Here is a 139,609-nt window from a genome sequence, read left to right as displayed (position 1 = left end):
GTTGAGAGTGTTCCCGTGTAGGATTTCCACCGGCCACTCTGCTTCTACGGATAAAAAGTCCCAAAGTTGTTCGTTTAGGGAAATTTTTATATCCATGAGTGCATCGCGGTCGTATGAGGTAACTGCCGATGCTTTTTTGGCACACATTATGATAAAAACGGAAAAAAATACTGAAATGTGAAAAAGTCGACTGGAGCGCCGGCGCAGGCAACCGCAGGGGGCGGCGCCACTATCGTCACTGTGGTGCCATCTTGTTTGCAATGGTGATGGACAGGTTAACAGATGAAATCAGGCAGGAGTCTCTGTGGACTATGGTGTTCGCGGATGACATTGTGATCTGTAGCAAGAGTAGGGAGCAGGTTGAGGAGAGCCTGGAGAAGTGGAGGCATGCATTAGAGAGAAGAGGCATGAAAGTCAGCAGGAGTTACACAGAATACATATGCCTGAATGGGAGGGAGGGCGGCGAAAAGCTGAGAATGCAAGAAGTGGAGGTGGAGAAGTACTTGGGGTCGACCATCCAAGCATGGGAGAGTTCGGTAGAGAGGTGAAGAAGAGAGTACAGGCAGGGTGGAGTGAGTGGAGAAGAGTGGTACGAGCTTGAGCTTCCTTGAGTGATCTGTGTGAGGTGTTCCAGCAAGATTGAAGGGGAATGTCTACAGGACGGTAGTGAGACCAGCTATGTTGTAAGGTTTAGATGCGGTGGCACTGACAAAAAGACAGGTGGCTGAACTGGAGGTGGCAGGGTTGAGGATGTTGAAAGATTCATTGGGAGTGACAAGGATGGACAGGATTAAGAACGAGTACAATAGAGGGACAGCTCAGGTTGAACAGTTTAGTGAAACAGTGTCTGTTCTCACTGCATTGTGAAACACTGTGTGTGTGTGTGTCATTCCACTCAATGACAACTGTTTTACCAATAGCCTTCTAGGCAGCAACAGCATTATAGTGATGCTTTCCACCTCAATACACACACACACAGATGCAGGCACGCACGCACGCACCCACGCACGCCATGCCCGCTAATGATCCCAGCTACCAGCCTGTTCTGCTGCCACTGAAACCGCACCGCTCATAGATACAGTATTTGGGGGTGATGGTTCTTAATGGCCTACTTTGTTATACATCTCTCCATTACATACATTTAACAAGCAATTGATGATTTACTGCACACAAACTTGATTCTCTGTGTCTCCCTTCTTCACCTTTAGAAATCCTGGTATTTCAACCTTCACCCAAATAATGTGAACACCACTGGTTACTGTAGGAACAGCACCGGTGCTCTCTCCATAAAATGTGCAAACAACTCTGCAGTCTGCAGTTGACCTTCAAAAGGTTATAACCCAATTCACAATATGCACAGGAAAGAACAAACCATAGTAGCTTGATAGAATGATTCTTTATATTGATTTATAATCGTCACTTATGAGTTCCTCATCTTTGAAATGTGTTTGTTGCCTGAAAAACAAATACATACACAAAAAAATACGTATATATTCCGCTGTAATTATGGAGAATTACTGTGTTTTTGAGGATTGTTTGAGAAGTGCAGTGGAAAACAATGCAACATATTTTTTTCCATTATTAGGGCCTGACAGGATAACATTAACGAGGGTTTCTACCCCTAGGAAGGGAATGTTTCCTGTGTTAACAAACTGAAGGCACACATCGCCCCTCTTCCAGTCTGCAATGGATGCACCAGTAAGATCATAAATGGGGAACTGCGTGTCTGCCAGTGTTGTGGGTGTTGGGGGATTCTAACATTTAATCCATTGGACGAATTAGTAATTTTATACTTTATACTTTATACTTTATACTTTTTTTTCTTTTAGTTACTAGTGGCTATTCTTATTGTTACTAGTAACTATTTTAGTTTTACTAGTCAACATTTTGACAATTTTGTCATTGAATACTGGTGGGCTCGCATGTTTCGGATATAATTTCTCTATTCCGATTGTTAATAGAATCAATTTCAATGTTACTAATCACTAATAATTGAGTAATAGTACTTATTCATTAGCACTAGTGCCTTTTCTTGCTGTTACTTGCTCGTAACATTTTTTAATTTTACCAGTTACAATGTATTTTTTACCCGTCATGAGAAATTACTAGTCAAGACAGCTTGGTAATAGCTTAATTTACAATGTTACTAGTAAAATAAAAATGGCAGTAGTTACAACAGGAAAAGTCACTAGTCACTAATGAATAAGTGGTAGTATCACATTTTTAAAAAGTAGTAATGCTACCAGAGTTACGAGTAACAATTAGAATAGTTACTAGTATCTAATTAATAAGTTCTAGTAAAACTTAAACTGTAGCTGTTGGAATAGCAACTGGTAACTAAAATATAAGTACTAGTAACTTTAAGTACTAGCATTTTCCCAGTGGACCAGCACAACTTGGGGTCGATATAATAAATAAATAAATTAATGCTCAAAAGCCGACCCATAAAGCATGTACAGTGTCCTTTTGGTTAATTTTCTATGCTTTCACTGGGCTGGCCCAATCACATCTCTTAATAGCCCCCCTCCCCCTCTGTTCTCTGTTTCTCTTGTCATATGGCGCGGCTCCGAGCTCCACAGCTCCGCAGCACGATCAGAGTGATTTTTAACAAGACTTTTTCAGTAACTCTCTTACCCCCCCCTTCCTCACCCTTCATGACCAGAAGCAGTGAGGTGTCTTGGAATGTGTGGCGTCCCAGGACAGCCCCCGTTGTATAAAATAATTACTAAACAGACAGTGCCAGGGGTCCCGAGAGAGAGAGAGCACATCACCAGGGGTCCCGGTGATAAGGAAGGTGGAATGTGACCTGTGACCTATGGAGGGGAATCAGATGGTCAACGTTGTCTCTGGACAAGCATAAAAGAACCCGCCCGAGTAATAGAGATGAGCGAGGCTACAACAACCATAAAGATGTATCTGAGCTCCAACAGTACCAAGAGAAGGAACCGTTTGTGAACCAGACAACAAGTCAGAAGCCTGGAAATAGGAGAAGAGAGTGTGAGTGACTCGGACGAAGCTATTGGAGGATACGACCCCGCATTCAGATGGATGGTGGCTGAAGCGGAGGAAAAAGGAGCATGACCAGAAGGAACAGGACCAGGAGACTCTCAGAAAACTCAACCAAATACAGTTGGTGGATAAGAAGAATGAGGAGAAGAAGGCCAAAGGGAAGGTTTATAGATGCACAGAACAGGAGCACTGTGGCGCCCCCTAACGGAAGCAGCTGAAAGGAGGATTCTTGGTGGTGGAATGAGGATGTAAAGGAGCAGCTATGAAGATAAACACTGATAAATGTCTTGAGAAAGAGCATAACATTATGAAATGTGTGCCACATATGACTTTAATGGTGGCTGAAGGATTTGAGCAGAAGCATCTAGGAGAAATGATGGAAGAAGCTACGTACATCAAGGGTTACTCAAGGTAACAAAGCAGCGGATGAGGCTGCAAAAGCAGTTACAGGAGCAAACAAAACAGGCAAAGTTTTTCTTGTCAACCATGAAGTGGACTTGGAAGATAAAATCACGCTCAGAGATGTGATCTCGATGTAAGAAGCGGCGTCAGCCATAGATAAACAATTATGGTTGGACCGAGGGGCCACACAAGAGTCTACTGGTCTGTGGAGAAATCATGAAGGACTGATGGTAGCACCCCCCGACCTACTAGGTCTGATGATTCAGGAAGCACATGGGTTAGCCCATGTTGCAAGGGGGGAGGTAAGGAGAAAAATCACGAAAGAGTATGGTTTTTGGGCACTGTACTTGCTTGAGCAAATTGATTATGTCATAGGCAGATGTACAATCGGTCTTAAAAACAATGTTCGGAGGGGTATGAAGAGTCCACCCAGTCACATTCCAACTCCGACAGGTCCTATGCGTGTTGGTTGTGGATTTGTTGACATGATAAGACCAGTAGGAGGTAAAAGATACATGTTAGTCGTCCTGGATAGATTTTCACGGGGGACTCAAGCATGTCCAACCAAGCGTAAAGATGCTCAGTCAGTTGCCAAGCCAAGTTCTTGTTTCATGAGGTCATAAGCAGGTGGGGACTTCCAGATTGCATATCTTCTGAAAATGGGAAAGAGTTTGTGGATAAAACAGTAAAATTTATTATTTTACATTACATTTAGCAGACGCTTTTATCCAAAGTGACTTACAGTTATTCAAACACCGACGGACGCAGCCATCAGGAGCAATTAGGGGTTAAGTGTCTTGCTCAAGGACACTACAGCATGCTAGCAGGAGGAGCCTGGGATCGAACCAGCAACCTTTAGATTACTGAGCTGTTCATCATCCGCAAAGCCAAGGTGTTTGTAGAAAAATGAATGGTGTGCTGAAAAATCGCATTGTTAAAATCTGTCAGCACACAGGTCTAAATCGGGCAGAGGCGCTTCCGTTGACACTAATGGTGTGTCGTTCAAGTGGGCTCTGTGATTTGCGCATGACCCCTCATGAGTTGGCTACGGGTAGACGGATGCCAACACCTTGTTTGCGCACAAGTGGAAAGGGTCCAAGTCAGGCCCTTTTAGAAGATGAAATGCGAGTGTATGTTAACTATATGGCTACACTGCATAAGAAAATACGCACATATGTCTCTGACAGGCAAAAACAAGAGGAGGTGCTGGAGAGACTTGATGAACAAAAGAGGAATGCAGTGCAACCTGGAGACAAGGTATTCATGAAGGTGTTTAGGAGAAAGTGGTTTAACGAACGCAGTCGAAGTTGTTCACACTACAGGAACTGCGGTTCAGGTTAAAGGTTCTCCTACATGGTATCATTTATCACATTGTGTTAGGGCGCCAAAGGAAGAGGCAACTCGATCTCAGAGCAGTGATGTTGAAAGCTCTAGAGAGCCAACAGAAGCTGTAGACACAGCAGAGGTTCATGAGGACCTCCAAGGTTAAGACCCAGAAGAAGGGATTGACAATGATGTGGATGTGCATGATGATTTTGAGCACACTTTTTATGATCTCAGGGACGAATTGTCAGTCCCTGAGCAAGAGAGACACTTTGGTGACATTGATTTACAACATGTCCCAGAAACAACAGAGTCTAACTCCCAAGGGCATGAGTCGTCAAAGACTCCAGAGGGCTGTGATACCTCTCCAGGAGAATACACAGACTCAGTTGGGTCAAGGAGTCCAAAGCCAACCCAAAAAAGGGGTAGACCAAAGCGATACGAGGACTAGGGTTGAAATGACTTTGGGAAGGGCAGTTCAGCTGCCATGTAAATGTAGTAGATGGAACAATGGTGGAACTATTCCCCCTAAATGGAAAAATGTGCATTGTGAAGACATAGTGCTAACAGGACCTGATGATAGCAGTGGGCCTCGCAGTCTATAAAAGTTTATGTTGCAGAATTAGAGGAGATGGGTTAAAGTTCATGATAACTGTTCGCTTGTCATAGGAAATGTCATGCGGGAAGATCAAGGAGAATATACATGCACATATTTCGATCCAGAGTTTAAACATTTCCCAATGCTAAATTATTGGGAATCAGGATATAGAACTCAGAAAATAATGCTTGGTTACTAAAGAAATAAGTACGATTGCTCAAGAAGTTCAAATACAATCAGTCACACCAAAGGTGACTGGTGTACCGATGATATTTAGTACCTTAGCTCGAAGAATAACTAATAGCATTAACGTATCATTGCCAGTTACCACTCTGGCTACAACATTGGCAGAAAAGGATGTTACAACAACGACGATGACAACTTCTACATTTGTAACTCCTGGTAAACATACAAGTGAGGTTTGGAGAATGAGATCCACCACCAATAAATTAATGATGACTTTTTCGGTGTCTACGAAGTCTGTAGATAAGACACTGACACCTATCACTACATCGCCATAATTTAAGAAGTTGGTAAATAGAATTCAGAAGACTATGGCGAAGGTGGAAAACAATTTGAACACTAGCAAGGAGAGCTCTGTTATTAGAGAGCCAATTACAAAGGAGATTGATAGAGATTCAGGTGAAATAGTTCAGATGACTATGTCAAAGGTGGTCAATGATTTTATTGAACCGGAATGGACATCGAACGACATGACTGAACTTCATCATGCTTTACAGAAACGAGAAACCCTGTGGAAAGCAAATGGGTTTGATTCCTCGGTGCAGCAAATAGCAGCCCCGTGGGCAAATAGAAATCTGTGGTTCCAACAGATAACTCACTCTGTTAGAATGACTACTAATTCGAATTGTCCGTGTGTGGTGAGAGTGCCAGCTCCAGGCACATGGCCTTCAATTCTAGAGACAGTACCGGAACCTTTGACGCCTGAATGTCAAAGTAATGCCTTGTCATGGTTGCTATTCAAACAACAAGCAGTGAATCAAAGATGGATGGCTTTGTCGGTCAATCTATTTAGACCTGGACGTAGGTGTTCCTGGTGTCAGGGTTCGCCCGGGGCCTACCGGCATCGGCCACTAGATGCCGCCAGTACTGCCTTTTCAGGGTTGCTCTGCTTCACCTATTTCTGTTCCTGATTACCCTGCCTCATTAGGTGATATGTTTCACCTGTGTCTCGTTTGGTCGTCCCTATCCTCCGAGACGCAGGTCCGGCAGGCCCAAAGGAGGGAGGCGGATCCCGGCAACGGGCCCCCGGGTCACCTGTTTGTCCCGAAGGCTGTCCGATCACAAGTCCTGCAATGGGGGCATTCATCCCGCCTCACTGGCCACCCGGGGATCTCCAGGACCCTCGAGTTCCTCCGCAGGCGTTTCTGGTGGCCTACCATGGAGCAGGACATCCGGTCCTTCGTCGCTGCCTGCACCATCTGCACCCAGAACAAGAACCCCCGGTCACGTCCCATGGGGCTGCTGCATCCCCTTCCCATCCCCAGTCGGCCCTGGTCACACCTCTCAGTGGACTTCATCACCGGCCTTCCACCGTCTCGGGGCCACACCGTCATCTTCGTCGTGGTGGACCGGTTCTCCAAGGCTTGCCGCTTTATTCCTCGGCCCAAGCTCCCCTCAGCTCTGGAAACTGCTGAGCTCATGGTGCAGCACGTTTTCAGGGTGTTCGGCCTGCCCCTGGACGTGGTGTCAGACCGCGGTCCGCAGTTTGCATCCCGGTTCTGGAAAGCGTTCCACCAGCTCCTCGGCGCCTCCGTCAGCCTGTCCTCCGGTTTCCACCCTCAATCCAATGGCCAGACGGAGCGGGTCAACCAGGACCTGGAGACAACACTGAGGTGCCTCGTGTCCTCCAACCCTGCCTCCTGGAGCGACCATCTAGTGTGGGCGGAATACGCTCACAACACTCTGCGCTGCTCTTCCACTGGCATGTCCCCGTTTGAGTGCCAGTTCGGGTACGTACCTCCTCTGTTTCAGGAGCAGGAGGCGAAGGTGGGAGTGCCGTCAGCCCAGCGGTTCGTCCAGCGGTGCCGACGGACCTGGCAGAGGGCTCGTCAGGCCCTGCTGAGGACATCCCGGCAGCAGCGGATCCAGGCCAACCGACGGCGCAGACCAGCGCCTATGCTCCGTCCAGGCCAGAGGGTCTGGCTGTCCACCAGGGACCTTCCATTATGTGTGGAGTCACGCAAGCTCGCGCCACGGTATGTTGGGCCCTTCAAGATCGTGCGGCGGGTCAATCCTGCCGCATACCGTCTTCTGCTCCCCAGGTCCATGAGGATAAACCCCACCTTCCACGTGTCGCGGCTCCGACCGGTGGTCATCAGCACCTTGGCGCCCACCACGAGGCCTCCTCCGGCGCCTTGCATCATCGACGGTCAGCCCGCCTACACGGTCCGCCGGCTCCTGCACTCCCGCCGGGTCCGCGGGGCCCTGCAATACCTGTTGGACTGGGAGGGTTATGGGCCGGAGGAGCGCTCCTGGGTTCCGGCCCGGGATATGCTGGACCCCTCTCTGATCCAGGATTTCCGCCGTCGCCGCCCGACACTCCCTGGAGGAACGTCGGGAGCCGTTCCTAGACGGGGGGGTCCTGTCAGGGTTCGCCCGGGGCCTACCGGCATCGGCCACTAGATGCCGCCAGTACTGCCTTTTCAGGGTTGCTCTGCTTCACCTATTTCTGTTCCTGATTCCCTGCCTCATTAGGTGATATGTTTCACCTGTGTCTCGTTTGGTCGTCCCTATTTAGACCCTGTCGTTTGTGTCCTCAGGCGCTCAGTCCTGAGTTTGTCTAACCTCATGACAACGCTCTTGTTCCAAGCTCCCGAGACTTCTTATTTGTTTTTGCCCAGTTTTTGTACTTGTTTTGAGTAAACCTCTATTTTTGCCACCTCGCCTCTGCCTTGTTCTCTGCACCTGGGTTCACTCAGCATACCTCCTAACACCTGGTTGAAAGAATTATCATATTTAAATCTTCTTGACAAGTATGAAGGTATTAGAACAGCAATTCCTGATGCTATGGAAATGATACCTGCGAAAGGTAGAGCGTGTTTTTGTTCAAATGATACTCATGGTGGAGATGGTATGTTTATGGGGATATCAGCATGTGAAAGTTACATGATGCAGTTTGGACAAAGAATACAAAGGACGGTCGATGACACATATACAGTGACCTTTCATGCACCGCAGCATCAACAGAGTAAAACTTTAAGATTAAAGAATCAAACTTTACCGGGTAATGTGACTATAGGAACATTTAAAGATATTTGGTGGGTATGTGATGATAAAGCATGCTTATTTCTGCCGTATGGGTGGATTGGATGTTGCTATATGGCACAGTTGAAACTTCCTTATGATGTTTTTGTTATCCGGAAGGGACAAGAGCCAGATGAAGGTAACTCTACAAAGAATGTTGACAGTAGGAAGAAAAGAGATTTGGCACAGTTTCACAATTTGGAGTCTTATCATTGGAGGATATCTTTAGGAGAAAAATGGGCTATAGGATTGTTTCCATGGTATGGGGTCACATTCTTAGCTGATCATATTGATAATTTCACATATACCCTACAAGGTTTTGCAAATGAGACCATAAGAGGTTTTGAATATTTGTCAAACGCCCAGAAGAGTCATCGATTGATGTTGAAACACAACATGGCTCTTGATTATATTTTGGCCAAACAAAGTGGCCTTTGCGTGGCTTTAAATCTAACCGGAGATGCCTGTTATACCTTGATCCCTGATGTCACATATAACATGACTAATGTCATAGATGCGTTGAAACGCATAAGGGATGCGTTTGGGCCATCAGAAGGAGAAGGGAGCAATGTTTGGCACGATAAATTAGGACCACTAGGAGCTGTAGTAGTTCAGGTTCTGGGGGCTGCTCTTGTTTTTGTACGGTGTTGTTGACCTTTGCTAAGGCCATGATATTGAGATGGGTAGGAGTTGTAATGCCGTTGTTCAGATGCCACTAATGGGTGGTAATGACGTCAGTGAAGATGAAGAATGAAGAATAGTGATGAAGGAGAAGCTAGCACTAGTAGAGAAATATCCATTCTGAATATCTGATTCCGTCATATACTCAAGTCTATTTTTAACTGAGAAAACGCATGGACAAAGGGCGGAAAAGGAAAATGTTAATCACATATTGGAATAATGTTAAAGTGTAACCTAAAAGCGAAATTATTATACTGTATTTCAAGATCAAGATCAAGATCAAGATTTTTTATTTGTCACATACATATACATACTTTCATACATATATGCAGTGAAATGTAATGCAGTGAAATGTAATTTGATGTGTGTGCAAAATACTGGCTGGTGATTTTTTCTTTCAGGACCAGTCGGAGGGTGGCTGTGTCCACAGATCCTACCAGCCTAATGGACTTTAACACTCAAACACAGACATTCAAAAATGGAGGATGAAAATGGACGGCGGACCCTAAATGAGGACATCATGGTCAGGAGTGTTGAGTGAAATAGCATTGAAGATTGATGTGGTTAAAAAGCAACAGTTTGATACATACATATGTGTTATGCATGTTTTTATAATATTGGAGTTTGTTTATTACAATGTAACCTGTATTATGGATGGAAAGTCTGTACTCTACAGTATATATTTTTGGCAAGACATATTACTTTGATTTAGTATTGTTTTCTTTGAAGTTTTCTGTAGCAGGGTAAAATGGATATATTGGAACCTCAGATGTTTTCTTTTTTGAGGCTTTTGAGGGACATTGATGATAGGCAGGGAAAGGTTCACTGGAAGGTCCGATGGGTCGACCAGCCTGACTTTGGACAAAAGTTTTGATTTATTTCTGAGGTTCTGAATGTATGCATTTATATGTAACACCCTGTACATTTTTCTAAACCCTTCTTCTTTGCGGTTAATTAATTTGGAGTGCAATAGGTGGTTGCCTGGGGCAGAGGGACCATGAGAGAATTTTCCTGTCTTGATTGTTTGATGAAAGAACTAAGAAAGGAAGCTGCCAGATGGGTTTTTCGCTCTCACACTCCACATTTTTTTTGTATTGCTACGACTAAGCATGAGAAGCTAAGCATGAAAGAGAGCACATCACCAAGGGTGACAAGAGAGGTGGAATGTGACCTGTGACCTATGTAGGGGAATCAGAAGATCAACGTTGTCTCTGGACAAGCATAAAAGAACCCGCCCAAGTTGCATCCGGCAGAGAATCCATCCGGCTGCGTTCTCTCCTAGACAACCATGGCAAGTCTGGTCTGATGCTGTTTTTCTGTAATAAACCTATTATTTTACTCAGGTCAGCGTCAGCGGTCACTCCTTCTTCATCAACACATCAAATTCATCAAGAAACTACAGCAGCAAAACATCCTACGTGTGTAAGACATACGCAGGGGTTCTGGGCAATGGGAATCTATTCCATGTGGGTGGAGCTTCAAGTGCACATCCCAGTGTGTGATTGCATTGACAGGGGAGTTGAACATCAACCTTGTTCCTCTGTGGACACAGGCCTTTGCCGATCCTGGCGGATAGTAGGCTACAGCTGAGTTTCACCTGGAACACAGTCAACTTACAAGATCTAATACAATACAGTAGGTAACAATGGAGTGCTTAAAGAAGCCATAGAACCTCTATCTACAACTACATTGGTAAATGTGTCTCCTCCTCCACAGCCCCAAACTGAACCCAGAAACTCCATGGTCTGCACCCCTCTATTCCCATGAGCGATGGTGTCGCTCATGGGAATGGGGATGGTAGCTCAGGAGGTAGAGCTGGTGGTCTAGTAATCTAAATGTTGCTGGTTCGATCCCAGGCTCTTCCTGCTAGCATGCTGTAGTGTCCTTGAGCAAGACACTTAACCCCTAATTGCTCCTGATGTCTGTGTCCGTCAGTGTTTGAATAATTGTAAGTCGCTTTGAATAAAAGCGTCTGCTAAATGTAATGGAATGTCCTCACATGGAAAGAAAGTGTCAACTGCTGAATTAAGTTGAGTTATCTTCAATAATGTCAAGTCAAAAGGCATTATATCCCAGTGCAAGCTTGAAATTTCAAAAACTACACTGTTCATTCACACTGCAGGCAAAAATGGCCCAAATCTGATTTTCTTGCTCATATGTGACTCAGATCTGGGGTTTTTTCATAACAGTGTGAACAGCACAAATCACGTGGAATCTGATCCTTTCAACTCTGACTTGGGCGACTTTCATATGTGGTCCTAAATTGGATACAGGTCTGATTTTTTTCAATGCAATCTCAGTCTGAACAGTCATATCAGAACTCATGCGACTTTTATGTCACTCTTGAGCAACATTAGTCACAATTCTACGCTGGCTGGAGTCACTCGGTGAAAACAAACATGGAAGACAGCTGCAATGGAGGTAGTCAGTGGAGGCACAGTGTGGTGGTAAACTTCATAAGTATTTAGCGTAACTTCTGTCCAAGCAAAACTTGAGGGGATATTTACTTCCGTACGACAGCGCGCTGCATGTGATGTCTTTGTCATTGTTCTTCTGTGCAAGATTGTCAATTCAGGACCGTGACCAGTTCACACTGGAATCAGGTATTGGCCACATTTAAAAAAATGTCAACAGTGATACTTTTCACTTGCTGTAACTTTGAATGGATTTTGAGTGAGACAGCATAGAGTCTTGAAGAACAATCTTCATTTGTCACACCACATGCTTTTTAGGTGATGGCCAGTGAAATGTGGCCTCTGCATTTCTCCCATCCTGACTTGTCCTTCCTCTGAGGGGGCCGCCAGGAGAAGTGGGTAGCATTTGTTGACACACCTGGGGACCTGATACCAGGTGTCCATGTTTTTGGTGGGGGTCCTTACTGATGCTAGATGGAAGAAACCCCATGTGAGCGCGGGGAGAACATGCAAACTCCACACAGAAACAGTGCCAACAGCACCACCGCCCTACATAAAAAAAAAAGAATGAGGAACTCTTCACAAATTTGCATATCATCCTTGTGCAGGGGCCATGCTAATCTTCTCTGTATCGTTCCAATTTAGTATATGTCCCACCAAAATGGGACAAATCAAATGATGACAATCAAACACAATTCCTTCTGTCATATTTTGAAGCTCAGATTTCAGGTATCAAATTCAACCTGCCACAAGTCTAAATCACATTATATGTAGCCCAATCATGATTTATTTCTGAAACATAGCATAATATGTAAATAAGTACTGCAACGCTCTCTTAACAGGCTTGCCGGCCTGTTAAGAGAAGCCACTTCAGTGAAGCCACTGCAGATGATACAGAATGCGGCGGCGCGACTGGTGTTCAACCAGCCAAAGAGGGCACATGTCACTCCGCTGCTCATCGAGCTCCACTGGTTACCTGTAGCCGCTCGCATCAAGTTCAAGTCTCTTATGCTGGCCTACAGAGTGATTGTTGGGAATGCTCCGACCTACTTAAATGCTCTTGTAAAAGCACATGTTACCCCCCGGATGCTGTGCTCATCAAATGAGCGTCGCCTGGCTCTGCCGGCCGTACAACCATGGCAATCCAGGTTATTCTCATTTGTAGTTCCACGTTGGTGGAACGAGCTGCCAAAAACGACCAGAGCAGGGACCTCCCTCTCTGTCTTTTAGAAGCACTTGAAGACCCAGCTCTTCAGAGAGTACCTCCTCTCCTAACTTACAATTACTTAGCACTACTAAGCAGTATTTATTGTTACACTGATGTCTCTGTCGCAATGTAGCTTGAATGTTATTCTTCCTTGTAAGTCGCTTTGGATAAAAGCGTCTGCTAAATGACTAAATGTAAGTAATAAGCAAGTTTTCCTTCACTTCTCATGTTCAATCCCCCCACACATCTCTCTCTCTCTCTGTCACCATTTTGTCATGCTTCTCTTCAAATGAAATCTACTAGTCTTGTTTGTAAGGGATAATGTAAATCCACCTGCAAAATAACTTTGCTGATGAACTAAATAAATACATTAATATCAAATATTAATAAGAAATTATTAATTTCTTATCAATATGTATTTCTATAATTTAAATAAGACACTTACAAAAAAAAAAAAGCTAGACAAACAGGCATTTGCTTGACTTAAGTCTTGATTCACAAACATAAGGAGTTGTGAGCTACGAGTCACAGTTGTACATTCGTCCTCAAGCATAGACAATTGTTATATCAAAATTCCATGATACAGTGAATACTGCACTCTGATTGTCTCTGATTATTGGGTATTGCAGGATAGAAAGGAACATAATGAGACCATGCCTCCATTACTATAGTGCCTTCCGTCCAATTTCCAATTCTTCCAATTTTTTGGAACTTATTTAGGCCATGACTTGCCTTAGTAAAAGAACAAAATAAGCCCACACACCGATTGTTTTTTATTGTTTGTAATGAAACATATTATTCTGCTAGGCTAGGGCATTATGCGCTGCTGGAGCTCTGAGTTGCCTGCCCAAGTCGGCTGTCAACTGCCAGTCCTGTGTTGTGCTGAGAAGCCCTGGAGCTGCTTTGGGGGTTGCACTGGGATTCTCTCTGGCTCTGATGATGCTCATGACTGGCTTTGCAGGTTGTGACCTCTGGCAACACGTGATGGCCAAGCAGATATTTTTTGTGATGGTCTTGAGCACCTGGTCATGCAGCATTATCTATCTTCCCCCAGAAGCTTTGGACAGCAGCTCAGGGTCCCCTTGCTCTGCAAAGGGGGCAGTCTGGTGCCCGGGGAGCAGTTAGAGTGTCTTGCTCAAGGGTACTTCAACATGCTGTGGAGCCGGAATCAAGCTGGCAATCTTCCCATTACTATACGACCTGCTCTACCTCCTGGCTAATCCCCCTATATTATGCCGGTCTTCACTGTCAACCCTTCCTTAAGACTTAGGGTTTGCATGACTCTCGACATTGCAGCACTGGACTTCAAAGGGAGCCTTAAGCCGCATTTCCACCGCAGGAACTTTCCCCAGGAACTAGTAACCTTTGGAGGAACTCAAGTGTGTTTCCACCGCAGGAACCAATTCAAGATTCAAGATTCAAGATTTTTATTCGTCACTTACATATACATACTTTCATACATATATGCAGTGAAATGTAATGCAACGCAACCAGGGTCTAAATGTATTAAGTCCCAGGAACAAAAAAGTCCCTGCTTGGGGGGGGGAGTACTTTTCAAAAGTTCTGGAACTTTAGGGGTGGGGCTTGCAGCGCTGAACATTTCTGATTGGTCAAGTACTGGCAGAATTTCATTTCAGACACCACTTAAAATAAATGTTTAGCCGCAAACCGACTGTATATACAATTTGTTTTTTGTTCTAAATTGTTCAACAAAAAACTGAAAATTAATTGTTTTCCATTTTTGATAATAAAAAACAGAAAATAACAGAACGATGAGTCTATATATTATGTGTATGAACACACAAACTGGCATTTGGTGTGAATCATGTAGTAGATTCAGGTTAGATTTCCCATGTTTGAACTCATGTTTTTCAATATGTGACCCATCGCATACTTTAGGGTCATTTGGTGGCATTTGAATTTTTTTTCCACATCATTTGAAAGTAAAGAATCAGAACTTCAAGATTAAAGAGGTTTATTCATAACATACATATACATACTTCCATATGTACAGTATATGCTGTGAAATGTAAATGCAACGTACCCGGTGATTATGCACAATATGTTCTAAACTTAACACAAACGCTATCAAATTTGTACTTGACAAACTAACTGAAACTAACTGATTCCTAAACGTAATGCAGTAAGTAAATAGAATAATATAGAATAAAATAAAATAAAATAAAATAACTCAAAAGTAATTCAGGGTGGGGGTACAAAATAGAAATTAAGGGAATAGACATATGTATATGGGATGGGCTAATATGCATATACAGATATGTTCATTAAAGTGGCATGTGAATAAAGTGAGGTAGCGTGTGTGGAGATATACAATACAGTATACAACAGTATGACAGAGCAATACAGTAACACCAAACAGAACAGCAATACAACACAGTATGCAGTAACCCAGGTGACACAGTATGCAGTACAGTATGCTACATACAGTACAGGCAGTGGGGCCTATGTGAGTGTCTCAGTGAGGACCCCTGGTGAGTTCAGCATTGACAGTTCTAATGGCTTGCGGGAAGAAACCCCATCTCAGTCTCTCTGTTCTCGCTGTGTGGCTGCGGAGGCGCTTGCAGACCGCAGCAGCTGGAGCATTCCATTGTTGGGGTGGTGAGGATCCTTAATGATCCTGCTGGCTCTGCTACTACACCTCCTGGTGTATAAGTCCTGCAAGGAGGGGAGGGTAGTTCCAGTGGTACGTTCGGTTGAACGCACCATCCTCTGCATGGCCACAGTTCCCAAACCAGGCAACAATGTTGCCTGCCAGGATGCTCTCCACTGCTCCAGAGTAGAAGGACTTGAGGATCCTCACCAAGACCCGGAATTTCTTCAGCTGCTTGAGGTGGTAAAGACACTGGCGCCCCTCCATGATGTGGACTCCCAGGTACTTGAAGCTGCTCACCCTGTCGACAGAAGGCCCATTAATCACCAACGGCGCGTGCATCCTCAGTTGTAATCCTCTCCTAAAGTCCACAATCAGCTCCTTGATTTTGCTGACGTTCAGGAGGAGGCTGTTGTCCTGGCACCAGAGTGACAGGGCAGTCACCTCGTCGCGGTAGGCCTTCTCATCGCCGTCCCACCACAGCCCACCACGACGGTGTCGCCAGCTAACTTGGTGACACATGATGGTATTGGAGCTGGACCTGGCCACACAGCCATGTGTGTACAGGGAGTACAATAGGGGGCTGAGGACGCACCCCTGGGGGGATCCTGTGTTCAGAGTGAGGGAGCTGAACATGTGCCTCCCCACCCTAACCACCTGGGGCCTGACCGTGAGGAAGTCCAGGATCCAGGCACACAGAGGAGTGTTCAGTCCTAGCCAGCTAGTCTGGTGGGGACTATGGTATTGAAAGCTGAACTATAATCGATGAACAGCAATCTCACATAGGCTCCCTTCTGGCCATCCAGGTGCGTGAGTGTGGAGTGTAGTACCTGGGAGACCACGTCATCCTTGGATCTGTTCTGCCCCTACGTGAACTGCAGCGGGTCCAAGGTGCGGTGGAGGGAAGCGCAGAAGTAATCCTTAATCAGCCTCCCGAAACACATGACCACCGAGACCACTGGGGGCCAGGAATGATGGTGGACCTCTTAAAGCAAGACGGGACCACTGATTCAGCCAGGGAGGCGTTGAATATCGTAGTGAGCACTGGTGCTAGCTGGTGAGAAGTCAGTTTTCATTACTGGTCCAGATATACCATCTGGGCCCGCAGCTTTCTTGGTGTTCACCCGCATCAAAGCCCTCCTGACGTCATGCTCTGACACTGAGAGTGCACGCTCATCCCCAGCGGTGTAACTCCAATTTGCTGGCGAGATAGCGGTGCTGTTGCCAGACTCAAACCGCACATACAGTAAAAGGAATTCAGTTCGTTGGCTAGGGAGGCGTCCACATTCGTGGCTGGAGAGGAGCTGCTCTTGTAGTTCAAAATAGTCAGCAGCGCCTGCCACAAGCGTCTGGTGTCTGTTAGGAGGTGTGCTGAGTGAACCCAGGTGCAGAGAACAAGGCAGAGGCGAGGTGGCAAAAATAGAGGTTTTACTCAAAACGAGTACAAAACTGGGCAAAAACAAATAAGAAGTCTCGGGAGCTTGGAAGAAGAGTGTTGTCATGAGGTTAGACAAACTCAAGACTGAGCGCCCGAGGACACAAACGACAGGGTCTAAATAGGGACGACTAAACGAGACACAGGTGAAACATATCATCTAATGAGGCAGGGTAATCAGGAACAGAAATAGGTGAAGCAGAGCAACCTTGAAAAGGCAGTACTGGCGGCATCTAGTGGCTGATGCTGGTAGGACCCGGGCGAACCCTGACAGTGTCCTGTTGCTCCAGCTGTAGCGCCACTGTGTCTCTGTACGTCCATTTAACATGCTTCAAAACAAGATGTCACTTGTGCAAATCAAGGAAATATTTTTAAAGCTATGACTTGTTAATGACAAGGGTGTGGCAAACTGTGTTTCTGAGATAATCACCTTCAAAGTTGTCCCCACACTTGGCTTCATTCAGCCAGCTCCCAGAATGCAAATGGTTGGAGGATGAACAGAGCCTAGCTAGTTGTCACATGGCTGCTAAACACCTTGCTGAATGGAGACTTGACACCCTGCTAAATGGGACCATCTCTGCTTTTTTCTTTTGTTTTAAAAAATTTAACAGTAAGAATATACATGTTTTTTAAAAGTGGAATTATTTAGGAGTTTAAGTGCAGACAACACAACAAAATGTCTATTAATAATATAAGTCTCTGAAAATCATCCTCTGTGTGTCATTTAATATATAAATGTGTGTATGCCAAATATCTTCTAAGTTCTTGGAGTTATTGGCTTACCACAACCCTATCCCAGCTACACTCTGAGAGCTTGGTTGGGGCTTCTTTTAATTTTATTTTCATTTGCAGGTAAACTTGCAAATCTTGTGCCTTACTACTTCTTCATAATCTGCCAATCACCAACCTCAACAGACTTCATTACGTCATCAACTTCTTCTGTTGTGACAACAGGTGTATCGTCGGTCTCCTCGGGTGGTTCTTGAAAATATTCTGTTTCAGGTTGTAATCCGCTGTTTGAAATGTTCTCCAAGTCCGGGATAATATCAGATTCAGCGTCGCTGTCATTGTCACTGACTTGGATCTATCGCATTGGTCAGATTAAGGTCCATGATGTGATTTAGAGGGCATGGGGGTCCTGCCGGCTCGCACGTGGGGTGGGCGGCTCGGGCAGGGTGTCGGTCTGTCACCGTGGGGCCGGGATCCGGCCCCCGTGGTCCGTGCCACGCGCCAGTGGCCCGGGTTCTGTGGCGGCGGCTGCGTCTTGTGCCTCACCTGGGGGTGGTTGTATGTGTGCGCCCCTGGGGTGCGGGTCTCCTTGTGCTCCCTGGGACTGGGTCATGCTCCTCTGGGCTGGGGGGTTGCTCCACGGCCCTCTGGCTTCTCTGGGGGTCTTCAGGGCAGGGTACTCGGGGCTTTCCTGCAGCTGTAGCGTGTCCACAGGGCTGCGGAGTTCGGGGGGGCTTTGGGGCCCTTTCCGCTGCTTGGAGGCGCCGCGACATAATACCAACCTTCTACACCATATGTGTCAAACTCAAAGCCCGTGGGCCAAATGTGGCCCGCCACGTTATTTTATGTGGCCCGCGAGAGCTTAGAAGGTCTGATTATCTTATAATGCCGATCATGCTGATCATGTTACCCGTGAAGTGACGGCATCCCACCACTAGATTGCAGTGTTTTCACATCAGTGCCATTTTCCGAATTAAGAAATACAAACAATGATCCCAAAATGTCCAGGAAGAGAAAAATGTATGCAGATGGAAGGCTGTTTCAATAAAGATGGGAAGGCGAATATATGCTTGTGCTTCAAGGAGAAAAACTGGTATGTCTTTTGTGTTATGAGGCAGTGGCGGTTGTCAAAGAGTACAATCTACGTCGGCATTTTGACACCAAACACGGAGCTAAGTCTGCCAAAGTGAGCCTTCAAAAAAAACAACAAATGGTGCAAGAGCAAATTGCGATCGCAGCAGGATGTGTTCAAGAGAGCCACAACCAAAAACAATGCGGCAGTGAAAGCTAGCTCTATTGTGGCTGAAGAAATTGCCCGCGCTGCAAAGTCTTTTTCAGAGGGTGCATTTTTGAAGCAGTGCGCGCTGAAGGTCTGTGAGCAGGTGTGTCCCGACCAGACACAGACTTTTAAAGATGTCAGTTCATCAAGAAACACCATCATGGACCGAGTTAAGGAACTAGCAGGAAACCTGGCAACACAGCTGGCCGTAGAGACATGCAGCTACATAGCTTTTTCATTAGCTCTTGATGAAAGCACAGACAACACGGATACAGCGCAGCTATCCATTTTTATTAGAGGCGTCAAGTCGGACCTTTCTGTCACTGAGGAGCTGTTGGATGTAGCTGCCATGCATTGGACCACAACAGGACGGGACATTTTTGATGCGGTGTAGAAGTCCGTAAGTTAAAATGCATTGCCCTGGGAGAAGTTGGTGGGATTAACTCCAGATGGTGCACCTGCAATGTGTGGAGGAAATGTGGGCTTTGTTGGATGAATGAAGGAAAAAATGCAAAAAAGTAACTGTCACACGCCTCTGATAACGTATCATTGCATTATCCATCAAGAAGCTTTGTGTGGGAAGGTGCTGGGGATGAATGATATAGTGACCACAGTCATGAAAACAGTGAACTTCATCGGGCGCGTGGCCTAAGTCATCGTCGGTTCCAGCTGTTCTTGCAGGAGATGGGCTCGGAGCACGGCGACGTGCCGTACCATACAGAAGTACGGTGGCTGAGTAGGAGCAAAGTCCTCAAACGATTTTTTGAGCTTGGGAAGATATTGCTATTTTCATGCAAAGTAAAGGAAAACCCTTGTCTGAACTGTCAGATCCAAACTGGCTGTGTGACTTTGCTATGTTGTGTGACATAACTGAGCATCTCGCCCAACTGAATCAGAAGCTGCAGGGACGCAAACAAGTCATCACGCAGATGTCCGACATGATCACGGCTTTCCAGCGTAAACTTGATCTATGGATGTACCAAGTGAAACAGGACAATCTTGCCCACTTTCCTGTTTGTCAGAGCATCTCAGCCGCATTTCCTGGTACTTTTTCATGTACTGAGCTAGCTACCAAACTGAGCCGGTTAATGAATGAGTTTGATCGGCGCTTCTCTGACTTTAGAGCACAGCACTCAGGCTTTGCCATCTTTGCCAATCCTTTCACCACTGACGTCTGCACTGCACCCCAACATCTTCAGGTGGATTTAATAGAGCTTCAAAGCGATAGTGGCCTGAGAGCAAAGTTCCAGGATGCTGCATTCCAGGACTTCTAAGTCAACTGCCCCCTGGTTTGATGCCACAGCTTGGACTTCATGCTGCCCGTGTTCTGTCTATGTTTGGGAGCACCTATCTGTGCAAGCAGATCTTTTCAATCATGAATCTAAACAAGACCAAGCACAGATCACGCATCACTGATGACAACCTCCATGCTGTTCTATGGATTGCCTCAGCACAAGACCTAAAACCAGACATTGACACACTGGCCATGGAATAAAGGTGTCAGACATCTGGTCAGAAAGAAGAAGAAGAAGAAGAAACAGTCTTTATTCATCACGCAACACACCACACTACAACACATGCTTGCACACACACACACATGCGCATGCTTTTGATGGTAGCCGGTGAAATGGATTCTCTGCATTTAACCATCCTGGCTTGTCCTTCCTCTGGGGCCACAGCCAGGAGCAGTGGGCAGCATACGTAGACGCGCCCGGGGACCAGGTGATAAATGTCCATTGCTGGTCAGACAATGATGGGTGCATGTTTTTGGTGGGGGTCCTTACTGACGTGAGGTGGAGGAAACCCCATGTGAGCACGGGGAGAACATGCAAACTCCACACAGAAAGGTTTATGTGTTTATGCAGACAAATGTTCACTGTAATCAAACCATCTTTCATTAGTTGGATGTATCCCCTTGCAAGGCTGTGTGCGGCCATTTGTTTATGTAAAATGCTACACCTGTCACACATGTTCTTAACAGCTCACAATTGTTGGTTGGACCGTTATTCTGCCCCTCTCAACTATGACAAAAAAGTTGTGAAAAAAGTTGATGTCATAACTTGTTATTTATCCTAATTCACTTGGATAGTTTGATCGTTGATTGATGGAGTAATGTGGGTTTCATAAGTTGATGAATTAAAAGGATTTATGTTATAACAGAGCAACAAGCAAACATTTATTTATACATTTATGCAAATATATATGTAATATTTGTAAGTTGAATTATAAAAATCCAGAGTTATTTAACATTAAGGAGTAGTTGCATTTATTTTACATTACATTTAGCTTCATTTATACTGCCTTAAAGTTACATCTGGCCCTTTGAGTGCAACCATTATGCTGATGTGGCCCTCGGTGAAAATTAGTTTGACACCCCTGTTCTACACCAATACCAATGGGGATCAGTCATGTACACTCATCTTACACACACACACACACACACACACACACACACACACACACACACACACACACACACACACACACACACACACACACACACACATACAGGCGGTCCCATCGCACACACCACCACACCTGCTTCGAGTGCACCCCAGCACCCTCCTGGTCGCATTCCTCTCCTTTCCTCCCTCATTTGCTGGCATAATTATGACTGGAAGAGGCCACATGACCAGTTGTAGTTTCAGTTTTCCTGGACTTAATTCATTGTTTTTCAATACATGTTGTCATCCAATGTTTATGTTTTTGTGTAAATGTTGTTTGTTTCTATGTTTATTTGTCTCACCGGGGTGATTCTCCCTCTCTTGGAGTAGTGATCATGTCAGGGTTCGCCCGGGTCCTACCGGCATCGGCCACTAGATGCCGCCAGTACTGCCTTTTCAAGGTTGCTCTGCTTCACCTATTTCTGTTCCTGATTACCCTGCCTCATTAGGTTATATGTTTCACCTGAGTCTCGTTTGGTCGTCCCTATTTAGACCCTGTGGTTTGTGTCCTCGGGCGCTCAGTCTTGAGTTTGTCTAACCTCATGACAACGCTCTTGTCCCAAGCTCCCGAGACTTCTTATTTGTTTTTGCCCAGTTTTTGTACTTTTTTTGAGTAAACCTCTATTTTTTGCCACCTCGCCTCTGCCTTGTTCTCTGCACCTGGGTTCACTCAGTACACCTCCTAACAGATCAGTTGTTTATAGACCCAAACATGATAAATAGTTCTCCAAAGAGGGGGGTTGGTGGTGGTTCTCCATCACCAAAAACTGTGCTCTTGTCATTCTACAGGTCATCCACAGGACAGAGTTATTGCAGCAGTTCTTGATGATTTAAGAATTAAAGAGTTGCATTGCAGATTGAGAACTTGAACTCCACTTGCAGACTAACTCTGTCCTGAATGCAATGGCATACAAATACTGTTGTATGCCCAGCATGCTGACAGCACAGGTTGAAAAAAATAATAAAATAAAAAGATTTCGATCTTCCTCCACCCGCTTCTCGTAATCCATAACAACACGGAGATGAAAGTTTTCACAGACAAGTGAAACCGAAGGAGCCTCGTCTGGTTTACGGAAATGACATCTGCATTTCTTCTTCGATGATATATGTTGGTACACACCCCCTCCACAATGACGTCTCCGTGTGTGTGTAAAAGTGGTAAGATTTAAAGGTTGAACTCTATCAAAACAGTTTCACATTGTGACTTCACATCATATGGAATATGGAGGAATGATCTTCACTTCGACAGTCGCTTAAAAGGAAACGATCGATCAGCGTTGGTCAGCGTCTCGGTAAGTGAACTGTGTTTCCCCATGCAATCTAACGGGAATATTTAACTTGACGGTTTAATATTGTTTTACTATTTATAAATCAAACTCGGTTTTGAAAATACGTTGAGATAAAAAAAAACCACAAAGGAACATGAATCTGGAAAAATCAAATTTTCCTTCAAGAAAGGTTTTTTCAACATATTTGGCTACTCCTGGTGATTTTGGAAATGCATGAGATAGCCGATTTTGGTTTTGTTTTGTTTGGTTCCATTGTTTTTTTCTGCCATGTTTTTGAAGCCAGAATATGATAGAAATGTCGTTCAGAGATTCAGACTCCTCACTGGCCTGAGGTCTGGACCCATTTTTTAACCACAACAGAGCGGTATGGAACAAAACCGTGTATAATGGGGACAATTTCTTTGTGACTCTCTTGGATCACAAGATTTATTGCTTGTGTTTAGTGAATGATACAGAAGATAAAGAACTTTTAAAAATCGCATACTAAATGGCAGTCGCAATATTGGTCTAAACAATCGGAATTTGATTATTTTCCCAAATCATTCAGCGCTATTAAGGACCCAGCACACCCACACAACCACCTGTTCTACCTGCTGACCTCAATGTGGAAATACAGGTCTCTCAAAACACACCAGCAGACTAAGGAACAGATTTTTTCATCAGGCCATAAGACTGCTTAATGGATAACATACAAAAAAACAAGGACAAAAACAAATGCGCACACATAAACACACACACACACACACACACACACACACACAGCACCCCTCCTCACTCACACATAGTACACACAGACTCACACAAGTGCATATAACCATCCACGCAATATGACTTACTGATTGTATATGCACCTATTTACTGCCTTTTATATTTATTGCTTCTTAATATACCCTTGAATGTTTTTATCACTTTCAATGCTGCTATACATTATTGCTTTTTTTAAATTTAATTTTACGTTTTTATAATTATATGTATCCAAACCTTCCAGCCTAAGAATTTCACACGAGAGTTCTTGTACAACCAAAGTGACAACAAGCATCTTGAATCTTGAGCAGATCCTTTAAGTCCATAAGTTGCAAGTTGGGGCCCCCATGGATTGGGCTTGTTGTTCCAGCACATTCTACAGATGCTCGATCGGATCGGACCCTAAACCCGGCCATCGCGATGATGTAGAAGGAAATGTGATTCATCAGACCAGGCCACCTTCTTCCATTGCTCCATGATCAGGTTCTGATGCTCACGTGCACATTGCAGGCGCTTTCGGTGGCGGCCAGGGGTCAGCATGGGTACTCTGACGGTCTGTTCTGACACCTTTCTTTCACAGCCAGCATGAACTTTTTCAGCAATTTGTGCTACAGAAGCTCTTCTGTGGGATCAGACCAGATGGGCTAGACTGGCTCACCACGTGCATCAATGAGCCCATGACCCTGTCGCTGGTTCACCATTTGTACTTCCTTAGAACATTTTTGGTAGGTACTAACCACTGCAAACCGGGAACAACCCATTGGAGATGCTGTCATTTTGGAGATGCTCTAAACCCAGTCGTCTAGCCATCACAAATTGCCAATTGTCAAAGTCACTAAGATCATTACACTTGCACAATTTTCCTGTTTTCAACACATCAACTTCAAGAACTGACTGTTAACTTGCTTCCTAATATATCCTTCCCTTTTACAGATTCCATTGGAATGAGATGAGCAATGTTATTCATGTCACCTGTCAGTGATTTTAATGTTGTGGCTGATTCCTCTGGCAGGTTGGTTTCCTAGGGAGACAGCTGTGGTCAGTGTTCTTCTGGTGATGTCTTGAGTACCTTTGAACTCTGGTAGTACAGCTAGAGCCCTTGTCATTTCTTCTAACTTGTCTAGGTCTGCTCTGATTTATAGGATTTTATTCACAGAATCATTGTTTGACAAAATCTTGTTGTCCCTCGGAAAAGTATCACATTTTTATCGTCTGACTGTTTGTCTTACAGGTTTGTCATCCATCAGAGTTTAAACTAGCTTCTCTTTCCTCCTTTTGGTTTGTTAAATTTATTTATTTTTGTAGTTTCTAGCGTTTCTTCTAGTAGCAGTTTAGTTTCTTCTTAGCAATAACTTTCTTCTTATTTATTTTAAGATGTCATTTTGGTGGTTCCTCTTCTACCTCTGCTTCCTTCCTTGGTGATGGATGATCACAGGTCAGCTCAACAGCTGCCGAATGCACAACAATAGTGAAAACACATGACACTAATTTTAGCACATAGTAACTTTTCCCAAAATAGTCTAATAGTCTAATAGTCAAACTAGCTATAAAATTGTCAATCAATAATAAGTTCTCAAGTATAATGGGAGTCTTCCTTAATTTCTTTTTGTAAGGCTTCAAAAGACATCTCTTACTTCCTCCAAGTTCACTGATTAAGTTCTTTCTGCCTCAACCATTTTCTGCCTCTATGACCATATGATCTGACATCAGTTCCTGCCATATGGTGGCCCTAAATGAACTTCAGAGAGCGGAAGCTTCTCTTGTTGCTGCAGGATGTAACTGGTAATGTGATGACAAGCTGATACATCTTGGCTATCTCAGTGAATGCTTGGACCAGATTCTGCTGGGGGATTCTTCTTTCTGTATTAATAGAGTATAGGCAGAGACGCCCACAGATATGGGTTTAGGGAGGGAGACGGAGTCTTTCTGGCCGTGATGTGCCAACATGGTGAATGTTGAATGCCTGCATTCAACCCATAAGAAGCTGCATAAGCATACTACTAAGCTCAGTGGTGGAACATGTACTTGAAAGCTACACTTCAGTGAAAGTAAAAATATTTTACAATAAAACAACTGGGGTAAAAGTAAAAGTCACTCATGAGTATTGAGTATTCTAGAGTATTCTGCTTAGATTTTATTCTGGTTGCCAATATTTCCATATTTTCAGTAGGCATGAGAGGCACTTTATTCAGTATGATGCATCTTTCACTCTGACATGGGAAAATGTGTTGTAAATATGGCCACGGGTGTTCATCCCCATCAGCTGTAGCAGGTGCAGGTGCAGGTGGGGCAGCATCACCGCTGGAGGAGGCCGTCGCTGTAGTCTCTCCGACGCTCTGCTCTAGCTGTGGCTCTCTGGGACAAGACTGCTTGTTCAGTAGCAAAGCTGAAAAAGCAAAACTTAGCAAAGTACAACCCGAGCATGGTCGTCAGGTCTCCATGACAAACCCAGTCATCCCCCAACCCGCGGAAAACAAAACAACCTGCTTCAATACTTGAAGGTGCATCGTGTAGAATTTAGTGGCATCTAACGGTGAGGTTGCAGATCAACCAACTGAATACCCCTCCCTATGGCGGTGCAACATGGCGGTCTCCGTGGAAGAGACAGGTTTCATGAGGTTCGCGGCCACTCTCTCATTTAATGAGAAAGGCCCTCTCTAGAGCCAGTGTTTGGTTTGTCCGTTCTGGGCTACTGTAGAAAATAGCAGTGCAACACGGCAGCCTCCGTCAAAGGGGACCCACTCCCTATGTAGATAAAAACGTCTCATATTAAAGAAAGCCAACACAACAATTCTTACTTTTTTGGGATAATACACCAAATAAAACATACTCATGAATATCATCTTACATTTCTGCCAAGTATGTTCCGTAAATTCTACACAATACACCTTTAAAAAGTAACCCAATTCCATGGGAAAACTGCGGACCTGGCAACTCTAAACACGGGCTCGAGAGTGTGTGTTTAAAATGCACTTAAAATGCTGGCTAGATATGACCGTTGATTCAGTAACATGAACCTTGTGATAACTGGCTTCACTTACATCATTGGCTATCAGTTTTCCTGCGATTTTATTTTGTAGGGAATAATGAAGGTGTTCAGGGGAAAGTTGACAGAAATATAAAACTCAAGTAAAGTACAGATACACCCAAAGAAAACTTAAGTACAGTAACAAAGTATTTAAAACCAATGGCTGCGCTAATGTATGTAACGTATACAGGGGCCTACCACACAGGGGCCAACCTATCCTTGGTTCATCTGTCAGCCCCAAAAATAGGCAACTTCTCTAGCTATCATAAGAACTTCACTTAATAGCAGAATAGCTTCAGACCGTTCCGCCTGCCACACATCAATTGAGTGGCGTTTTCAGCTCCCTCCGACAGAGAGAGACAGGCAGAGATGTTGCAAACACACCAGTTTATTGTAGAGAATGGCAAAAATGGCAAATTGTGGATGATTTACCTGTTACTTGTTGATTGATCTGATGAGCAACAGGCGTACAGCCACCAGGCCCAATTACCTCAGCCCATGACGAGTGTGGCTGCGTAAAACCACACCACCCCCACACCACATACCCACAACTCCAAACTGAGGCTAGGGAAAACCCCATTCTCGTAACCTGTTTTGTACCTCCGACTAACCCAACTGCCTCTGCCTCCAGAACCATCCCCAGCTGCCTCCGACCCCCTCCTGTGCCTCTCAATCCTTCCCCAGACTCTTCGGTTCCCTGACCTTTTGGGGATCTGGACTCCTGTTGTTCCTCATTCTCCTGGTTTGTATTAGTCTCTGTCCCCCCCTGGATTTCTCCACAGCACATTTCCCCCAACTTGCCTCTCTACCTGACTCCACCTTAAAATAAATTCCCTGTTAACCTGTCATCTGCCTGTGTCTGCGTTTGGGTTCTGACAACTTCAACCTTTATTTATTTATTTATTATTTTTTTGTAAATTTCTATCCATCTCACAGACACAAAAGGGGAGGGTAGAAGGTGTTGTGTCCATGGAAAACCTAGACATAGCAACAGCAAAAGCTAAATCCTGCACTCTTACAAGCTTGAACAAGCCGAGACAAGACCGGCTGCGAGCACTTGAAGATGAGTCAATTATAATTATGACAACTCAATGACGGGCAAGGTTAAGGGCCGCATCTTGTGGCAGAAGTAAAGCCCCTGCTGTTCTGGAGTGTGTTGGGTAGAGATGGCTTGGCAGTGGTAAGAGGGCAGGGGGGTCTGTCAGCATGCTGGGCATACAACACAGAGTATTTCTATGACATTGCATCTAGGACAGAGTTAGTCTGCAAGTGGAGTTCAAGTTCTCAACCTTCTCCCAACCTCAATGCAAATCTTTATTAATTCTTTAATCATAGAGAACTGCTACAATAACTGACAACTTTAGCCCTAACACATTAACACATACCTTGTACAAACAAAAATGTCCAACAAAACAGAAACTGTCCCCTTTACTGAGTAGTGTTTTCGGGGCCAAAGCCTACCCGGGCACGCTTCTACTGTGGTGTTGGGTTGTTCACGAACAATCTGATTCTTTTGAACGGCTCAAAATACTTGTTTTTCCAAGTTTTACAGTTTTATGTTGTTGTTTGTTGAAGTTGCTTTCTCCTCTACTGTTTTTTTTCCCAATAACACTGGAACCATGACATGCCCGTGTTTTGGCGTGTTTATTACATCGAACGTGACACACCAGAAAAAAAATGGCCTTTCTCCTGGCAATGGGAAAGGTGTTAATCGCCTAAAATTAGCGAGTTCACCCCAGTATGAAAAACATGGGTAAACCTGCTAATTTCGGTGTAAAAATGGTATATGTGTAACTAACTAAGTGTTCTCCCCTGAAACGTAGCTCATAGCCTATATAGAGCTAGGGCACAAAGTCATGCATGTCACCTGAGGACTCAGTTGTTTGTCCGTTGCTATAAGTCGTAGCCTTGTCGCTGTCCAGTTGAGGTACTCACCCCCCTCAGGCTCCCCTGGATGTATGATTCCTTCCTTGGACCCATAGCTTGCTTTGGTTTCTTCTTCAAAGAAGGGCTGCTAATCTATGCCGCACTGGGTTTGCCATATTTCCATCGTATGTGACAAATAAACCTCTTGAATCTTGAATCTTAAATCTTGAATCTTGAATCAACTGTTTTTTCCAGTCCTCACCAGCCTCTTCTTGATTGTCCACCAGCTTGCTCCTAGTTGTCACTGGTTTCTCCAGGTTGTCAGTTTTAATTAAACATCTTCTGATGCTATAATTCCTCCATTATAATAACAATTGTAATAACAATATTCCATTATGCAGTGAATACCTCACTCAGATTTTGCTGCCTGCCTGGCTCCGATTATTGAGACCACACCCAAAATTGCTTATGGCAGGTTGAAACAGAATTAGGCCACACCTTTTAAAAGTAACTAATTTGTCTGTGAAGCACGCAAATGTTCGGAGATTAATCTAAGAATTGTGATGCAGCAACGTGCATTGGTTTGTCTTTATTTGAAGTACAAACAGAACAGCGATGATATGAGTTTGAATGGCTTGAAGTCTTTCAAGCCTTTCTTTGGCCTGGGTGAGTATAACACATTCATACATAATAATATTGATTATGATAATGAAACAATGATAATATTAATAAAAAATGAAATTATTTTCCTAAAAGTAAATAAGTGACAATCTTGACATTGTGTTAGAAGTGGGGAAATCAGTGTTTCGGGTCGGTGACTTCAGGGGTCATGCAAGCTGAATGTCCTCCAGGACAAAGTACCATCAACCAACCGGCTAAAACACACAGATCATACAAAGTCAAACACAGTGGCCTGTTGTACGATTAACGTTTTGATTAGAATGTTTGCAATTTTTCTGTAAGTTGGTTGGGAAATTTTTTTCTCTCTTTTAGTGTGTGCTAACCTTAATGTGCGCACATCCCACGTCTTGGACAAAGTCTTTAGAAAAGCAAGGGGATAGTCATACATTACACCCAGATATTGATCTGAGAACTCGGAGAGGGGAGCACAGTAAATTAGTGTGTGTGTGTGTGTGTGTGTGTGTGTGTTTGCGTGTCCACGGTGCCCTCTTGTCCCCGCTGTGTTTGCCTAATTCGTGTGTCATCGTCCGGTAAGCAGGTTCCCCCTCCGGTAGTTTTAGGAGGATCCAAACCTGTGGACGCTGCTGTCTGTCATTGTGTGGAGAAGAAACAGGACCACTCCCACTACACCCCAGGCAGGGCAAACTACACTGGGGCCTGAGCAGGGATTTCTCCCGTTTGGATAATGTAAGAGACCCTTGGACACTACAAATCAAATTTTCTCTGTCTGTTGTATCTATCTGTCTATCTATCTATCTATCTATCTATCTATGAATCTATTGTGAATTATAACAACCGTAGACTGGGAATCACCATCACTATTAATGCTGCATTGCCCCTGTCTTTTTGTGATATGATTGATTAGAAACGTTACATTTGGCTTCTAAAAGTAATAATTTGAAAAAAAATTTGTCAAAGTTCCTCACCCATGGTAATCGCACTAATTATAATATTAACGAGGCAGATAATCTCCTAAATAAATAATGGTTGTGTTTTTGTTCTTTCTTTAGAGATTAATTCACTGGCGAGGAATTACTGGCCTGCCTGAACTATTCATCTAACTTTGATAAATATGTCTTTATTCAGCTTGAATTCAGCATTTGTAAAATTGTGCACTTCAGTGAAAGAAAAGTGTTAATTTTAAAGAGAGCTAAACAACTGTTCTTTTGAATTTTTTTTGTATTTGAAGAATACAATGTTACATGAGAGTGTAAGATATTTTTTTCCTTGTTCTGTTTTATGTAGCGCGTCGCTGCAAGAGGACAGCCAAGAAAAAGGGACCATGAAGAGAGTAGCAACGCTGCAGTGCATTTTGGGACTACTGTGTCTCTACAGCTGGGCCCCGGGACAGGTGAGCAGAAGAACGATTGGAAGGAATGATTGATACTTGCATACACGTGTAATATTTCGTGCACCAAACAAGTGCATCAAATAGAATAATAAAAGTACCAGTGTGACACACTACAACCGGTCAAATATTGTAATATGCAAACACTGCACACAAAGTTGGAAAGCATATCCCACTATGCATTGTAAGGGTAGGACGCTGGTAAAATCTGCTATGTAGTGTGAAAGGAAATGTCGTGGCTGCAGCGATGACAAAGTAGAATATTCAGTTCATCCTATTTTTTTTTCATAGATTGAAATGATTTGAAATTCAGTCCTACTTTATATATTAGATATATTATAGATAGATTATATATTAGAAAAATGTATTAGACATACATTTCTTTTTTAAGTCAATGTATGACAGTATGTATATGTATGTGAAAAATAATCTCTTGAACTTGAACCCTGAAAAATAAAACAAAAACAATCCAAACAACCAGTGACAAATGTACCAAATCTACCATGTAACAAACAGGACAGAGCAAGTTCCAGTGCCATCTAGTAGATTTATTCAGATTGATCTTTTTTTTTTAGAGAGAAAAACGGAAAAAAACAAAGACATGAAGAAAGAGAAAATAATGTTTATCCAGTTTCAGCTCATTTGAATATAGTATTTCAATTTAAGCTTATAAACCAGATGACATTATTAGCATTATCATTGGCAATATTACATTTTACAGTTTGTTTTAAAGAAAGAAAAAAATGCCTTTCTTCCACCCCCTCTTGTTACCCACAAGTTGACCTCCGGCACTCCTCACCCTCTTTTTTGGACATTTCCAAAAGGTAGCCGAGCTACAGCCGGGTGTCCTGGTGTTTTGCGATAACCCAGTGGTGGCAAGAGCCGTCAGCCATGCCCTCAGCCAGTTCAACAAGAAGGTGGTCACGGGACACAAGTTCGCCCTCTATCAGATACTATCTGCTAGCAAGGTAAGAGAAAAGAGATGGTAAGAGAGAAGGGTGCACAGTTTTGGAAAAGTTGGATTGTTCAAAGTTGCTTTGTTCAACTCAGAAAGAATATCGATCTTGATGAAATTTCTGTGAGCTATGTTGACGTACTTTGGCTACCAGTGCACTATAGGCCTGTGTGCCTGTGTGCGTGTGCGTGTGTGTGTGGACATAACCTTGTCCTCTTTTTTCCAGTCAGAGAATGGCTTGGGTTCTGTGTACTCAGTGAAATTCAGCAGCAGGAAAAGTGACTGTCCAGCAGGGGACAGCAAAGTCTGGTCGGAGTGTGGCTACCTGGCTGACGGTGTTAAGGTAGTCAAGAGTCAAAAGTCAAGAGGTTATTTGTCACATACATATACATACGTCATACATATATGCAGTGAAATGTCATGACAACCAGTGATTACACAATAAGCTAAAATGTGCGTAATCGAGACAGGGCGGCACCACAATCGGGATTCTGGGTTCTATTATTATATAATAGTATTAATTGTCTTTGTTGTGTTAAATATATATTTAAATCCTCCTAAATGAAACTTACCTTAACTTACCTCCAGTACTTACCGCACAGAGTAGAATGTGTGACTATGAGTCCCGTTTCGGAAAAGGAGATTAGGAGGAGACATTTTTGCAATATATCTATCTATCTGTCTATCTATCGATCTATCTATCTATCTATCTGTCTGTCTGTCTGTCTGTCTGTCTGTCTGTCTGTCTGTCTGTCTGTCTGTCTGTCTGTCTGTCTGTCTATCGATCGATCTATCTATCTATCTATCCTTCTGTGATCTTTCCATTGTCTGGTTGTTCCAACAGGAGCCCAGATCATGTAACGCCACAGTCTACGTGACCGAGACGGAGACTGAGACAACTCAGGTTGACTGTCAGATAGGTGAGTGTACTCGAGCAGGTCAAGGGTTGATATTCTCCTTCTTCCTCTGCTCTGGGTGCTGAATCCAAAACTGCATAAACAAATTATAACAGTCGCCCTAGCCGGCTAGCATGCCATTTCTTAAAATCGATTAGTTTAGAATTTTTATTTTTATTTTTTATGGACTGTATAGTTAATTTGAGGTCAAAGACTCCTCTACATCTAACATGTTGCTCATTTTGTCACGCTTTGTCGTATTGCTCATGTTAAAGTGTACAGGTACTGTAAACACCAATCAGCCACAACATTTAAACCACCACCACTATTAGCCACTAATATTGTGTAGCTCCCCCTCTTGCCACCAAAACAGCTCCATTGCTACATGGTCCAGTTCTGACGCTCATGTGCCCATTGTAGGCACTTTGGCGGTGGACAGGGGTCAACGTGGGCACTCTGAACTAGGGGCTATGCAGCCCCAAGTTGCGATACAATGTGTTCTGACAGCTTTCTATCATAGCCAGTATTACCTTTTTCAGCCATTTGTGCTACAGTAGCTCTTCTATGGGATCAGACCGGATAGGCTAGACTTCGCTCCCCATGCACATCAATGAGCCTGTGGGCGCCCGTGACCCTGTCGCCAGTTCACTGCTTGTCCTTCCTTGGACCACTTTTGGTACAGTAGGAACCACTGCATGCCTGGAATAAACCATAAGACCTGCCGTTTTGGAGATGCTATTGGGACAAGATGAGCAATTATTCACTTCACCGGTGGTTTTAATATTGTGGCTGATCGGTGTATGTCCACACTTGCCAAGTGAAAGTCACATTTAACAGATCCAGTGTGTTGGCGAGTGGCGACACATGTAGAACTGCCAGAATGTTAACGCGAAACACTGAAAACGTGAAATCCTGTGGGGAAATGTGTTTACTCAGGGAGTGGGGACATTTCCCTTGAAGAAAACAGTGATTCATTGAGGGGAAAAAAGAGACATGGGTGGGCGAAATGGACGTAACAGCAGGACACATGGTGTAACAGATCTACATTGTATTATTAACCAAAGTTGCGTAATCGAATTGCATCCGCTGGAGTCGGTCAGGTGACATAACATGACAATGTTACCCATGCTTATACCTTGACTTCAATGCTGGTTCCTAAACAATACTGTTTTCAATACCAATAGTTTTGCCCTCTTTAGCCTCATTTGTTAGCTCCACCAGAATAATACTGTTCCTTCCATCAACTCCGTCAACCCCCTCAACCCAACCCCCCACACTCATCAGCCGACCCTGTAATTCCGGAGCGGGCCCAGTGCCTGGGTTGCCCTCAGAAGGTTAAGGAGAATTCAGAGGAACTGAAGGTGCCCCTCTCGGTCTCTATCTCCAAGTTCAACGCTATCTCGAACTCCACGCACCTGTTCATGATGCATTCCGTGGGTGATGCCACCAGAGAGGTAAGAGTCAGCAGCAGGGATGGAGTGAGTGTTCTGGAGAAGTTCTTACGTCTGTCCGTGTTATTGCAAGGTCATGGCCGGATTGAGGTATTCCCTAACCTTCAACATGAGCAAAAGCAACTGCTCCAAGGCTGAATACAAACAACTCCACGAGTTCTGCGTCCACAACGCAGATGACATGGTGAGCCTCAGTGCAATTGAACTTCATACATTTTGCATCAATTCATAGAATGTATTGGAAAATAATGTGATTGTTTGTGTGTGTGTGCACGTGTAGGAGTTTGTGAACTGCAACTCGACAGTAGACTTGGCTCCGTGGAGACATGAGGCTCCAGATGCTGAAGTGCAGTGCAGACCTGTCTCTCTGATCACGGTGAGATCATTTCAAGATAAAAGTTCTCCTGTTTTTGAAAAGAACCACCGCTTAAAAAAATTAAATGTTAGCTTTTTAATGGCCGTAAGATTTGTTATTCTCAAAAATCTATTTTTTTGCAGTTAATAGAAAAGGGATGCTCCAGTTTTTGGGAACTTGCCTTTTTTTTTTTCTTATCCAGATTCAGACAAGACTCTGGATATATCAAAATTATCCCTGTGGCCAGCACCGTGATAGAGATGCGTCGGCCGCGGATGGAAGCAACTAGCCTAGCTCCTGCTATTTAAGACATATATCTTGCGGCTTTGTGGCGAGTACAAATAAAGACAGAATGCCCTTAACACCATATCTGACAGACAAGTTAACTCTTAGATTGACTTTAAAATTATCTTTATGCATGTGATTTATTTAGCATCGTTTGAGTTTGGTGTCACTCCTGGTGAGGTGTACAGAAAACATAGACATACTTAATGAGCTAGAAATATTGGAGTAATGAGCTTGAATCCCCCCATTGGATAGGAGAGTATAGCCCAACAGGTGGATGTAGGGGAGGTGGAGGGAGCGTAACAACAACAGCAAGCAAAGCAGGAGGCAAAGCAGGTTGGGCAAGAGGGATTTTCTTTTTAAAGCATGTAGCAGCATGTAGAAGCATTTTGCGGTCGAGTTGTCGACAAAACTAGCTCAACAAGTTTCGCCTCATTTATTTGGTTACTCTCCAACACTCCACTCTTTTAATGCACAAGAGTATCCAGAATATCTGTAACCCTTAACTCCAACCTTCATCCATTCATGCGTCCATAATTTTTTTCCCTCCATCTTCTTTTCTCCCCACCTTTTCAGGTGTTCCGGCGCCGCCCCCCTGGCTGGTCTCCACTGAGGAATGTCGACGAGCAGGTGGCCCCGTCAGTGTTCCCCGTCTCTCCCTCCTCAGTCCTCCCCACCTCTGCTGCCCCAGCCAAGGAAGAATCGTCCTCCGAGGAGGTGACTTCTAAAGCCTCCCCCGCCGACGACACCAGTGACCCGTTCCGTTGTCCCTCCAAGCCCTGGAGGGCCTTCAGCTTGGCCCCGCCCACCCCCACCGCCTCATACCTCCCGCTGACACATCCTGATGCGGAAGAAGGCTTCAGCAATATGGACCTCATCGGATAAAAGTGGTTGTGTGCCATGTTGTCAGTCATTCACTACTCACTTCATTAATAAAAACCTTTATTGTTCACTAACATGGGGAATTAGTCAGAAAAAAAATAACACATTAAAACAAGCAAAGCTATTCTACAAACCATTTTCCCTTTGTGAAAACACTGTGTTTTAGGGAAGATTTACTCTCTTGTAGAAAACAATTTTTGTTACTACTATATTATGGCAGCATTTGGGGTTGTTTGTTGTGGAATATATTGCCCGAGCATCCAAAATGGCACACACACATACTTCATCTTGATACCATTGCTTCTAGCTCTCACAATGCATTGTGAGAAACACTTGTTAGTGTATTGTGCAGAGTTTAGATACTGCCATGTTTAACCGGATGTAGTATGTCATCCTTGTACTTTTTGCATACTATGGCTCGGGACATACTAAACACGTTCACATACTAATTTGGTGTTCTAAAAGGTATGCTAGTATACCATTTTGTATTGCATTTTGGAATTGGTACACTCTACAAAATGCCAGACACCCCAGCAAGTCTGCTACAAGACTCCACAGGGTTTCGAAGAATTTGACATCGTAAATAATGTTGACAAAAGCCCTGTTTACCTATTAGAAAAATAAGGTATGGCTATTTTTGACCCACTCGCTCATTCAAGCAAGCTTATTTCATTGCAACTGAAAGATAATTTGGTTTGACATACTTTTTCAGCCACTGACAACTTAGAGCGGGTTCAGAACACTATTTGAGAATTTAAATAAAAACACATTTAACGTGTAAAAACTGGATGCGATTAAGTTAAAGCACTTCCTGACAATCGCACATTGCAGTATTCACTAAATATAAATGAAGACTTCAGACTCACTATATCTGCTATATCTAGCCACTTGTACAGTAGTTGCAGTGGGGGGTCTGCAAACACGGACTGGAAACAAAGACTGGTACATTTTTAACCAAGCCTTTTATCTCCACAAAATAACTCAAAGACAAAAACTTTGTCAGACAGGGTACGAAGCCTGTGAGCAAAGAAAGCCAAACATCAATGTAACGTACATTTGTGACTGAAAATTCAGTTCATGTTTGGTGTTTCGTGTTTGGTCAGTTTCGTGTTTGGAGTCGTCTTGGCGAAAGTGACTATAGGAAGCTTAAGGCATTGATTAAGAAACATTCTGTCTGGCCGTTTAGCAGACCACATTGAAAAGCATGAACAATGATAAAAAATAAAAAATAACTAAATGCTATTGTTTGCTAAACTCATGCAAGTTGGTCCTAGTTGTACATTCATAGGATATATATTAGAGGTTGTGACTGTGGAAAACAATATGGAACTGCATTAAAAAGCATTAGGTCCGATATTCAATATCTCTTTTAGAGGCAGTACAGAATTCAAAAAACGATTCTGGATTTCCTTATTAGTTTGGTTTAAAAAATAAATAAAATTGCGACTCAATTCTCAGAATAGGATGCTTTGTCAAAAGTTCCATAACCAATGTCCAAATGTCCCCTGCTTTTGAAAATGTAGCTTTGGTGGTATCTTTGCTCCTTCACTGGATTGTAGAAAACAAGGTAGTAAAATAAACGGCGGAAAAATACTATTTATAATAATAATAACAATAAGAATAAGAAATATAGCTGCAGGCAGCAATAAACTGGGTCCAGTTCAGTGGTATGGCGTTTTCTGAGTTTCTGTAATGGCAGGATGAGACTACACAAAACAATAATTAGTCATTAGATGGATTATTACAAGATTTCTCCGGCTGCTACCGCACAGCGCCAATATAAGCTGAGGATGAATCAAAGTTTACATCTTCAATTTTGCAGCATAAATTTATACTATGGGCACAATATTACAGGGAAAGGCTTACAGTTCGGAACCGTGGTTGCTTGATACCTTAAAACGGTATACCGCTACATCCCTTATTACAATCGTTCCTGGATCATGCAGCGCGGATACAAAAGAAAGGGACGGTTCCTTCAAAGGTTCTTAGAACTTCCTGCCATGCGAAAACGCCTTCTGTGACTGAGTTTAGTTCTCAGGGTTTTGTGAAACGCAGAATGAGTTACAGTTTTCCGAGTTTCCTTTAAATGCAGCATCAGCTCGGGTTGTCTGTCTACCCATAGCAAATTACTTCAGAGAGACGAAGCTCGGACTTAGATAATTTCGAAATGTTATTCTACTCCCGGTAAAACTGCAAGTTTTTCACACATTTCTGCTCCAAATGTACATCGATATTGATCAAACTCGAACAACAAGATGTCTGAAACATCCTGGTTCTAACGAGACCTCAACAATGTCCGTGTGTACTGCGGTTGCCGTGTTTGAGATAATTTTAGCCTGAAAATGCCAAGAAGATTAATAATAACAAAGAGCCAAGCAATATAGGCCATGCGGTCTGGACCCATAATAATAATAATAATAATAATAGGGTCTTTTCACCCTAAAATGGTAGGGCTGCGGAATCAGCAAAATTCATTATTGTCTGAAACAGTTCCCAACACGCAAATTTTTTTATCCTCCAACTTTTCAGTGCTTACATACAGACGCAGATAGCAAACTCCTACAATTTGACATTAGACTGACAATATAGAAGAGTGGTTCAGATTCATGGCATTTTCAAGTACGACATTCATTAGTGAGGTATGAAAATAACTGTATTCTTGAACCACATGTTCTGTTGCTTCCATACAAACAATGCCAAACAAAAGAAAGAAGTTAGGCATGTAGTGAGTGGGGAAAAAAAATTGATTTACAAAAGGTAAAGACTTTTAGCCGGACACATTTAGCCGGACAGCGGAATAACAACACGTGTGGAAGGGGCGTGCCCAAGAGGTTTTGCAACCTGCACAGTACCATTGGAACACATGAGCACCGCCCGCCAGCACGACCAAACACAGCAAACCAAATGCACACTCCAGAAACAAAATTAGAGCCTGCATGGTAAAGGACGGCACTACTGTATAAATGGTTAGAGGCTAACTGCTCATATGTACTGCATTAATGCTGCTTTCAAAACATACATACACACATACAAGCCAAATTTCATATATTTTGACTTTCAATACAAAACAGTGAAATAATGCTCTCAGTTGACATCCAGCTGTTGTCCTGTGGACTGTGACTGCCATTAAAAAAACAAAGTGAACACAATGAAGTGAACACATTCTCAGAGTCACTCCATGAGCTTAAGGGCCGTTTGCAGTGTTAAAGCAATACAGTTCTGGCATATTAATGCCACAACAACCATGCTGCTCAGGTCCATCAGAGCAGGACTTTAGCTGTTTTGTTTTTCTCTTGATACAGTCACCAAATGGATGAAAAGAGTCCCCTTTGTATTTCCATTTGTTTTCTCAGTGGTAAGTTTATGTTTTGCGTCCTATTTCAATGGACACAGCACAACACAAGCATGTATTGTGAATCAAGGGTTCTAATTAAATTTGAAAAATACAGCTGATTAATCTACACAGTTAATGTGAAGAAGCTTTGGATAAATGTTACATTGTTGGGTAGTTGAAAGTTGTCATTGACAATTTTTCAGTGGAATATTGTGATGTATTGGAGATGGAGATACACAATTTCACTAAATTATTGAGACTATAATACATTCACAATATACATGTGTACACTGCTGTTACAAATAGTCAGTGTTCTTTGCAGTAGAAAGACGTTTAACCATATTTAGGGCAGGAAGTACGTAGCTTTGAGGTCTGAAATACAGGCAATTTAAACGAGAGAAAAGATGGGCAGATATGATGATTGGTGGGTGGACGAAACAGGTCTTACTACCGATAGATTTTGAGTCAGGAAACTAAAGTTGTGCTAATTTAAAGGGCAGGGTTGCTATTTTTCAACCAATTTAAAAAAACAATAAATGTTGGTTCCCGTCATTTGTAACTGTTCTGCACAACCAAGTTGAATGACTTGCTATGGAGAAACACTCTACAAATAAAATTAAATGCAACCTAATTGGGCAAATGTTTAAGCCTGGGGGAAAAAAACGAAAACATGTTAAATATTCTTTACTAAAATGGGAAACTCACATTACAGTCACCCATTTCTTGCACAGACACAAGCGTATTTTATTAAAACAGATTTTTAATGGCTACAGCATAAGATTATTTTAAATGATGACTTTTGCAATTACGTAGTAACGCTGTCTAACAGTAGTTTGCAAGTAGGAAGCAGCACAACGTTCTTTTTTTTAGTGTCCTACATTAGCACGGATGTAGACAAAAGACTTAACTTGCGAAAATGCAAAAGAGCAAGTAAAACCCTGGAAAACCAGAATGAAAAACACGGTTGGCCACCATTTATTGGGGGGAATAAGATACACAAGACTGTATACCTATAATGTGAGGCCCCCTTTCAAAAAAGCATGTTTAATGTTTATTTATTTATAGTTATTTTCTTACTTTGTCCCATGAAACTGCATTTAAGCACAGTAAGAAGTGCATCAGAGCAGTAAGAACTACTGTTACACATTTGATAAGGGCTTGGGCAGAAGAGAAGAACCTTCCCATGTGGCACATGGAGCGTACAAAATCAAACCACATAAATGCATTTACAGAAAAAACAATAGGATTGCGATTCATAAAAAGTGCAGTTCTGCCGTTGTAGAAACTTAACATAAATACATTACAAAAAGTTATTATAAATTTGTAGAACTTCTAGCTTTTTTTGTCTTCTTTTTCTTTCAGTGCTGTTTGTCACGGTGAGACAGCACGTTGCGCTGAGGAAATCCGTCGAAGTAACGCTGAAGTAAAGCTTGGTGAGAGGAGAAATGTCGGAAGACGGAATGTAGCCAGTTCCTCCGTCAACCCCTCAGCCCCCCTGCCATGAATACGGTTTCAATATCTTCCAATCGCATTCCTCTGTGAGTTGGCACAATAGTGCAGCAAAAACAAATACAGGAAATAATGCAACGTGTGAAGTGAGACCCGATGGCTATGTAAAAAAACCCAAAACAAAACAAATTAAATTTAAAAAAAAAAGGGCAAGGCAGACTCTACCCTGTAAAGTTGTATTTATTATTTTTTTAATTTAATTCCTATAGTAATACTGTATATAGCAAGCAGAGTAGGTACGAAATATCCATGATGAACCAGCTTCACCAGGTGGTTCATCATGGGAGTGATTTTGAACACTCGGGCGACGGCAGGATCCGGCTCTTGCTCCAATTGTCTGAATCCTGTCCAAGAAGGAGACAAAAACAAAAACAAACAAAAACGAGCTTAGGTTTCCCATGAAGGCTTCTAATGCTTCCTGGTTCAACATCAACAAATGAGCTAGGAGGATCGTGCCACAAAGCGTTTGTGTGCTTGTGTAGGGAAGGTGGTCTCCTAGTTTAGTGCGTGCTGCCTAATGGTGTGGAAGATCCAGTCCATCTTGGTGGTCCACCCTCCGTGATGAGCGTCGTTCATCTGCTTCATGAAGTAGTCCAACGCCTCCTGCGTAAAAAAAATTGGCGACTGGTTTGGGATCAGACAGAACAGATCAAACCACATGCTGTGGGGGAAAAGTATGGTAGAATAGTCATTGCTGCCAGTGTTGCCCAAATGTAAACTTTAAAAAATATGTTTTCTCTTTGGTGCAGGGAGGTTAATGGGGTTCATCATTCATCTGGTAAAGAAAGTTTTGAGTTTTGTTTAATGTTTTTAACTGACTCGTCTGGCTAGGGCACTTAACGTTTGGCTGCCCACTTCTGAAACCCAGTCAAGGCAGTAAACACTGAGAGAGAGAGAGAGAGAGAGAGAGAGAGAGAGAGAGAGAGAGAGAGAGAGAGAGATAGAGAGAGAGAGAGACAGAGAGAGAGCGAGAGAGAGACGAAATGTACCTGCTCAGTCTTCTCCAGGCCCAGCGTCTTCCTGATGTAGGCAATGTCATCGAAGGACTGCAGCTCGGGCATACCAGAGCCCAGCATCATGGAGAAGAGGTTGATGAAGAGGTTGGCATGCTGGCGGATGGCCAGATAGGCCTTATAGCACATCTCCTGGAATCTTGGAATGGGAGAGGCGGAGAGGAAGGAAGAGGAAGGGAGAAGAGGTATGAGGGAAGTAGAGACGCACCGATTGCAATATCCTTGGCCAATTCCGAAATTCCGATTAAAATTTTCAGTCAATTGAATGTTCATCATAAAACATCGACTATTAAATAACTTTTACGTTGTCATTTGATCATTTTTAGTTTATATCCGTGATCGGAGAAATCACATTTTCTTATAATTTGGTCTCATTTGGTACAGTATATCTGCTGTACGTCAGTGACAAAAATATTGTGTGATCTGATCACCCTCATGTGATTAGGACAGCTGCACATACGGACTACTGCTGAAATTTTCAGTTACCACAATAGTGAGATTGCTTGCTTGAGATTTTGACACTGTGCGTTTATTATTATTATTATTATTATTCACTATGGAACAATAATAGAAAATGAAACTATTCCTGAGTTCCAATAAAATATAATATGGGCCTGTCACCAAGTTTCAGTATAATGCAACCTGTAACTCTCACTGAGTTGTAGTAGGACACGACATATAATTAACATGGAAATGTCCAGTTCAAACTTCAAATGAAAGTCCCATTCACTTTTAAGTGCAAATATAGCTTTCTATTATATTTATATGATTCTTGCCATTCCAAAATAAATTGCAATCATTGCAAAAAATAATTAATAATAATAAACGGCCAACTCTTCTTGCTCTCATTCACTGGAAGTCCTCCTTTGCTCACCGAGCATTAAACCAACTGAATCAAATCAAATGACTCGTTTTACTGACTGACTCGTCAAGTACAGAGTCTCAAAAAAAATTTGAACCTTTCATCACGGGTTCGAGGGTGTGCACTACGAACAACTAGAAGAGACGCTCCGCTGCAGTGACAGCTTAAGATACGCAACCTGCACAATGTTAGAATATTGTCAGGCGATAGATAAATTATTTATTTAATCTTCTTTGTATACCTTGAAGTACCTTCAAACAACTCACATTTTCTTTCTTTTGCTCTCTTTTTTGAGTGTCAACTACGTTACATTATGCTGCTATCAGGTTTGAGTATCAGAGCATTTTTACAAGTAAGAGTACATGAGCACTGTATTGGGCATGTAATTTTGACCGGCACAGAATCGGCTATAGTTGACACTGATCCGGTCACCAGCTGATCGATCGCTGAATCTCTACAGGGAAGGTAGAATATAACGCCTCCTTAACATTTGCATGTACAGTACATGGGTTTTGTATAGTACACGCACCAGTTAACACAGTGATGTACCGCTGTTTATCCATGTACCTTAAATACCATAAAAAACGTCCTAAAATAAATTACAGAATTGCGTTCAAACTCATGTTGTCCATCCTAAGGAAGATATGCCAACCACTATACTGAGATGCAATTACTTAGTTTGCCTTCAACATTAATTGAGTTGAGTTGAGAAGAGAATAATAGTTGATACAATTTCCCATTCACTATTTTTATTAATAAATAAATAATGAATTAAATGAATAAATAAATAAATATACATTTTTGAATCAGGGCTTGACCCGAGCAACTGGGTTTTCAACCGCTGTATGCAGATCCTCTAAAATTAAGTAAAATATATCATTTCTATGATTTTTATGTTTACCCTTTATAAACATCACATTCTTTAAGTGGAAATAAGGATTATATAGAATCATCAGAATCATTATCAAACTAAAAAAAAAGATGAAAATTCGGGAACCATTTTGTCAGTCGAGGCAACCAAAAGCTGATACATGGTTGCCATCTTAACAACCACTTGTAAAAGTTAGTGCCTGCCATGCAAACATTTGGATCAGCTCTACCTCCCCAGTACTTTTGTTTCATTCCAACCGCTTTTTGAAAGTCGAGTTGTATCCTCAATTATCTTTAAGGCTACTTTTATATCCTCTACTTTTACTTGACATCGGCAAAGCTATACCGTTGACAAAGATGATGGGAAAGTTTCAAGGTAGGGTTCGACTCAGAGTGGGGCGGAGACATTGTGGTGCACCTTTCAAATTCCCTGGTCTTGGTGCACTCCTGGGTTCCCTTGCTGATAACGATGAGAAAGTCTTGGGTCAGGACGAAGGGAACCCTCTCCCTCTTGTAGCCAAACTTCTTCTTTTTGTGATCCAAGAAATGGCCAAAATCTATGTGGAACAACTGGAGTGGAGGGGAGAGGAGATGTATATTCCAGGCATATTTAGAGTTTTTTCACATTCACAGTATACACCACAATGTGTAATTTCATTGCCAGCTTCCACAGAACCTTCTTACACAGGAGAGAACACAGTACAAGGCTCTGGGCTAGTAACTGCTTATTGCTTGGCGTTAACTAGAATATAATTATTCACTTCAGTTGTATTCTGTATTTAACATTTTGTACATCAGGTCCACCTCACATTGAACCCAAGTATGCAACTTGATTTTTTTTTGATTTTTTTTTTATGCAGACCTGCAGAACAGAAATGTATAAACTTCACTTCTGAACACCTAAAACAAAATTGTTTTGACGAAAAGCTTCTAAAATTGTAATTTATGAATGAGTTAAAGTATCCTTTCATAGCTGCACACTGGCACTATGGCTACTTGTGTCTTCATTCTTAGGTGACGAGGGAGAAGAGGTAGCTTGCATCACTGCTTCTAGATCTGTCGTGGGAAAACATAACTGAACTCTGAGTCGAGCTCTAGCCCTTGAAGCGTTAGCTTCAAGCGTTGGCCATTTGTAGTCGCTCTCGTGTGAAGACGCTCTGTGTAAAGACGCACGTCTACCTCTGCACGCAAATAGAAGTGCATTACTGACTAAATGTTTTATTGTTGTTGTCCTTTTGCTGTTATTTTTCTTGTTATTATTGCTGGTTCAGTCTTATTTGGCACTTACTTTGTCCTAGCTGGTTCAGGGTAGTACCGTCATATCTGCTGCTAATTGCTCAGCCATCAGCAAGGGTGTGAGCCAAGCAACTCCCTCTAATCAGTAAACCCTTTGTCTAACTTTCTGGGCGTGTCCTTCCTCCACTGAACAGGGATAAATTCCCTTCACTACAAATTGAACTCTGAGTCGAGCTGTAGTGCTGAGGTTGCTGTGTAGTGTATTACTGCTCTGCTTATGTTATCTAGTATTGTAGTATTGCAACTTGGACTACTGGTTTGACTCTGCACATTTCACTGCTATTTGCTGATCTGCCAACAAGCTTGTGTTCCAGACACACCCCCTATTCAGGTAGTCCTCTCTTATGTGGGCGTGCTCTTAGCCAGGTGCAACCCTAATCACATGAGCAGCTGTATTCTATCACCTATTTATGGTCCTGCCCATGAAGCGTTAGCTTCAAGCGTTGGCCCATTTGTAGTCGCTCTCGTGTGAAGACGCACGTCTACGTCAACCGAAGCAACGACACCGAACAAGGCAAACCTGCCTTCTTTTTCTCACTCCTTACAAAATGTGCTACTACCGCAACCCTACAACCTCATGGTCACCCAGAAAGCCTCGTTATACCATACGTCGATGCAATCTGGGTCACCTCAGGTCTCTGCAGCAAACATCTACTGTAAAGACCTCCTTCTCTGTTGGCTTGTGGAATTGTCGATCTGCAGTTAACAAGGCAGACTTTATTTCTGGTCATGCCAACTACCTCTCCTTGGAGCTCCTTGCTCTCACTGAGACATGGATTAAACCGGAAGATAGCGCAACCCCGGCTGCAACTCTCCACAAACTACACATTCTCCCACACATCCAGACCATCTGGCCGTGGTGGTGGGACTGGCCTGCTAATTTCCAACACATGGAAATTTAATCCACTGCTGCCTTTAAACAACTTTGCCTCCTTTGAATATAATGCCGTCTTGGTGACTGCTCCGGTGAAAGCCTATGTGGTCGTCATCTACCGTCCACCAGGACAACTAGGTGACTTCCTACATGAGCTTGACACCCTGCTGTCATCAATTCCTGAGCATGAGTGTCCCATGCTCGTCCTCTGAGACATGAACATCCACTTGGACAGTGCGAGCTCGGCTGACTTCCTGTCTTTTGTTCGCTCATTCGACCTAAGACAGGTCCCGACTCCACCGACTCACAAGGCTGGCAAAGAGCTTGATCTCATTCTTGCCTGGAGCTGCACCACGGACAACCTAAGCGTCTCTTCATCTCTCTGACCACTTCTTCATCCACTTCAATGTCCAGCTACCAAAACAACCCTCCACCTCCCCACCCATGGTTACTATCCGCCGCAATGTCCGCAACCTGTCTCCCACCCACTTCTCCTCTGTGCTCTCCTCTTCTCTTCCGCCTCACGGCACTTTCTCCTCTCTGCAGGTTAATGATGCCACTGACTCTCTCTGCTCCACCTTGAGCTCATGTCTGGATAGCCTGTGTCAACTATCCACCAGACCTGCTCGATCAACCCAGTCGCACCCTTGGCTGACTGACACCCTCCGGACAACGCGCACTGACCTTAGAGCAGCCGAGAGGAAATGGCACAAATCCAAAACAATTGAGGATCTTGCAAGCTACCAGACACTGCTGTCCTCCATCTCTTCCAGCATCACTGCTGCTAAGAAGGCCTTCTTCAACGACAGGATCAACGGTGCCACAGACACACGTAAGTTATTCGCCACCTTCAAGTCTCTGCTTTACCCTCCACCACCTCCCCCAGCTACTTACCTTACTGCTGACTGCCTTGCCTCCTTTTTTACTAACAAAGTGGCAGCCATCAGCAGCCAATTCACTAAACAACCTACTCACAACCTGTCTTCTCCAGCCCTAGGCTCATCGTTTTCTGGTTTCACCCCCCTCGCTGAAAGTGAGGTATCTAAACTACTAACATGTAGCCGTCCTACTACCTGTCCGCTAGATCCGATCCCATCTAACCTCCTTCAAGCCATATCACCGACTATCACCCCGCAATCACCCATATGATTAATTCTTCCCTAACTTCCGGCACTTTCCATTCCGCTTTCAAAGCGGCTCGGGTCGCACCACTGCTCAAAAAACCCTCACTCGATCCCAATCAAGTAGAAAACTATCGGCCGGTCTCTCTCCTCCCATTCCTTTCCAAAACCTTAGAGAGGGCGGTCTCTAGACAGGTTACAGAGTACCTGTCAAGAAACAACCTTCTCGATACACTTCAATCTGGCTTCAAAAGTGGTCACTCCACCGAAACAGCCCTGTTGTCTGTGACAGAGGCCTTAAAAACTGCTAGAGCTGCTGCCAAATCCTCGGTTCTCATTCTGCTAGACTTATCAGCTGCTTTTGACACTGTCAATCATTGCATACTCCTGTCCATACTCTCAAGCATGGGCATAACGGCCAGTGCACTTTCCTGGTTCGAATCTTACCTTACTGGGCGCTCGTTCAGTGTGACATGGCGAGGCCAGCTGTCTGTGCCTCACAACCTCACCACAGGGGTGCCCCAAGGCTCGGTGCTAGGACCCCTCCTCTTTGCCATATACACCACCTCACTGGGCCCGATCATCCGCTCACATGGCTTTTCATATCACTGCTATGCGGATGATACTCAACTCTATCTCTCCTTCCCGCCCGACGACCCCACTGTCTCGACGTGGATCTCGGATTGTCTTGCTGACATATCCACGTGGATGAAGGATTATAATCTTCAACTAAATCTGGCGAAAACGGAACTGCTGGTCTTCCCGGCCAAACAAGGTATTTATCACAACATTGATATTAAAATCCACTCTCTATCTCTTGTTCCTACCAAGGCTGCAAGGAATCTTGGTGTCATTATTGATGACCAACTGACATTCTCGGACCATGTTGCCGCCGTCTCCCGGTCCTGCCGCTTCGCACTACTCAACATCCAAAAAGTCAGGCCGTACCTGACCCAATATGCCACTCAACTGCTGGTACAAACCTTGGTGATGTCCCGTCTCGACTACTGCAACGCCCTCTTAACAGGCTTGCCGGCCTGTGCGGTGAAGCCACTACAGATGATACAGAATGCTGTGGCGCGACTGGTGTTCAACCAGCCAAAGAGGGCACATGTCACTCCGCTGCTCATCGAGCTCCACTGGTTACCTGTAGGCGCTCGCGTCAAGTTCAAGTCTCTTATGCTGGCCTACAGAGTGATTGCTGGGAATGCTCCCGCCTACTTAAATGCTCTTGTAAGAGCACATGTTGCCCCCCGGATGCTGCGCTCGTCAAATGAGCATCGCCTGGCTCTGCCGGCCATACAGCCACGGCAATCCAGGCTATTCTCATTTGTAGTTCCACGTTGGTGGAACGAGCTGCCAAAAATGACCAGAGCAGGGACCTCCCTCTTTGTCTTTAAGAAGCACTTGAAGACCCAGCTCTTCAGTGAGTACCTCCTGTCCTAACCTACAATTACTTAGCACCACCTTGCAGTATTTATTGTTACACTAATGTTGTTGTTACACTCATCTCTGTCGCAATGTAGCTTGAATGTTATTCTCCCTTGTAAGTCGCTTTGGATAAAAGCGTCTGCTAAATGACTAAATGTAAATGTAAATGTAAATAACGATTTTTCTTCCACGTGGTCCTCACCAGCACTGCCGTCTCCAGCTATTCGCTTGTCTTTGTTTGACCTGTTAATGTTTGCGTTTACATATGATACTACCCAAAGATAGTATCGCTCAGAGGAAAAAGTGTTGACTTTGCGTTTAGGTTATAGGTGTGTTTAAGTGTGTATCTTTTTTATGCCTGCCATGTTTGACGTGTGTATGTATGTGTGTGTGGTACCTGTCCGTCATCCTTGACCATGATGTTGCTGTTATGTCTGTCTCCAATGCCAAGGATGAATGTGGCTACACAGTAGCCGGCGCAAGACCTCGTGAACAGATCCACAGCCATGTCATACCTACACACGCAACATACATGAACACACACAAAATGCAGAAAAAATATTTAGCCAAGATGCTCGTGGGTTTCATGTGGTGGATGGAGCTGTATCATATTCTATTAGTTAGTAGTGAAAAGACAATTTGCGCCCTCAATTGTTTTAGTGAATACACTAAAACAAAAATACAACACTCAATTTTCGATATCATAGATTCACATTACTATTTAAATTCAGCGTTCCAGTCCCTGTAAGGTCGCCCAACGTAATGTAATAAATATAATAAAATATATATTAAGTAAAGTAATGCAAAGCCCTTTAAAGTCCTAGCAGTCGTGCGGTAACATCACTGCTCACATCTCGCCCTTGTTCTTGTCCTTGAGCCACTGGTGCAGGGTGTTGGAGTTGAACTGCAGAGCCCCCTTCAGGCCGCCTTTGCACTGAATCTGCATGATGGTGTGGGAACTGCGCACCACCTCGATGAGGCCCACGCAGTCCCCCAACGACAGGCAGCCGTAGGGCAGCATCCTGGAACCACGTGCAGATACACATACACACACACACACAAGTAATGCTAACAAATGGCACCGTTGGCACCGTGCTCCGGCGGGTTGTCTCCCAAATAGGAGCCTTTCTGTGTGGAGTTTGCATGTTCTCCCCGTGCTCACATGGGGTTTCCTCCACCTCCCGTCAGTAAGGACCCCCACCAAAAACATGCACCCATCATTGTCTGACCAGCAATGGACACTTATCACCTGGTCCCCGGGCGCGTCCACGTATGCTGCCCACTGCTCCTGGCTGTGCCCCCGGAGGAAGGACAAGCCAGGATGGGTCAAAAGCAGAGGAGCCATTTCACCGGCCACCATCAAAGCATGTGCATGTGTGTGTGTGTGTGCAAGCATCTGTTGTAGTGTGGTGTGTTGCGTGACTAATAAAGACTGTTTCTCTTCTTCTTTCAAATAGCTATATCTCAGAGAGAAGAGAAGAGCAAGACTAGACATACCGGAGGTCCAGTCCCTGGTTCTGCCAAATGTTCTCCATGATTCGGATGATTTGCAGGGTCAGCATATCTTGACGCAAGTCTGCGACACACACACACACACACACACACACACACACACACACACACACACACACACACACAGAAAACATTATGGGCGTACTCCATTAGTGTTGAGTGAACTGAATTCACTGATTCAAAATGAGCTTTGAGATGCCGTTCCGAACCCTGACAGCTGCATTTCGTAGTGTACAATAGTAACTTTCACAGTAACTGTCGCAGTCTGTGTATGTTAAACGCGATTGGTAAATCAAAGGGAAATAGGAAAGTATGCATGATGTTCTTTACCCCACTATCTCCTTATAGAAAAACAACCTGAAAATAACAGCTAAAAGCGTTGCATGTGAAACGTCCGGATGGGAAGTCTGCATTAGTGGGCGTGCCCGTACCGTCTCCATTTTTGAAGATTATCTCGTTGTTCTGAAAAAGCAGTTCCGACATTATGTCTGGATTCTCCCAGTTCAGCCACAAAGGCCGCTTTGCTGACGACATGATGCTGCATTCATCCAACCTGCAGGCGAGCCCGTGCACACACACAGGATCAGAAAGTGCCAAATATATGAAGAACCATAAACTGAAATTATTGGCTGATACTTTAATTTTACTCAAACGTGTAGACCTACTGTATAGTTTGTGGTCATTGTACTAATGGACATACGAATGATCTATTTTTCTTTGTTAGAGACATTTAGTACGGTTTCTATTAGGACTGAAGGATTTGGGAAAATGATTGGGTTGCGATTTTTTTAGACCAATATTGCGATTGCGATTTAGTATGCAATTTCTTTTTTTAAGTCCCTTATCTTCCGTATTATTCACTAAACACAAGCCATAAATCATTCTATAGTATGACCAACACAACATTGGATACAGTAAACATATAAACTGCTCTTTCCTGGAGGCCAGGCCTACATCTTATGATGAAATGAGATGAATTGATGAATAACATATCTTTATTTAATTATTCAATTGTAAAAAGATCTTGAATCACAGTAGAATATTGACAAATTGATTTCACTTCAAGCCTTGTAATTGTTCGAAAATTAATATTCAAAATACAATATGCAGAAATTTATTATTTTTATAAAAATGTTGCGTATATGTCCACATACATCCTCTTTGAGCGCAAGTGAATGAGCTTTGTCCGTGTGCTGCTCTGTGAGCTCAGGGACAGCTTCATGCTCATTAAATTAGAAAAAGGTAAAAAAAAGAAAAGCATAGACACAAACAGACGCTGTGTCGAAGAGGCTCCATCCGGACTCTCCAGGTGTTCCGGGCTTTGCCAGCAACACACGCCTTAAACAGCGCACCGCGGCCCGGGAAGAGAGTCATGGAAAAAGTGTCTCCATTACGCATGGTTTTGATCTATAAGGACCTTCTGCGTCTCATCAATAGGGATCTCACCTATAGGAAGAGCAGCTGGACAGCCATTTTGGTAAGATTGTGTAACATGACAACAACAACACATTTCATTACATTGCGATTTGAATTTGATTAATCGTTCAGCCCTAGTTTCTGTGTGTCAAAAAAGCAGACAATCATGGGTGTCGGTTTTCTTTAATATCCAACATTTATGTATTGGGGATCTAAGAAGCTAGAAATAGGGCGCTGTAAATGCCTAGGGCTTTTAAGTAAAAAATGCCCAACCGGCTTTTTGCTTGAACTACATGACTCCGACCTCAATGTAGACCAACACAAAAATGTAATTCTGCAAATAATTATATCAGGAGACATGACAAAATTTATATCACAATTGTAATTGGCGGACTTCTTTTGGGGTGGGTAAAGGGGACCTCTTACCTGAGGTTGCCCAGCTGGTGCGCAGGGTTCAGGGGTGAGGTGAAGTTCTGCAGAGCATCCATGTAGTCCGGCCTCTTCATCTGGTCCACTAGAAACCGCATCTGGACCTCCACAGCAGAGACACACACACACACACACACACACACACACATTCCCTAAACACACTGCATTCGAGTTTTGTTTTGTAGAGTAATTTTGAATATATTGTGTGTGGGACATTCAAAACGTTGTTTAGAAATTAAAATTGGATGAAGCTAAACTCCGTAATCATACTTGTGTAAACGTACAGCCATGAAAAAAATATATATTTCAGAAAAAAAATTTGCAAACTAGGGGCAAGAGATGGATATTCTTTTTTATAAATATATTGTTCTTCTTCTTTCGGCAGCTTCCGTTGGGGGTCGCCACAGCAGATCATGCCTCCAGTACCTTCTGTTCTGCGCATCTTCCTCCTCCCTTACACCGTAAAACAAAATCTATTAAAGTGAAACCAAGGCGAAACTAGCGCTGTGACAGTATGATTTTTTCTTAAAAAAAAAAAAAAAAAGAAAAAAAAAGGAAAGCAATGTTTCCCTGCGGGATCGCTTGAGGGGGGGGTGCACTATCACTATCCCCGGAAAAAGAAAAAATATGGTATTTTTTTTCTTTTTCTTTAAAGTTAATTTATGCTATTTAAAAATATTTTCAGATAACGTCAACTGCATAGTGTCTACTGTGTGTTGGCTATAAGCACAAAATCTAACTCCAACTGTTTTCTTTATGCTTCTGTCTTTTAGTCTGTGAATTGTGTGTATATATTAAATTGAAGGTTATCTGTAGATATAACAAGGACTCAAACCTAGAAATAATTATGCTGCCCCCTGAAAGTTGACAAGTCGAATCATCAATCTGAGATTTGTTGGTAACCTTACAGCTAATTGAGAAAATGCTTCATTCCTCCTGAAAAGTGATCATGTATTTTATATATTTATATTTTTGATATTAGATTAGATGATATTGATGGGAATCACCGGGTACCTCACAATGCGACGCAGCGTGTGTGTGTATATATATATGTGTTTATATATATATATATATATATATATATACACATGCTGCGTCGCATTGTGAGGTACCAGGAGATTCCCGCCCCTATTTGCCTCAAATCGGGGTGGGAATTATTATTATTATTTTTTTTTAATCATCAATAAATAAATAAATAAATAAATACATAAATACATATATATATACACACACACACACACACACACACACACACACACACACACACACACACACACACACACACACACACACACACACACACACACACACACACACGGTGCTGTACGTTAAATACATCTATGGCCGGACAGCATATCCACAGACCATTTAACCAACTATAAATAGAATAGGTGCAGCCTGTAAATAGAAAGAGGATTGTGTCATTTGTACTGCCACAAAATTGCTTACTTGCAAGTTGCGCCTCCTACCTTCTGCGTCTCATCCTTCTTCTCCTGTTTGAGAATGTCTGTGAGGTTGATGAGTTTCTCCATAGCCTCTACTTGCCGGCTTAGGTGCTTGAGGTACATGCCACAGGCCCTGCAGTAGGCCTCCAGCAGCAGGCCAAACCTCTGACTCACTGTCTTGTTGTGCATCTCTGACCTACAGGGGAAGGCAGGGGATGCGGGCAGATCGGACACAGATCAAGGCATGCAACTGGGGGTACGATGGTAACATAACATGATGCAGTTACCGGAGTTTTTGGAGTTTCCTCTTTCTAGTTTAATTTTGGAACAGAGGCGACATTACATCTGATTTTGTTTAAACAAAGCAAGTCAATAACCTCATTCCTAAAAAACAACACACTGGTTCACCAAAAATTGACGATCTCATTATGAAAACGTCAGTGTTCCTATTGGCACTCTGCATTGCCAAGAACCCAAGCTTGAGTACCTAGTATCTGTGCAAAAAAATACAAATAAAATAAAATAAACAAAACAAAACAAAACAAAACAAAAAAAAGACTGTAGGTTCCTCCCTTTAAAGCTGGAGAGAGAAAGGACTGTTCTCAGTACATGATACAAAAACGCCTTCCATTACATTACACTTAATTTGTTTCGGCATAGTGGAAGCCAAAAAGTATATCTTAACCGTTTTTTATATATGCGTGAGTGCAATGACTTAAAAGAAAAAGTAAACGAATAAGCGATGCAAACATAACTGGCACGAGTTTAGCAGAAGAGGATGTGTTCTGTCCTTTGAAAGGTCAGGGTAATTTCAAGCAGGGAGCAGACCGCAGGTTTGACATAGGACTTTTTATTATATGAAGCCCTTCCATGACACAATGAAAAAAGAGATATCAAAAGAGATTTAACAAGGAGGAATGAGCATATTTACTTGTAATGCACAGGGCAGATTCTCTCCTACACTACATGGCCAAAAGTATGTGGATACCCCGTCTAATGAATGGGTTTGGCTAATTCAGCCACACCCCTTACTAACAGGTGCATAAAATCAACCATGCTATCTCCTTAGACAAACATTGCAGTAGAATGTGTCGTACTAAAGAGCTCAGTGACTTTCAATGTGACACTGCCATAGGATGTCACCTTTCCAACAAATCAGTTTGTCAATTTCTGCCCTGCTAGACCTGCCCCAGTCAACTATAAGCTCTGTTATTGTGAAGTGGAAATGTCTAGGAGGAGGAACAGCTCAACCACGAAGCGGTAGACCACACAAGCTCACAAAACCCTATTTTTTACATGCAATACGTGTCAGCACTCAGCGGTCTGACTCAGCGGCTGAGTGTTGACACGTATTGCATGTAAAAACCATCCATCCTCGGTTGCGACACTCACTACCGAGTTCCAAACTCACTGGAGTAACATCAGCACAAGAACGATTCGTCATGCGCTTCAGGAACTGGGTTTCTATGGCTGCCAAGTGTCAGCTGGAGTGGTGAAAAGAAGTCCTCATTGGACTCTGGAGCAGTGGAAATATATTCTCTGGAGTGATGAATTAGCTTCACCATCTGGCAGTCTGATGGACAAATCTGGGTTTGGCAGATGCCAGGAGAATGCTGCCTGCCTGAATGCATAGTGACAACTGTAGAGTTTGGTGGTAGAGGATTAATGGTCTGGACTGTTTATCATGGCTTGAGCTCACCCTCTTGATTCCGGTGAAGTTAAATCTTGTAGACCCTGTAAAGTCAATTCAGTGATTTACAGTGATTCTACAATGCATTGTCATCTGTGTCTCTGTGCCGGAGGGCCCTGGAAACACCACTTGTGTGAGGGACGGAACTGCCACAATATGTTAGAGAGTAATTGCTGAAAACATGTTTGAAGACTGAATGATGTAGTACTGAATTGTGGAATTAGACCATTAAACTGTTTCTCAACATTTTTGTGCTCCGGATTTTCTGGGCGGGGTAAATTCATGGCCCGATGACCTAGATGGCTCATACTGGCCTGGCCCCTCATTACATTACATTACATTTAGTCATTTAGCAGACGCTTTTATCCAAAGCGACTTACAATTATTCAAACACCGACGGACGCAGCCATCAGGAGCAATTAGGGGTTAAGTGTCTTGCTCAAGGACACTACAGCATGCTAGCAGGAGGAGCCTGGGATCAAACCAAGCAACCTTTGGATTACTAGACGACCAGCTCTACCTCCTGAGCTACCATCCCCTCCCCCTAACACTATAAACACCAGGTCGAACTGTCGGAAAATGGAGCATCACTGGTGAAATAGGCTAAGCTAACAGCCTGGAGTTTAAGATAAAACTGTTTGGTAATGAACACCTGGAGTAAAAGACGTCTTCAGGGAGACCGTGAACTCATGCTGAAGTCTCAAGTCTTTGTACTGATCCTGTGGGTGCCTCTGGGTGCCCCGTCTGCCAAATTTGGCTGGGTGGTTAATAACACATTTTTCTGTGGTGTGAAACTCAGAACACTATTTTTTTTGCCCTTTACAGGTACTTCAACGCTACAGGATACAATCACATTCTAGAGAATTGTGGGCTTCCAACTCTGTGGTAACAGTTTGGGAAGGGACTTTTTCTGTTTCAGCATGATAATGTTCCTGTGCACAAAGCGAGGTCCATAAAGAAATGGTTTACTGACTCTAGTTTGGAGGAACTTGACCAGCGCGCACAGAGCCCAGACCTGAACATCTTTCATTGAACACCTTTGGGATGAATTGGAATGTCGACTATGAGCCAGGCCCCATCTCCCAACATCGGTGCCCAACCTCACTGATGCTCTTGTGTCTGAAGGGGAGCAAATCCCTGCAGCCATGTTGCAAAATCTAGTGGAAGGCCTTCCAAGAAGAGTGGATGCTGTTATAGCAGCAAACAAAAGGGGGAACAACTACATATTAATGCCCATGGTGTTGAAATGAAATGTTAAATAAGCACATATGTGTCCCACCACAGCAAAAGCCGCCATCTTGCGCATTTTTTAAATCGCCAGGAGCAGCCAATAAAGTTGAAAAAACCTTTCTTGAAGGAAAATTATATTTTTTTTATCTCTCAACGTATTTTCAAAACCATGTTTGATTTATAAATAGTAGAAAAATGTTAAACCGTGGAGTTAAATATTCCTATTAGATTACATGGGGAAACGCAGTTCACTTACCGAGACGCAGAACAGCGCTGAACGCCGATCGATCGTTTCCTTTAAAGTGACCGTCCAGGTGAAGATCATTCATCCATATTCCATGTGATGTGAAGTCACAATGTGAAACCGTTTTGATAGAGTTCAGCCTTTGAATCATACTACATTTACACACACGGAGCCATTGTTGTGAAACAGTGAAGAAGAACCCTTTGCATCACGCACCTTAAAGCGCAGCACGGGGGTGTTTCGGTCTCACTTGTCTGTGAAAACGTTCTTCTCTGTATTGTTATGGATTACGCAAAGCGGGTGGCAGAAGCTCTGAATCATATTTTGGACTTAATCTGACCATTGCAACAGATCCAAGTCAGTGTTAGCAGCGCGTACTGGACTTCGTTTACCACGATGATAGTCAGTTCTCCGACAGCGACGCGGAGAACGACAGCGCTGCTGGATCTGCTATTACTCTGGACTTGGAAAACATTTCAAACGGCGGATTTCAAAACTTAATGCGACGATGAAACGGAATGTTTTCAAGAACCATGGAGGAGACCGACGATAGGCCTGTTGTTGATACAACGGAAGAAGTTGATGACGTGATGAAATCTGTTGAGGTTGGTGACAGATTTTCAGATTTTCAGAGAGACTCATAATATTGATAGACTCTTTTGTTGTGTTGTCCGTACTTTAAACTCCAAAATAATTCCACTTTTATAAAATATGTATATTCTTACTGTTAAATAAAAGCTTTTTTAAAAACAAAATTTGTTGTGTGTTGTTGAGCTGTTTGTGATTGGCCCATTCAGCAGTATGTTAATTAGCCATGAGGCTTTGTTTGTCCGCCAACCACATTTGCATTCTGGGAGCTTGCTGAACGAACCTGGTGTGGGTAAAACTTTGGAGGTGATTATCTCAGAAACACAGTTTGCCACATCCTTTTCAATAATAAGTCATAGCTTTAAAAATATTTGCTTGATTTGCACAAGTGACACCTTGTTTGGAAGCTCTGATTCTCCACTTTCAAATGATGCGAGAAAAAAAAAAAACCTCGAAAGCCACCAAATGACCCTCAAATACGTGGTGGGTAGCATATGGGTGTGGTGTTTCGGTGTCCACATACTTTTGGTTTAATTATGTATTTTAACAGAAAAATAAGAAACAATAAAAAGATGCAGAAAGTAAGAAACTGATCAGATGAAACAACTCACTTGAGGTGCCAGAAGAAGAAGTGTCCTATCCTCTGATTTGTCAGAGCCTTTTTGAGCAGGAAGCGCACCAGGGGATTGTCAAGGTACTGCTCATACTTTAACACCTGGGACAGGCCAAGGGGATAAAGGATGATGGAACAAGAAGACACAAATAAGCTCAAGCTCAAATACTAATTTTCTGCTCTGTACATTAGAGGTTTAGGTGTAGTGTCCTGCTCCTACCTGTACCAGCTGAATGAGGTACTGGGAGAGCTTGTCATCGGTCAGGTACTTATCCAAGCAGCGGACAGCGAAGTGTCGGACTATGGGGTCTGGGTAGTTACAGTCCAGGAGTTCCATGGCCTGTTCAGGACGGATCGACGGCCATTCCTTCAGGAGGCAGTACATCTGAGGAAACACACATTTGCAGAAAACTGTAACGGATTAAAGTGAAAAACCAGGCCAAAACAAATCTTATTTTTTTACAACAGCGACGCCACCAACTTGAATTTGTGACATTACATATTGTGGATGATTAGTGGATGGAGTTATTAGAATGAAAAGGGAACATTTTTTGACAAAATAAACTGCATTAGTTACTGCCGGGCAGATATCATTGACCGACCTTAACCTTTAAAAAGCCACAAGCACTATATTTAATATATGTATTTTTAAATTGCTGTACCTGTGCAACTTCATCTCTGGAGTTCCACTTGACCGCCAAGAGGATCTTGGGAAGTATCTCTGGGATGTTCATGCAGTAGTGCCTGTTCAAGGAGGACAGGCTTTTTAGGCAGCTGCTGAGTTACAAATGGGCATATTAATGCTCTGGTCCTCAAAACGTGCCAAGCGTACCCGACCTCCCACCGCTGCCCCAATCACAGTCCCTGTGTTCCAATTCCTCATAAAATATTGGCCTTGGTGTAAACAAAAAATCGAAACACTAGGTGTTAACGAGGGAGCATGATGGCTCTGAATTCCTTTAGTCGGCAGTCTTTTGATCTGAGCCTCTTAGATGAGTAGCCACAGCATCGCTTTGACATGTGCCTGCCATCTTGTTACCAAAAAAAGTAATATAAAAAAGGGCACCACTACAGTCAGTATTTAGAATGAACCACTGGGCAGACCTGCTCAGCATTGTTGGAGGTAGATGAGGATAGATGTTGGCCATCGAGGAGGCCCGTATGGAACAGGCCCATATGTTAGTGTTGATAGTTAGGCCTAACAAGCGTGGGATTCTGTGCACAGCCCCCTAATTGTCAGCACACGAGATTTAACATCAGATCCTGTGCATTATTGTATGAGCTTTAAACCAAATGAAAGAGTGGAACCTGAGGATCTCAATAAGTCTAACGAACTAAAAACAAAGGATACTTGATACTGCGCAGCATGACAACCCTGATCGACCGTGTGTTTAAGCACACACACACACACACACACACACACACACACACACACACACACACACACACACGCACGCACACACACACACACACACACACACACACACACACACACACACACACACACACACACACACACACACACACACACACACACACATACCTTGTACTTGATTTTGAAGCCGGACTTACCGGTGTCTCCACAGAAAGTCCTTCTCCTGTTCTGTGATTTCAGACAGAGGGTCTCTGTTGCTGAGCTGTCTCAGCTGCTCGATGTCGCTCTCTGTCAGAGCATGATCTCTGGCCATGCGATTACTCTGAGAAACAGCGAAGAGGTCACTTTAGAACAACTTCCCCATCTTCATTGTATTATTATCATTTGATAATGTGCATTACTTAATGCAACAGTACCGGTATCAAGTGTTTCTCGGCCTTAGGTTATTACCATATTGTGGCTTATTATTACCATAAGCCACAAGACAAGTTTCTGGTGGCGCAGTGCATTGCACTGCTGCCTGACAGCAAGAAGGTCCTGGGTTCGATTCCCGCCTGGGGCGCTGTTGGCACTGTGCTCTGGCGGGTTATCTCCCAAATAGGAGCCTTTCTGTGTGGAGTTTGCATGTTCTCCCCGTGCTCACATGGGGTTTCCTCCACCTCACGTCAGTAAGGACCCCCCACCAAAAACATGCACCCATCATCGTCTGACCAGTGATGGACACTTATCACCTGGTCCCCGGGCGCGTCCATGTATGCTGCCCACTGCTCCTGGCTGTGGCCCCGGAGGAAGGACAGGCCAGGATGGGTTAAATGCAGAGGAAGCATCTCCACCATCCATTGCGTGTGTGTGTGTGCAAGCATGTGTTGTGTGACAAATAAAGACTCTTTCTTTGGCTGCAGGCAAAAGTGGACCAAATTTTTTGCTTTTATGTGACTCAGATCTGAACAGCACAAATCACATGGAATCAGATCTTTTCAACCCAATACAGGTCAGATTTTTGGCTATGCACACAGTCTGAGCAGTTAAATCAGGATTCATGCGACTTTTTGGACTTTTGGCACTCTGGAGCTGGGGTTCCCAACCTGTTCATTATCACGGACCGCAGGGGGGGGTAGAGAGTGCCTGTTCACGGCGGTGGGGTGGAAGTCGGGGGCAGTGACCAGGTTTCCCGGTTACGCAAGGGGGAAAATAAATACATTAAATACATCTACAATAGTATTAGGGTATGTGTGTCCTCTGAGCAAGCTATTGGGGCACAATTTGCACACATTGTATTTGTATTTCACAAAATTTCCTTATTGAACAAAACGAAAAAAGCACAATGCCCCTGTCTGGATTAAAATATTTAATCCGTGAGCTTGAACCCAGGTACACGGACCCAAGTCGCCCGACAACCATCGTGCATTTGCCTGCCATGTTTGCTTTTGTATGACAGCGTGCTGCGTGTGATGTCTTTGTTACTTCTGCACATGCGGGTCAGATCAGGACCATGACCCGTTCACACGAGAAGCTGATATTGGCCACATTTAAAAAATTATGTGAACAGCCAAAAAAGAAATTGGATCTGAGCAATAAATCCAAATTGAGCACTAAGGCTTGCAGTGTGAACGTAGCCTAAAGGACAATCAGGCGAGTTACGTGTGTATTTATCTGGAATTAATTGATTCTCAATAAAATCAGCATCGGCAGTAAGTGGATTAGTGGACATTCCTTAATTCCTGCTTTGCTGCTAAATGCTACACAGAGAAATATGATTTTTAAATCTATTCAAGAAGTTCATGGCAAACAAACTCCATTTGCAATCCATGTGTTGGCATTGGATGTGTAGCTCTGTGCTTGTGGGTTGAATAACAAATGAACAAGATCCAACATCGGCGGCCCATTATGGTAGATTATAGTGAGGAAACGCATCTGAAATGACGGATTAAAGAATAATTTAGCTCGCCACATAAAGCTACCGTCATAAATTAATCAACAAGGCACGGTCCAGTTGCCTGGCATCACAATATAACCACGGGAGTGTGACTACATGACATCAAACAACAAAAATCAGGCTCAGTTGCCTTGGTCTCTGTCTTACAGTCAGCACCTTGACGCCTACGACGCATCGCTAGATTGTAACAATAAAAAATAGTTTAACATGTATGTATGTGTTTTTTTATGTTATTTTCACATTTCTGGCTGTGGTTGAAAGGACTTAAAGGATAGTTTCACTATTTGTCAGTGCCTTATTGGTTTCCATTATTTATAACAGTTCATAGCACAAGCTCAATGCATAGCACAAAGAACATTTCACTATTGAAAGACTTACGGCTTTGCTGCAGCTTTATGCTTAATTGCAATCCAATAAAGAAAAAAAAAGAAAAATCAATTCAGCAGATGCTTTTTGCTTTTGTCCAAACATTATCTCGAAATAAGTAGCACTAGTAGAGTAAGAGATTAGAGTTTTTTGTTTTTTTTTGTTGTTTTTTTTTACAGTGAAGAAACAGCGTGCCAAAGCTAGTAAGCGCTAGACAACTTTTTAAACACGCTACCTTTTTCTGCAGCAGCCATCTAGGTTGAATTGTTATGGTTATATGGGGTCAGGTTTTATGTTACGGAACTTCAATGGGCTCCACGTTCACCCAACAGCAGAGCTTCCGGACAAAGCAAAACACTTTTAAAGTTCATGTTTCCAAAACTAATATCAGCAGGTAATAAAGGAAACCAGGGACCACTGCACAACGGATGAAGGAGCAAGATTAAGCCGGTAGTTAGACTCACAACACATCCTCACGGACCACTGAGTGCTGCCCACATCTCGCATTGAAGCACACTGTTCACGTCTTCTAACAACATGCAGTGACTCTGACCACAGGTGATATTGTTAATATCTTTATTCCCATGCCACCCACCTTTAACAAGTCTGATTAGACCTAATGATAAATGGAGCAGAGCTGGATGAATTAATTAACACTGATTGTATTGTGTGTGGCCATCAACTTTGAGTACAATTGGTCGAAATCTTCATAAGAATATTACCTCCATTTTTTTTAAATAAAAACAAGGAAGTCACTAAGCACTTAAGTAATTTCAGTCAATAAATGTTTATGAGTGAGCCATTTGAAGCAAATATGATAACACATCCAAACCAATATCATACTGATACAGTATAAAACTTTACATTATAACAGTCAGCTGACAAGTTGTTCAGCTGTCTGTTATAACTGTAGAGGAGACACAGAAATGAACGGCAGGTTCCCAAGTAAGGGGGCCGTCGCAGTGTACATTATTCTAATTTAATGTATCATATAGAGTAATTATTTACATTTTGTTGTTTGGCTTTCAAAACTAACAGATCCTCCCCAGCCAAATGATAATTCACTATTCACTCTGGTAAAGTACAAATTAAAGGTTAACAGTAGTTAGTTGCGATTAACAATTGTATCAAACAATTTTGTCTTTTTTGTTCATTTCATAAGCCTACAACAGTGTTCTATTGCACTATAAAATGCACCTAATTCACATTGTATTTATGCGATCTCTACAATTACCATCATTCCTCATTTCAAGGTCTCTTATGCGATAAGCGAGGCTAAATTCCGCTAGCTGGACTATAAGAGTCCGGTATAAGAGAGTTCCTAAGATCCCGCTAGAAAAGATGCCGTCTAGGTTACTATGGCAACATATGTGACCCACCGCGTACATAAGGGTCATTTGGCGGCTTTCGAAAAAAAACATTTCAGATCATTTGAAAGTAGAGAACCAGAGCTTCCAAACAAGGTGTCATTTGTGCAAACCAAGCAACATTTTTAGCTATGACTTATTATTGACAAGGGTGTGGCAACCTGTGTTTCTGAGATAATCACCTCCAAAGTTTTACCCACACCAGGTTCATTCAGCCAGCTCCCAGAATGCAAATGGGGTTGGCGGACAAACAAAGCCTCATGGCTAATTAACATACTGCCGAATGGGCCAATCACGAACAGCTCAACAACACACAACTCATTTTTACTTTTAAAAAAGCCTTTATTTAACAGTAAGAATATACATGATTTATAAAAGTGGAATTTTTTAGGAGTTTAAAAGTACGGACAACACAACTAAATGTTGAGTCTATCAATATTATGAGTCTCAGAAAATCAGAAATCTGAAAATCTGTTACCAACCTCAACGGAATTCATCATGTCATCAACTTCTTCCGTTGTAACAACAACGGATGTATCGTCAGTCTCCTCTGGTGGTTCTTGAAAACATTCCGTTTCATTGTCACATTAAGTTTGCAATCCACTGTTTGAAATGTTCACCAAGTCCAGAGTAATATCAGATTCAGCAGCGCTGTCGTTCTCCGCTTCGCTGTCTGAGTATCATCGCGGAAAATGAAGTCCACTACGCTGCTAACACTGACTTGACTCTATCCCACTGGTCAGATTAAGGTCCGAGATTCAGACCTTCTGCCACCCGCTTCGCATAATCCATAATGATACGGAGAAGAACGTTCTCACAGACAAGTGAGACCGAAACAAGCCCCGCGCAGCGCTGTCTGTAAAGTGACGGAGGTACGTGATGTGAAAGGTTCTTCTTCTTCGCCAATTCACAACAATGGCTCCGTGTGTGTACAATTAGTACGGTTTAAAGGTTGAATTCTATCAAAACGGTTTTACATTGTGACTTCACATCACATGGAGTATGGATGAATGATCTTCACCTTGACGCTCGCTTTAAAGGAAACCATCGATCAGCGTTGTTCAGAACTGTTCTGTGAATCGGTAAGTGAACTGTGTTTCCCCATGTAATCTAACGGGAATAATAAACTCCACAGTTTAACATTTTCCTACCATTTATAAATAAAACCCGGAAAATGAAAATACGTTGAGAGATAAAAAAAAAAAACACAAAGGAACACGAATCTGGAAAATTCAAATTTTCCTTCAATAAAGGTTTTTTCAACTTATTTGGCTGCTCCTGGCGATATTAGAAATGCGAGAGATGGCGGCTTTTGCTGTGGTGGGTCACAAATGCCTTGGAGCTAGCCTGGTCGGGAGCAGGATCGCTCCCATCCCATCTGTGGTTCAATGCCAATACTAACGGCTTATTTGAACAGTAAATTATTCAAAGTTTTAACAAGTTGCTTTTAGAGTGCATTTTGACAACCACGGACTGCTGCCGTTCTGCTACCTACAGAGGCTGTGACAGTAATAAGAATTATAATAATAATAATATAAAAATATTATTTACAGGAAAGTTTGGGTGTGACACCTATTATAATTGTGCTTCAGATGCTAATAATTTCCCTCTAACTGCGTGTGTCTATTAGCGCCGGTGTTTGTTAATTGGACGCCATTTGCAACAAGGTTCATTTGCATAGAAAGGGGACGCATGGGGTGCAAGCTATTTGGATAGGGATGTGGCAGGCAGCTGCAATCTTGCCTGTCAAGCTCCTGCCCTGCCTTGCTTCATGTCTGTCCTGCAATTTTAATTCCACTCATGTTATCACAAACATTAACCAATACACACCTACACAAATGTTACTCGAAGCGACACACTACTGACCAGGGTCTGCGGGGCAGGAGGGGCGCGAATGATTTGGGTTTGACATGCTTGGAGGACTCCTGCCCCAACACCCGGCAATTTTAAATGCATTTACCAACAGCACGCATTGAGCACTGGGGTTTCCAGGGTGGCGGGGCGCTGGTGGGTTGGTGTAGGGGTGTGGTTGGCTGGGGGGGGGACTGGGTGGGCTCCTGCCAACTGGGTTCGGGTCCTGGCAGCTTGCTCCTGGAGCCGGGTGGTTCCTGGCCTGCTGCGACCCGGCAGGGCTGCAGTGAGCACCGCCGGGTGCTTTCCAGGGCCACTTGGAGGCTGCTCTCTGTCATGGGTGTGGGTTGCAGTGTGGGGGGCAGCTGTCAGTCTTGCTCCCACTACGTGGCTTCTCTGCAGCGGGTGCCCCGAGTGCCACCGCTGGTGGATGGGGCCACATACAGTATCTGGCTGTCTGCAGGCGTTGGTGGGGGGCCGCTGACGTTGGGTTGTCCTGTGCCATGTGCGCTCGGCTACATGGGTGGGAGCTCAGGGCTTGTGGCCGGGTGGGGTATCTAGCTGGTTGTGGTATGGCAGACCTCACCTTTGCGTGGGCCGTCGGTGGGAATGGGGCCCACACCCACTCAGTTGGCTCGGCTGCAGGGCGGGCGTTTCTGGGGGGGTGTGGTCTGTATGCTTGGGACATGGCTCTGGGCCTGTGGTCCGTGCCTGGCGCCCGTGGCCTAGGTTCTGCGCTTGCAGGTGCGTCTTATGAATGCATGTGAGGGTGGGTTGTATGTGTGGGCTTGAGGATTTCCTCAAGCTCTCTGGGACTGGTTTATGCTTCTCGGGGCCATACATGGATGTTGCTCCGTGGGCTTCTGGCTTCTTAGGGGGCTGCTGGGTCTTCTGTGGCTGCAGTGCAGTCGTTGAGTGTCTATATTGCTGCGGGACGTGCCTGTGGGTCCTTTTCCGCTGCTTGGGGGCACTATGATATAATTCCAACCTCATACAGAACTAATCAGGACAAGTCCTGTGCACTCACCGATGGACACGTCTCACACACACACACACACACACACACACACAAACACACACACACACCTGCATCAAACACGCCCCCGAACACCCTCCTGATCACATCCTTCTCCTTTTCTCCCTCCTTTGCTGCCATAGCTATCACAGGAATAGGCCACATGCCGAATTGCTGTTGTTTTGTCGATACAGGTTGTTGTCTGATGTTTCTATGTTCATGTTTTTCCAGGTTGTGGTTTTATTCTATGTTAATATGTCTCACCCTCTTCGAGAAGTAATGATGACAGGTTGTTTATAGACCAAAACATGGTAAGATCATTCTCCAAAGAGGGGGATGGTGGCAGTCTTGTGTAACAAAAAAGCTGTGCATTTGTCATCCCACAGGACCACAGGACAGTGTTATTGGAAGCAGTTCTTGATCATTAAAGAATTAATAAAGAGTGGCATTGCAGGTTGAGAAATTGACCTCCACTTGCATATTAACTAGATCCTTGTCCTAGATGCAATGGCGTACAAATATGCCAAGCATGTTGTATGCCAAGCATGCTGACAGCACAGGTAAAAAAAAAAAAAAAAAAAAGTCATATCGAGAGCGTGCATGTACCATCTCCATCTTATCCATACTCTACTGAGCCAGACTGGTTTAGCACCAAGCAGCATTTAGAGAACCCACTGAGCTCAGACTGCCAGTTGCCGCTTACGTACAGTAAATGACGCTATTATGGGTTATCGTCGCCTGATCCTAGCAAGATTTGGGGAATATCCCCCGATTGTCGAATCACGAAATGTAAACGTTATGTACATACATAATGTTGTTGGTAGTTTAATTACCTGTCCAGAGAAGTTGTAGTTGAAGCCGAGCTCTCTGGAGATGCTCCGATTTGCATGCTCCTCTGCAGAGGTCATATTGGGATACTTGACCGGGCTACTGAAGTGGTCAAATTCCAGCTCGAGACATGGAGTTTCCTAAAAAGGAAAAACAAAAAATCTTGGCATTTTAAAAATGGCTTGGAACCTATGCTGAATGAGTTGATCACAGATGACCCGTTACTTATCAAGTTTCAATCTACTGTCATTAACCTTGTGACAGTTTACTTAATTTAATTAATTTAGTCCAATATTTTCATATCAAATAATTGTTTCATAATAGCAAAACTATTCACCTAATATCCTTTTGTTTTTTTTTTTACTAATTTTACTTAACGCATTGACTCCAACATTAATTTAATTTTTTCATGATTATCCGAACCTCACTTTCCCATAAGCAATGTTAGTCAGTTTCAAATGTACATTTTTGGTTTGTTTCTGACTAAGATTAAACATATTCATAATATGTGTATGGTTCATATAAGGCAGGAGATTCACCAAATGTAGGGTTTGGCAGCTGAACGCAACACTACCTTATTGGGATTGGATCCAGTCACTCCAATGGGGTTAAGGAGATCCTCCAGGCCATGGGGCACAGGCCAGAGGTTGAGGGCCATCTTGTTGGCCACCAGGGTGTGTGTGTAATCCAACAGGTTGACGTTTCCCCAGGCCAAGGGACAGTGTTCCTAGAGGAATAGTGGAAAGACCAAAAAAAAAAGAAAGAGGAGAAAAAGAGAAAGAGGTCACCAAAGCCATGTCAGACGTCAAATGTATTTACTTGAGAAATAACTTCTGCCACCGGAGTAAGAATTTTACATTATAACATTTCTGAAAACGGTAATACATTTTGAAGGAGGCACACTTCTGAAACAGTCCAAAAAACGTGTGGAGAGCATTTAAGACATATTTACTCAAAGTGAGCTGTCCAATTTGTAGGTCCACTTATCTCAAAAGAAAAAAAGATTGATTGATTTTCTCATTTTGTAAGAGGTATTACTTTGCAAAGCTCGAGTTTTCCAGCAACAAACTCTTAGTTAGCTTAAGTGTTTTCAAATCGCCTCCCATAGTTTCTTAATTGCAATTTCAAGACGGCATCTCTATCTTTGGGGCGAGTCTCTGCTAACGCACAGCTGTGTCAACACTGGACAAAAGGGCTGAGAGGGAAGAGGGTGAGACAGGCGGGACAACGTGCAAATACTCCTATTTAAAGTAAGTGGTGGAACAAAAGCTGGATGCGAAGGAGTGTTTATCTTTAATTCAGGTGGGGCATGAAAGACCATCCGCTAACCTGGCCTTGCTGGCAGGGCCTCATGGCTGGGTGTCCGTTACAGGATCTGAGCCCATGACACACACACAAACACACACACACACACAAACACACACAAACACACACACACACACACACACACACACACACACACACACACACACACACACACACACACACACACACACACACACACACACACACACACACACACACAAAAACTCTCAAGCTCAAGCTCAAACTTTCACACATCGCAGTGACTAGAAAATCTAGTCACTGCAGAATTATGGGATCCACAATCCTCTGTTTTGTGACTCAAATCATACAATTAACTTGTTTAATGTGCATTTTAGGTAAATTTTAGGGGTTTCACGACTACTGATTTTTTACTAGTTGCCAAGTTTTTCATGATAGTAGTCGACGAGTCGTATTTTAGCAATAATGTAAGAAAGACACAGAGAGAGGAGTTCTAGGTAATCTTGGAACTCATTGGCTATCGGTCTGATGGCGATTTTGCTTTTTATTAGCTTTTTAAAAATGTACTACTTAGTACTTGTGAAACAATACGGTCATAGACATCGTCTCTCAACTCCAACTCCATTCTCGCATCTCATGTTGCTAATCGGACTGTAAACAATGACGGGCGCATGGAAGAGGAAGTCTTGGTCCGGACTCCAAAAATATTAGCAATTGTATTTTGTAAATTTAATTAATTAGGAGAATATATTTAGCCTGGCATTGGCTGACTAATTTGCAAATGTTTCTCAAATCGCTCTGTTCATTTTTGATTTCCAAGGGCTGTTACCAATGGTCGCAGACCAAAATGTCTCTGGACACAATTTGATAGACCTACAACCAATCAGGGAAACAAAACGTGTGACGTAGCACTGAACGAGTGGTTGGAAAAATATTACTTTTACCAAATTTACCGAGTCAGAAGTACGGCAAACACATCTTTCTTATCAACAAAAGCTTTTAAGAGGAAATACAGGATACCATCCAGCTTGTTTAATACTGTTGCGATAGCAGATTAAAGAGACCGTTCCACATCAGCAGCAGCCATCTTGGTTGTTTACGAAAATGCCTGAATGGCGCTTCTCTGCATAGTCATCGTGCCAAATCGCTATTAGATAAACGGTTGTGATTGGCCCAACCGTGGCAAGGTCAGGTGGAAATCTGTTTGAGTAGGAGGGCAGCCACTGGTAAGATTCTCTGCAGAGCAAATGAAAGATGAGCTTGCGGATTTGTCTGGTTCCAAGGCTAGAACATACCTGAATTAAGATATGAATGGAAATACATATTAAACTATAAATTATTTAACTAATACAATAATTATTGTAAATCTGGTGACACTAACAAAAAAAATGGCCATGACTAGTTGACTGCTGCCAACAGCGCCGACTAGTGGTTATAGTAGTTGACTAGTCGGTGAAACGCCTGGTAAATAAGACACTTTAGGAGGCAATTATGGTGTCATAAAACTAGACGCCGCAATTTAAGGGGAATGCATGCACACTTGAGTGGTAAATTTTCCTTTAAACATTTGATTGTAGTTCACCTTGATAGAAGTCCATCTAGCTCACCATGAAAAATACATCCTTTGTTGTTGAAAAAACAAAACAAGAACTTCCATATCACTTTTATCTACCGTTAAACTTATATCTACTGTTTACATTTGAAATATTAACAGCACATAGGAAGTATGCAAATATACGTATAAGTGGAACTATAGAAATGAAATACGAAGTGCAGTCAGTCAAAATAAACTTGTTGAGGCAATATGTATTTATACAACAATTGCTGATCCTCATACTTTAAAATGCAACAAAAATAATTACATTCATCATTTTGAGTAACTTGAATCAACTGACAATTAGCATGTACTACTTTGTGTAGCTGCCAGACGAGTTCAAGACTCTCACAAGATTTTACTTAAAAAAATAATAATAATAATCACACACACACCCACACGCGCTAAATTGTTCAAATCTCAAGTCGGGTGACTAACTCCAACTGCACGCCAGCTTCCCTTTTAAAGCGCACCATCTGTGTGTCTCAGACAAGACAGACACTGATAGCTCCATGTGACAGAGGAAAGAGGTCCTTCTGTCTACTACATTCCTGTACATTCTGCCGCCACACTGCTCATGGCTGATTAGTAATTAAACAGTACTGAAGATGATACCGTGGCCACCATTATACCTGAACGAATGACACACACACACACACACACACACACACACACACACACACACACACACACACACACACACACACACACACACACACACACACACACACACACACACACACCCATACATTGTATTAAAAATGTGTGAAGTCAATCTGCCATTAGCATGATCTTTCAGATATTTTGGATGCATTAGATATAGAAATTCATTTACTTTTACTTAAAATTTTAATCATAATCAGGAGCCACAGTCGAACAGAATCACTTTTTGTTCAAGGATAAGTTCGCTATTTTTCAACCCAGGCTTCATTCAAATGTCGGGGCTCATCATTTATAACTGTTCATGGCATGTGTCTGAACACTTACACTCAACTCACAATATCGTCACATGTCTTCTTTAATATGTTTCAAATATTATTACATTTTTATTTAAAACTATTTTTTGCAATTGTTGCTGTACATTCAAAGCATAATTTTGGCTCCAGCAGGTAGCCATGGTTTTACTCCTTGGGGTGAGAAAATGAAGTGGCGCAACTTCCTGCATCTAGCTAGGGTTGGTCATGAAATTTTTGCTGCCGATCGATCGTAAACCAATGATCGAGTCGATGCAGAGACGCAATTAAGGCTGGAGGTTTGCGGGGAGCGTCAGGCTACCTGACTTCCCCTCGCCTCCCAGCACTGGCTCGACCACAACCCCAAGTTGCCACAATAATTAACAACACTTACTTCTTTAAACAGAACAAAGATTAATGATTTCTTTTGGAATAAATCAAAGATATTTTTGTTAATACAGTGCTAAACAAAGTAAGCTCTGTTAAAACAAAGTAATTGCTGTGAGGGAGGAGCATGCTGTATGTTGAGTACAGATCCAACACGGTGGCACCCAGCTGCACGAACTAAATACTGACAATCTTCTCCAACTAAAACATGGGCACAGTAGTAAAGCTATTGCCTTGGATGCACTTGCTGCTGCATGGGAAAACTACAATTCCAAATCCATCACTCCCTAACTAACCTCAATGACATCCATTTAGTTTGTTAGTTGGAATGTGAGAAGCATAGGCTCCCCAGCTTAAAGTAGCAAAACCAAAGGGGTTAATCAGATGTTTTCTGCATCATATAAACAACAAAAAAAGAGGTGTTTCTATATTGATCAATAAAAGTATCCCATATCAGAATAAAACCAAAATTTCAGACACAGAAGGGCGTTACATAATGAATGGAATTTTAGGACTTTAAGGCCCCAATGAGGACAATCTCAATTTCTTTCACAATATATTTTCAAAACTCTTAGAATTCTCTGACTCAATTATTATTCAGGGAGGGGACTTCAACACTTAACTTGATCCAATTAAGACTGTTGACAAACCAGAGATAATCACTAGCCTGTCTGACACTATAAAACAATATATGAGTGATCTTCATCTTGGCGATCAAATAATCCACACAATATAGAATACACATAGTATTCACCACCTCACAAAAGCTTCTCTAGAATTGCCTTTTTTTTTTACCAGCAACTCTGGGAGTTACTGGTAAAAATGGGAATGGGGGTTTTAACCTGTTGCTCGTTAGACCAACCAACGAACAACAGGTATACAGCCACCCTGATCCCAATCACCTAGATCCAGGTCAAGTGTGGCTGCTCGCCACACCATCCCAACAACACAATCATCCATCAAAAGACACAATTCCATATGCAACGAACAAGAGTGAACTTTTTTGAACACTTAGTACAGCCATCAAAGATCCACAGGGTAGAATAACACACAAGACATCAATAAAATATTCTGAGACTTTTATAATAAGCTATATCACTCGGATAATGAATCAAATATATCAAACATTTACTTATTCCTTAATAATATTAACCTCCATAAACTATCCACAGAGCAGGCTACCACATTACATTAACCACTTACTCTCAAAGAACTCAGGAAAGCTCTCTTCTCTATGCCCAACAATAAATCACCTGCATCAAATGGCTACCCAGTGGAATTCTATAAACATTTCTGGCCACTGATATCCCCATTATTCATCAGAATGGTTACAGAGGTTAAGTCAACCTCCACCATGCCTCCACACATGAATACTGCTCTCATTTCGGTTTTGCTCAAACCCAATAAGGACCCAACCCTCACCTCCAGTTAAAGACCCATAAGCCTAATTAATTGTGATTTCAAAATTATTAGTAGAACACCAACCAACAGAATTGAAAAAGTAATTCCGTTTATAATTCACCCAGACCAAACAAGCTTTGTCAAGGGCAAACACTCATCCAGCAATATGCGCCGTTTATTCAGTCTGATCAGCATATCTTAAAGCAACAGCTTAAATACTGTTATTGCTTCTTTAGATGCCGAAACAGCATTTGACAGAGTTACATATCTCTTTTCCACCCTCAACAAATTTGGCTTTGGAGAGTTACTCATTCAATGGATCAGAACTCTGTACAACAACATCTGCTTCTGTCATCACCAATGGTTACACCTCACAGCGTTTCACTCTACAACGTGGCACAAGACAAGGATATCCACCCTCCCCTTTACTATTCGCCATCTTTATTGAACCCCTCGTAGCGGTCATCCATCAAACAGTAATATTATTGGGATACAAACAGGAAACTCTGTTCACAAAATCCTTTTATATTTTGTTATTGTGGTTGACCAAGGGGGCGGGGCCAAGCCGCAGCTGCTGCAGGTGGTTCAGGCTCCGCCTGCCTCCTCTTCCTCATTCCCTGGGCCTGAGCCAGGACACACCTTCACAACTGGAACCTGAACACGGACATGGAGCAGCGCGAGACAAAATCCCGGATGCCCTTCCCCCTGGAACAGATGGTGGCGGTCCTCACCACAATGCAGGAACAACAAGCCCTGAAGTTCCAGGAGATGGCGAGGGCCCACAAGTGGGACCAGGGGGCGCTCCGGGAAAACCAGCAGACAATACAGATCCCCCTCCGGGAGCATACCAGACCTTGCGAGGAACGTTCCTTGCCAACTTTGAACAAATGGCCGAGGCGGCCGGATGGCAAGCATGGCAGCTCGTTCCCCTCCTCACAGGAGAAGTCCAGCTGGCGGTGCATGCCCTACCGCTGGGGCAGCGGATGAGCTACACTGTTGTCCGGAGGGCCGTGATGGAACGGGTTGGGAGGACACCTGAGGACCACAGCCTTCGCCTCCGGTCACTTCCTTATGACACTGTGGGCCGGCCGTTCCTGCACACCCAGCAACTCCTGGATGGCTCAGACCGGAGGAGGGCTCCCCGCACCAGATCGTCGAGGCGGTGGCCACCGAACAGTTCGTGAAAAATCTCCTGGCCCGCGCTGCTAGCTGGGTGAGATGCCACAGTCCAGCCTCCCTCCAAGCTGCCATAGCCCTCGCGGAGGACCACATGGAGGCCTACGCCCATACGAGAGCCTACAGCACCGGACCGCAGGGCCCACCGAGGGACCTGCGCCAGGACGTAGCGTGGGAGTCGACGAGGGACCTGCTGATACCAGCACCGCGAACCGGGCAGCTATCACCAGCCTCCCTTCCGGATCCCGAGGGGGGCCCACCTCCCGTTCCTTCGCCCGCCAGAGTAGGGAGACCACCTCCTACTCCAATCCACCCTCCCGATCCTTCCTGAGCGGCACGGCCTCGGGACCACCGAGAGCTGGGCAAACGCCTGGGGAGGTATGCTGGCAATGCGGAAGACCCGACCACAACTTCCAGGACTGCCCAATTATGGAGGTCGGCCAGGTTGTTCGGGTTGCCGGTCCGCCGGATCCCTCCCCCGGTCAAGAAGGGGACTACAGTGTACCCTAACCCTTACTCTAACCCAGGGGCTTTGGTAAAGGCATCTTGGGTGGATATTTGTTGCGTGCATGAGGGTATTCACACTTTCGCTACAAGGGAAAAAAGCATATGGTAAAGGCTGCGGTTAGTTCCCGCATGTCGCACCCCCTGATTTTGGGTACAAATTGGCCGGGTTTAGATGTTTATATGAAAGAAACGGGGGGGGTGCGCTCACAGTCTGTAGGCATATGTGAGTGTTGCGCGACGCACAGCGATGCGGAGGTCGCACTGGCGAAGGTCACCAGAGCGGAGGAGGGGGAGAACCAGGTGGGAACTTCCCTGGAACACCCAGTCCATCCCATGGAGGGCTTTCCTCTGGAACAATTGCGGTACGATACACTTTGTGGGGCCTTGGAGCGGGTACATAAAATTGATAGCTTGTTAGTACATGAAGAAGCTGCACTCACTCACCTGTATTTTGCGGTGAATAGGGACAGATTATATCGAGTGAACCGTGACGCTCAGTCAGGATAAGAGGTTACCCAATTGTTGGTCCCTAAAAGCCGCCGGGATTAAGTCTTCCAGGCGACTCATTATAACCCAATGGCCGATCACCTAGGACACAAAAAAAACACTTGAGCGGATAATGGCCTGTTTCTACTGGCCGGGCATCTGGGCGGACGTGCAGCGGCGCTGTGCTGCCTGTCCCGAGTGTCAGCGGGTGAATTCACCAGCTATTCCCCGAGCGCTGTTGACCCCCTTCCCCTTAGTTGAGACTCCATTCAAGAGAACCGCTATGGATCTCATCGGGACATTAGACCGCAGTGGTCGGGGCTATCGATTTGTGTTGTATCGATTTGCCTAGTGGACTACGCAGCCTGGAAGCAGTGCGGTTGCGCAGTATTACGGCCAAAAATGTGGTGCAGGCTTTGTTTCAGGTCTTGTTTCAGGAAATCCTGACCGACCAGGACACTTTGTTTATGTCACGCACACTGCGCAGACTGTGTGGGTTACTAGGTGTCCGCTCAATTCGGACTAGCGTTTACCACGGTTATGAAAATTCTCACCGGGAGACAAGTTGTTAGTACTACTCCCTACGTCCAGCTCGAAATTACTCGCAAAGTGGCAAGGGCTCTTCGTGGTCACACGGCGCATGGGGGAGGTCGCACAGACGGGGGGGGGGGTCTGCCCAAATTTACCACCTAAACCTCCTGAAACAATGGAGGGAATGCGTGCCCGTGGCACTGGCCACAGCGACAATTGAGAGGGACGAGTTGGGGCTGGATGTTCCAAAGCCGGCAGATCACACTGCGGCCTTTTTAAGTGACCATCTCTCTCCCGGCCAGAGCACAGACGTCGCGGTGCTGCAGCAGCGCATTGCTGACATGTTCTCTCCCCTGTCCGGCCGTAAGCCCCTCATACTCCACCATGTGGAGACGACTCCGGGGGAGAAATTTACTACAACATTCAATGGTAAAATATATAGGTATTATCTTGCCTATGCTATATGAATCAAATAAGTGTGGGGATATATTGAGTAAAGGAGATACCACTCTCCTCCAGTGCTGGTACAATATGCCACCAATAGATGATAAGGGGTGAATGGGAGTGGTTCTGTGGAATGTGTATGAAATTAGTTAACATGGAATTAGTTAACATGTTCCACATGTGGAGACATGAGCTCTGGGCCAGGAGGTGGACAGGCCTAGTGGGCAGATTGCCATATAAGGAGTGAAACTATGCTATGGAATGTGTAGAATGGACCTTTATAAGCCACCCGGAGGAGAGGCTCCAGAGTTCTTTGCAAACCCACTCAGGCTTTTGTGTTACTTGTTTACAAGTGATAATAATAGTCTTTATCTTTCAAACTTCGGCTTCCTCGATCTCTCTTATTTTGTTAAAGTGTTCGAGTAAAGTTTATCCAGAACATATTTGGCATTGTCAGCAGGATTGGAAAAAAAGGGAACACCACCAGCTGTGCTGGGGGACGGGGCCCAGCACGGGTCACACTCTCTTATTTTGTTAAAGTGTTAGAGTAAAGTTTATCTACAACACGCTCTCGGCCGTATCGCCTGCCCGAAAACATACGGAAAATAGTGCAGGCGGAATTATAGGCCATGCTGGACATGGGGGTAATAGAGGAATGGACGAGTGAATGGTCCAGCCCCATCGTGCGAGTGCGTAAGCCTGATGGGTCAGTGCGGTTCTGCGTAGATTACCGGAAGGTGAACACGATGTCAAAGTTCAATGCCTACCCAATGCCCCGCATCGACAAGCTTCTTGACTGGTTAGGGACGGCTCGGTTTTTTACGATGCTCGATAAAACCAAGGGCTACTGCCAGATTCCCTTGTTCCAGCAGTCCAAGGAAAAATCGGCCTTCTCCACTCCGGAAGGCCTTTACCAATTCCAAGTGCTTCCGTTCGGGTTGCTTAGTGCCCCCGCGACCTTTCAGAGACTCATGGACAGGGTCCTGCGCCCACATCCAGCATTTGCCGCTGCATATTTAGATGATGTCATCATTCATAGCAATACGTGGGAGCGGCATATGCAGCATGTGGATGCAGTGCTAGCATCCCTGGGGCGCACGAGGCTCACCGCCAACCGAAAGAAGTGCGTGGTTGGGCGGGGGGGGGGGTTGTCTGTCGGAATATGTAGTGGACCAAGGGGGCTGATCCCAAACACAGGAAGGGAAAATTGGGTATGTGTGTCTCCCCGCACTGGGGATCAGCATGCAGGCGAATCCGCCTGAGAGACAGCGATCGGACACGGACAGCGGGAGATCGCAGAAGCGAGGATGCATGGATCCACCAGGACTATTTGGACATTCCCTGGCCCTGAGCCACGACACACCTTCACAGTTATATTTACCGAACCAAATATCACCACCGAAAGTGTTTAATCTTATACCTACATTTTCAGCCATCTCAGACAATTCAATAAACTGGACTAAAACCACGGTCTTTCCACTCAGTGGGGAAGACTGGAATGCTATAACACAGAAACTTCCCTTTACCATCACAACAGGCAACATTAGATACCTTGGTATTGATATCTCCACCAATCTGTCAGATTTGTTGACCCTTAACTTTAAGGCTCAAATTCATTGAAGAAGACCTCACTCAATGGTTAAACCTATCCATCTTACTAATTGGTAGGATACCAGCAGTCTCTCTCTCTCTCTCTCTCTCTCTCTCTCTCTCTCTCTCTCTCTCTCTCTCTCTCTCGCTCAATGTGACGACCCATGCTAATGTGACGCAGAATGCTAATTTGACGCAGAATGCTAATGTGACAACTCATGACCATGATGACTTTGGGTCTGACTCCGATTGCAGGTCAGTGACAGACTCGGATTGCAGGTCAGTGACAGACATGTCAGTATCAGACTCCCAGGCCCCAAATGGGGACCTGTATACCCTGGCTGAACTGGAGGGGGTTCTAGACGCCATGTTTAGAAAGTCTGTTAAAGTCACAGATCATTTCCCTGACTCCGGGAAGTTAAATTGATGGCCTGGTTGAGGAAGTCGGCAGGGGCAGTGTTGGATGACAAAAAGAGGTACCGGCTAAAGAAACACATGATGGCTCTCAGGAAAGAGAACCATTGGAAGGGGACGGGGAGACCTGACCATACTTAAGGGTTAGGATGCCTGTGTTTCACTGGGTGTTCTCTCTCCTTTTGCTAGTTTCTGTCCAGGATGATTCCCTCAGTCTTAACCTCTCTCTCTCTCTCTCTCTCTCTCTCTCTCTCTCTCTCTCTCTCTCTCTCTCTCTCTAAAATTGTCATCAATGTCAATTACAATTGATGGAGTCGATCGCCAATAGGTGATTTAATCATAAATGGAACATTTTCCACCAAACTGTCCAATAGGAGCTGTCCCTCAAATGTACTTGCCTGGTAAAATGTATAAAAAATATGAATTAAAAAAATGCTCAATTATAAATTTGCCGGTCAAAATGAGTGGCATTGAGCATTATTACCGGACATTTAATGTTGGGTAATAATGCTCATACAAAACATAGCTGCTCCACCTCCACTACGGCACGGGTGAGACATGCCAGTGGTGTGGCAGGCACCTGCACCTTAGCCTCACTTTCATTGCGCCACAGGGTTTGTTTCACCCTCTGACTCACGCATGTGAGCCGATCTGCCGGGCCGAGCACATCTGGTACCTACATCAGTAGCAGGGGCCCATCCCTCCCCGCGCCCTCTCTACCCAAAGAGCGGTCCTTGCAACATAGTTGCACATAGACTGTTTTTAACATAGACTGTTATTGAAACTTGACCAATAGGGTTCAAATTTGTCTGGTAAAATAAATTATTTTCGGACACCGGGCCGAGTTTTATGACTGTGGTGTAAAAGTGCAATTGCACTCAACTGTAGGGGCACCAATTTCCAAAAACCAAAAGTTACACAGTGCTGCCTTAAAGCTTTTTTAAGGCTTAAACACTTTAAGAAAAGTGAGATGTTGCAGCAGAGTGGTACTCAATAGAAAAGTATATAAATTATAGTATATAAATATATTATAAATTATGGGAACCAACTTTCAATAAAGTCTGACATTTTAAAGTACAACTCCTGTTCAAATTGCCCAAACAACATCGGCATGCGGCACACTTTCTAACCAGTTAAATGCGGCAGTTTGTTTAAAATCTTCATGTTTTATTCCTTTTAGAGATTTTTGTAGTAGCTGCAACAGCTGACCCTGAAATAACTCATATAATATTTGAATTATCTGAACTGCATGACTTCCTACTTAGTTCTATTGGAGCTTGGTAAGACTAATTTAGTTATTAATAGCAATAAGCAATAAAAATAATGTTTCACCACAAAATATGTTCAAGATCAGTTAACCAATTCCTCTTCTACATACTGGTTGCATCTATATAATGTTCCTCTCTCAACATCATGTCTTCTCTTACCTCCTTGGCCCCTTTCCTGCCTTTTACGGAGCAGATGGAAAGGCAGAGACGTGCAGCGCGGGGGATGTCTAGGATGTACATGTCATAAGTCAGCCACTCATTCCATCTGGTCAAATGGGAAAGAATGAAGATTGTAGGTTGAGCAGAGAGGGGAGATGGTTGGATATTTTATGTGGGAATAAAAATGTAAACAGGGATTTATAGCAATAAAACTCTTATTTGGTGGAAATCCATAAGATCATCGGTGATGGATGGACAACATTTTTTTTTCAGCATCCAGGTTAACCCTTCTCTCAATCTGCTTTCACACATGCACTGTAAACCTGAAATTATCCAGACATTACCCAGAGGAGCTGTTTGTGTGAACGCAAATGTCTGAATCATTTGACCCGTACATTACCCGGACTTTACCCATCCAGCACCCTAGTACAAAGTCTGGGAAATGTGCGATTGAGTGGTATGTGTAAACGGAGCAGGTAATTGTCCGGATCATTCACAGCGAGTGAGTGAGTGTTTATATTGCAGATACATCCAAATACATGGTGTATCAACGCAAATAAATCCCCAACTACTGATAAGTCTGTAGCCTCATCAGCCATCTTGGGTGTGCTGTAAAACTCCACAGCGCCATTGCGTCACGTCCTACATCCTGCAGGCTCTACCCAGGCTCTGCCCCTCGTCGAAACCAAACTGATTATTTCCAGCTAGTGTTAACGTGTCTGACACGGACAATGTCAGTTTTTTTGCTAAATATGTGAAGGGGTTAATCCAGACAACGTCCTTATTCATGTTAACAGTTTACTGACCTCAACTAACTACTTCTTGTGTGTGGCCGAACTTTGGATCTTTATCGGGAAAGGCGGACCCTGCCACCAACAATGTAAATGGAATTGTATAACGCAAATACATTTAATACCTGTTTGTTATGAATATTACATTTTTTTTATTTAAATTTTTAACAAAATAATCTTACAGCTAGAAATATTCTATGTTTATAGGGCATAGATAAAAGCAGATGGAGTCATTGCCAATGACACTGCAAGTTGTCAGCATTGCCACGGATTGAACAGTATAAGGAGAGATGCAGTAGTCAATTCAACAGTATTGTAAAACAGCAGTGAGGATGTGAACTAACCGGCCATGAAGGGCACAAAATTGGAAAGTAGAAGGAACATTATTCACACAAGATCAGTGGATTGTTCCTAAACTCTAAAGTCAAGACAGAATATGCTAATCCAAGACAAAATATCATTTACAATCTGGTAAGCACTGAGTTCATTTGGTATCTCCTTGTAGGTTTTGGTCAGTGTCAATAGTTCTACCAAAGTTTATGCTTTTAAATGCCTGGCATTGGTTACCTGGGGTTGGAGCAGGGTACCCTCTTCGTGTTGACGTTGTCGCACATCTGCTCCCCCCCATGATAGATGCCCGTCCTCACGTAGATCTGCGGGTCAGAGTCCAAGATGGCAAAACTGACAAAAGAGGAGCTAAAGGGGCCGCGGCTAATATTGCCACAAGGCTGACATTAACAGGAGCGCACCTTGTCTATGTCGCGTATGTTGACGTTGACGTAGGTGGCGCACAGCACGCGAATCCGTAGAGTTCTATTGATGGACCAGAGTGACTTGGCAGATGCCTCTCCATTCAAGTAGGCCGTCGCCGTGGAGATGCGGCGTGAGTAGGACGGCATGACAAAGTTGTCGGTGGGCAGCTGGGTGTACAGGCTGTCTTTGGCCATCAGCATCAGGTTCGGCATCCTGCCTAGCATGATGCAGCTACGGATGTACTGGAGAGAGTGCAGAAGGAATGAGGTTTAAAACATGGGGGGGGAGGCAGACACACAGAAAGCAAGGCCACCTTCCAATACCTTGTACTGGCTGATGGGGTACTTCTCCAGCAGGTACTCATCACAGCCGCAGACCTTGAGGAGGTACTTGCCCTGGTATTCCTGGACGCACATCTTGAGCTGCTCCTGGGACAGTAGCATGCTCCGTGTCTTCTTGCGGATGGCCTCCGCGATGACCTTCAGGTGGCGCGGTTGGCACAATTGTCAACTTTTCAGGGGAATTCAGAATTAAGCATGCTGCTGTCCTTTATGCAGTGTGAGACTTGCAGCCCTTCCAGTGCAAACAAAATCTATCACCAATGTGTAGGTCTCTGTAGTCTCACTGCATTATGCCGAATTACAGTACACTAATCAATTAAATTTATTTTAACAAAGCAGGGGCCACAGTGCAGGGGTTACTGCAAATTGGAAACTGTTCCGTCTCTGTACCAAATGACAATGGGGACGATTTTATTTACAAAAATAACTGTTCAAACTGTCCGATAACAAAGGGGGATTTCATCACCCTGTCGTTTGGTAATTAAATTTCAATGAAAAGCATGAATCAAAATGTTTTTTTGCTTTAAGCAATGGGATGGAAACCAGATAGCAGATTAATACTGTATGTAATATAAAACTATATAATTAAAGAAATTAAAATAAGACAAAAAAATAATCCCCAGAGGGAAATTCTGGATTTTGTTGCCTGTTGGTATGGGGATTTGGCTCGGGAGTGTGTTTCCATTGCTAAAAACAAACTTTCGTATTCGAGTGCCCTTATTTGACTTTGAACCAATTAGTCCAAACCTCCGGCCTACCTGTTCGGGCACACAGTCGTGGTTGATCTTCAGGGTGTACTTCTGCTTGTCGTTGTTGGGAAAAACAATAACCCAGATCACTACTATTATCTGACCTGGAAATAAGATAAACACTTTATCAATCCCTGGGGGGAATTCAAGATGAAAGCAAGAAAGAGGCGGAGACAGAGAGATTGTTTGGCAGAGTTGAATTAGGAGGAAAAATCGAATGTTTGTTCATTCTAAATCCCATGGCATAAGCTTTCTTTTGCGAATATGCAGTTTGTAAAGAAGGCCCCAGGAAACAATGGCCTCCAGCTTATTTTTTGTAGCTATGACAATAACCAGTCTTCAGCTCCTCTGTTTTTCACATCACATCACTCAGTACATTGATTAGTTCATTGAACACTTCTGTGTTTATAATGAGGTGTTTCAAAACAAGCTAGACAGAAAGTACTGCACTGCATAATGACAACCTAACTGCTGGCAGTTTGTCTTTTGTCCGATCTCTTCACATAGATCTTTGCATGGTCATTGTTTATTTGATCAAACATAAGGTCTAATAATTTAGCAAAAACATTAAAAAAGACAGGAACAGTCAATTCCCATTTTAATTATTGAAGTTTAATTTATACTAAGTTTCCTATTTCCTCTAAAACATATAAATCAAAAACATTTATGTATTTTCAATATCACCCATCTGTAAAATCTGCATTGTACACTTCAGATATACACAGATCAGCCAGAACATTAAAACCAGTGACAGGTGAAGTGAATAACATTGATCATCTCTTTACAATGCCACTTGTCAAGGGGTGGATGTAAGGCAGCAAGTGAACAGTCAGTTCTTGATGGCTATACATGATTCATATCAATCTCCAACCAGGTGTGACAATGGCATATTAGGTTTTATTGATATACAGTATTTATGGATATTACTGGATGCGCTTTAGAGATTGCAACTTAAGAGATCACCTGGATCTGTTTATTGAGAGTGATCAATAATAACCCGGAGTCCAACTATGCAACCGATGTCCAAGTCCTCACATCAATCTGGTTGCTGGCTTCAAGAACCAAACAGCCTCCATTCAATTTATGGAATGGAATAGGAATTTTCTTATATGGAGAAATTGAAGTATGGTTTAGGCTAATTAGAAGTAGTGAGCATGCGTCTGTTGACCTAGAATTATTCAGATTCATCAACATACGCATATGCGTAAGAATAAATGTGGCTGGTACGCACGTCTTGAATCTGTTGGTGATTTTACACATCCAACTTTTTTGCGCACAAAGTAGGAACATTTCTACGAACATATTCCTGAATGAGGCCCAAGGTGTCGCTATCTTGATCGCTCAGCCCTGCTTGAATCTGACCTGACGACTTACCTTTATCCAGTTTGCTGTAGATGTGTTTGGGGAGCTCCTGTGTAGACTCCACACTGGGGGGATAGACGTAGAGGGCTCTGCTGTGTGGTCCGTTAGCATCTCGCAGCTCCACGGAGTCTTTGCACACATTCAGGACATTCCTCCTGAAGTCCTGCACCTCGGGGTCCTTTACCAGGTCAAACTCACAAACTGGCATGCCGATGGCGAAGCCTGACAGCCAGTGACGGACTGGGATCAAAAAACAGCCTTGGCATTTGCAGCAGAGAGACTATTTTCAAACCCAACACCAACCTCACCCAAATGTTAACACAAAAAGCTTGAGATCGCGATTTACCAGATAAAACTGCAAGTGTCAAACAGCAGCTATCCAGAGGGAAACATCGGTGTGAAGCAGCTACTACTGTAGATGGGTCAATTAGTCTTTCGCCCCTATGCCCAGGTCGAATGACTGATTTGCATGTCAGCAGTGGCCTAGGTTTCGCTTGAACATTGAGGGGACACATTGAGTGAGGGTCTGGCGGTCCTCCCCCAGGAAATTTTGAGCGTCAAACACTTAATTTCCTGCATGGTCTGGTGAATCTGATGATTTTTTTATGCACCAATTTGTTCCTTTTCTGCATCAATTTATGGTGGAACGTATTGATGTAAAGGAAAGCTTCTTTCAAAATAACACTACAATGTGTTTTTGCCTGCACAACTTATATAGTGCATGACAGCGCGCACACACACACAGCACCACTGACTAGTTGTGATCGCTGATCATGAGATCATGTCATTTTGGAACACGCTTCGACTAATCAGCATCGGGGGAAGGTAGGCCAACTACTGAAAATTATCAATAGCTAAAATGTTCAGAAATATTGGCATGGCAGCCATCAGTTAATTAAGTACTCCCATTATTTGACGGGCACCCGGCAAGCCTTGCGCTCCGAAAATACAATACACCCTATGTCCAACTTCTTCGCCCTGTAATTTTCAACTGGTGGTCAATTCACTCAGTCCAACCTGTACTCCACAGATAGTTTCTAATTAGTTTCAGTTTGGAGAATGAGCGCTTGGCAGTCCCGACTGTGACTAGAAGAGTCAGAAATTGTTGCCAAGTGATGATGACAAACAGATTTTTTTGGCAGTTGTTGATAACGCAGCATGTATTACCCGGCGTACATTTGGAGGTGATTCACTCGTACATCTGCATGTTGTTATGTGAGCATGCAAATAAAACAACTACTCATGCAACACTACATTTCAAAACTATTCAATTAATTTAATGGTTTTGAGTCATCTCGTTACAATGGCACTTGTCAAGGGTATATATTAGGTAGCAAGTGAACTTGAAGTCGATGTGTTATAAGCAGGAAAAATGTGCAAGCATAAGGATCTGAGCAACTTTGACAAGGGACAAATTGTGATGGTTAGACGAATGGGTCAGAGCATATCCAAAATGGAAGGTCTTGTGGGGGTGTCTGGTATGTAGTGCTTAGTACCGACCAAAAGTGGTCCAAGGAAGGACAACCGGTGAACCAATGACGGGGTCATGGGCTCCAAAGGCTCATTGATGCATGTGGGGGGTGAAGGCTAGCCTGTCTGGTCCAATCCCACATAAGAGCTACTGAAGCACAAATTGCTGAAAAGGTTAGTTATGCCTATGATAGAAAGGTGTCAGAACACAGTGTATCACAGCTTACTGCGTATGGGGCTGCATAGCTGCAGACCAGTCAGAGTGCCCATGCTGATCCCTGTCCCCCGCCAAAAGTTCTGACTGAGGGTCAGAACTGGACCATGGAGCAATGGAAGAAGGTGGCCTGGTCTGATGAATCATGTTTTCTTTTACATTATGTGGATGGCTGGGTGCATGTGTGTTATTTACCTGGGGAAGAGATGGCACCAGGATGCACTATGGGAAGAAGGCAAGATGGCAGAGGCAGTGTGATGCGCGGAGCAATTTTCTGCTGGGAAACCTTGGGTCCTGGCATTCACGTGGATGTTACTTTGACATGTACACAGACCGGCCGACCTTGGGAACATATTTTGAGTACAGCAATAGTGTAAAAGGGAGTCTCTGTGGCGTTTCATTTACTGTAGCTGAATTACTCCATCAATTAATCACACTGTAGCCATCTTGTAACAAGGCTAATCACATCGTATGCGAGCTATTTGCTAACTACAAATTCCAATTGATCTCATTCGGATATACCCCTTAAAATGCATCACCTCGTAAAGTTACCGAACATGTTAACCAACCAGAGATGCATCGCAAATTACTTGATCGATTTCAGATGATTTTTTTTTTTTCAAAGTCTAACCTGCATTCCAATTTTGGCTGATTTCAACTTTCATTCAATTGTATGTTCATAATAATACAGACTATTAAATAACTTTTACACTGTTAGATCATTTTGAGTCAATATCCGTGAAAGGAGAAATCAAATTTTGTTATCATTTGGTATCATTGGTTATATCTGCTGTATGTTAAATACATTACGTGATAGGATCATGCTGATCAGACAGCTGCACATACAGACTACCACTGCAATTTTCTGTTAACACAATAGTGTGATTGCTGATTTTGACAATGTCGATTATTGTTCATTATTAACTATTGAACAATAATAACATGAAACTACTAAACCTATTAAACCGTGCATTGAACCAACTGATTTAAATCAAAAGACTCTTTTACTGAGTCTCTGGTCAAGAAACGAGTCTCAAAAAAGAGCCAAACAGCCTTTAATCACGAGTGGAGCTCGTGCACTAGGATCAACCAGAGCAGACACTTCGCTGTAGTGACAGCGATAGATACGCAGCATACGATAGCACGCAGTCTGCACAATTTTGGAATATGGTCAGGCGATAGATAAATAATTTATTGAAAAAATGTATTGAAAAAAAATGTCATCAAGGAAAGTGAAGACGCTTTCCTTACAATTTTTCCCCTTTTTTCGAGTGTCGTACCTGCGTATTTTGGCGAAGAATTGCGTGGTTGGCACACAAAATGCATGCAAGTTGACAGGTCTGCATACAGAACCACCTACGTAAACATTGTTTCAGACCAAGCACACCCCTTCATGGCTACGGTATTCCCTGATGGCAGTGGCCTCTTTCAGCAGGATAATGTGCTCTGCCACACTGCACATTTTTTTCAGGAATGGTTGGAGGAACATGACAAAGAGTCCAAGGTGTTGACTTGGCCTCCAAATTCCCCAGATATATATATACAGTATACACACACACACACACACACACACACACACACACACACACACACACACACACACACACACACACACACACACACACACACACACACACAGTATGTAGGGTTAGACCAAAGGGTCTCAGACCAAAGGGCATGATGCTGGCAGGAATCTTTTGATCTTGAAGTAATGGAGCGTCACCGTAGCCACAGACGACGAGCAAATGGGTACTGCACTATTTCGGAATATTTTACAGTCGTCAAACTGAAGAGAAAACATGGCTCCTCAGAAAAAAAAATGCTACATTGGAAATCGAGCGCCATTTCATCATGCTACAGGCTAGTTTGATTGATTTAAAATTATCATATAAAATCAAATGTAATACCGCCGGATTCGATAGCCCCGCTCAATGTTTCTGGTCTATAGAACAACAGAAAATTAAGTGGCTCACTCGAAAATATGTCTCATTACTTAAATTACAGAAACAACTTATTTGAGATTCCAAGTATAAAAAAACAACAAATGACAAACAAACAAACAAACAAAGAAGAACACAACAGCTGGGAACCATGAGGATGAGTGAGGGAAAAAAATGCACAAAGAAAACGACAAAGGCTTCCACACAGAAAAAGAAAAGAATAGTTACTGGGCCTCATTCACGAACCAAGCATGTGATATGATTTAATTGTAAGTGTGATTGCGAATGTTTTCATGGACATACATGTAACGGAATTTTGATGGTTCCAAAGATTATCATGCCAGATAATCCTGTGGTGTGAGGTATGTTACGAGTGTTTTTTACTTTCGTCTTGGCTGCATCGATTGCAAATCACAAATATTAAACATGTTAAATATTTATAATCCGAAATCCTGTAGTGTGAGGGGAACCCCGAGGACGGCCGTGTACGTGGTCTGCGGATTGTCAAGTGGGAGGACCGATAGCCATTTGGGAGCCAAGCTAACTGAATGGAAGAAGTCATAAACACAACAGCAGCCATGGAGGGAAATGCAAATGCTGCAAAGCATAAAGCAACATGTGCAGTGCATCGTCAAGTTGCCTTCATGACTTCATCCATTGTTTATTATTTTTCCTCTTGGATTTTCTGCAAAATACTAGCATAAGATAGCATCACTATTTCTAGGGCGTCCAGCACGTTTTACAGTATCGTGCAACATTTCCAGTTTGACTGTTAATCTTGCATACCCACACCGCCGTGTCAAATCTTGTGTGGCTTTGCGAGATCGAGTGGCTGTTGGTGAATGGAATCTGTTAGTTTGTGGTGTGTTGTTTGTGCAAATTGTTGCACTCCACACACTCTAGGAACAAAACTGTTAAAGTTATCATATGTCATTATGTGTGGGTTCTCTCACAATTTCAACATCTGTTAAGATTTGAAAAATTTTGCAGTGAAGGCCAGGCTTAATGCAGGGTCACACCGCCAGCGTACATGTGCCGCAAAGTAACAGGCTGCAATGTATTTTAAGCGGAGCTCGGCTTTATTCGACTGCAAGGAGTGGAGCGACGATCGGTGATGAGCTGACAGCTTCATGGCAACAAGGAAAGCTGAGCAGGTTTCAACTTTATGCAAATTAGCAGCACCGAGTGCCAGGCGATAGCCGATAGGAGGGAAGATGATATTGGTCCTTGGAAAATGGACACCTGGACTATTGCGTATTGTTCATGATTAGGATATTTTTTTCAATGAACATCCCTTAAACTATCGACAAAATAAGGAACACATCATTTTATGTTTAAGGACAATTGTTTATTTTAAGGGACAGATGGCAAGGTTATTTACGTTATTTTTTCGAGAGGTCATTTGATTTGGTAAGTAAACAGCTCTATCATGGCTCAACCATTTTAGTTAAAAAAAAAAAAGTATGCATAGCCCCATCTATCTATATAATGTATATCAAATATGTATAAGGAGAAATATTTAAAATGTTCCTACCACAGCCGGTTGATTTTGAGCCGACACGCCCACAAACGCCAGGGGTACATAAAAGCCCCGTCGCCGGCAGTGTGACCATACAGTGACAAGATGAGAGCTGCTTGGCGTCAAGCTGCAGCCCTGTCACCGGCGTTGTAACCCTAGCATAAGATTGCATTTTTCTTCATGCAAAAAGTCAACCCCTTGTTAACATTGACGTGTTATATACCCCAACGACCATGACTACAATCAATGTTGCAGTACATTTGTAGATCTAATTATAATTCCACTGATTACAGCCATATTAACAAAGCTTAATTAATGGGACCCAATAGCACCCTATGAACATGACAGCAATGGCACACAGTAATCATGCCATGAAGAGAGAGCGTATCTCTTATCTTCTCAGGTAATTTGCTAAAATTGATAATCAAAGGACTATGACATTTCATGGCTTCTGTGTTTGCCTTTGATTGGCACTTTTCCCCTGAAAAAAAGTTCTTACAGAATTTGAATTTCATGAATGAGGCCCGTGTCAGAGAATGGAGGGAAGATGGAAGCAGACAAGAGCCGCAGAGTTCCATACCGATCTCCCTGTTGAGGATCTTCTCCTCTCTGTTCCCCACAGGCTCAATGACCTTGAGGAATGGCTGGAAGAGCCTGAGGTCACACAGCCTCCTGGTCTCATCGTAGAACTCCTCACGTTCAGCTTCCTACCGCACAAACATTAAAATGAATTCCCAGTGGATTTATTTAACTATATTTCCTCAATCAATTTGTTTATTTCTATCACCATGGTTGTGCCAACATTCAGGCGAAAATCCATTGAACCATGAACCAATAATTAACTAATTTAGAGTAACTAGATCGAATTTGATTGATATCCTATGAAAAGTCTTTGTTTTGCTTGTTTATAGGTCGCTGGTCCTGCCCAACCGCCTGCAGCCCCACAAGTCCTCCATTTAGGGTGTGTGGCTGCCTGACCTGAGTGACGCTGACAAAGATGTAGGAGGTCTCGTCTTGAAGGAGGTGGTGCAGGGGGTATTTCCTGCCCTCCTTGAAGAGCTCGTGCTTGATGGTGATAAGTGTGGCCTCGCGGAGACACTCCAGGGTCAGAATCATCCCATTAGGCAGCAGGCAGTCCACCAGGATCCTGAAGAGAAGCAGCCAAATCACAAGTGTAATAACTATTATTATTATTCTTACTACCATCATTACTAGTATGCAATGGGTTACAGTTGGGGGGGGTTAATGGTGTTTGTTTCCGAGTACAAGTGCTGAGTACTCACTCTTGGGTATGTCGATACAGAATACTCATATAAATACTGACATTAGCAAGTTCAATAATACTGAGATCATTTTCAGCAATTTATTTATTCACTGCTTTTCACAAACAAAATTTGATAAAATACAAAACTACCGGATCTCACTTTACTCAATGGAAATAAATAAATACAAATAGCCAGCAAACATACACAGACGCATACAATACACACATACACATACAATATTTGCATACATTTGCAACCATTAGTTAATGTACTACTAGCTAATGTAAATAGCAGTAGCACTAGATAATGTTCCATTTAATTTTCAGTTCTGCAGCAAATTAGGAGAAGGAAGGATGAGCTATACCTTGGGGGCATAAGGTGGATCCCCCATAGCTCCCCTGAGGATGGCCTTGGAGGCATCTTGCTCCTCTTGGACCCCCAGCTCACTCAGAGGAGGAAGGAGAAGAGGAACAACTCACAACACAGCAAATCCTGCAACACACTGCACATAATAAGGCTATCCTAAAGTTCTTGTGTTCTAGTAGCTAGTTACTATTTCAGGGTTCTTTCTAGCATTACAAAATTAAAATCAATGACTTTCAAGTACCTATTTAAGCATAATCTTTTCATTTTCAAGGACTCCATGCAAAACAGATATAATCCATTTTCAATGTGATCTTTATTAATAAAAATATAATATCGCTCTCTCGTCAATCAATCTATACAATATATACTGTATATATATAGTCATATTCACTGATCACATATCACATCAAGTGTCTATTTCCAACCATGTTGGATTACATTTACATTCTCCTGGCATAATGTATGTTGTAAAAAAAAATTGTAGATTTGGGGGAAATATCACTGTTTTTCAATTACTTTTCCACCACTTCAGCACAACAGGGGCTATTTTCAAGGTATTCCAGATTGCTGAGGGCGAAATCACAATCAGAATTGTTTTATTTTCACCAGGTACATTTACATATACTAGAAATTCCTTCTAGTGAGGTTTAGTGCACTTCAGTACAGACCGTCAGCAGTAAAAAATAAACTTAAAAGTCCGGGGAAAAAGGAGAATAATATAATATAAAAATTAAATAGAATAAGAATTAAAAAATAATAATAATACAACTAAAAATTTTAATTCAAGCACTTTCAGCATATCATAGACGTGGTAAGAACCCTGCTATTTGTACTCAATTTCAGCATACCCACCACTTCCCTATTGGGTTTACTGGCTCACTAGTAGTCCTCCCTGTTCTTGTGTTTATATGTGTACATATTATATATTTTATTTTATTTTATTTATTTTTATGTCTTGCACTGTTCTGTCAACTTCTGCTGCTGTAACACCTGAATGTTCTCCTTGGAGCTTTATAAAGTGTTATTTTAATACATTTAGTTAATTGTTAAAGCATGGGCAGGTAAAGAAACTATGTTCTGGGGGTTCTCCCCCAGGAAAATTAAAGTGTCAAACACTTCATTTCCTGCATTCTGATGAATTGTCATGTACCAATTTGTGCCTTTTATGCATCAATTTATGGTGGAAATGTCTTTATTAATGTAAAGAATGTTTTTATTGGCGGGAACAAATGCACGTGTTCTAAATATTAAGGGGGACGTATCTCCTCTGTCCTCAACGCCCCGAAATCTACGTGCCTATGCACATCAGGGCCACTACGGGCCTCAAACCAGAGTTTCCGGCGGTTCGCCCTACCGAGGCATAGTTAACCATCATTCGGGTGCTAATGCACATGCTTAAGTACCACATTCCTGACTGACTGGGCGGAGGCGGGCCGGGCCGGTGGTGCAGCCGAGCCCCGGATCCCCAGACAGCGGGCTCACACCGCCATTCACTTGTGTTGCGCCATGGGGTTTCGTGAGACCCTCTGACTCGCGCATGCGTGCGTTAGACTCCTTGGTCCGTGTTTCAAGACGGGTCCAGTGGGTAGCAGACATCGTCATTGTGCCGAGAGTACGTGGGTCAGTCACGTGATCTGATCATGCTTACGTGATAGGACAGCTGCACATAAGGACTACTGCTGCAATTTTCAGTTACCACAAAAATGAGATTACTGATTTTGACACTGTTTATTATTGTTAATTATTCACTATGGAACTATAATAGAACATGAAACTGTCACTGAGTTCCAATAAAATCACCAAGTTTCAGTATAATTTAACCTCTAACTCTCACTGAGTTTTAGTAGGACCCAACATATAACTAACATGGAAATGTCCATGTGGCATTTTCACCTACCACCCAAGCGGCGTTTTCAGGGATCTCCAACACAGACGACAGGTTGTAGACACACCAGTTTATTGTAGAGAGTGGGCTGGTTGGAATAATCCCAGGAGCAGATCGAGATGTGTCATGACAGGGGCTCCTCTCCTGAGGAGGAGTGTGTGAGGATAAGGGTTTTACCTGTTGCTCGTTAGACCAACCAACGAGCAACAGGTATGCAGCCACTCTGATCCTGGGCCCCAATTACCCGAGACCCAAGACAGGTGTGCCTGCTCAAACCACACCATCCCAACATCCCAGTCCAGTTCAAACTTCTAATGAAAGTCTCTTTCACTTTAAGTGCAAATATACATTTATATTACATTCATATGGTACTTTGCAAAAAAAATGCAATCATTATAAAAAAAATAAATGGCCGACTCGTCTCACTCTCATTCACTGGAAGTCCTCCTTCGCTCACCGTGCATTAAACCAAGTGAATCAAATCGATTGACAAGTTTTACTGAGTGACTCGTCAGGAATCAAGTCTCAAAAAAGAGTCAAACTTTTCATCACGATCGGAGGTTCACTGTGACAGTGATCGATACACAGTCAGCACAATGTTAGAATATTGTCAGGTGCTCTCTTTTTTGAGCGTCAAATAAGCAACTGCGCTACATTACGTTGGTATCAGGTTTGGGTATTGGATCATTTTTACGAGTACAGTACAAGAGCACTGTATAGGGCGTGTAAATTCGACCGGCACAGAATCGGAAGATATATCTGACACTGATCACCGGACCAATTCAGGTCACCGACCGATCGATCAGTGAATCTCACGTTTTATATGTTAACATTAAGGTAAACATTTTTGTGCTTTATTATAACTCCCTCACTTCCCATTTTACATCACAATGCAGTGTTACACCTCGGTGGATAATAAAGTACCGCTGCTGATCAGTGGATGTTGAGTGAGTGACACGAGAGGGGTTACAGAACCACAAGCACAAGGTCATAGCGTCTGGTCCTATCCGAGGGATGTAGTTTAAACACTGAATAAATGTGCTGTATTGTTTTGTATTGACTGTTTTCCGTGATTAGATTACAATTATATATATATAAATTTATATATATAATTATTATTCTAAAAAAAAAATTGCGTAGTTTCAACTGGCATTTCGTACCTGCGTTGTTTGACCAAGAGTTGTGTGGTTGGTACACAAAATGCGTGCAGGTTGGCAGGTCTGCATCAACGTTGGCTAAAATGTTGGTGACATTCTCATGTAATCAAACACATATGGAAACACATATGGATATACAGTATGTCGATATATCGTACAAGAAGTCAATATAGTAATTATCATAACGGGCCTCTATATTCAACTATTATTGCCTTTTTAATAAACATGAATCAATCAATCAATAATGAATATGCTTAACAACTAATGACGGTTGGTCGGATATGATGCCAAATAATTCCAATCAATCAAATAAAACAAATTAATTACGGTCTTTATTTATTGGAATTTACAGTCCATTTATGCTATTTAAACACATGTACAAATCATGGACGTTAAAATGTGTCGACTAAATGTCTCCATGTTCTCCATGTCAACATTGTTTTTTTGTAATGGCCTATTCAAAACATTCTTAAAATTTTACTGTTTTCCCCAAATAACCAATTCAAAATGGTTCTGTTTTCCAAGTGGGAGAGGGAGCAGAGGAAGTGTGCACCTGCACCGCCACCGTGTGCTGCTGTTCCGTCTGTCGCTCTCCGGCGCGGGGGGTGCGGACAAGGACCACACCGGGTGACTTCTGCTGGACTGTCTCTTGTGTGTGAAAAGATGCAAGACGGAAATTATCCTTAATGTAGCTGCATGTGTGAATAGTGAAACTCGCGTGCTGTGTCGGAAAGTAATTATCCCAGTAATTTACTGGGAACTATGTGTGAAAGGGTATTAACAATGGCATAGTCGTCAGTGCTGAAAAAAAATAAATACAGTATGTTTAAATCGAAAATTGAATCATGACCTTAAAATTGAAAGTCAAATCAAATCGTGACACCCCTACTCATTGTACTTTGCATTGTTATATATTCCATGTATATAAAAATCTCTGTTGTCTTTGTTAACAAATTATATATTTTAGCAGCTGTTCCAATGTCTGCACATTGACAAATTCTACCCCTAATATAGTCAGTAATGGATTGGTAATCTGGCAATTGGGCAAATGTCCGAAGGGCCACCCTACAATGGGCCATCGATCCCTGCCTAATCCCCAGCCTGAATAGACTGCGTTAATACATGCCAAGGGCATGTATTAACGCATCCACTGGATATGGTTTGAGCACTGATATGATGTCACCTTCAGAGCAGTACCATACCTTCAATCAATGCACTCATTGTATAGATACCACCTAAGTCACATAGGAATTACAGTCACGGTTGGTAGTAAACAATTTGACTCATGACTCAAATAAAACCATTAAATGAATGAAATAATTCTGAAATGTTGAGTTGCAAGAGTAGTTGTTTTAGTTGCATGTTCACGTTACAACATGCAGGGTAATATAGAGTATGCTGCCTACGTCATCAACAACTGCCAAAAAGATCCATACATCATCATCACTTCTGTCAACAGTTTCTGACAATTCCCGTCACCGTTGCAACTGCCGAGCGTTCATTCTCCAAACTAAAACTATTTAAAAACTATCTGAGGACCCCAATGGGAGAAAATAGACTAAGTGGATTGGCCATGTTGTCAATAGAAAATGACTGAGCGAAGAAGTTGGACATTGTGGATGACTTTGCGGAGTGCAAGGCTCACCGGGTGCCTTTCAAATAGTGGGGAGTACTTGATGAACTCATAGGCCGCCGTGCCAATTTCTCTAAACATTCTAGCTATTAATGATTTCTCATACCTACTAAAAGATCAACATTAGTTAGTAGTCATTTTCAGCTTTAGAGCATATAGCTATCCGGGTTACTGGGCTGTTTTCAGAAACCAAACCCATGTGAATGGATCTACTCAAGCCAAAAAAAAGCTACACCATTGCCAGAATACCAGTTGGCTTGTCAATCTCACAAGGTCACTAAACTGGCTTTTGACCTAATTATAGAACATTATGACTAACTGTGAACGAAATCTCAAGTATAGCAACACCTTTGCAGCATTTCAAGTAAATGTATAAGAATTGGAACAGATTATTCTAGTCTGCTCCAAAACTAACAAAACAGATCTGGAATTGATTCCCAAAGTTTGACCTATGGCTGTAAGATCCGTGGCACCAAATACTGGTCATGTTTCACAGTTTCCACTGCAGATTTTGTTTGGCAAGCCACAATGGGATGGCCAAACCAACAGCAAACATGGCTGCACGTAAAACACTAGAGCTTGTTTATGCCGAGTAGGAATTGCTATGTTTATAGACAAAGGTGACAGGAGAGGGGGTTTGAACTAATATCCTGCTCTTCATTTTATTACAGAGGACTAACTGAACTACAGTATGGAATGATTCAAGATTCAAGAAGTTGAGTCACAACATGTGCTGTCTCCCTCAATTTAAGATTTTCTAAATAGAATATAGAACATAAACATCAATAAAAAAGTTACCTTTTATTTGTAAACTGCACAAAAACCTTACAACGACCCTGTTCATTTACAGTTAAATCACCAAACCTGATTGAGCTGTTTGCTCATACTATTTTGATTGCACATATTACTTTGTGTGTGCCTCAAAAAGTAATTGGTACACGTTGAATTTCCTGTCTGACTTGCTGTGGATCAATTTTGGCCAACATCTAAACCAAAGGAGCTTAGAAACAAATTCTCAATTTCAAATGTTTAGAAAGTTGATGACTCACTGGCCAATTTTGTATTAACTGGATTAAATCGTCTATTTAAGCTTATATACAAATCCAAATTCTACAAATATACTTACAGACTGAACACAGCCTATTTACAGCCAGTTTTCAACATCTATAACTCCATTAGATATTGGGGTTATTGGAAATTTTTATTCCCAATAAAGAACAAAAGAACAAAAGAACAAAAAAAGCCAGACCCAATAATTCTAAATATTTGTCCACCCCACTTCCATAACAAAAAGCAACTGGAGCTGAAGTTGAAGCGGGAGAGGCAATCAAGGCCGGCTTTATGGAACAAAGCATTAAACATTTATCTGTGGACACTGACCATTGCAGCATGCGGTTAAAGATGAAATAACAAGTTGCCTATCCTCTCTGGCTCAATACGCAACGGTTGCTAACCTTGCTTTCCCCCCTGTGAAAAGCAGAGCCAAGTGGTACTCATGGTAATAGTAGATAAGATAACTCTTCATTAATATTAGGCCACTGGTCAAACCCACTATAGTGGCTTCTGACACTGCAGAGTCTGACCGGAACATTTCTTAACCTGTCTGGTTAATACCAAACAATGGAATTTCCTGGAATAGGAATCCGAAACAAGTCCAATATTTGCCAAAAACTTCCCCTTACTGGCTTTGCATTCATCAACATTAGTTGAGCCAACATTAGTTGGCTGAACAGTCTGTCAACTCAGCCATGGGAAATGTCAAATTCTGAGCATCTCCAGGGACAGCTCAACTCACAGAGATGGATGGCTCAAGCCCAATACTAACAGCCCCAACACAATTCCAACTTCACTGGCTCAACAGCAGATTCCGACATAGAGGTGGGAACCGACGTCATTGGTTGGTGGAACGTACCAGAAAATTACAACATCATAAATTTGTTGGAAAATTTGACCAGAAATGAATGACCAGAAACACTTCCAAAGAATGAGACCCTTGATACACCATTTTATCTGGAAACCAAATTGGGAGATAGATCGCATTTTTTCTCACCGCTTTCTGAGTGTCAGATCATGTAGTGTTTACACCCCCGCTATGGGCGCATTGTGTAATTTGAACTCTGCAAGCCAAAACAGTTTCAGAAAAAGGACTGTGTAGTGTGAACAACCCAGCAACCATCAGGATGTTGAAAATCTGTAGTCTGGAGGCACCTCTTGGGGGACGCAAAAGGGAAATATAGGCAGATTGAGGAGGAAAACAGGATGTGAAATTGGCAAGATGTGATTTATTTGTCAAAAGGCAATTGATGGCGTGCAAACCAAAATAAGTGCAAAATACATTTGGGTCAATGGTCTAATTCCACGTGACAGGGCATATGTAGAAATGTCCCATTTGATTTTCAAACTACTAACCATCTAAAATGTTTTTTATACCAGAAAAAAAGTGATCTCAAAAGGAATTAGGCCCTGTTCACACTTGCCATTATCACTTATCCAGATTTTATACTAAACAAAATGAAACGAAACTGGACAAGCTTAGCTTGTCTTTATTTGTCACTACACACACCACATCACATGCATATGTGCAATGTTAAGGATACGCTTTAACCACATTGCAATCGCACAAGAACCTAAAACACATCTTGCGTAGCCAAATCTAAATCAAAATGCCTCTCCACTCCATATGTAAATAAGCGCCTGTGAACTGCCATCTTTTTATCATTTTCAATCCCTCTTAAACATATATATTTGGATGTTTATCCAATTACAATTCAATCAAAATAAACAGTAGTGTAATTGAAATAATGAACATCCCCTGCCCACACACATTAGGCATGGCAAGTCCGACTCATAAGTCATGAGTCACCAGTGTTGGAAGTTAATGTCTTTGGCAGACCTTCCAACCTTGGGAAAATATTTTGAGTACCACAATAATGTTACAGGGAGTCCCTGTGGCGTTACTCCTGCAGCTAAATTACTCCATGTGTTACTCACTTCGTAGCCATCTCGTAACGAGGCTAATCACATCGTATGCAAGCTACTATGGGTAATTATACATACAAATTGATCTCATTAGGATACACCCCTTGAAATGCATCATCTCGTAAAGTTACACAGAGATCCACTGTTTGCAATTTTCTCGTCCGATTTCAGATTTTTCTCGAGTCTGACCTTCAGATTGTGGCAGATTCCAATTCAATTGTATGTTCATAATAAAACAGATTTTCACAATGAAAAAGTTGTTAAATAACTTTTACATTGTCATCCGATCATTTTGAGTTCATATCTGTGATAGGAGAAATCTAATTTTCTTATCATTTTGTCACAATGGTTATATCTGTTGTATGTCAATGACAAATACATTGTGTGATCTAATCACGCTCACAACTGCAATTTACTGCTCCCACAATATTGAGTAGTGGTTGACCAATACAATTTAATAAGAATACCAAATGAGACCCAAAACTCCTGAACTTAAATGAACATTTATTTAACAGTAATGTTATGTCTGCATTGTCTCTGTAGTGCACTACTTTTAAATAAAAAAAGGTACCAACTAAATAAATGTCCACAGGTAATCAATAAATTAAACTTTGTGACAAAAAAAACTTTAAATGAAAAATAAATAATTATAAATGATAAAAATATTTTTATTCTATACATGAAAAATAAATATATATATATATATATATATATATATATATATATATATATATATAAATATATATATATATATAAATATATATATATATATATATATATATATATATATATATATATATATATATATATATATATATATATATATATATATATATATATATATATATAATAAACTGTGTTATATCAAAGTCTGGTCTCCCCATTACAGAAGTGCAAAATTCATTATTTCATTATTAAGTATTTACACAAAACATCCTGCTTTTACTAAATTAAGTCCCATAGAAAGCAATAGAGAGATGTGCGAACGGGACGGGACCGTCCCTTCACTCAGTTGTGTTAAAAAAAATTTGCTTCATGGATGTAGGAAACAAACAAAAATAGATCTATCTAAAATAAAGACAAGCAGGGGGGCCAGGAACCTACCAGCGCGCAAGGTGCACAGCTGTCTGGAGAGGTAACGGAAAGCAACGGGGAAAGTGTGACGCGGCTCGGGACACACAAGCAGGCACTTGCAGGGAGCAGCAAGTGAGTCAGGAGGCGGGGACAGAGTTTGATTCTGCTTATAGGTCTGATTCTTTATTGATTCCCTTTAAGGATTCCCCATTGATCGATTTATTGATTGCTGATCAATTTTCTGTGTGGCAAAAAATAAAAGTAGGCCTTACACAGGTTTTGAGCATCAGCGTAACTGTTCTATTATCTGAACAGTGTGGAATGTCTGCCAAATAAAATTTGAACATGTTATGTTTGAACATTAATTACAATGCTCCTTTTCTGAAAAGCATATAAATTGGAAAACAATTATAAAACTGACTGATAAAATAAACAATTCTTCTTTAAAAAAAAAATATTCAATTGGCATGTATGCCAAGTAATTACATTTTAATAAATTATAATACTCCTTTTCAAAAGGGAATAAGCTTGAACCGAATATAAATAATCTTCTTAAACTGGCAGATAATGTCAACAATTAATAAGCATATACTGTATAGCTATAATAGGCAAGCATGAAAGGGTTTTGCTGGCTGGGAGCTAATGGGCGAGTCGAGCAGCTGGCTGTAGCCTGGGAGCTATCTGTAGCAACAGAATATTTGTACAGCATTCATTTTCATTTCGGTGCCCTTAGTCAAAGAAAGAATCTGCTAAGCCCGCCTGATAATGCCACTAATGTCATTATAACATAGGATATTTACCCTTGGTAACGGTGTAATACATGGCAAGTACATGCCATTCCTGGAACTTCAGCCCATGTTGCATCAAAAGATGTTTGAACATTTTGCTGGGGTTTCCACCCTTAAAAACCCTCACCCTTGAATCTATCATTTTACATAAAGTACAAGTAGCACTGTTGTAATTTTTCTTTGTGAAATGAAGACTCACTTTGGACTGTTTCTTTCTCTCTGCCATGACTCCTTCCAGCAGATGCACAATGCGCAGGCGCAAATTGCGTCATGATGCATGAGTCCATGCAATGCGCATGCGGAAGTTGCGCTGCGCTACTCAGAAAAAACACATCGGTGTCGATAAAAGGAATTGATAACCCGGTTCCCATCCCTAATGAAGATTCAACATTCGATTTTTCAAATCAATTAAAGACTATATCCACTTACATCTTAATGATGGAGAGGCACCTATTAATCCATTTATACGATTACATTTTTCCAACATCTGTTGCTTTCTTTAGCTTTTATTATTGGCACTTGTGTCTACAATGAGGATTTCTAGACTATTCCATTAGTCAAACAAACATAGTGCCCTTGACTTACATAGGTGGCCTGGATATGATATTTGACTTGCAGATGCTACCACTAGTATCTGAATTTACATACTGTAGCTGAATTGCAAAAACATTTTGTCAAACTGCTCCCATCATAGCATACCTTCCTCTTCACGAGGAAGCCTATTTCAAGAATGGTGCAGTCCCTTTCACACATGCAGTCTTTCCCAGCAATGTTACAGAACCGTTCCTGCATGGGGTCATGTGTGAATGGGAGCAGGGATCGATATTCCGGATAATCTTTTCTGCAATTTTCCACCTCAAGACCATGTATAATTTCCGGGAAAATGCCGTGAAGTAGGGGTGGAGCAGAATCCGAATAAGGTACTGGCAAAGACGGGTCTTTTACAGTTAGGGGTTCGGTGCGGTTTTTAAACCCCAATAGTCCAAAAAATGTCCCATTGCAGGTCCGATGACGTCATTCTGCATAATAATTAGCCCTGTGCACTGGAGCGAGAGCCAGAGGGAACGAGCAGACAGGGAGAGGTAGAACGGGTGGAGAAAGTTCCTTCTCCGGTGGCAGAGTGTAGGACAGGTTGAAAATTATCTAATTATCTAATAATTGAAGCTTGTGCTAATTACGAATGGAGGGAGACAGGTCCGGATCTATACCTGATCTAAGGTCTCCTATAGCCTTCTCTCCTCTCCTCCTGTGATAAGCAGACTGTGCTGCAACTCTGCTGTGTGTGCACAAGCACTTTGACTTTTGTAGCCTCCGACTAAGTATTGATAACACGCTTAGTATTCTTTTTTTCTTTTTTTTTACCTGTGCTGTCAGCATGCTGGGCATACAACACAGAGTATTTGTATGCCATTGCATCTATGACAGAACTGATCCGCAAGTGGAGTTCAAGACTCCACCTGAAATGCAACTCTTTATTAATTCTAAAATCATCAAGAACTGCTGCAATAACTCTGTCCTGTGGATAACCTGTTGAATGACAAGAGCACAGTTTTTGGTTCTAAAGAACCACCACCACCCCCCCTCTTTGGAGAACAATTTATCATGTTTGGGTCTATAAACAACTGATCACTACTCCAAGAGGGGTTGTCTCACCACGGGTGAGACAAATAAAAATAGAAGCAAACAACATTTACACAATGGATGGATGACAACATGTAATGTATAACAGTTAATTAGGTCCAAGAAAACTGGAACTACAACTGGTCACGTGGCCTCTTCCTGTCATAGTTATGGCAGTAAATGAGGGAGTAAAGGAGAGGAATGCAACCAGGAGGGTGCTGGGGTGCACTCGAAGCAGGTGTGGTGGTGTGTGTGTGTGATGGGACGGCTTTGATGTATTTGTGTGTTTGTGTGTGTGTTGGTAAGATGTCCACCGGTGAGTGTACATGACTTATCCCCATTGGTACTGGTGTAGAAGGTCGGTATTATGTTGCGGCGCCTTCAAGCAGTGGAAAGGAACCCGAAGCCCCCTGAACACCGCAACCCTGTAGACACCCTACAGACACCCTACCTACCCTGTCCTGCGGCCACAGAAGACCCTCGGGCCCCCAGAGAAGCCAGAGGGCCATGGAGCAACCCCCATGCCCAGCCCGAGGAGCATTACCCAGTCCCAGGGAGCATGAGGAGACACCGCACCCCAGAGGCGCACACATACAACCAACCCCCAGGTGCAGGCACAAGACACAGCCACAGGCACAAGGCACAGACCGCAGGCCCGGATCCCGGCCCCACGGCGACAGACCAACACCCTGCCCGAGCCACCCGCCCTTCGGGCGAGTCGGCAAGACTTCCATGCCCAACCACGCCCCGCACAAGGGGGAGACCTGCCCCATCGCAGCCGACCAGACGCCCCACCCGGCGTGAGTACCAAGTGCCTATACACATAGCAGCGTGTGCTCGTCGCAAGCACCTCGATGTTGATCCCCCCCACCCCAAGCCGTCAGGACTCCAGCCCAGCCGGCAGGGGGGAGGCCCACCACGACCGCCCCCCATCCAACCACGCCTCCACACCGAGAAATGGGTTTTATTTAAAAAATTAAAAAAAATTAAAAATTTAAAATAAAATTGTTTTAAAAAAACACTGTACCGAATACTGTGTAACACCGGTAACACCGATAACCGCGGCAACCCTAGTTATAGTTATTGCATACGGGGATGGGGCTTTGTCCTGGGAAGAGAAGCGCCAGTCAAGAAAAAAACAAACCGGTTATACGTCCGTTGCCACAGATTCTCCAAACGATCGCATCTTCATTGGAATGGACTGTCCCTTGCCCCATTATCATGGCATGTGTGAAAAGTTGCAAGACGGAAATGTCCCGGAGTGTAGCTGCATGTGTGATAAGGTGTGGGGTGGGGTGGTTTAAGTAGCCACACCTGTCTTGGGTTTAGATAATTGGGCCAAGGACAAGTATGGCTGTACGCCTGTTGCTCGTTCAACAGGTAAACCCCCCCCTATTCCCACACACACGGGAGAGGAGCCCTTGTCATGATCTGTATTCCACCTGCTCCAGACTTGTTCCACATTGCCCACTCTCTCCAATAAAACTGGTACTTTTCACACCCCATCGCCTTTGTCTCTGTGTTGGGGGGCCCTGAAAACGCCACTACTACATGTGAATAGTGAGTATCACAAGTGGTGCCAGAAAGGTTATCCCAGTAATTTACTGGGAACTATGTGTGAAAGGGGCTTATGTGAGGGGCTGAGCCATCAGACACCAGGAGCCGCAGGTAGAATGGGCAAAAAATATTATTAATTTACTAATATGAAACATTTACAAAACAACTAATGTAGCTAAGTAACACAACTAAACCTAAGGTCAAAATAACTTAAACAGGGTTTAACATAAAGATGACAAGATACACCAAACAGACCTATCTGAATGAAACAGGAGGAAATACATACAGGAGCAGAGCCAAACCAAAAAGAAACAAAAGGGGTGAGACAAACATCACCAAGAAAATTATTTAACACAAAATATTATGAGACAGTAATCTAAATATAACTCAAGTATCACATGTTTACACTGTTCAGCCACAACATTAAAACCATTGACAAGTGAAGTGAATAACATTGCTTATCTCATTAAAATGGCACTTGTCAGGGGTTGGGATATATTAGGCAGCAAGTGAACGGTCAGTTTTTGAAGTTGATGTGTTGGAAGCAGGAAAAATGGGCAAGTTTAAGGATTTGAGTGACTTTGGCAAGGGCCAAATTGTGATGGCTAGGCCACTGGGTCACAGCATCTCCAAAAAAAACTCCAGTTCTTGTGGAGTGTTCCCGGTATGCAGTGGTTGGTACGTACCAAAAGTGGTTCAAGGAAGGACAACCGGTGAACTGGCAACAGGGTCATGGGCGCCCATAGGCTCGTTGATGCACATGAGGAGCGAAGTCTAGCTCATCTGGTCCGATCCCACAGACGAGATACTGTACCACAAATTAATGAAAAAGATCAGGCTGGCTATGATAGAAAGGTGTCAGAGTGCATCGCAGCTTGCGGTGTATAGTGCCCAGGCCCATATCCGCCAGTAACAGCGCCGACAATGGCCACGTGAGCGTCAGAACTGGACCATGGAGCAATAGAAGAAGCTGGTCTGGTCTAATATAAAAATGTTTTCTTCTACATCATGTGGATACACGGGGTAAGGGTCCGATCCGATCGAGCATCTTTGGGATGTGCTAGAACAACAAGCCCGATCCGTGGGGGCCCCACATCGTAACTTACAGGACTTAAAGGCTTTGCTGCTAATGTCTTGGTGCCAGATACCACAGGATACCTTCAGAGGTACGGTGGCCCCGAGAGCTCAACACACCTCAACTTAAGAAAACACATACAAATAGACAATACACAAGCAAATTAAGAAAACCTCTTTTCCAATTTGACAACACATGCGCAGTAAAAAGGGCTGGAAATCCAGAAGTGTCCAACGAACTGCTTACCGAAACGTTTTTCAAATTCAAAAAAACAAAAGAGCATTCATGGAAAACACAAAAGATTTGAATCGTTCGTGAACGACATAACAATATCACAGAGCCGGCAGATGCTGTTTTCTCTGTAATATCACATTTAAATGGCTTAAATAAAAACCATGGATGGATATAAAAGTTGTTTTTTCTATTTATTAATTGCATGGAGGAAGCAGATGGAGGATTTGGACATGGTGGTCTCACTTGATGCAATTGGGCTGGTGATAGCTGTGACTCCAGGTTATTACTTGTATAAATTATTATACATAATTACAGACACAAAATAGGATATATTTATTTGATTGCAAATAAATTGGTGCGTCCATTGTGGCTCACTTCCACAGTGTGGTGGCTTTTGCATTTGTGTTTTTCCATTAATGCGGTTGTGTTTTTCGAATTTGCAAAGCATTTTGGTATGCAGTTAATTCGACACGTCTGGATTTCCAGCGTATTTTCTAAATGCTGTGCATGTGTTGTCAAAGTGGTGAAGGTGTTTCCTTAATTTATTTGTGTTTTGTCTATTTGTATGTGTTTTATAAAGTTGCCGTTATGATGTGGCTTTTGAATTTGTGTTTTGTCTATTTGCATGTGTTTTCTTAAGTTGCAGAGGTCTTGTGGAGTCCATGCCTTGACAGAGCTCAAAGCTGTTTTTGCAGCACAAGGGGGGGATACACAATAATAGTGGTAATTAGTGGTGGTTTAAATGTTGTGGCTGATTGGTCTAGATTCCTACTAAATATAAAAAACATTGATCTATAAAAAGGATTATTTTTAGCTTGTTAACGCCTGTACTTAAAATACTGCAGCACTGAGTTTGTGGAGTTCATGTCCTTTCTCTGCAAGCAAAATCACGCCCAACGGCAGTGGTAACATTGGAAATGCGGATTAATTTATTGTTACTCGAAACATACAACATTCTAGGGATGCAGCGATTGTGAATTTCTGGACCGATACCGAAGTTTAAAATAACAATTTGGCCCATGGCCAAGCTGATACCAATGTGTTCCGAGTTCCCCTGAAGGCAACATCACTTACAGTTTTCCAAGTTCCACTGAACACAGCAAAGAGCCGTGTCCGCGTCTTCTAAAATCGATTGCAGATGGTGTTGTTCTCTCGGACAAATAAAAAAATAAAATGAAAAAAAGCTAAGATGGGTCGCCAAATATATGACCAATAGCCCGTCCAAGTAAAGTCTATGTGTGGTGTAGGAGCCAAAGCACCTCAGATATGTGTGTGTTAATTATACATTCAAGTGTTTTTGTTGACATTCTCATTATATGTAGATATGACATTTACATAGATGACACGGGTTAAAAACAGTATTGGTAATGACGTTTACAATAGACTTTAAGTCCTTCCTTTGGTTTTGTTATTCTGAATACAAGGTCATTGCACTTTTACCCTTTTTATCCCTCTGCAGTTTCCGTAGTCAAAACTGTGATTTGACCCTTTAGGCCTTTCTCAATCTGCGTTCTAGTCTGTATTTGTGTTCTTGTGGACTTGTGAAACATCATCACTTGCAGCCCAAGTACTGTTCCAAAGTCCGCATCAAGCCAAGTCCAGTCCAAATAGCCGGATGTGGAGTTGCTCCGCCCATTTTATCGAGGATGCATCGGTGGTGACTTGTGTGGACTTGGGACAGCCAAGTATCCCAGAATGCATTTCGCACCAAGCGGTGGTAAAGACCGTCCTGCGTCCTCCCATCCCCAGGAGTCTGTACTCCCGAGTCGAACTTGCCAAGTCTGAACTACCAAGTCCGCAAGTCCGGACTTCGAGTACTTGGTATTGAGAAACAACCTTTGTCTTTCCTGTGGCTTCATCCTTCCTCACGTACACATGAACAGGGTTTAGCTTTAGCCGTGCTAAAAACACACTCCGCTCTTCTCTCGTTCAAGCGGCTCTTCAAGTCATCTTTCTCCTTCAATGGGCCAGGGGGAGTCGGCTGTGTTTAGGAGGCAGAGCAACAGTTTTCTTACCGTAGTTGTAGTTGCACGATTTAAAGAATTATTACTTAACTTTGGATTTACTCTTGTTAAAGAAGATTTAGTTGTGGATACATTTTGTTACCTGTGGAACTTAAATAAAAACTTTTGTTCATCTTTTTTTTTTTACACACTTAAATCCCATTAATAAAATATGTACATTATATGAAACAAAACCTATGTGTCATTATTACATGTTTTTTAACTTTGTGAATGTGCATTATGAATAATAATTACAAAAATGGGGAAAATATGAAGCTGGTTAAAACTTTAATTGCTTCGGCAAGGGAGCGTCCATCACACACTACAAAAGCATCCATTACACACTACAAAACCCTCCCATCTATATGGGCATATAACAAATATGCCTACATCATCAGGACAACACTAAAATGAGTTAAAGTTCACCTCTAGCCAATTTCACATCCTGTTACCGTCCTCAAGTTGTCTCCAAAGAAAAAACGGGCATAGTTAGTGAATGGACATCATGCATTTACAGCACCATGGCAACCCTTTAAAAACCAGGTAGATTTTCACTAACAATAGTCGACTGGCTTGAACAAAAAATGGAGAGCAAAAGTGGAGGTGGGGTGGAGAATTTTTCTATCTCGGTGGTAAATAAATGGTAAATGGACTTAACTTGATATAGTGCCCTTTTCAGTGCAGGGTACACAAAGGCACTCTACAATTTTGCTTCACATTCACACATACACTGATGGCAGAGGCGGACTTGCAAGGTATCAACCTGCACCTTGGGAAACAGGTTGTTCTATGAAGCAATGTTTTTTGAAAAACATAAAATAACCCAGAATTACAAAAAAAAAAAATAATAATAATAATAACAATAATAAAAAAAAAAATAAAAAAAATACACCTACTAGAGTGTTTGATATGGGTGGTGAAATTCCCATTTTGCCCACTTGAGTGTCACTGCTAATCTGTGACCCTGCTCAGGATGCAACGAACTACTGAGGTACAGGAGGAAGCATCCTCACAACACAGAATGTGGGGAATGAAAAAACATTGACCTACTGTAGACCAAGCCTGTTTTGAATGTTAAAACACAACTGTCTAAAAAAATTGTGTTGAGAGAATTGTTACCCAGTCTTTGTTACTTTGCTGTCCGACTGCTGTCACTGCAAAAGTAATTAATACACAATGTAGCCTCTCCTAAAACAGGGGGATTGACAAAAGTTTGTGCTCTGTCATAACAGTGATGAATTATAGCAAAGCAAACCTGAGCATCCAAAGCGCTTCAAGAAAGTTATTGATAGTATATGAATAAGATGATCATCACAATTTGTAACGCACACTCACAAGAGAGGCTCCCTATAGTGATGATGTGACAGTCCCGCCCTTCATGTTTCAGTCCATCTTCGTGCCGTCACTGAGAATGTGAAAATTATATAAATAAATACCAATAACCAAACAAACATCTCCGTGGTATTCTAGACATGGGTTAGGCTACAGCTGGTTGTCACTGCCGATGAAAAGGTGATTGGTGGCATTTACTGTTATGAGATAATTTTACACCTATAGTAACATGCTTATTTATAGGGTTTAACATTACATTATATTTGGGCACAGCGTTAATGTAATCATTGTCTAAGGTTAGCTTCCAGCCAAGACATTCTTGCCATCGCCGGGACAGTTAGCTTTCCTGCTGATTAAAAAGAATAACCGACATGCACTTTACAATCCAGACAAGAAGTAAATACACGGAATTGTAAAACTGACCCTTAAGATAGGCGTCAATATGGTAAAAATGTTTGAAAATGAAGATCCCCAAGGCTCCGGCTGCTAACGCAAGTTAGCTAGCTTCCCAGAGCCAGCCAGCCAGCCCACCGTGTCAAGTACAAGCGACCGGCCGCTGCTTCCCCGGTGCCGGTTCCGTGGTGGCTTCCCGCCGTCTGTGGCTCCCCGTCTGCGAACAGCCGAGCGAACGCACTCCGGAGAAGCGAGAAATCCTCCGGCGCAATTCACAATGAACAACATATCCCATGAGCACCCGGGGCACGCTACCTCAGGACGTTTAGACGAGCTTCGCAAGTAGCCAATCAGCTTCCAGCTGTCACACACACACACACACACACACACACACACGCACGCACGCACGCACGCACGCACACACCCACACACACACACACACACACACACACACACACACACACACACACACACGCACACACACACACACACAGACGTATCACTTGTTTGTGTGTACGTTACAGTCACACTGTCGTGTTCCACTGATTCAAATGATGGTTTACGTTGTGCTGGATAAACGACTTTACTATGCCCCTCAGCAATTGATTATTGAATTGTAAATTATGACATTAACATTTTTAATTGCCCCCTACTGCAGCTCTTATATCTTTACTCTCTATATACTATTTGTACTTACACGTATCTGCCATCTGACCATATTGGGCTCGCTAGTTTGCATAGACAGCTGTACAAGTGCTTAACTTTTGTTATTAGATGTGTTAAAAGTTACTAGTACTTCTATTTTAGTTACTAGTTGCTATTCCAACAGTTACTAATAACTTTTAATTGAACTAGTCAAAATGTGTTAGATACTAGTACTTTCTACTTACTAGTTTTTTAGATACTACTATTCCAATTGCTACTAATAACTATTGTGATTTTTTTTCTACAATTTGGCCAATTTTTGCCTCTGACTACTTGTATCTATGTCAATGTTACTAGTTTCTAAAAATGTAATTCTAGTACTTATTCATTACAGACAAGTGCCTTTCTTTTGTTACTGGTAAAACATGTATTTTTACTAGTAACATTTTAAATGAAATTATCAACAAGCTGTTTTGACAAGTAATTTCTCATATTGGGTAAAAATACAGTGTTACTGGTAAAAATGTTACTCGTAAGAGATATAAAGCCACTAATGAATAAGTACTATTACTCAATTAATGGTGACTAGTAACAGTGAAAGATAGATACCAGTCGGAGGAAAATATTTCATACCTGAAACACAGAGCCCCATAGGATTTCATGACAAAATTGTCCAAATTGTTACTAGTAACATTGCAATAGTTATGAGTATCTAATAAAAAATAAGTACTAGTACCTAATACATTTTGACTAGTGCAACTAAAACAGTCACTAGTAACTAGTGGAATAGCAACTAGTAACTAAAATATAAATTACTAGCAATGTTTTAAAAGTGACTAGTTGGTCCTATGGATTAAATGTTAAAATGGCTTGCCATATGTGTACAGCAGGATTAAGGTGTAATAAAATAGACTTTTTAAATATCTGGATGGAAATGAAGGCGTTACAGCAGCAATGAACAGTGCAGTTGAGAAAGAGATGCACAATACTGAATATAGTCGTAGCTTATAATATAATAATAAATATAATATAATAAAGCGTTAACTTATTTTATTTCGGAAACTGACAAGGTCTAATGGTTTCCAATCGCAGTGGACCCACTTGTTAAAAATCACAAACCATCACGACAAAATTAGCAATGGGCCTATTCAATAAACCGTGAGCAAATTTGTGAGTTGAGAAATATTTGTTAATATTTTTTCTGCATAAAACAAACTGACAGTGTTACTTGAATGTGTCAATTAATCATTTCTCCGACCTAATTTACGGGAAATATAATTTCAAAAGCCCAAAGCAGCCACCACCAAGGATGCTTTCCGATCCCAACCCCATGTAAATCAAGCGACGCGTGGGAGAGATCGGAAACGGATCATACCAACTTAAAAGTGAAAAAAGGCAGAGCCGAATGGCCCTGGTACGGCTTTTCCTCTTCCACCGTTCTCTTTATTTTGCCCAATAACGGTGGGTGGAAGCAGAAAGCAAAAAAAAAACGATCTCGACTGCTCTTTTCTTCCTTTTGCACCCGCAAACACCCCTCCCGTGGATCGACGAAAAACATAGGGTCCTTTGCGTAATGGTCTGGGCCGGCAGCGGCAGCGGCAGCGGCAGCGGCAGCGGCAGCGGCAGCGGCAGCGGCAGCGGCAGCGGCAGCGGCAGCGGCAGCGGCAGCGGCAGCGGCAGCGGCAGCGGCAGCGGCAGCGGCAGCGGCAGCGGCAGCGGCAGCGGCAGCGGCAGCGGCAGCGGCAGCGGCAGCGGCAGCGGCAGCGGCAGCGGCAGCGGCAGCGGCAGCGGCAGCGGCAGCGGCACACAGAGCGCTCCCTGCCTGGACGCTGCCAGGGTTTGGCCGAGAAGTTCACCGAGCCGGATGCGATTGCAATGATGGCGCTGCACATCAAGAACGCAGATGCGGCGTACTACCAAAGAGCGGATTGCTGCAGGCATTACACTTCGCAGCCCGTCGGCTACGCTGACAGCGGCCATTACCTGCGACGGTTCCCAGGTAAGGGTTAAGGAGAGGCTTTTCCCCATGCCAGGAGATATCGCTCTGCGTGCCGTTTATCACAATTCGCCGATAAGAGAACATTTCCAAGTAGTGCAATATGCTGCAATAAGCGGTTACAAAAAAACAACTGGCTGCCCTATTTCTGCTGTCATCATCATAATGTCACCCACAGCAGTGATTCTCAATCTTTGTTAACCATTTCGAAGACCCTACATCTTGATAAGTACTATTAGGCCACGGACTCTGTTAGGGTTTTTTTTTTTTTGCCTATTTGTTTTTTTTTTCAAATTAATATATGAATAATTTTTCTTGGAACCCTCTTGAAGGGCCCCTGGGGGTCCCCGGACCACAAATTAACCACTTCTGTAGCCTTGTTCTTGTTGAAGAGTCTAGCCACTCACATCTTGATTTTCAAGATGTGAATTCTGACGTTGCAGCTAAAGCTAAAGGTGGTGAAGCCATATTGATTTTTCCCCCCTCATCGTCCACTCTTTCTCTGTTCCAACTTCGTAGCAGGGTTCTCCCTTTGCTCAGTCTCCACAGCACCTGGAAAGGCCTATAAGGCCAGCATCATGTGTCACATGTCCAGATCATTACACCACATCATATAAATATGGGTAGTGTTCAATGAAAAATGGCATTTTTATCTTTAACACATTGCTTAATTTCCCTCCAGAGATGAATAAATAAGCAATGTATCTATCTATCTATCTATCTATCTATCTATCTATCTATCTATCTATCTATCTATCTATCTATCTATCTATCTATCTATCTATCTATCTATCTATCTATCTATCTATCTATCTATCTATCTGTCTGTCTGTCTATCTATCTATCTATCTATCTATCTATCTATCTATCTATCTATCTATCTATCTATCTATCTATCTGTCTATCTGTCTGACTGTCTGTCTGTCTGTCTGTCTGTGTGTCAAACATCTGTTCTGTGGCTGTAGCCTGTAACGTACCTCTGCTTCAACCACAGTTTAGACATTTAAGGTAAACATGTGGCAGCAGAAATTTTGATATTTAAGAAACATATTGTTGAACAGTGCATTACTGTAGAATTGCAATATAGAGAACACAATACACAGGTGACAGTATAAGGCAGCTGACCCATTGCACTTCTTCTCAAAAGAGGAATACTGCTGTGTACCAATATGTTCCTTCTCTTCCAAAGCCAGAAGCTAAAAAACGAATGCCATCATCTATTTTCATCTATGATCTATTGCATAGTGCGACTGTGTCACTTATACCGTAATAGTGCAGTGCGCAGACACAACGTATGTGGTGAAGCATACTGTACATTGCCAGCGCCCAGAGGAGCAGATGGAATGAGGTTGTGAAGCATGTAGGCTTCTTGTCGCTTCATAATTGATGACACTACACAACTCAGCCAGAGAAACCTTTGAGAAAGTGAACACTTGGCCTATTTATAATAGGAGAGAGTCTCTGTGGAGGCAGACAGATTTTTGGGCTCTAGGACAGGAGCTTTGCTTAGTAATGCATTTAGACCAGGTGCTGAGGAGCACTTTGGAGGCTGGTTGAAAATAGATTCGAAATAAAACAACAAATAGGGAGCAGTTGGATCTTCTCTAATCCAGAAGGTGATAAAATGGCAAGTGGTGCCCTGAACTTTTGAGATAGTTCAATATTCTGTTATTTAGTCCTCCTAAATTCAGTTGAGAGCTTCAAGAATATAGCGGGAAATAAACTTGGCTTGCTTATTGCTTGGCAGCTTACTTGCTGCTTTTGTGTTCAAGTTCAAGAGATAATTTGTCACATACATATACAAACGGTCATACATACAGTATATGCAGTGAAATTTCTCACTACAGCATAGAAAGAGTCTTATTTTCTTGAAGTTGACGAGAATCAATATCAGTGTGTTGATACTGGACAAGTACCAGTATCAACACCATGATGAACTCAACTGTAACCTATGAGCTCTTTCAACTCAAGAACTAAAGAAATAAATGTGTCAGCTGACACATACAATGATTCTTCTTAGTGTAGCCATAGAAGAACCGTTGTTGGTTTCACAAAGTGCCTGTTTTTTTGTAAGCTAATTTAAAATCTCTCAGATCTCTATAGACTAGTAGCCACCCATCACAGGTCCATGGAGGGTTAGGGGTACTTGCCAAACATTATGCCACCACCCTGCCACCCAATAACTCAAATAAGAGTGAAGAAATCTTTAGTATCCCAAAATGCCATAAGAGGAACACAAAGTACACGCCCAGTACCCACCCAGTACACAAAGTGGTGGCGGCTCTTTGCGGAATTTTGAGAAACCATTCAAGAACCATCATCTTTCTGTGCACCAAGTCCCAGCCCTGGATTTCTTAGGAGCAAACTTCACTATTAGGGCAAAGTCAACCTTGGCTCCCCTGTAGATATTCCCTAACAGCTGAGAAAAGTATAGTTCCAAGTGCACTTGTTTTCTGGACGATTCTATTCTTGTAATGTCTACCTACATCTTAGGTGTTCATACATGTGGGTTGAGGCAAGTTTACTTTGTTCATACTCAGTGGACAGTTATGTTGAGCTTTTGTTTGATAACTCTTCTGTAGTGTTTGTCATTATCGTAGGGTGTCATATGGTAATATTTAATCTAGCCCATTCATCCAAGCCCGGATGAATAGAGAGGGTTGCATCGGGAAGGGCATCCGGCGTAAAAATCATGCCAAATCAAACATGCGGACAACAAATCTGATTTCCATACCGGATCGGTCAAGGGCCGATCAACCAATCTGAAAAAGAAAGAAGAAAGATCGTATGGTAATATTTATTTTATTTTTGGGTGCTGTCTTCAATGACTGCCAACACCCTGATTTCAACAGAACATTATATTACGAAACGGCCCCACCCCCTTTAAATAAATAAATGAAGGATACGTCACTAAAAGCATGTAAACAAAGGTTGCGGTGTCAACAGCGTGATCATACTGCAGCTGACAAATTTGCCACTACTAGTGTATGACATTCTCATAACCAGAGCAGAGCTGTGAGAAAGTATGTTTGGAAATGACCTGCAGTTCCTCTGTGGTGGTGTTTAACTGTTTGTTCTTCTGTTGCCCTAATCCACCCATGCTGGTTAAAATGTGCAGTTATTCACGCTTTCAGAATCAAGACACACAAAGGTGAAAGGGGCGTCATGTAACATTGATCCGCTAGCATTGACAAGGTGAAATGCACTAAGGATTTAAACACAACAATGTAAAATTATGTATAAAGCCAACGGAAGCCAGTCAATAGCAAGTACTGTTGTGTTGAAGGCTTTGTCTGATATCGGATAACATTACCTTATAGCCATTTCCAGGTGCACCGGGGTTCTTGAACGGTATTTAAACTAAAGCATTTTAAATCCTTGAGAAAAAAGAAAGGCATGGGTGCTTTTCTTTCAGTAGCCTTTAAAGGCCACCTCCAGCCTGTTTCAATATCCTGGTTTCCCCCCTCAATTTCTGTCCAAACTGACAATGGGGGTGTGGTTAGTCATTGAATATCAAACATTGGCGTCATACATGGGTGGTTATATGAAAAGCAAATTATCACCAACACTACTCGATAGCATCAATGGCGGAGAGAAAAAGTGAACATAGCGACCACTCAAATGAAAGTTTGGGGGTGAGGATTATTTCTGTGAATTGATGCATAATATAAAATTGTCGTGAAAAGACTAGTTGCTCAGAAATGTTGAATATTTGTTTCTTAAATCAATGATTTTATCCAAAGTGTCTGCCAGTTGTATTAGACCCTGAGGTATATGCATCAGAGAACTGCATAGAAATATACAAATAGCTCATAAACTATAAAAAGTACCAGAGGCTTTATTAAAAAGCCATGAAGAAAATTACCCAGTCTCTCTCAGACTCATCTTTGCAGTTGAGCAGGCAACATTAAAGTCAGTGCCCTGTCCATCATGATTATCCTGTCAAGTAATATGGAGAGGTGACAGACAGGTAGACAGACAAAAGGGCAAACAAACAGGCTTACAGGGAGGCATGCCAGCGACGGCCAGACGATCGGACAGACAGGCTGACGAGACAGTAAGCGTCAGTCGGAAACACAAACATTAATGGTGCTATTTTGGGTCCATGAATCAAAGTTGTCAGGTGCCCAATGAGATGCCTCAATTTGAAATAAGGTTACACGCCCTTCATACCCCCACCCCGCCCCCAGGCCTCCTCCTTGTACCACGGACCACTATTCATTGCTTCTGTTGTTTCTCCAATCAAAGCGGTCGCAGCATGATAACGGCTGCCAGTTGCATCGTGGGTTACATTGGTCACTCTCCTGTACTATGAACCATTATAAATTATGGGAACAAACAACTGAAGGCCTGGGCTGCAAAATGACAAACCTATCCTTTAAATAATGATCAGTTTGGTTTTGATGTCAGGTTTTGATGTCCCCTTTAAATTGTACCCTCATATATATATATTTCCAAAGGACTATTCTCAAGATTCCTACTGCAAATTATTCCTTTCCCATCCCTGCTCGTAATGGAGATCAGACTGAACTTGAACCTTGTTAGAAGTGTTTATGATCGCCTAATTATTTTGTATTGAATTTGAATTATATTTAATGCTGATTATTTCAGTCTATGACATTTGATTTTGTGGAATTGTGGCTAATAATTATTAAAATAACTCTTTAGAATTAAAGTGATGTGGAAGTGTCACGTGTCACCTTGGTCCCTATCCTGCCATTCTCTGTTGTTTTCAGAAAACGACTGAGAAACACATTTTTGACAAAAGAAATGAATGAGTTTTTCAAAAAGTGTCTCTCTAGCGAAATGAAAGCTATCAATTATCAAAAACATTATTTTAAGTATTTTTTGCTGATTTCCACAAGGAAGTAGTTCCATCTTAACTTTTGTCACATTCTGGTTTGAACCTGGAGCTGAAAAAAAATGTCCACACAGTGACCACAGAAGCTTCTCGTAAAAGTGAGTGGCAGTATATGGCATTGAAAAAAGGTGAGACGCATACCGTATTTCCTCAAATAGTGACCGGGGCCTTTTTTACCTCAACTGCAGAGGGTGCCAGGCTTATATATTTATTGGAAGAAGGCTTATATTAGAGGCAGGCTTTTATATCTAATTCCCTCTGTTAAATTAGTGTATTTGATCATATTTTAGTATGAATTTTAAATCAAACTTCTGTCTAAGTGTCATGCCATGCAAACACATGTATGGTGAAAAGAGAGCTAGTAGCTACCCTAAAGGTCGCACTTGTAGTGGTAGCCGACAAGGGAATTATAGTTTTCCGAGTTCGCCTTGAACGCACCACCTCCTGCTTAGAGCGCTCGAGAGTGGCCGCGCTCAGAGCCAGGCATTGCCCCAAGAAGCGGTCTGATACGTAAGAGTAAGAAACGGCGTAAATTTAATTCATCTACCACAGCTCCGATCAGTTTTTTCCCGGATCTTTATTTGAGGCAGGCTTGTACTTGTTCGTGTAGATCACAAACCCGTATTTATTAGAGGCCCAGTTTTTATTTGACTACCGGTTTATATTTCAGGAAATATGGTTTTCTCAAATGTAAAAAACCGACCGAAAAAGTCAGCTCTATCATCCCTGTCTCCTCCAGGCCCAGGGAGTATTATGAAACCTCCCCTGAGTCTCTTCGGTCATCCACAGCAGCCTTTCCAACTCATGGACACACTGCACCAGCTGGGACCCTCACCAATGGCCCCTGTGCAGCCCCTCGGACCCCCACCAATGCCCCCAACTCAATCAATCGGACCCCCTACACTGGTTCCTACTCAGAGTCTTGGGCCACCTCCAATTGCCACGACACACACTTTGGGGCCTCCTCTCATTGCCCCAGCACATAGCTTGAGGCCGCCTCTGATGGGCCCGGCTCAGCCAATGGGACCGCCGCCAATGGCGCACGCCTTGGTCCCCCCACCCATGGACCTCGCCCAGGCACTGAGGTCACTGACCGTGGACCACACTCAGCCATTGGGACCCCCACCTATGACCTCCGCACAAGCACTCAGGCCCCCGCCCATAGTGGCTCCTGGTGCCAGTCCCTTTTCCCTGCCACTGAGCCCCATGTCCTCCCCACCACCCTCCACCCCAGACCCCTCACAGCTTCCCTCAAGACCCCCCGGACCGCCCCCCCCAACACTAATGACCTGTCCGATCCCAGGTCTGCTCACTGGCCCTCCACCAGCTCAGGTGCCCTCAGGCACCGAGCAATCTCAGGAGGACGGCTCGCCACTGGGTATGGAGGAGCAGGAGGGTGGGTCTATGGGGCTGGAGGAACTGTGTAAACCACTCTACTGTAAACTCTGCAATGTGGCGCTCAACTCTGCCCAACAGGCCCATGCTCATTACCAGGTCAGTTAGAAATGCGCATATCTGCATACACACAAATTTTATACACATTGATATAAACAATTCTGCTGATGATTGTTCTACTTGCTGTATGTTATAGATCTAAGTAATAGATTTAAGAACTCACGTAGTAACTATGATCAGACCTACTTGTCTTGGATTGAACACTTTGCTCTCAATGTTTTCACAATTACACATGACATGATATCAGATAATATTGCCTGTATCAGAAATTGTCATTCTCTACATATTTATCGTAAAATAGAATTAATAATATCCAGTATATGTGGTATATTATAGAAAAATACTTCATATTGTATAACCATATTTTTTCATTAAAAAATCTATTATTTGGACATAGAGGGAGGTAGAGTGATGGAAAGTCTTGTGCTGTACCCGACTGGACACAAATCTTGTCAGTCGAATCAGATGCAGCTGTTCAAAGCGAATATTTGACTATTTGGTGCGTGCAGGGGTGAGGGGGGGGTATTCAAAAGTGAATTTCCCATTGGACACAATCAAGTTCAAGTTCAAGTTCAAGAGATTATTTGTGCGCCAGAGGGGAGGGACCGTAGACTGAAGTCTGGAACAATCACCGTGCACTTACACAGAAGGTTCCTCTTGTGCTGGTTAGTCCCTGCCCAGGAGTAGAAGCTAAAAAATTCCTAGTTCTAAGAACTACGATCATTCCTAGTTCCTGCAGTTCAGATATAAAAAAGGACCAGTTCCTCCAAAAAGTTCTTAGAACTATGAAAAAGGTCCTGTGGTGTGAAAACGCCTAATGGCTGATCATCCGGTTTCACCTGGCGATTTTATTATTTAATTATATTATTACGGTCTATAAGTAATAACATAGAGCCACAACTCATCACCGGTCTTCCAACAGCGCCACGCAAGACCACCGTGTCCAAATTCTCCATTGGCTTCCACACTACAAGAACCACAACAGCCTCCATGCAATTAATAAATAGGAAAAAAATGTTTATATCAATTCCCTTTTTTTAATTTAGGCCATTTAATTATATTCCAGATTATTCCGATATTCTACGACTGCCGGCACAGCAGACATGCACAGTATAGTCAGCTTGTCGCTTTCTCTACGTAGCTTCCGGTTTTCCGTCTACCCGTTTACATTTGTACATAATTTGTGTATAATAATGCATAATACATTTGTGGTTGCAAAAGTAATAAAAACATGGTAATAATAATATGGTCATGGTAATAATAATAAATTGCAATTATAACATACATCATGCTATTTAATCCCTAATTATCTATTTTTAGTAGCCTAATTTTGAAATACATAATCGTTTGATGGAGGAAAGGGACGTTACAGAAATTTGGCTCTTGCAAAAATATTTTTTGTTAATGTGGCTACTGAACTGGGAAAGGTTGAATACCATTGCTATAGAATCATCTATTGCTTAGTGAATAATAGTGAAGATAAGGAACTTAAGAAAAAAAATCTCATACTAAATCGCAATCCCAATATTGGTCTAAAAAAATGGTAATTTGGTAATTTTCCTACATCGTTCAGCGCTAATGAACAGGCTAAATGAAATTATTAATAATCGTAGTATTGTTAAGCTCCAACGTTACCTGTTCTGTTAATGGTATTAGAGAAATTATTATTATAAAATATGATTTTCTATGTATTTAGGCTATATAACTTGTTTCTAACTTGCAATAAGATTAGATATTAAGATATTTGTCGAAAAAGCATTTTCGCTATCATCAGAAGAGACATCTCTCCTCTCTCTCTCCCGTTCCATCAGCAGAGATATGCGTGAGGGGGGCAGGACCAGCTCCCTCTGCCTGGCTCTCACACACGCATGAGGAGACCCTGCTCTGACCCCCGGGCCACACCCGAAGCGACACATCAGTTTCGCGAAAGCGGCACAGCAACGCTTCAGATCCGCTGCCATTTGATCAATATTGAAGGTCACACCAAGCAGAAGTGTCAGTGTCGCAAAAGCGTCACAAAAGGCTCCTAAACCTCTCACGTTTTTCACGCCTTGGCTCTATTTCTCCGGGCGCAAAACGTAGACTGCAGTGTAAATTCCCATAGAGGTCCATTCAAAAGATTGTTCGGGAAAATAGTCAATTATCAAGCCAGGTATGCATCAACCACATAAATCGCTGATGTGTGGTCTTACGTGGATTACTAGTTTAATTAACAAAAAAAAATCCCCTACAACAATTTAAACCTCACATACAGTCTATGTAAAGAAAATATTATCATTCCAGAAGGAAAACAAATATCACTCCCAGGAATAGACTTTAGATTTTATTTCATACTTGGGAAGTAGTTTAAAAAACTTTATTGGTCTGGTATACCGTACGTGTCTGTACCTCCTTGCTGCTTGGAGTCACTACGTGTGGGCTCAAGTCAAACTGACTTGTCAAGCAATACATTTTTATAGTAGAGAAATCTGTTTGATAATAATAAATAAATCAGAAATGTATTTATAAGCTGTTATTAAGCTATTAATATGTTTCTTCAGATGTAAAAGAATATGTCCATTGCATTTTTTTTTCATTTAATAATCCAACCACAAATAACTGATAACAAAAAATAATTAGAAAACTTCAATACAGAAACAGCTCAAAAAATACACATATATAGATTGTGGAAATCTCCTGAATTCTCCTCTGGTTAATGGAACGAACCCACCACTGCCATCCCTGGCTTCTCCATCGGACGCACAGGGAAGAACCAGCACCGCCTTCCTCCTGTTAATAGCTGCAATGTATTTAGAGAATATTATTCATTCCAGTGATAAAACGAGTTGTACTGTGAACGAATCCAACTACGTTGATAAACAGATGGACTCCAAAAACGAATAAAATGAAAAGTAAACAGTTGGAATCTAAAGCAAATATTTACTTAGCCATTGAAAGTTGAGAAATTTAACAAGAAGGACCCCGAAGAAGTTCACGAATCGTTAAATGACTCAATGCTTTTGTGTTGCTGAAGTGTCGCTGACAATGTCGCTTCTGGTGTGGCAAACGGTGAGTGAGTGACAATGGCACAGCGAGATCAGATTGAGACCAGATCGCCCCCTCTCCATGCATAATGTGCAGGAAATAAAACAATCTTAATTCTGATATTAATTTGTTTTCGTTTTTCTCTGAAAAAATGAAAATAGAGCCAATAAGAGTACTGTTAAAGTACTGTATCGATATGCAGTATGGGTAAGAGTAGTACAGTTGTACCGTTATAATCATAATGATACCCATCCCTACTCGTGCCCCGTTCTTCCATGCCCCGTCCCCACACTGTTTTTAGTTGTTTGATTTGGAGGAATGGAGCATGGCAATTGGGGTGCATGAAGAACCCTGTCTGAACACATATAAAAATATATTTATGATTAACCTAATTTCTCATTGAAATGTTATTCCTGTGCATTTTGTAAGCTTCTATTTGTTTTATCCTGTTATTTGAATGCACACGGACTGACAACAAAAAACAAAGAAAAACGTATGCTCGACTTGAAGAATCTCAGTCTACTGACAGGTTTCCAACTGATGATTTGACTCGTCGACTTTCAGGGGGCATCCAGGAAAGTTTGCCATTTTGCACAGCTAAATAACATTCCATCTGTATTTCTTCAATATACGTTCATTCCGTAAAGGACGGGCGGTTAATTAACCATAGGTTTCATCGCTTATCTTTCAATCCTTACTCTATCTACCTTCTATCCGTTCAGGGAAAAAATCACAGTAAGAAGTTGAGAAATTTTTACGCGGGCAGTCAACAGCTGCCAGCTGTCAGGATCCCAGATGTCCTCGAGTTGGCTGGTCAGACAAGCATCAGCTCAGGACCCGGCGACGCTGACACAGACAGACAGGTGAGGTGGGCCTGGACTGGAGAAAGAGTTTAAAGCAACACTATGTATCTTATTTACCTTAAAATACCAGCTTGGCGTAAAATAACTAAACGGTGGCGCAAACGGTGCATTGCACTGCTGCCTCACAGCAAGAAGGTCCTGGGTACGATTCCCGCCTGGGGCACTGTTGGCACCGTGCTCCGGCGGGTTATCTCCCAAATAGGAGCCTTTCTGTGTGGAGTTTGCATGTTCTCCCTGTGCTCACATGGGGTTTCCTCCACCTCACGTCAGTAAGGACCCCCCCCCCCCAAAAAAAAAAACATGCACTCATCGTCTGACCAGTGTCCTGGCCCCTGGCAGTGGGCAGCATACATATGCAGAGGCCTCATTTCACCGCCCACCATCCAAAGCATGTGTTATGGTGTGCTGTGTGACAAATAAAGATTGTTCTTCTTCAAAATATTTTGATGGACACTGACTTGTAATATGGAAAATGGTATCGCTTTCATTCCCACCCATCCCGTCATTTTTGGGTTCGGGTACGAAAAGATTTATGGCACTACAGAACCTGCTTGATGTTTGGCTCGGGGTTTCCGTGAGACAGTAATTACTGTTGTTTCGCCTGGTAAAATTAATTACGTATATATATATATTTTTTCAATTCTAATCTCGCCAGTCAAAATGTCTGGTAATAATGCTCGGCAAAAAGGCCAGTGGGCCGGCATCTCACCTCACCTCAGCTGGCGCGTGCCGGCCCTCACTGTCATTGCGCCATGGGGTTTGTTACTCACGCGTGCTGTCCCTGTAGACACCAGTAGCAATTGCACTTAGAAACTGTAGGGGCGTAAATACCAAAAGTTAAACAATGCTGCATTAATAGTAACCTTAAATATGTAAAAAATACGGAGTAAAAGGAGTAAGCCAAGTTTACACCTTTTAACCTAGATTTGCAACAACCCCTCCGTTCACTAATACCTCTTGTTGCTCTTTGCCAAGTCATTTTCACCTCTTCTGCTTTCCCTTTCTCACTCCCGTCTCCAGGTCCTCTTTAAGGGGCCGACTCGGGTCATTTTGGCCACGGAGAACGACTACTGCAAGCTGTGCGATGCCTCGTTCAGTTCGCCAACTGTCGCCCAGGCCCACTACCAGGGCAAGAACCACGCCAAGAAGCTACGTCTGGCTGAAGCTCAGCAGAACATCAATAACACTTTGGTGTGAGTCATGGACTTGTCATTGTTTACGCATTTGGAAAGGACGTGTTTTTTGGCTCCATCAAAAATGTAACTTATTTGGTTTTCTCGCTACGGCTCGGTAGCAGATGGCCAAATGTCGTAATAATCCATTTATGGTGCCATTGTGCAATTTTAGATATCCTTATCAAGCACAAGTTGGTGTTCAGAGACAAAACACAACCGTTTTTTCTCAACACACTTTTAAAATGTTGTAAACAAAGGACGGTGTTTTGTTTTTCTTCTGTGTTAAGCTCCATGCGCCGTGATTGGTCCGTGAATAATTTACCCAAGCCCCACGTTCCTCCAGGTTTGTTTACATTTGCCCCCACACACAGATAACATAAAGCACCGTGACTCCAAATGAGGTCAAATATTGCCGTAAAGCAGTTCTGCCTTCGATTTGCAAAAGCGAATAGAAGAAAACAAAATAGATACATTAGTCATTTTTCTGTAATATCAGACAGCCCTAGTCTAAATATGTTTTCTTCTTTCAGACTGTTGTGAGGTGATGTATTTCTGACCTAAGATACACATTTATTTTCGCTTAAAGCGCAGATAGCCACACCAACTATCAAGTCCCTTAATCAAACTGCCGTAAGGAGTTCAAAGAACGGTTTCAAATTTTATTGAAATACCAGCTGGGTATTTTTGTACAATACTGGGGATGCTTGGCCAGTGTTTTGGGCATAGAACGAACTCCATAAGCAAGCCTCTGGTTGTTCTTCAGTGTTGACACAGGGTGCTGTCTGTTGCAGGGATGGCAGCGAAGCGACTCAGCGGAGACACAGGAAAGACGGCAGCGAGTACAGACTGGTGAAGAAACGCCGCAGCCCTCAGCTTTCCACTTTAATGCCAGGTGACAAAACCTAAAAAAATCATGTTCAAAAAAGGATTTCTGAGAACATTGCACAAGACATTGAATTCTTAAAACAAGCGATGATGGTATGAAATGTATTTTCTAAGGACGGAGCAAGTAGAAGCAAGTAGAACAAAAAACTGACTTTGCTTGCCGTTTATTCAAACTGAAATAAAGGCTGTTGTCTTTTCAGACAAAGGTAAAGGTGGGAGTGGGAGCCCAACCTCAGTGAAACCGAGAAACCAGCAGCTTTTCAATACTCTGCCATTTACCTCAAATCTACTGCCAGCCAGTGCTGGCTCTCCCAACGTGCAAATGCCACCAAAACCACTCCCCACTACCACAGTGCCCAAAGTCAAATGTTTGTTACGTTTGACGTACATTTTAGATCAATTCTCAGTCCAAAAAAAAAATGGAAAACAAATTGATTCCAAAACAAATCCAAAACTTGTTTTTGCTAACCTATGTCGATACCACGGGTCGGAAACCTTTTTGGCTGGGAGAGCCATAAAAGCCAAATATTTCTTAATGTATTTCCTTGTAAGCCATATAATATTTAATAAAATTGAATGCAACTTAATGCGTGCATTTTTTAAGTAAGGCATACATTTTTAACAAATAACACATCTCTGAGTACTTAAAAAAGCGCTATATATAATAAATGTCTCTTTATTCTTGTTAATAATATTGTTGTTATACTGTAGCTTACCAATAATAAATGAAATAATTGTTACCATTAATGCGACTTCTGGTGCTGCATGGTTTTGCTGATGGCCTTGTAGTCTGGTTCATACATAGTGAGGTTAAGTTTCATGCAGATGTTGAGGCTTCCATCAGTTAAACGTGAGCATAGGTTGGTCTTAATGTTTCTCAGATGTGAGAAAGACTGCTCACATGCGTATGAAGCATGTGACAAACATGGTCAATACGGCAATACTCACGCTGCATTGTGTGGTATGTGACGGGAAGCTCGTTCCAAGTTTTAAGAATCAGGTGGTCTTCAGGTTCAAGTTCAAGTGATTATTTGTCACATACATATTGAAGTTTTTTTCCATTTCTGTCCACTTGTATTCAGCCGATTGGTCCGACTCGAGGCAGGGAGTTTTCTTAATGTTTGTCTGTCTTACAGAGGGGATCGGTGCACGGGCTCGTAAGTAGCCCAGCAAGTGGAACGCTATTCCTCCTGCGCCCAAGAGGATCATTATTATCCACAATTATTATAATGATCCTAAGTGAATTGTGGCCTGCGTGCCGCATATTGAAATGAACAATGAAATTCTCGCCATGTCGGCGCACCACGGCCAGAAAGACTCCATCTCCCTCCCTGAACCCTTACCTGTGGGCAGAGACTCCCACAAGTAGCGCCTGAGCAGAGACCCGGAAGAGGCAGGGCGCCGAGAAAAGGGCGCCCCGGAGTCTTTCTGTGGTCCGCTGCCGGTGCTTTGACTACGCCCCTTTGTCCGCCACATTTATATTTTTAATTTTATTTTCAAAATTGTAATTTTTTTTTACCTGTTTTACTTTAAAATTACACACAATAATAATTTATTACTTGTTAATTGTGATGAAAAATTTTAGCTCAAAATTGTCTGCGAGCCATATACCGTCATCTAAAGAGCCAATTGCGAGCCATAGGTTCCCGACCCCTGGTCCTTTGATTCGCAGGGCTAGATTTGATTTTCTCACCATAATCAAAATCATTTCCTGTCACTGTGGGTCCTGATGGTCCGAATCTCGGTCTGAAGAACGAGGGAGATTGCGACGTGCCACTCTGCATGAAAAAACTCCAAAGCTGGAAAGCCGCCCACTGTGGGGGGGTTGCCTGCCACAGTGGCTGGCAGCAGGTGTGTTGTGCTGTATTGTGTTCTGCGGTGCCATGGAAGTGGAAACATCAGCGGTGGGGAACACAGACAGACTGACAGTATGGCTCGCCTCCGTAGGCATCGGCAAATGGCAATCATATCGAGCCCCCGACAGACAGAAAGGGCCACCGGAGGAGAGAATCTGACAAAAACTGAGACGGAAAGAGAGCGTTGACTCCAGTTAACTGCAGGGATTCATTAAGTGCTTGTTTCAAAGAAGTGGACGGGAATTTGCTCGCCCACTAAATGTTTGTGACACCGTACAGTGAATTTGGAAAAAAATGCCCTACTTGATATTTACCAAAATAATAGTAATTAATTAGTTCATGTCTGTTAATATTTCTGGAATACATATAGTATGCTTTTATCAAACTTTCCAAACGGTTCTTTTGTATTGACTGTTAGGAGATCACAGTACAGCATGCAACATTGGGTGCTGAAACCCAAACAAAATGGAAGCTTATTATCTTAACAGGAAGTCACTTCAAGGGTAAATGACACATGATTGGCTCAAAACGCTGGCTCAAAGCTGCTTGCATGCAGTTCTGTGTCAGTAAATGATCCCAGAACGCTTGTTATGCCTCTGTAAAGAGTTATCACAGGAACAGCCATCTGGAAGTGGCCAGTTTCAAAATTTTTATGGATGGGCTGCATGTTGGTCTATTTTTAGATCAGTTATTAGCCCCTGCCCAATTTACTGCTCAAGTAAATGTCCTTGGGTAACGTGTGTGTGTTGCATAAGAGTGAAAATTTATGCAGCAACTTTCATTAGATAATCTGCTGAGCTGTCAAATAGATCACCCAAGGGGGGGGGGGGTTCTTGTAATTCTGTTTCCTTTCTGTCATCCAACATAAAAGTGTGCTCAAATAGTCTTTTTTTTTTACTGAGTGTGCTCTCTCTCCCTCTCTCCACCCCCACTTCCTAGGGCCCTACTACAACCCCAGGCCACGTCAGCGTATCCCCAGGGACCTGGCCATGTGCGTAACCCCCAGCGGACAGTTCTACTGCTCCATGTGCAACTGCGGGGCGGAGCAGGAGGCCGACTTCCGGCTGCACCTGGAGAGCAAGCCACACAAGGCCAAGGTGTCGGAGCTGCGGTACCGCAACGAGATGGAGAACCTGGGCTACAGCTGAGGGGAGGGGGCGGAGAGGACGGATGAGAAGGAATTGGAGGCTGGGTTAGGGTTAGGGTTAGGGTTAGGCGTCAGATGAAACACTGTTTACTTTTACAGGAGCCTCGTCTGAGGTTTAAGAAAAAAACAAGGATTGCCTGATGTTTTGAGGGGATATGATGAGGCCTTTTTCAAATTGGTTCTGTTAAGACAGATGTTATCTTTTACAGTAACCATGCCACCGCCCCTTCCACACACAGTATGTTCGATACCTCTAACACAGACGGTCATGTTCGCGGTGCGCCAATGTCTGGATTCACAGTGAGCAGATCCTACTAAGTATTGTAGTAGTAGAACCTGGCCTTTCGGTGAAAACTAATTTGAAAAAGGGGCTTCTAGGCCTGCACTAGAATACAGTCGCGGTTTAATTGGCGATGGATGAAAACGGTGTATAAGCAGAAGAGGGAACCAATTTCATCATGCGTTAAATCTACATACATTTGTATACAAACACAAACAGGTATATGTAAATAGATTCCTGAAAATACACATATGCTATTAATTCTTAAGTTAATGTTATTTAAATTAGATTTTTTTTTTCATATACTCGATCTGGAATCTTCTATAAGGTGTGTATTGGCAGATCTTTTGCCTTTTTTACACAATCAATTTCAACAGACCCCTACTACTGCCAGTTCATGACCAACCAAGTCGGTTTGAGTTGAAATGATTAGGTGGGACAGGTGGGAACAGAAATAGCATGGAGAGGGGGGGTAAAAATCGAAATAATTTTTAAAAGCTTCTCAATTGTCACATTTAAGGATTTGACTTAATCGCAACACAGTAGTTTTGCAGAACATTCATCCGTCTGAGTTAATGTACTGCCAACCTCAGTAGTCCGCTGTGATGAGTCCGAAGGTTTTCTAAAGTGAGTTGAGAATGGGAAATTTTCAATTCACTTCCTTTTGGAAAATGTCGTTCACTTCTGACTTCAATGGAAATATATGACATGTTCTTTAATGAAACATGAAAGGCAGAAGAAGCTACTTCATTATTGAAGTACAGTGACCACATCGACCCCTGAGTTGGACTCCATGTGGAACGTGGTGTACAGACTCAAAAATTCGCCAAAAACGATGTGTCACTTTAAAATGCCAGATTTTCTTCTTATCCACTGTGCTACTTGCTAGTAAAATATCGAAATAGGTTCTAGGGATAACGTACTTATTTGCCATGGCTGTACAAAATGCTGCGTTTTGGCAGCACTTGAGCCGCTGAAAGTGCAGCACTAATGTTATAACAATTCCAAGGCATTTGGAATTATATAGCCATACAACATACAGCCAAATTAATGTCATACTGTGCCTTGGACTTGGGTATCGTATTTGTTAATTTCAGGATGACAACAAACGGGTCTGTTTTTTTGTGTAAATCATCTAAAATGCACCCTACACCCATTGATTTGCCGGCCCCGGGGGTAGCGGCTCGAGCCAGCGACCGTCGCCCATTTGTCTCTGAAATGTTGTCAAATAAGCGGACAGGGCCCATTACGCAGAAACCCAAGCCTTCCAGAAGAGGCACACACAGGCACAGACAACTGTAGTTCTGACAGACAACTTTTAGATTTAATTTAATATGATCTTTATTTATTTAGCATAGTTTGAGTTTTGGCGTTTGGGCTCTACTGCTCATCACTCCCGGCGAGGTGTACAGCAAACATAGGCACTGCTCCCCCAATTGGATAGAAGAGTAGAGCCCAACAGGTGGATGCAGGAGAGGTGTATTGAGCGGAGCAACACAGCAAGCAAAGCAGGAAACAAAGCAGGTAGGGCACGAGTGGATTGGCTGCTTAAATAGGCCGGCCACTAAGGGCATGGACACGCGTGTCGCCGTCGAGTTGCCTGACAGAACTAGCTCCGCAAGCTAAGCCTCATTCCATAGCAATGAAATGTTTCCCACTGGTATTCCTCATTCCCAAACCGCCAGGCAGCGAAGCATAGAAGCGTTTCAGGCTTAAATGTAGTGCAGTTCAACCGTTGAAGGGTTTTTTTTTTTTTTTGCAAATAATTACCTCTTTTCCATAGATGTTTAAAGGTGTGTGATACTGACAACCAGTTTTAAAACATGTTCTTAAGATTTTTATTTTTGTTTCACCTGTAAAGCGAGTTAAAAAAAAAAAAAAAAAAAAATATATATATATATATATATATATATATATATATATATATATATATATATATATATATATATATATATATGCAGTCCAGATGAAATTAAAGGATTGGTCAGTTATTTGTAATTGTGTTGCCTAGAACAAAGCCAGTATTCTGGATGTCTGTGTTTGTGCGTGTGCGTGTGCATGTGTGTGTGTGTGTGGGTATGTGTGTATGTGTGTGGGTATGTGTGTGTGTGTGTGGGGGGGGTATTTCCCATGGTGAGAGCCAGCTGCTTGGGAGTTGCATTCCTCTCCAGAGCCCCTAACACATTCACACATGTACACTCTGGAGGAAAAGTGCTGTGACATTGTCTCACACTGCGGTGCGAAAGGGAACTCTTTTTACATGGGACTAAGCGAGCGAATGACGGACAGAGCGAGGTTACTGCTTGTTAGGTTCGCTATTTTCCAAGATAACTGAGAAGATGTTGCTTTAATTGCCCCACTGGATTACATTTAAGTACAGTTTTTCCCCACTCCCCTGCCCAACAGTGAGCAGCCGCAGCTGAGTTTCTCCATAGTGAATTGTTCAGCGAGGCTGTGCTATTACGCAAATGACAGATAACAGATGATAGATAATAGTTGATGATGGAAACCAACATTTGAATAAGGCCTGGGAACCTATCCTTTAAAGAACGTCAGCCTACTATGCCATACAGTCTGACTAGGAAAAGGACCATGGCACAAGCCGCCTAACAGGCTGTTTGGACATGAATCTACAATGGCTGTAGATTCCATTTCATCTACACAAGAATGGAGAAGCTCATACCCTGTTTACAGGCCTTCCTCAGACAATACCCAAATTATGTGGCTGATAACCTAGACTATGTTCCTTTTTCAATTTCTTAATGCAGTGATTTAAAAGCCTAATTCCTTTAGGCTCCTTAATATGTCTCGCCATCGAAGGTCCACCACGATACACTGGCCTGAAAAGTGTGATGCTTCACAATTCTTTGCATGTTTACCCGAAGGCCAATAAAGGGTTAAGAACTACTGTGTTAATGTAGACATCCTTCACCATCCGGTTTCTCATGCGGAAATACCCTTTGATGCTGTTTATTGGGAGAATTTCTTGTATTTGGGTTTACCTGACTTTCCCCTTTGTTTTTTTCACTTTTGATTTCCGAGCCGTCGTTTCAAGCTGATGTTTCAGTGCAAATGCTTTTCACGTGTTAACCACAATTACAATACATTGTATACAAAGTGCATTTGATTTGCTTTGCGCATCAGACTTACTTCGCAGTTCTAAACTCTTTTGAATTACTTGGCAAGTAAACTCTACATAGTGACAATGGGCGGGGACACTGCACTGAAACGACCTATGTACTTAGAATGACCCGCTGGTACCTCATATCATTTGAGAAAAAAATGATTTTGCTGCTATTGTAAAGTATTTATTACATCTGGTCTGGACTTCTTTTTAACGTTGGGTTCGCAACAGGAGAAATGGGTTTAATGCCAGAGTCAGACTACAGGATATTTTTGTCTTTTACGATGATCACCATGTCAGATTAGGCAATCCTAGTGCCATAAATTCTTGCTGTGTCTTGGCCGGCAACTGGCAACACTACAAGTATTGCTCTGACCAGTCTTCATATGCTGCCTTTTACAACCTTGCGCAAGTTCATTGGGCATCGGTGGGGGGGGGGGGGTTCACAAAATTGTCAATCATGGCTACAGAAGCTCTATGAGTGATGCTGGCAGTCTTGTGATACAAAAAGAAAAGAATGATTGTGGACCCGTTCCAGTTTAGATGCAATCATTCAGGCAATCTGTGTTGGCAACAGACATACAATCTGAATGGGTTTCATCCTGGCTCTCAGAGATCAGCACTTCAGTTTCTTCGGACGGACTCTGTCCCCCCTGGGACAAAGCCCCTGGGACGGAACCCTCCTACCCAGAGGCACACGGAGGGGGAACAGAGCCCACATCCCCGGACAAGCCCGGAGCGGCAGCTGGGAGTCCCTGCCAGGCTCCGACGAACCTTACCTCGGTTTCATTGTTCCATCTGACAGCAGCATCCCTGTTTCTCTTCGCCATGTTTACATACAGTATGTGCACGGGAGACCACTCTGTCATTCTATTTCTCAAAGTAAAGGAACATGTTGTAGGAGTTGTCAAACTAGGCAGTAAAATACAAAAAATTCTGACATGCTCGACTTCGTCGGTTTGTCGTGGGGCATCCCAGATGCCACATCCCTGTTCTTCAATTATGGTCGACATTCCGACATTCATACATTCATTTGTTGGTCACGACAAAATCGTGCCAAAATCTGGCTGAATTTGTGTATTCTGATCCCGGCATCAGTAGTCGTGGAAAACATAATTTTTTGGACACATGCCTTTATCCTTGTTTTGTGCTGTGCTGGGTGAATGGGACCATAGCAGATGGACGACTCTGAGAGCAAAAAAGGGACGATAGGTTGAAGTCATCGCGTTTGAACATAAAAGCAATCTGCACTTCATCATCTTATCTTATCTAGTTTCAACTATCACTTCCTACTTCACAAATACGGCTTGCCTCAGAAAAGATAGCCCATGTATTATGGTCCAAATCCTCCGCCAGGGCTGAAATCCTCTAGCCGTGACCCCTGAGCACCCCTTTAGACTTTGGCTTTTGATGAAAGACCTCAGCACACACTCAGTGCCTCTGAACAGTGTTGCCAATAAAGCAGTGACAGAGCAACTGTAGAACTGAATGGATGTCTGGTTGGCTGACTTGATTTTGTGGCTGTGTGTGTGTGTGTGTGTGTGTGTGTGTGTGTGTGTGTGTGTGTGTGTGTGTGTGTGTGTGTGTGTGTGTGTGTGTGTGTGTGTGTGTGTGTGTGTGTGTGTGTGTGTGTGTGTGTGTGTGTGTGTGTGTGTGTGTTGTTTAACAGTTGAATAAAAATATAGATAATGACAATAACTATGCTGGCCTGATGATTACTACAGTGAACGCATGTCCCCTGGCGCGTTTCTTCGTGTCGGCTCTATTCCCGCCGCTCCAGGGAAAATGAGTGCGCTGCGTGGGCCCCCGAAAGTTGTTAGGGATGAGTCTGCCTCAATATGGTCTTATCTGTGAAGCTTCGGTGTTCCTCTGGTCTGAGTTTGATTCAACGATGATGGAAGGCAACTAAACAGTTAATTTCATCATATCTGAAAAATGCATATACCAGGCTAGTGAAAGGCCACAGAAATTTACTTCAAAGAGAGTATTTTTTTTTCTTATTTTAGCAACATTTTCATTTTTCAAATACTGAATGGCCATAAAAGTTCAACCACATTCTCACATACGTATTTTTTAAGCCTCCTAGCTCCCCCCATGTGGCACAGTGTCTATTCTTGGCAATATAGCGGTGGATAGGTACAATCTCAGGCCATTTTCTTATTCTTCAACCAAGGACGCCAGTGTGAAAACCCCCTCTCCTTCGAAATTGTATATTTTTGGATGGATTTTGATTATTTATGAACAAGAAATAATATATGAAAAGATTTGCAAAAAATTACGGCATTGAAATTACATCATCGAAGGCATGATCACAAACCACCTGCAGTAACTTCACGGTCCACCAGAGAACATGGACCACCGATTGAAAACCCACTGGTGACCGGGGAAATCCGTCTATCCATCAGGATAATTCTGGTTCCAGAGATCATTTATGAGAACGAGCGATGACAGTAGAAGAGCAGGTAAAACGACACTTGCGAGCATGCCCATGTTGTAACACCTCATTTGTGCAATTTATTTATTAATTTTCTGTTACATTCATGCTTAGTTAAAGTTTTTCTCAACAAAACATAGACTTTTTTTTTCTATTTTGCCATGATATTGCTTCGTTAGTTCAGATATTATTTTGTGGATTAAAATGAGAGTGTGAATAAATGGCATTAAAAGGTATTTATGGATCCATATTTATAGATTTATAGGATTTATTCAGTTGTCAACTAATAGCTGACCTGCTTCTCTCTCGGGGATGACATTACACTTAGAACCATTGTTGTAGTGTAGTTGAAAACACTATTAAGAGAAAAATGTATTAGACCTTTATAAAGATGCAATGATTCCTGTATGGAAAACAAAAAAAGCAAAAGCAATATAGCCTAAATAAATATATGTATCACAGTCTATGGCTCTGCAGGGGCCTGATATGGGATGGGACACACGGGGCCTTTTTTGTTTCGTTCAATTTGTTTATTTATTTATTATACTTTATTAATCCCTCTGGGATTTGACCCAGCCTATACCTCGGAGCAGTGGGCAGCCACAGTGCAGCACCCGAGGACCAACTCCAGCTCTTCTGCCGGTGTCTCGGTCAGGGGCACTTCGTCTTCTGTTTGGAAAAGGAGTAAAATAAATCCATCTGAAATAATAGAAAAAAACACACTTACTTAATGGTTTTATTTGTAGAAACGGCCAACGGGCAGGCACAGCGGAGCATACAGTAAGTACGTAATGGAGAGTCTTTATTACGCATTTACGCCATTGTACTGGGGGGCAGAAAGACCGCCCAACCCCCTGGGGAGGCCCCAATGGGTCCCTTTGCACGCATAACAGGTCTCTATGTCTCTCTGGTTCTCTGTGTGTATGTGTTCGATGTGTGTGTCCCTGGGGATCCCCTCTGCGAGCAGCCCGGTGCAGACATTACATCACATTTAGCAGACGCTTTTATCCAAAGCGACTTACAATTATTCAAACACCGACGGACGCAGCCATCAGGAGCAATTAGGGGTTAAGTGTCTTGCTCAAGGACACTACAGCATGCTAGCAGGAGGAGCCTGGGATCCAACCAGCAACCTTTAGATTGCTAGACGACCACCTCCTGAGCTACCATCCCCAATGGGGGTCCGCTAAGAATTTTGCGCTAACTGTATGTGTCAATTAGCACTGGTGTTTGTGAATTGAACATTTTTGCAACGCGGCTCATTAGCAAAGAAATGCTCCAAATGTATGAATAATACGTAATTCTCAGTGCGCAAATGGCACCAGCGCACTGAGACGCTATTTGCGTGGCAGCGCAGTTAGCGGTACAGTTCACCGTTTGCGGGTCCTTTGTGAATTGGGGCGCTTGCTTTTTTTGTTATTTGCGCCGGTGTAGCAGCCGCAAAGGTTGCACAAAGAATCCATTGCGCTAATAGAACCATGAATTGTGCATCAATTGGGGCAGCTATCTGCGGCGTCTTAGTGTCCTATTCACAAAAGATATTGTGCTTATGAAATGTTACGCCTAGTAATCGGAAGATTTCCCATTCGATCCCCGGCTCCTCCTGGTAGTGTGCTGATGTGTCCTTGAGCAACACACTTAACCCCTTAACTGCTCCCCGGGCGCTGTTACATGGCAGCCCACTGCTCCTAGATACTTCAGTTACTAGGATGGGTAAAATGCAGAGAAATGCATTTTGTAGCCTCAGTACTTATACTCTGTGCAATGACAATTTGTTGAATGAAATCGAATTAAGTTTTGCTGCTGAGTGAAATTTGCCCTTGTTTTGTGGCATCTGATTGCAATAATACATGTGGCAAAGTAAATTAGGGCGATTGCCGGTGCCCCTGGGGGTGGGGCTCCGGACAAAAGGATTAAATGCACTGAGAGACCCCTAATGGAGTGTACATAACGCGCAATCAGACGCACGAGAGAACCCCCAATCACACGTCTAATGGGGAAACCCCATTGAGATTCAAGATTCAAGAGGTTTATTCGTCACATACATATTCATGCTTTCATAGATATAGTATAGTATATATAGGCAGTGAAATGCCTTTACAACTCACCCGGAGATTATGCACAATAGTTACTAAACCGAACATAATAGTTAACTAACTGATTTCTAAAACGTAATGCAGTTCGTGAATAGAATAATATAAATTAAATTAAAGAAAAATTAAATAAGACTCAAAAAGATAATACAAAGCAGGGATACAAAATAGAAGGGAAAGAGTTATGTATATGGGATAGGCAATTTGTATATACAGATATGCGAAGTAAAAATATTTACAGTATAGTATAGTACAACAGTTAGACACAGCAATATAGTAGCACCGAACAGAACAGCAATACAGTGCAGTATACAGTAACCCAGAACAGTGATACAGTATGCAGTACAGTATGCTACATATAGTACAGTAAGGCAGTGTGAGTGACTCAGTGCTTTTTGTTAGGACCCCTGGAGAGTTCAGCATTGACAGTCCTTATTGCTTGCGGGAAGAAACTCCGTCTCAGTCTCTCTGTCCTCGCTGTCTGACAGCGGAGGCGCTTGCCCGACCGCAGCAGCTGGAACAACGGCCTCCCACCTTGTTGGTGAATCTGATCGCAAAATCCCCATTGTGCGTCACAACGGGGAGACCCTGATAGGGATCTCCTCATGCATCTTAAGTCCACCGGACGCATTGGCGCAGCGTCCGGACAGGTCGCGCAGCCTGGTTTTTCACCGGCTCAAGCCGCTGCGTGGTGAAGCATCCCAGACGCATAGATGTTGTTAGAGAAAGAGGACTATTGGAAACAACAGTAATTTAAATATTACTGTTAACACACGGGTGAATTCACAAAGAAATGTATTGCGGCCGCGAATAGCACCATGAATTGCGTGTCAATTGCACCAGCTATCTGTGCCGTTTTAGCATCCTATTCACATAGGATGCTAATGATATGCGGGGGCAAACATGGCCATAAAGTTTTGCTGCTGAGTGCAATTTCCACTTGTTTTACCTCTGATCACAATCATCCATGTGGCAAAGTAAATAATCAGTGCATCAGTAGGGAGAGGGGGGTCTCCAATTGAGAGTCATTGCGCATTTAGACCACTGCTCTGCTCTTGCCTGTTTTTTATCAGTTAAACAACTGAATTATCAGTCTTAAGTAATTATCAGTCTGGCTGAGAGGTGTTTTGGAGGGCATCTGATGACCCCGGAGTCCTGGAAACCCAGTTACTTGGAGACGCGCAACAGGCAACGGGTTCTCCTTGTAACCGGGTAGGGACCCTTGGTTTTACTTTGGATTTTTAAGTTTATGTGCAGTGACTATAAAACATTTAAATAGTATGAGTAAATCTATAATTAATATGGATCTCTCGCTCTCGCTCTACTGGAAAGTCTGGGTGTCTTATAAATGCGCTTCAGTCACACCCGCTCTCTGAAGGCGTTCTGCACCGCAGAGCCTTTCCTTTGGCTTCTTCTTTTTGGTCTCACCCTGTTACCACCAGTTCTCTGCAGATGGTAATAGTGTCACTCCCACTGTGTGTGCCTATTCGTGCTGGTGTTTGTAAATTGGACGCTATTTGCAACGGGGATCATTTGCATTGAAAGGGGCCAATCTTGCCCCAAAGGTATGCATAATACCTAATTGATATACGAGCAAATGGCACAGGCACACCAAGACGCTATTTGTGTGGCAGTGCAGTTAGCGGTGAATTTCACTGTTTGAAGGTGCCTTCTGGATAAGCTTTTTGTGTTATTGGCGGATAACAGTATTGTGTCACAGTATTATCAAACTGTTAAAAAAGTCTGGGACGCTTCACCACGCAACCGGTAGAAAACCACGCTGCGCCCATATGCTGCGCCAACAGGTTCAGTGGACTTCTACTGTTACGTGTACCCCATTGCGGGACAGAAGTTTTCCAGAGCCAGAGGTAAAACAAGAGTGAACCTCGGAAGGGCATTCACTCGATGGAGAGAGCTGTGGGACTTCAGAGCGTTCCTAACCGACTTTCAGTTGCCAGTCGTTCTACTGGATCAGTAAGTAACCCAACATGCATACTTGTTAATACTACCACATGTTTTACTCTGCCTTTATCGTAGCACTGACATCAGGTTTTGGAGTACGAATTGGGATTGTTATGGTTGTTTCTTGCTTTGAAGAGTAGCCAGGCTGCTAGTGGCAGTGTGAGCCATGTGTCTAAGGCTGGCTACGCTAGCAGCCAAAAACAAAACAATGATCCATTGTCAATTTAATCATCTAAACAAAAAACAGTTTTCTTGCAGTGCATTACTTCACAGACCGTAGCTCTGATGAAAACGTAAAGCGAGCCGATTGACTTTTCGACAGCGACACCGGCAATAATACCACAAGGAAAAGCCAGTGGGGAAAGTTGAAAAGTTCTCTATTGCACCTGAAAATTGGAAGAGCAATTTGGCATGAAGCTTCTTCCTTTGATAGCTATGGCAGTAAAAGAGGGAGCAAATGAAAAGGATGTAATCAGGAGGATGTTTAGGGGTGTGTTAGAAGATATTAGTAGTTTATTTGATATTAGAAACAATTCCAATGTTTTGAGTAACAGAAATTACTTGTCAAAACAGCTTGTTTATAGTTTAATTTAAAATGATTCTAGTAAGAGGAAACGGCACTCGTCCCTACTGAATAAGTACTCAATTATAGTGACTAGTAAAATTGAAATAGTTACTAGTAACAATCAGAATAGATCCCAGTATCAGATAAATAAGTCCTAGTCCCCAATACATTTTGTTGGAATAGCAACTTGTAACTTAAATATAAGTACTAGTAAGTTTTAAAAAGGTTTGTCCTACAGATTAAATGTTAAAATGGCGTGCCCTAAGCTGCAGCACTGAGCCTAACAGGGGAGATTGTTGAATCGGGGGAACAGGGAAGTTGAGAGGTCGTTCTGTTTAAAGGGTAGGTTCACGTTTTTCCAACCAAGGCCTGATTATAATGTCCTCATACAAATTAGACAGTTCAGTACACCAAATCTTGACTCAACATTTCCATGTCAGTAAAACAAAAACATGTACTTGGTCATCCCCCACCCCCCCAATATATTAATTGTTAAATCAATAAATGCAAATGAAAATGACTTTTCATCATATTTTAATTGGACAGGTTACAGCGATTGTGTTTAGACTACTAAATGACTGATCTATGGACATTACCCCCAAGCTCAATAACGCAAATCTCCCGTCATTATATCATGATTTTTAGCATCTCTCACAACCCCAACAAAACCGTGAGGGAGCTCCACAGACACTCAGATCTCCCCCACAAATCCCGATCCTGCCTGGACTCGGAACTCCTCAGGACCGAACATACTCTGCAGCGCCAGCAACTCGTATTCCTGCACATGCTGCTCATACCAGGAACATTTTCCATTTAAGAAGTGTTACACCCTAATCTTTAACCATCAAAATGTCTGACCGCTGTAGCACATTTCCTGCAGGCATGTCATGTGGGGAAACATGCACAAGCTTAAAAAGTAAACTACTAATAAACATTGCAACAACTGCTGCTATTGTTATACTGTTTTGTATATTTGTGCCATTATCATATCTATCTAATAATACTATATTCAGATTATTATAATACTCTATTCTTGGTGTCCATATTCCCCATCTTTACAGTCTCTAAAACTGCTGCTTGTTATAATATATTATAAATACTATAAAATATAATATTAGATAAATATAATCTTCTTCTTCTTGCGGATGCTCCCGTTAGGGGTTGCCACAGCAGATCATCTGCCTTTCCACGCATCCCCAGGTATGTCATCTGGGCCAACTGCCTTTCCACTCTTCATTGTTTTTAATGCTGTTCTCACCTCATCCTTGCCAATTTTTTGCACTTCTTGATCCACTATCCCCACATCATCCACTCTTCTCTCCCTCTCATTTTCTTTATTCATCAAATCCTCAAAGTACTCCTTCCACCTTCTCAACACACACTTCTCCTCACTAGTCGGCACATTCCCATCATTATCCTTCATCCCCCTCAACTTCTGTCCATCTTTCCCAGCTTGGTCCCTTTGTCTTGTCAATCGATACAAGTCCTTTTCTCCTTCCTTATTCTCCAACCTCTCATACAACTCGTGGTATGCCTTTTCCTTTGTCTTTGCCACTTCTCTCTTCACCTTGCGCTGCATCAGTTTGTACTCCTGTTTACTTCTTCATCTCTCTGACTACCCCATTTCTTCTTCTCCAACCTCTTCGGCTCTATGCGCGCCTGTACTTCCTCATTCTACCACCAAGAGTCCTTGTCTTCTTTCCTCTTCCCACATCAAACACAGAGTACCTTCTTGGCCGTCTCCCTCACCACTTCTGCAGTTGTCTCCCAGTCATCTGATAACCGTTCATTCCCACCTATTGCCTGCCTTACCTCTTCCCTAAATTGCATGCAACACTCCTTTTTCAACTTCCAACATTTTATCTTTGGCTTTTCTTTCACTCTCTTCCTCTTCTTGGCCTCCAGAGTCACAAACCACCATCCGATGCTGCCTAGCAACACACTCCCCTACCACCACTTTGCAGTCACTAATCTCTTTCAGATTGCACCTCCTGCATAAGATGTAGTCCACCTGTGTGCACCTTCCTCCACTCTTGTATGTCACCCTGTGTTCCTCCCTCTTCTTGAAATACGTATTCACAACGGCCAATTCCATCCTTTTGGCGAAATCCACCACCATCTGTCCTTCCACATTCCTCTCCTTGACACCATACCTACCCATCACCTTCTCATCACCTATGTCTCCGATCCCTTCGCCAGCATGCCCATTGAGATCTGCTCCAAAGACCACTCTCTCTCCCTTGGGGACGCTCTCCACGACTACATCCAACTCACTAAAGAATTCTTCTTTCTCTTCAATCTCAGACCCAACTTCGGGAGCATATGCACTGACCACATTCATTATCACCCCATCAATTTCCAGCTTCGTGCTCATCACTGTCTGACACTCTCAAGATTCAAGAGGTTTATTCGTCATATACATATACATACACATACTTTCATACATATATGCAGTGAAATGTAATGCAACGCACCTGGTGATCACACACAATAAGTCCAAGGAAAATTTATTTCTACTAGACCAACTTACTAATTTCTAAAACGTAATACAGTAAGTCGAATACTTATAGAATAAAATAAAAATATATAGAATAAAATAAAAAACTCCACTGCTCCACAGTAGAAGGACTTGAGGATCCTCACCGAGACCCGGAATTTTCTCAGCTGCCTCAGGTGGTTAAGACGCTGCCTCGCCTTTCTCACCAGAGTGTCTGTTTGTAAAGTTTGTAAGTCCTCTGTGATGTGGACTCCCAGGTACTTCAAGCTGCTCACCCTGTCAACAGAAGTCCCATAAATCACCAAGGGCGTGTGCGTCCTCGATTGTAATCCTCGCCTAAAGTAGTTCGTTTTGCTGACATTCAGGTGGAGGCTGTTGTCCTGGCACCAGAGTGACAGGTCAGCCACCTCCTTGCGGTAGGCCTTCTCATCACAGTCGGTGATCAGGCCCACGACAACGGTGTCGTCAGCAAACTTGATGATGGTGTTGGAGCTGGACCTGGCCACACAGTCATGTGTGTACAGGGAGTACAGTAGGGGGCTGAGGACCCAACCCTGGGGGGAGCCTGTATTCAGGGTGGGGGAGCTGGACGTTTGCTTCCCCACCCTGATTCAACCAGGGAGATGTTGAATATTGTAGTGAACACCGGAGCTGGCTCGTTAGCACAGGTTTTCAGTACTCGTCCAGATACGCCCGTCTGGGCCCGCAGCTTTCCTGGTGTTCACCCGCATCAGAGTGTTCCTGACCTCGTGCACGGACACTGAGAGTGCGCGCTCATCTCCTGCGGTGTAACTCCAATTAGCCGGCGAGCTAGCGGTGCTGTTGCCAGACTCAAACCGCGCATAAAAGGAGTTCAGTTCGTTGGCTTGGGAGGCGTCCACACTCGTGGCTGGGGAAGAGCTGCTCTTGTAGTTTGTTATCATCTGTAGCCCCTCCCACAAGCGTCTTGTATCCCCCCACTCCATCTTTAGCTCCACAGTCTCCCTGTACATCCGTTTAGCGTCCTTCACCGCCCTCCGCAGATTGTACGACGCCGCTTTGTAATTGTCCATATTTCCGGATACAAGACCGTTCCGCGGCCGTGCAAGCATTCAGAGCGCAGCGGATGGATTTATCAACCCATGGTCTGGTTTGGAAATATCCAAACTTTCACCGTGGGAATGATGCTGTCTATTACCGTAGCCACAAAGATCCCCGCTACGTCCGTAAACTCGCTGACGTCACTTGAACTTGATTGGAACATGTCCCAGTCTACGTCAGCGAGTGCGTCCTGAAACGCAGCCTCTGATTGGTCCGTCCACCGCTTCACTTCCCTCGTCACCACCAGTTCTCACGCGATCAGAGGCCTGTAAACGGGAACCAGCGAGATCGTGGCGTGGACAGAAGCAGGGAGCGAGACGATCTTGTATCCGTTCTTGTAAGGTGTGTAGCAATGGTCCAAAGTTCTATCTCCCCTGGGGGCACACGTGATGTGTTGGTGGAAATTAGGCAGAACTTTTTTAAGGTTGGCTCTGTTAAAGTCCCCAGTCACCACCACAGCCACGTCGGGATGTTTGTTTGAAATCATACAGGTTCGACAGTGCTGTGTCGGTATCTGCTTGTGGTGGGATGTAAATGGCTGTAATGATGACCGTGCTGAATTCCAGGGGGAGATAAAATGGACGGCATAAGATGGTCAGCTGTTCCAGGTTTGGCGAGCAGGAGGGGGAGAGAAACTTGGTGTTGTTGGGGTTACACCAGCGGTTGTTTACCATTAGGCAGACCCCTCCACCTTTGGATTTCCCCGACTCCCCCGATCTGTCGCCGCGGAACACGGAGAAGGACTCGGCTGGACGGATGGCTTCATCCGGCACCAGTGGGTTCAACCATGTTTCCGTGAGGCAGAGGACGCAACAGTTCCTCGTGTCTCGTTGGAATTTAATCCTCACTCGAAGTTCATCCATCTTGTTCTCCAGGGACTGAACGTTGGCAAGAAGGATGCTTGGCAGAGGTGGACGGTAAGGGTGTGTCCTCATTCTGACTCGGATGCCGCCTCGTTTACCACAGTGCTTCCTCCGTGGGCCCGCTTGTGGAACAGCGGCTCCATTTTTGTTTGAATTTCAGCCGGCCACTCTGCTTCCACGGATAAAAAGTCCCAAAGTTGTTCGTTTAGGGAAGTTTTTGTATCCATGAGTGCATCGCGGCCGTAAGAGGTAAATGCCGATGCTTTTTTGGCGGACATTATGATAAAAACGGAAAAAAATACTAAAATGTGCTACGACTAAAAGTCGACCAGAGCGCCGTCGCAGGCGACCGCAAGGGCCGGCGCCACTATTGCCACAGCCCCCCCGGGGCCCACGGGGGGGCAGATTGCTGTTGTGGGTGTGGGTTGTAGTGTGGGGGGGCAGTGTCGGCCTTTGCTCCTTCTGTGCGGCTTCTCTTCTCTCTCGTCACCTCCAATCCACTCTTGACATATTCTTTCTTCAAGACTATCCCTAACCCATTTCTCTTGCTATCCACTCCATGGTAGAACAATTTGTTCCCGGCTCAGATACTCCTGGCCTTACTCTCCTTCCACCTGGTCTCTTGGACACATAGTACATCTACCTTCCTTCTCTCCATCATGTCAGCCAGCTCACTCTCTTAAACGTTTAAAGTTCCTACTCTCAACTCTACTCTC

At 42.9% G+C, this 139,609-nt stretch overlaps 3 protein-coding genes across 3 annotated transcripts; 2 read left to right on the top strand and 1 right to left on the bottom strand.

The window, feature by feature from the left end:
• Positions 1–26,015: 26,015 nt before the first annotated feature.
• kng1 (kininogen 1) lies at positions 26,016–35,182 on the top strand (the record flags this gene model as incomplete). The annotated part of the gene is made up of 9 exons (XM_079998282.1): positions 26,016–26,050; positions 30,253–30,358; positions 31,180–31,323; positions 31,537–31,653; positions 32,155–32,230; positions 33,491–33,660; positions 33,731–33,841; positions 33,938–34,033; positions 34,874–35,182. The coding sequence occupies 9 exons, from the start codon at positions 26,016–26,018 to the stop codon at positions 35,180–35,182; spliced, it is 1,164 nt and encodes a 387-aa protein (XP_079854408.1).
• A 5,078-nt stretch (positions 35,183–40,260) lies between these two features.
• On the bottom strand, positions 40,261–106,292 carry pik3ca (phosphatidylinositol-4,5-bisphosphate 3-kinase, catalytic subunit alpha). The gene is made up of 26 exons (XM_080001605.1): positions 106,119–106,292; positions 105,699–105,768; positions 88,357–88,438; positions 87,706–87,874; positions 87,308–87,434; positions 81,597–81,806; positions 80,232–80,326; positions 79,456–79,611; positions 79,129–79,374; positions 78,947–79,032; positions 77,589–77,694; positions 65,969–66,121; positions 65,400–65,534; positions 58,229–58,353; positions 57,319–57,400; positions 56,877–57,041; positions 56,655–56,758; positions 52,316–52,487; positions 50,844–50,950; positions 49,433–49,554; positions 48,987–49,065; positions 48,341–48,511; positions 47,887–48,004; positions 43,186–43,337; positions 41,012–41,174; positions 40,261–40,625 (listed from the first exon to the last, which is right to left on the bottom strand). The coding sequence occupies exons 3-26, from the start codon at positions 88,410–88,412 to the stop codon at positions 40,518–40,520; spliced, it is 3,207 nt and encodes a 1,068-aa protein (XP_079857731.1). The 5' UTR covers positions 88,413–88,438; positions 105,699–105,768; positions 106,119–106,292; the 3' UTR covers positions 40,261–40,517.
• A 2,316-nt stretch (positions 106,293–108,608) lies between these two features.
• zmat3 (zinc finger, matrin-type 3) lies at positions 108,609–124,010 on the top strand (the record flags this gene model as incomplete). Its single annotated transcript, XM_079998270.1, has 6 exons — positions 108,609–108,732; positions 114,330–115,084; positions 118,792–118,932; positions 119,953–120,125; positions 120,908–120,999; positions 123,788–124,010. 6 exons carry the CDS (start codon positions 108,609–108,611, stop codon positions 123,994–123,996), a joined length of 1,494 nt encoding a protein of 497 aa, XP_079854396.1. The 3' UTR covers positions 123,997–124,010.
• Between the last annotated feature and the right edge of the window lie 15,599 nt (positions 124,011–139,609).

Source organism: Zeus faber (genome assembly GCF_960531495.2).
Source record: "Zeus faber genome assembly, chromosome: 1".
NCBI lineage: Eukaryota > Metazoa > Chordata > Actinopteri > Zeiformes > Zeidae > Zeus > Zeus faber.
Note: the sequence above shows the minus strand (reverse complement) of the source record. Positions and strands in the feature narration are given on the sequence as shown.

What these genes read in the sequence shown, in the direction of transcription:
- pik3ca (XM_080001605.1), bottom strand. Translation starts at nt 88,412, where the DNA reads ATGCCTCCAAGGCCATCCTCAGGGGAGCTATGGGGGATCCACCTTATG. An exon ending in CTACAGCAAACTGGATAAAG is followed by an intron (nt 80,327 to 81,596) that starts GTAAGTCGTCAG and finishes TCTTATTTCCAG; the next exon opens with GTCAGATAATAGTAGTGATC. An exon ending in ACCTCATTCAGCTGGTACAG is followed by an intron (nt 56,759 to 56,876) that starts GTAGGAGCAGGA and finishes GGCCTGTCCCAG; the next exon opens with GTGTTAAAGTATGAGCAGTA.